Genomic DNA, 144,179 nt, shown 5'->3' on the forward strand with positions numbered 1-144,179 from the left:
AGCACACCTTTGCCTATCAAGAAATATTTGGTTAAAACTCACAAACTATACTGTAAGCGTGCACTCCATGATGTTAATGGAATTGTACACGACTCGAGTATGTTTGGCCAAATTGCCAATTAGCAGGGACGACAACATTCTTAAAAACTCGAGTTTGGCCATCACTGGTAGTAATTATGAAAGGTAGAGATTGTACATCGAGGTAAGCCAATGACTGCCAGTTAGCCCCCCATTTCTAGACATCTCCATTCAGTTGTTATAGACTTGCAAGGCTGACTATGATATCTTGCTGGTTTATTATCTTGCCTATTTGAAGTTCCAATTTTTCTACTTTATATGTAAATTGTTCAGCTGGGTTGATTATGTGTTAATTGAGTGTTAATTGATGCAGACTTGGTCAAACTTGATTTGATGAAACTGTTTATTCATTAATTTTTCTGTCTTTTCTATTTGAATGAAGTTTACTGGATTTTCGAGCTTGGATACTTTGGTTACTAGCCTGCATTATGTAATATGTAATGGTTATGTTTTTTAGGGATTATGTCAATAAGTTATATGCAAATGCTATATAATTTGTTGTATATGTTATGGCTTATTATATAGTTTGTTGTATATGTTATTGTAGATGACCCATGAAATGAAAGGCATGATTCTTTATTCTGTGGAAACCATAATTGCTTCCGTTCTTGCTCTTGTTGAAAAGTATAGGTTTAGGAATAAAAGGCCTAGAATAATTAGGCAACTTTATGTGAATAGAGATAGTTTGAGGGAGGCAAATATTGTGGTGACTCTCATTGTGTAGGACAAATTCGTATGAGGCCTGCTGTATTTTATAACTTATGTAATATTCTAGTCGAAAGAGGACTTTTGTGGGAAAGTGTTTGAATGAGTGTTAAGGAGAAAGTAATTATATTTTTTCACTTATTGGGACATAATGTAAGGTTTTATGTAATTGGGGGAAGATTTTTTCGATTAATATGGACCATACTCTATTATTTTCATATTGTGCTTTAAGCTATTCTTCGATTGTATCGAGAGGTTGTGAAACCACCAACAACTTCAATTTAGCTAGAAATTCAAAACAACCTTAAGTTCTTTCCATGTTTTGAGGATTTCATAGGGGTTATAGATGGAACACATGTGCGTGCCTATGTTCCCATTGAGATACAAGATAGATTTTGTGGTAGAAAGGGAGGAACAACACAAAATGTGCTAGCTGCTGTTGATTTTGATACCAAGTTCACTTATGTTCTAGTTGGCTCGGAGGGTTCTGCACATGATTCAAGACTCCTTAATGATGCGCTAAGTAGCTAAGGAGTTTAAAATTCCAAAAGGTATTTGTCTCTTTTTTGGTAGTTACAAACTGAAGATAAATGGATTATAATTAGCATTTTTATTTTTGTGTGTAGGAAAGTATTATCTAGCAGATACAGGTTTTGGTAGTCGCAAATGTCTTTTGCCTCCATATAGTTTAACCCGTTATCACTTGAAAGAGTATATAAACAATCCTCTAGAAAATGAATGAGAGACTCTTCAATTAGAATGTCTGTAGAGCGGGCGTTCGGAACATAAGGCGAGGTTTCATGTCTTGGATACTAAGCCTTTTTGGTCATTTAAAACCCAAGTTGATGTGATTTTAGCATGTTGTGTGATACACAAATTCCTTAGGGGTGTGGATCCTAATGACCTGATAACTAGAGAGGTAGACTTGGAGATGGATTCAAAAGATACAAGAACATTTGAGTAAATGCGAGAAGAAACAAATAAGTGCGTTAAAAAAAGAAATGCCATAGCATCAGCCATGTGCACTGCATACAAGAAGCCTCGAACAACCTGAAGTCTTTCTATTTCCTTATGTTGTAATGGGTTACACTAATGATTTGAACTAGAAATTGCAAAGATGTTTATATTCTCCTTAATTACATGAACTTTTACTTTGGTGATTGTATCTAAAACGATAAGATTTTCTTGATAATTCATGTGGTTTGCAAATGAGAAACATGTGTATCTACCATTGTAGGTGAAGAATGAAGAAAAAAACGGAATCTTCGTTGGTAAAAAAAATGTCCAAGGAGTTGCTGGTATTTCTTGCAGAAGAAGTAAGAAAGGGACATAGGCCAAATAACACTTTCAAAACAAGCTCTTTTGTTACTGCTGCAAAGATAATTTCATAAAAATTTAGAACGTCCTGCTCGGCTGACCATGTTAAGAATCACATGAGGACAGTGGGAGCTAATTGGGGAATCATATCGAAAGTTCGTGGGAACTCTAGGTTTGGGTGGAATGATACTATGAAGATGGTAACATCATCTCCTAATGCTTACAATAGTTAAATTATATTCAGGTATCATTCTAGCTTAATTTTATGTGTTTTGATCGCTAGTATTCTCCTTATTCTTAAATATTAGTTTGACTAGGATTAAGAATTACAAAAAGCTCAGTTGTAGTATATTGGTAGATTAATTAGCCTCTTAGTAATGAGTCTATAAAATAGGTCGAGTGTAATTTTTGCATCAGGCCCTCTGGAAGGTTATGTGAGTGAGGGGCAGAAGACATAATGTCCTGATAGAAGGGGTTTAGAAGAAGAAGATGTGGTCAAAGGGTAGTAAATAACTTCTGAGTTCTGATTGTTGTTGATTCGTAGTTGTAGGGAATAATTCAAGCATCCCACACGTGAGCCCCACTGTGATCATTCACTTAAGCATGGTGGCGTCCAAAGGGAAGGAAGCTAGAGCAAAAGAGTCGCCAACAAGTTTTAGGAACTTGTAAACCGTTCACAGGGTGAAGGTTACACCCCTTCACGATCCATGAGATCGCTAACTCCATAGTGGTCCTGAACTATGACTAGATATTCGGGGATGAAGGTACAAATCCAACCTAAAAGAGATTGAACCTGCCCTAAAAATAGGCCTCTACTTTATTCTTCTCATATTCATGTGCGCTTTCTGACTAACATACCATCAACATATTAAGCCTAATCCTATTTAATCTATGTTGGTTGATTATTAATGCGCAAACAAATCTATTATTGGCGATCACTTGAATTAAAATCATATTAACCTAAATAAAATTATTAATTATCTTATTAAGTGTGATTTCAAGTACAAATTCCCTTTAATCCTGCAAAAGAGGGCGTGATCAAGCAATAAAAACAATATATCAGGCAACATAATATTATTGACACAACAAATCATTATCATCAAAGTAATCTCAATAAAGCATAATAATATTATTAGCAAGATCCTAGGCATGATACTAATATGATTAATAACAAATCATAGCATGTCAATAAACAATAAAGATCAAAGCTTTATCCCTAACATGATACTAGCATAATAGAAGAAATAGGAAGTAACCTAAACATGATACTAGAAAGCAATAAATAACATCCTAACATGACACTAAGAATTAAAATAATATAAGCATGCTTTCTAAAGATATATAGCAATGAAATTACTTACTTTGTTGCCTCGTATCTCTTTCTATCAAAAGAATACACACATTAGTAACTTCAATGAAAAATATTAAATCAAACAATTAATTTAAATAATTGAAATAGGGATTTGGGACCAAACCCTCAGAAATTATCAACCTTTCACGTCTAAGGCAAAGGCAATTTCGAGCTTGGCTATGTGTTTCTAAGTCTTGTGAATGAGGAATTGTGTTTGAAAAGGCTAGGCTTAGAAAATCAAGAGAGAGAAGAAAAAATAAGCTTTAGCTTTAAGAGAAAAGAGAATTAGATGATTGTTGGTGATTGTAAACGGGGAAATAACGCCCCTATTTATAGAGAAAAACATCCGAAAACGATTAGCAAAGAGTTAGAATTCGAATCGGAATAAAATTCTTTTTGACGCGGCAAGATAAGGACTATCGTGGCGCGATAGGATTATCGCGTCGCGATAAAAACAGTTTTTGCAGATTTTGTTTTTATCATAACTTTTGATCCAAAAGTCCAAATAAAGCATATAATATGTCGTTAGAATGATCTTGAAGTCTAATTTCCAACTCAACTAAAATCAGATTGAAATATTTTGTAGAATAAAAGATATGGCCGAAATAGTGGAAGGGTGTTAATTTTGGATAGAGTTTCATATTTCTTTCATATCTTCTTTGTTATAGCTCGGAATTAATATTATAATATATCATTGGAAAGATAATTTCAAGAGCTATCCAACCATAAAATATTTGGATAAAAATTATGAAGCACAAAAATAATATCTGACTATCTTTGAACGTCTTTCATTTCAAATAGAACTAGGACTTAAAAAAGGAAAGTTTTATTCAATTTCAAACTCTTCAATCTTATCTTTTCAAAAAGGATAATTAAGATCTTTAGAAACTTATATAAGCTTCTAATAAATCCTAATTGGTTTAGGAATAGAATTAATATTAATGGACCCTCCACATGATCATTGGGTCGCACATAAAACTCGTTTAGACCCATGTTAGTATTTTGACCATAACTTCCTCATTATTCATCGGAATTAGGCGTATCATATATCTTTGGAAAGGTCTTTTCAAGACCATCCAACTACACAATTATTGGACCCATGTTATGGACCAAACTAAATTAGACTGGACGTTTTCATAAACAGGGTACGAAAAGAAAGATTTTCGAAAACATAAATGAATTATTTTTATTAAAACATTTTAGAAAACAGAAGAATTCACGAGACCCTTCAACATTTCACCTCGCTCGATATAAATGACGTGAAAAGTACTCATCACTGGGTTTGGTTTTTGGGGAGACACAATTTGGTGTCTATAGTAGTTCTATTATCTGGTTCAAAAAAATGTATTCTTCCCCACTTGTTTGAAACTAATTCATCAGTATCGTTTCCCTTTATAATAACTTGTACAACTGACTAATTGCTACATACATCAGTCATGTTTCAAATTAAGTATGCTCCAAGTATTTCTCTGATATTTTTCTCCTTTGTATACAGGGAAATCCTTCTCATGAGAAATATCTCAACTGAAAAATTGACATGTATGAAGAAATAACAATCGTTGGCTGGTAAAGACATGACTCGTGGAGACTTTTCTAAGAGTTTTGCTGATGCTGAATTTAGCAGTGAGAGTGGACAAGGGCAGCCTACAAGTATGACAGAAAATGGGCCATCAAAATCAGATAGTGCCACTTCTTCAGAGCCAAGACAATATCGTAAGAGGACTCGAGGTGAAGATGATACTTGTGACTTGCAACTAGTGATGTATCTCAAAACAGGCTATGCACAATTGAGTAGCAATTAAAAACTATTCGAAAATGATAGATCTTCATACAATTAAAAGCAATAAAATGTTATAAGTTAATTGTATACTATAAAATCATACAAATTTTTTGAAACAAATCCAACAAATTTAAATAAGAACTATTGTAAAGTAAAAAAAAAAAAAAGTTTAAATTACAACTTTTCTCGACGGTTTCTCATACTTTGGAAGCGTTTCAGAATGTCTTCATCATTTATTTTAAAAATACATCTTTCTCTATTAACTAAACAATCGTTTAAAAATTGATCTCCAATACTGTTTCGGGACCTATTCTTCACAATACTCATCGCCGAGAATTCTCTTTCTACAGTTGTCGTTGCCACAGGATGGAAGAATCAACACTAACTTTATAATCAAATAAACTAGCTTATAATTATCATGTTTCTTTGTCTCAACAAGCTTCATAGAAAGTTCACCAATATCCTTCAAAATTTGAAATCTCTCATCACTTATCATGTCATATATAAGTGTGTCAAGTTTATCTTCAAGATACAATGATTCAACACTTGAAAAGTCATCAGGATAAAAAGTAACAAGTCTAAGTAATTTAGACTTATCAAAAGAAGAGAAGTTATCAACCGAATTCAAGCAAGTCATACAGGAGAGTACCTTCACTAGTGGAAAAAATGTCATTTGTAACGGCCTATTAGTAATAGACAATACTATGCCAGTTACAATAAACCTATTTTTAACGAGCAAAATAATAGTCCGTTATATTAAAACAGTGTAGCAGGTACAAACAGTAGTATTGGTAACGGGCAAAATAATGCCCGTTACAAAAACTACATTATTTGTAACGGGCAGCGTTTTGCCTGATACAAATACTTTTGTTTTTATAACTGGCCCGATACAAATAGATTAGGTGTTAAAAAACCCTAAGTCAACTTCCTTTTCTCTTTTTTTTGCAGTCGTCACTCTCTCTCTCTCTCTCTCTCTTCTCTCACTTTCTTTCTCTTTCCTCTAACTCTCTTTGTCTCTCCTCTAACTTTCTTTCTCGGAGATCTCCGAAACCATGGAGACTTAGATGATCCCAAAGCAAAGTTTCGTCACTGTTGGTGTCTTCCGGCGATCTTGGGTATTGTTTGGATTGAAGCAGATCTGAAGTAAGATACATTTTAAAAAAAAAAAAATCATCGAATAATTTTTTACATTTGAGGATTTGTTGTTAATTAAATTCTTTGTTTAGTCAATTTTGAGTTCTTTTAGAGTGGATTAATTCTAATTCCTATGAATATTTTTGGTATTAATTGGAATTTAGGTTTAAATTTCCACTTTAGGGTCTCAATTAGGTTTGTTAATTTAACAAAATTAAACTGATTTTTCTATAGTAATTTAGAACATGTGCATAGATTCCGAGTTATTGTAAATTTATATTTTATTTGGGTGATTTTTTATTGGTTAACTTGATGATTTTAGCTAGAATTTGTGTAATTTTTGTTAAGTTGAGGATTTATGCTGGAAATTGTGTTGTTTGAGTGTGCTTTACCCTGGACTAGTCACATCATGGGGTGCAGTTTAGGTTGCGAATGTGAATCTAAAGGTTTGCATATTGTGGTTTTGTTATTTTAGGCAATTTGTGATATTTTCTTGCGCTGTAGTAGTCATACTGTAATGGTTTGTGCCAATCTTTGTTCTGTAGATTGTGAATGGATGAAAGTGGCTTATCTTAGTAGTTGATACAATACCTCTTGTTTTGTTACCTTGTGTATGTCATGTTGTACGGACGTGGCTGAGGGTTTTGTTTTGTATTTTATATGGAGTAGTGAGTATTTTTTATGCAATTATCTTGACCTATATATATATATATATATATATATATATATATATATATATATATATATATATATATATATATATATATATATATATATATATATATATATATATATATATATATATATATATATATATATATATATATATATATATATATATATATATATATATATCGAATAATGGCATTTATATGTACAATATGCCATTATTCGATCTATGCTTGTATGATTAGCAAATTATTCGAATACAAACTGATGATGGGATCTGTTTATAACTTTTTATTGTATTATTTTGGCTTTTAAATTTGCTTTCAAGTGTCATGAATTATGATATTTTGGTAAAAATTGAAAAGAAAGTAATAAATCAAAATGAAATTTGGAATTAAGATATCGGTGCAAAGGTTGTGTCGTGTGATTCACATTTCTGCTACCCTATATTCTTCTTACTTATTTTAATGTAATTTGCTAAGTGTGAAATGGAGTAAATGTGGTTATGGTTTGTAAATCAGTGTTACCTAACTCATATATAGTAGGATTTGGAACTCAAAATGGGTATGGAAATGAAATTGCTACCTAATTCAAACCTTTTTCATGTGTGTGTGTTAGATAATGGGTGATGACAGTTTATTGTTCAATGCTTGGAAAATGGTAACTGGTCATGGTATTGATGTAAGCTAGTTAAATGTTTTGGATTTATGTCTGACCATCTACTTGTCTGCTGGCGTAAGGATCACAGGCTTTTCATGTCACTTTTAATTATATTCATAATGATCGAGGCCTCCTATATTATGCTCATATATCAATGTAAGCTTTATAATTCTTTTAAATGATTTTCTTAATCAGTTGCATAATCTCTTTCTCTCTCTATATATAGAATTAACATGTACATGTTATATATATAGTGCTTGGAGGAATTACCACTTAATGCCTAGTTCCATTTGGCATGTAATCCCATTATTATTCTTTTGGTAAATGAATTGACTATATTATTTGTAGCTTCCTAGCATCGTCTCAACTTATTACTTATGGATAAATTGGAGTATAATTTGCATGCTTATGTGTATGTAGATAAATTGGAGAAGATACCTAGTGTTCCATGTCATTGTTCAGCCTACAATAAGTAAGGTTTCGTGTTCTATTCTACACTCCTACTTCCATTTGATGTAATTCTTATCCTTCATACATACATCATATTTGCCTAATGTAATTATTATTCTTTGAAATAGATCACTCTTTATCAGATACGAGGTTTAAGAATCAGTATAATGGATCAATCTTTATGACATACGAGGTTCAAGAATCTGTATAATAAGGGACTTTATGCAACTTGAAAGAGCTCTGGCTTATTTGAAATCAATGGTTCACTACTCAAAGTCTCTTAAGTAAGTTGCATCCTGTACTGGTTTAGTGCCCTGACTATGGTTTTGATTGTGGATATATCAGACCTTAAGTCTTGAATTTGAATTCTGTCTAGTTACTTGTATGTGTTGAGGTTATTTATGTGGTCCCTATAACTTGTTGCCAATGAGTCCTCGTGTATTTATTATTGTTAATTGGTCAGCAATTTTAGATTTGTGGATCCTCAGATACGTAAGACACAAAATTTTATATTTATTACTCCCTCTGTTTTTTTATATGCATCAGTTTGACCGGCACATTTGTCGATACGCTATTTTGACCATTAATATCTTTAATTGTGTATTAGTAAAAATTGTAACAAGATTATATTTTGAAACTAGACATTATGACATATCTAATGATATATTATATAATAACATTTATTTATTTTTTAGAGATGAAAAAATTTAGTCAACCGTAGTATGTGAATAGTACAATTGTCAAAGTGATGCATTTAAAAAAAATGGAGGGAGTATTAGTAAACAATCTTTCTAGATCATCTATTTGTCTGTTGTAGATATCTTAGTATTTCTGTATTTGTAGCTAGTGCCTTTTACGGCTCTTCTGGCTAAATTCATTATTAGCCCAGATGTGAATTTGCAGTATTGCAATATGAATTTACAATCAAATGTATATATAGATTTTTTTTTTAAATTTTTTTGTGTTAAGCTTTTTGCAGCTTAGCTCTGAAGTGTACATTGGAAGGGGGCTGCTGATATGAAGAGCATAAAGTGATAAAGCAAAAAATGTTTTTCTTTACGTAGAATCTAATAACTCATTTTGTAGAGTATATGTTTTGCTTACTACGTATATGTTAATTTTTAGATATATATATTTGTTTTGGGTATGTGTAACATTTAATATTATCATTCATGGTAACTAATATTGGCAGAAAGAGTAGGATTTCATAAATAAATAGGAGTATTTTGTAACTGACACTTTTAGTACAGTTACAAATACCCCTATTTTTTGGCATGTTTTGGACAATATTTATAATGAGCAAAAATTATGCCCGTTACAAATAATCAAGTATTTGTAACGGGCAACATGAATGCCTGTTACAAATAAGTAGTTATTTGTAACGGGCAGTTAAAATGTCCGTTACAAATAACTTCTCCTATCCGTAACGGTCGCAAATGTAACGCACGTTGCCCGATACGGATAGACGGTTTTTGCCCATTACGGATGGGTTTTTTTCTACTAGTGCTCCATACTTATCTCATCAAATCGATTATTGAGTTCTTGAATTTGCAAGTCAATAATGTTGAAGAAAAAAACTTCAACTCTAAAATGATGAAGATTAGTAGTATGTTGTTTGCTACGCTTCTTTTTTCCTCGGGGTTGAAATTCATCTTCCATCTTGGGAACTTCAATATTATTCTTGTCGCAAAAACAAACTACTAAGTTCAAAAGAGATTCTCATCCGTCCTCTCTCATTTATTGTAACCTCTCCTTAGTTTGCTTCACAAGTGATATGATATGGCATTAACAATATCTTGATTTTCTTTTGAAGTGCAATGTTCAACTGATTAGCCAACCCAAATATAGCTTTCACCATAAGCACAATAAAAATAAAGTCAAATGATTCAAGTGCAAACGATCATCTGAGTTTAAGGGATTATCAAAAATCTTATCAAGTACTTCACAAATATCAGGGTACAACAAAATAACATTCACCAACAATTTATAGTGGGAACCCCAACGAGTATCACCAGGTCTCCCCAAACCCAATTCTTGATTCAATCCTTTCCTTGTTTTTAGCTCATCATTATCAAATGCTTTTGCCAATTTTTTTAGCCTTCTTTAAAATTTCTTGCCTCTTACAAGAACCACTAATCACATTCATTATTATTGAAAGAATATCAAAAGAACCAACATGTGGGGAATATTTCAAGCATCCCACACTTGAGCCCCACTGTGATCATACACTTAAGTATGGTGGCGTCCAAAGGGAAGGAAGCTAGAGTAAAAGAGTCGCCAACAAGTTTTAGGAACTTGTAAACCGTTCACAGGGTGAAGGTTACACCCCTTAACGATCCAGGAGATCGTTAACTCCAATACGTCTCTGGACCATGACTGGAAGTTCGGGGATGAAGGTACAAATCCAACCTAAAAGAGATTGAACCTGCCCTAAATAGGCCTTTACTTTATTCTTCTCGTATTCATGTGCGTTTTCTGACTAACATGCAATCAATAGGTTTACCCTAAACCTGTTTATCTATGTTGGTTGAATATTAATGCACAAACAAATCTATTATTGGCGATCACTTGAATTATAATCATATTAGCCTAAACAAGATTATTAATTATCTTATTAAGCGTGATTACAAGTACAAATTCCTTTTAAACCTGAAAGAGAGGGCGTGATCAAGCAATAACAATAGTATATAATATCAAGCAACATAATAACAATCATCATAATAATAATAATAATATTCTCAATCTCAAAGCATAATAATATTAGCAAGATCCTAGGCATGATACTAATAAGATTAATAACAAACCCTAATATGTCACTAACCAATAAAGATCAAAGCTTTATCCCTAGCATGATACTAACATGCTATTAGGAAAGAAATAGGAAGCATCATAATATAATATACATGATATTAGAAATTTTAGTTAACCCTAAACATGATACTAGGAAGCAATAAAACATCCTAACATGATACTAGGAATCAACAAAATACTCTAAGCATTATTTCTATATCAAAAGAGCAATAAAGCAATTAATTACTTACTTCGATGCCTTGTATCTCTTTCTAATAACAAAATACACACGTTAGTAACTTCAAGGAAAAATATTAAAACAGTAAATCTAATCAAAGAATTGTAATAAGGTTTAGGACCAAACCCTCAAAAATTATCAACCTTTCACGTCTAGGGCGAAGGCAACCTCGAACTTGGCTAGGTGTGTCTAGAACTAATGTATGTGGAATTTTGTAAAAGGAAAGTTTAGAAAAAGAATAGAGAGAGAAGGAAAGCTTCTAGCTTTTTTAGAGAGAGAATAGAGAGAGATAATTGTTGTGAATGATGAAAAACGGGGAGATACGACCCCTATTTATAGGAAAAATAGCACGGGATCAAAGAAAATCCTATTCGGAATAAAAGACCTCCTGTCGCCAACGACATGAGCCAGCGCCAGACGACAGGAGCTGCGCCAGGCGACAGACTTGTCGTTTGGCGCTGGGACAACTTTTTTGCGGATTTTGTTTTTATTATATCTTTTGATCCAGAAGTCCAAATAAGTCATATAATATGTCGTTGAAAAGCTCTTGAAGTCTACTTTCCAAACCAATTAGATTCAGATTAAAATATTTTGTAGATAAAAAGATATGACCAAAATAGTGAAAGAGTGTCAGTTTTGGATAGAGTTTTTTATTCCTTTCATATCTTTTTCGTTATAGCTCGGAATTAATATTATAATATATCATTGGAAAGATAATTTCAATATCTATCCAACCATATAAGATTTGGATAAATATTATGAAGCACAAAAATAGTATCTGACTATCTTTGGACATCTTTAAATTCAAATAGAATTAGGACTTAAAAAAGGGAAAGTTTTATTCAATTTCGAATTCTTTGATTTTATCTTTTCTTAAGAACTTTTAGAAACTCATAGAAGCTTCTACTAAATCATAGTTAGTTTAGGTATAGTATTAAACCTTTGGACCCTCCACATGATCATTGGGTCGTAGGTAAAATCCGGTTTGGGCCCAGTTTAGTATTTTGGCCATAACTTCCTCATTATTCATCGGAATTGGTCTTATAATATATCGTTGGAAAGGTCTTTTCAAGCCCCATCCAACTAAACTATTATTGGACCCTTATCATGGACCAAACTAAATTGGACTGGACGTTTTTTATAAATAGGGTACGAAAAGGAATATTTTCAAAAACAGAAAGAGAGATATTTTTATTAAAAACATCCACATCATTAGACTTTTCACACTTTCTCTTTGTTCGTTAATCAATGATGTGAAAGGTATTCATCACCGGGTTTGGTTTTGGAGAGACACATTTGGGTGTCTACACAACCGCAATCAACATTTTTTTAGAAACAGCAACAAGTGTCAATTGTAGTTGATGTACAAAACAATGAATGTAGTATGCCAATTAATTTTCATTCTTTATTAAAGTTTTAAGCCCATTGATGTCACCCTTAATATTGCTAGCCCCATCATAGCCTTGCCTGCGAATTCTAGAGGGACTTAGTGAGTACTTAGCAAGTATAGAATAAATGGCATTCTTAAGAGTCATAGCAGTAATGTCCATAACATGCACAACACCAAGAAATTGTTCTACCACTACTCCCCCTTTAGTAACATAACACAAACAAAATGCCATTTGTTCTTTACAAGACACATCTCTTGATTCATCAGCCAATATACCAAAGTAGTCATCCCCTATTCTTTAATAATAAACTTGATTATTTCTCTTGAACAAGCATTGATGAGATCTTTCTGAATCATTGGGGAATTCATTTGACTATTTCCTGGAGCATTTTTAAAAACAACATTTCCTACCTTTTTTCCTTTTAGCAAACCACTTTAAAAGTTCACGAAATTTCCTTGTTATTAGATTTTTCACTCTCATCATGACCCCGAATTGCTAGACCTTAAAGTAAAAGAAACTTCAAACAATGAAGTGAAGCTGTTAAACAAATTCGATATTCCATCCTGACTTGGGAAGTAAGTGTGTTAAGAGCATTTTGAATGGAAGTTTTTGGATTAATTTTGGCGTCATACTTCTCTAGACATTTATTGTGGAGTGCACTACTAACTTAACCAACATGCTTAATTAGATCACTTGGTCTACTCCAACCCCTGAACCCATTGTTAGTGAAAGCATCATGACCTTGGCTAGCAGCATTAAGCACATCAACCTCATCTTTGCATAAGTAACAAACAAAACAAAAAGCCATTTTTTCAATACTATACTCAAGCCATTTTTTGTGTGTATCAAACCATTCAAAATTAAAGCGAAGCATTTTACCTCCAATAGGTGTTCGAGGAAAATTGTGCTCATATGGTTGGAAAGGCCCTTTAAGGATATACTCTCTCCTAACAACTTCTTGGTCTGATGGATGATAGTCAAGAATCCTTCTCCTTCTTCTCAGATCATGTGGAAGAAAATTAACATTAAATTGAATTACTCTTTCGCGAGTAGGAGGGATTGTATTTTGAGGTGGAGACTCATCCTCCGTATGTACTTGTGGTGCAATCGGAGATGAAGTAGAACCTTTTTGAGTCCTTGTTTTCTTCTGAAAGTACAATTCCAAAGTATTAATCCTCACTTTTTGCTTCACTGATTGATTGTTCTCATTCATTATAGCAACTGTAAATTTTCAATAATAAGTTAAAAAAAATAGACGATGTAATACCAATTTTCACTCTAATAGATTTATCAAGAAATTAAATTGGCATTCAATTAGTGTTTTCATAAAATAACACGTTAATTTCCGTATTCTCCATAATGATACACCATCACTAGTAGAAAATATCAAATTGGCACCGAGTGAAGGCCATTGGTTTTTCAGAACCGTTGGGGAAAAACAATGGGCGGGATTTGCACTAATAAAAATGGCACCGATTCAAACCAAACCGGTGGGAATTCTATAAAAAAAAAAAATCGGTCCATCTTTTATCTCCCCTCTCATATATAAGCCACCTTTTATCTCCCAAACCCTAGCCCCTTCATCTTCGCTCTCCTCTCTCATTCTCAGCTCTCGCCCCCTCCCTCCTCTTCCTCTCTTCTGTTGTCCCCTCTCCGTCCTCTTCCTCTCTTCTCTCGCCCCTTTCTCGTTCTTCGCCTTCTCTTTCATCTTCTCCTTCTCTCCTCTTCTTTCCCCTCTTTCGACCACCGCCGCCACTTAACTTCGCTGCAACAACACCAAATTTGAGGGTTTCAGGTCAAAACCTAGAGTTTTCATGGTCGAATTTGACCTTTATAACCCAAATTCAAGATAATTTCGGGGGTTTTTGGTGGAATTCAAGGTAATTTCTCTTTTTTCTTACTTTTATTTTGTTTTTGTTATTTTTGGTGGAATTCGTGGGTTGTGGTGGTTGTGGTTATGGTGGTTTAAGGTGGGTGGGTTTAGGTGGTGGGAGTGTTAAGGTGGTAGGTGGGTTCGATGGTGGGAGTGTTAAGGTGGATTTGATGATTAAATATCAAGATTAATTCTTTTTTTTTTTTTTACAAATATCAATATTAATTTTGTATTACCAAATTTTTCGATATAGATTTTACAAATATCAAGATTAATTCTGGTTGTGGTGGGTTCAATTCTTTTTTTTTTTTAGGAATTCGAACTGTTTATCTTGCTGCTCTTTTTTTTGTTCTATATTACTAGATTTTTTTTTTGTTCTATAATTTTTTTGGGTTTGGAATGTTAGTTTATTGTGGGTTTTCATTAATTTTGGTGTCCAAATTTGATGCAGGTTTTACACTCCACACAGAAAAAAGGATTCAAGATGATGTTGATTTTGGAATATAGATTTTGGTGTTTTAATTCGATGTTGCAAATTTTATTTTTTTTTTTTGAAATTGTAAAGACATAATTTATTTGATGAATATATATATGTGATTATTGTATCTTGTATTAAGTTTTTAATATTATTTTCTGCTAATTTTTAAGTGAAAAAAGACAAAAAAACAATTTTTTTTTTTGGGCATTTTTGGCATCGGTTAATCGGTGCCAAAAGTAGTGAATTATATTTTTTTGGGCATTTTTGGCACCGGTTAACTGGTGCCAATAACAAATATTCCCACCGGTTTTGAACCGGTGGCTTTTCATACGATTATTGGCATCCTTCAAATACTCAACGGTTCAAAACCAGTGGTATTGAGGGGTTTTGAACCGGTGTCAGTCTCCTTTTTTCTACTAGTGCATATAGCGAAAGCAGATAAATAATTAACAAATGTTCCTACTAATTAACAAATTTTCAAATCCCGAATTATACAACTGAAGCTATAAATTACAAATAAAAATAAAAAACTTTGTAGGAATCGTAATCGTACCTGAATAATACGAAGTATAAAAATAAAATTTGAGTATTTGACTGCTAGTGGCGTCTGGCTCGTATTTTAACTTCTCCGTAATTGTCCAACAAATCAAGAATAATTCAATAAAAATAAATGGTTGTTTTTTATTATTAGGAAAGGAATTTGATAGGTTCTAAAAGTCTACAACCTAGCCTAACCTAGTGTATTTTTATGTCAGAAAAAAAAAGTCCAAAAGTTTTAATTTACTTAATATTTAATTTGTTTCAAACTTCCTTTTACCCCCAATTTCACGTGATAAGTTAAGTTAAGCTTTTTTTTTCCTTTTCTTTTTTTTTAATAAGATAAGTTGATTTTTTTTTTTTTTTTTTTTTTTTTTTTTTTTTTTTTTTTTTTTTACACGAGGGATATGCACTTGCATACCCTCGGTGCATAGTAAATATGCCCCTGTTTGCAACAAATATCTAATCAACTAGGAGAAGTGGTTAGTGCTTTGAAGAAAATCAACTTGATGTGGAGAAACTTTATGAAGAGATAATAAAGATGGATGATTTTGAAGAAGCGGTTCGTGATGCCGCATTTGACCACTTGGTTGAGCGGAGATGCTTGCCAAAGCTTTTTTGACAAATAGCAAACTTCTCTGAAGAGTTTGGATCCTTAACGGATATTTCACCAAATGCCCTGAGTTATTTTTTTATTCACCATATACCCACAACAATTTTCAAATTCACCATATGCCCCTAAATTTAAATGTTACAAAATGCCCAAATGACTAACGGACGTTAACTCCGTTAGTCATTTAGGCTTAATTTGCCACGTGACAACCTATAATTGACTGCCATTTATATATAATTTAAATTTTAAAATAAATATTTACTAAATAATCAAAAAATAAAAATAAAAAAACCCACCCACCACCACATCCCAACCCCAGCCGCCGTGGAAGCCACCTGAACCCTTGCACCGATGCCTGAACCGCCAGAAACCTCATGTCGATGCCGGTGACACCGCGAACCCGACACCCCACTAGTCGGGTCCTCCTTTTCTTCCCTTAAACACCCATTCCCCAATCCCAAAAACACCTTCCTCTTTCCCTCGAAAACCCATCCTCTCCCCACCGCCGGCGTCCACACTTTCATCCCCGCACCGATGAACCCAAACTGCCCCTTTCCCTACCATCCACGTCGGCGGGGGAGGGAGCTGGGCTACTAGGGGTCGTTGATTTCGGCACTAGAGCGGGGAAGGGTCGGGGTTGCGCTAAAGGAGAAAGAAAACTTTTCATTTAGGGGTTTGAGAGAGGGGTGAGGATGTTAGGGAGAGTTTGCCGGCGAGAACGAGCATAGCGTCGGCGACAGGGGACTGGCCGGTTCCGACGACGCTGGCAGGGGGCTAGTCGATGCCGGCGACGCTAGCTGGTGGGGTTAGGAGGTGGTGGATGGTTTTTTTTTAAAAATTTTAAAAAATAATCTTAATTTTTTTAATTAATGAAATAGTTAAAAAAAATAACCAATTAGGTGCTGCCATGTGGCATAATTAGCCCTAATGACTAACGGTGTGACTAACGGAGTTGACCACCGTCAGTCATTAAGGGCATTTGGTGACATTTTTGTAAAACTCGTGGGTATATAGTGAATTCGAAAATTGTTGTGGGTATATGGTGAATAAAAGATAACTTAGGGGCATTTGGTGAAAAATCCGTTCCCTTAATCGTTAAAATTAGAATGAGTATGTTTTTATTGTTTGTCTACAACTACTTACTACAAGTGTCTACTACTATGAGTACACGTAGAAAGTAAAGAATTATGTAATGTTTTGGTATTTGAGTTGTTGCTGCTACTTTTTACTAGTCTACAACATTTTATCTTACTTATAGGATTTAATTATGCTAGTTTTTACCCTTTTATTTCTAAATTGCATTTAATATTTACAAAAACAAATTCAAAGTTAGGTTAGAAAAAGTTCAAGGTTTATTATTATTATTAGTAGTACGATATGAGAAAGAACTAATAAGATCTTCCTTATAATTAAAAAAAATAATAATAAAAAAAAGGATATTGAAATTTTATTGAACCTTATGACGGAAAATGCTTAAGAAGGAAAATCAGTTTACATGTAACCAAACAAGGGAAAATGTGTAGGAAATTACATTTTCTAATGGAAAAGGTATTTATTTATTTATTTATTATTTTTTATTTTATTTTATTTATTTTAATTTTTTTTAACCAACAAGAGTTGGCTCAAGTGGTAAGCAACTTGATGTCGCTTAAGGGAGGTCTCGGGTTCGAGCCTCACCGTATGCAGAAACTCTTGTTGGAAGACTCACCCACCATAAGCCAGGTGTGCTACCCGAGTCGGATTCGGATGTAGTCGGAGCTAAGCTCCGGTGAACCAGATGGGCATCCTAAAAAAATAATTGAAAAGGTTTTTCATGGAAAATCATTTTCCATTGAATACATTTTACACCCAACCAAACAAGGCCTAAGTTTCTAACCCTTTTTACGTTGTACTTGATCCTCTATTTATAGATTTACAAGCTCCTTTCAACTGGAGCCGTATTGGTCAGTCTGTAAGCCAACCTTATTGGGCTGGTGAGCCCTTCTAATTGCTTATCGCACCCCCCTATATCTTAGAAGTGGGTATTGCATTTTCCATCCTTGGATGACTGTTTCAACCAGAGCACTGGCAACTTATCAAATTCATCTTGTAGTGCAAAAACGCAACCTCTTCACTTCTTAATTCTCTTTGCTTCCGCCGTTAAATGTAGAAAACCAAACAAAAAATCAACAATAAAAATTAAAGAAAACACTACAATAAGTTGAAAATTTCAGTGACATATAACAATGAAAAGTTGTAGTGTAGGACTGAAATTGAATAAAGTTTGTAGCAATTTGATCATTCAGAGATGCTCAAAGTTATGTAGAAATCTAGAGACATTACCATATTATGATGCAATTTCACACACAATCATTTCAACCTAAGGTGATTATACCAATTTAACTGCTTTGTCAAGTGTATCAAATTTTTTGGAAAAACTTTTTGGACAATGGGAATTACTAGCAATTAAATAATTGCTACATACTACTGTTTCAAAAAAGAAAAAAAAAATGTAATCTTAATAGCTTGAACGATCAAATAAATATAACATTGCACAAAGTGTGAATTTAAGAACATGCGCTGGGATTGTAAAACAAAATTGACTCTCATGTCTTTATTTGGAATTAAAACCCTTATAAATTACTAAAGATCTTCCTTAATTTTCTTTTCCTTTTACTTATTTAAGTGTGTGTGTAAGAAGGGGGGACTTTCAACAAGAGAGAGGAAGTATGTAGAAAATGATGTAATCTAACTTTTTTTTTTTTAATTTTTTTTGGTGTTCTACTTGGTGCACTAATTTGGATTCAGTTTTAGGTGGTTAGGTTCTAATCCCTTCCCAATTGTTGTTTTCTTTCGTAAATGAAATAAATAATCAGAAGTGCCACAATTTCTTAAAACAAAATATAAGGGTATTTATTTTATGAAGTTCAAGGGATAAATACAAAAAACTAAGGATAGTTAGACAATTTCACAGCGTTTGAAAATAATAGAAATCACCATCTTAAGGAGGATTGAATCCTCAACCTCTTATAAGAAAGATAAGAATTCACCATCTAAGTCAATTATCAATTATCTTATTAATATGTAAAAAAAATTATATAAGTGCAAACCACAATGTTCAATTAAAAAAAACAACTCAATTTTGATTTAACAATGACCATTGCAATTTTGAAAAGGCTTATCAGTTTCACGTCTATAATAGATGCAACTCGGGACTACGCCCGGTCTACTCACTAGTTGGTGTACGTACCAACATTCACAAACTAAAATCAAATTAAAATCTACATAGCCAAAACCCTTCCACTCCCGCTCTTTCCTCTTTCAGGGCCTGTTCATATTTACTTAATTTCAGTTCACTTCAGTTCAGTTCAGTTCAGCTCCAATCAGTTCAGTTCAGTTCAGTTCCAATCAGTTCAGTTCAGCTCTTAATTTCCCTCTCACATAAAATATTCATTTCAGCTCAATTCAGTTCAGTTCCAATCAGTTCAGTTCAGTTCAGTTCAGCTCCAATCAGTTCAGTTCAGTTCAGTTCAGCTCAGCTCAGTTCACTAAATATGAACAGACCCTCAATCATCCAAAAACTCAACCAAAACCCCCATTTCATCTTCATCCTCCCAGTTTCTCTCTCCTCTGTGAAAGTGCAGAATCAAAGATGAGAGAAGAAGAAATAGAGAAGCTAAGAGGAGTAGTGAGAGACTGTGTTAGCAAACACCTCTACTCCTCCGCCATTTTCTTCGCCGATAAAGTCGCCGCCTTTACCTCCGACCCCGCCGATATTTACATGCAAGCTCAAGCTCTCTTCCTCGGCCGCCATTTTCGCCGCGCTTTTCACCTCCTTAATGCCTCTCATGTTGTCCTCCGTGATCTCCGCTTTCGCTACCTCGCTGCCAAATGCCTCGTCAGTACTTTCTTCTCTTTAATTGAGTGTGTTTGATTCTTTAGGGTTTTTGTAATTGGTTGTTATTTCATTGTATTGGTAAGTTTAGTAAGTTACGATCTCGAAGTAGCGGTGTAGAGAGAGTCGCAAAGGGCAAATTGATGTAGACGGGATTTGATACCTGATAGTGATATGTAAGACTTTGACGAATTAAGGTAGTTGACGTCTGCAAATTTGGTGTATTAGGGATTGTTTTGAATATTGTTGAAAGTGGGTGAATTGAGTGAAAGGGTGATGCAGAATTATGATTCGAATAGGGAATTTTAATTATTTGTAAAGACTGGAAAATTTGGGATTAAGGTTTTGTCATTGCTGTCGGTTTTTCGTGTAATCAGAAATGAAATTCATTAGCGCAGTATTGACTGTTTGGTTTGTTGAAATTGAACAAATGGGAGTTCTCAGAAGATTATTTGGTGAAATTGGAGAAACATTCTTGTTGGAGCTAATTGTGCTTGTTCATGGTTGCTTTTGCATACGTAGTTTGGAATTATTGTATTATAAGTATCTCAAATTTAAATTAATCGCCAATGGCCTTCCCTAGTTCCCGGTAGAAAGCTCACTTTTTTGATGACAAAAAGGGATTAAGAAGAGGATATTTTAAGTTTGTATGTTATGGAAATAATGGTACTTTATCAACCAATATGTTTGTTGCTAATGATTGGTGGTTTTAGTTTGGAATATCAGCTAAAGTAGGAGCTTTGTTATATTGAAGAAATGGCTGACCTATAACGCGTAGATAAGCTGATTAATACAATAGGGTCTATAGGCCAAGGGCAGGGATGAAAATTTTACTTCCTCCGTTACTTTTTAGTTGCTACACTTTTCTATTTTGGAAATTTTTAATTAGTTACAACACTTTTCATTTTTGACATTCTTTTCTCTCTATCTCTCTCCTACCCTCATGGGTCCATCTTATTTTTCTCTCTATCTCTCTCCTCTTAAAAAACTGTCTAGGAGACTGTGAAAATAAAAGTGTAGTAACTAAAAAAAAACGGAGGAAGTATAAAGCAATAATTATAGGTTCAGAATTAAAATGACTAAATTAAGTTTGGGGGATATCCAATGGTGTATACTTAATTTGTTTATTAATATTTTGGAAAAGTGAATTTCTTAGTGAGACAATATATAATGTTGGATTATATAAATCTTTCTCGAAAGAAATATGACAGCATGGCATTGTCCCGAATATAATTTGCTTTTCAATGATGAATTGTGAGACCTATTTTAAAAATCGATTTCATGTTGTGCAGAGGACTGGGAGTTAGGTGTGTAGAATGTCTTTATATGTTAAATCCAATGCGGATTATGTGAAATAGTTGAATAGTTCAATGGTTAGTGTCCAATTATGACTCAAGATGCTTTTTAGGGCTATCCGGATTGATGAGCTTGATTTATAACGGTCATAACTGCAGAACTGATGTTCATTGGGGTACATGTATGACCTTCCTTTAGTTTAAGCATTTGACACATGAGTTTGTTAGTTTTCGATTCACAGATGTAAAGAAGATGATAAGGGCTCTGTCTATTTTAGTATTTTGTATAGCACATTTAGTATAAGCTTAGTCCTATCTGTCTGATTAATGCATGTCAGTAGTATTTTAAGAAAAAAAAATCTTTGAATGAAGCATCTGTCTATCTGGATAGGCTGGTGGGACATCTTTTTGTTCCTTTGTGCATGGCAATGTTCTGTATAGCTAACCTTTAACTGCTAAGCAAGGCCAAACTCTATAGAATTGCTTGGTAATTAATACACTTTTGATGCATAATCCAGGAGGAGCTAAAGGAGTGGGATCAATGTTTACAAATGCTAGGAGATGCTAAACTTGACGAACATGGTAATGTAAGCGACACAAAAGACAGAAGTGTTATGTACCTTGACAAGGATGCTCAAGACCATGAAATCAATGTATGTATGTTTTTCCTCTGCAGTGGCTGGAATTTTTTCAGTTTTGCATGTAATTGTTGAATATTTTTTTAGAATTGAAAATTGTAAATTTTAAATATGAACAATGCTAATTATGTAGCAATCTCAAAAATTGAATGTTTATAAATAATGAATTAAATGAAAGCAAGGATACATTGCAACTGTTGAAATTTCATGTTCGCCAACACACACAACTTTGACTACTAAAAAATGATTAAAATTGTTGTTTTGAAACTGTACTTCAAAACTTATCATAATATTTCATATAAAAAATAGCAAATTTTATTATGTTATTTATTTATTATTTATTATTTATTTTATTTTATTAATTTATGTTTTAGGGTTTTGGAGTTTTTCTAAAAGAACATTGAACATTTTTATATATAAGCTTGTATTATTTGAAAAAAAAAAAATCTATCTTTGTCTGAAAATTTATCTGAATAAACCTGTTTGAAAAAAAAAAAGTATTTTGTTGAAATTGTCTAAAATACACTTGTTTTGCCTGACAATCCAAGTGTGTAAAATATGTTGGGCCAAGTGAGGTTAGATTGGATATTAATTTTTCTGTAAATAGAATACTGCATTATATAGAATATTGAGGAATTTACTTTGGGGAAAACATAAAACTAGGAATAGAGGCTCTAGATAGTGCAAGAGTCCAATGATTTCAACTATTAAAGAATGGAGAAAGTGTTATGCCTAATATTCCTTGTTTGGGACATAAGAGTTTATACTATTATAAAAAAACAAGCCTCTCCGAAAAGATTTTTCACTAGACACTCAATCCCAAAAATTTCTATCATTTCTCTCCAAGCACACAGAAATATGTAGCCACAAATTACTAATTTCCATTCACCTTTTGAAACATGTATAGTGAACCTATAGATGATTAAAGAGAGTTCTGGACTTGCCTGCAATATTGAACGGCTAGCAAACTATGATTCACCTTCAGAAACACGTATAATAATTCTACAGATGATCCAAGAGAGTTTTGGACTTTTCTACAATTCTGAACAGCTTCTGCAATAAAGTAGCAGCTAGCAAAATATGCAATTACTAATTTCTACTGATCTTTTTATCGGCAAATTGCAAAATACAAGATGCACAATTGAGCAGAAATTGCCTTGTTTAGTCTCTGAAACTTCAGTTCTAAGCTTGTAACGAGTACTGAGTTTGCCAAGGTAGCTGTTTAAACATAAATGCTCACATGCTTTGGAAACTTGTCCAGACATATATCAGAATATCATATCTTTTGAAATTGTAAAGTATATTAGAAAATCTTCAAAATGGAAGGGAGTTATTGGTGTTGCATCATATATTCATATTAAACTCACTACTATGTCGATGCAACAAGCCTGTAATGACATACATTTATAATAAATAGGAGTAAACTTGCAGTTTGGAAACAAAAAAAAGTCAAACTAGGTGGCATGCCCACATGAATTAAGAGAGCTTCTGACTAGAGATAAAGCAGTTACTGAATATTGAAGTGTTGTTGTGTTGAGGAGTAAAATCTAGTGAGGATATCAACCTTTACAAAGAAGAAAAAAAAGTTCTGTAAAGTCTTTGTGCTGTGGAGCCCTGAGTTTAAAACTGGTTGTAGGATAACACAAGCAACATGAGCACCACCACCTATTGGGCTTGTATTGGGTATCTATGGATCCCCTTTGAGTTTAAAGTTTGCAAAGAGTTTTTCTGACACCATCTAAATTTAAAATTGGCTGTTTGAAAACACTGTTGTTACATAATTTTTGGAAAGCTTCAGTATGCAGAATTAGTACATGAATGCAATTTGCTAGTTAGTTGATTTTGGTTTGTTGGGGGGTAGGGTTTGTTTGGAATGGAATTTTGGAACTTTATGATGTATATCTTTGCACGCTGCTAAAAGTTTTGCGATTTGTTATATTTCTAAACAAGCTCAAAGTCATCTACGGATTAAAATTTGTTATATTTCAAAACAAGCTCAAACTCATCTACGGATTATATAAAAAAAAAAAAAACTTGATTGCTAATTAAAACTCGCCAAAAGATTGAGCTCAACAAGTGTCTGATGAAAAGTAACTAACAGACATCAAAATTCCAAAATGTTTAGGATAGCACACCCTTTTATTACAGAGTGGTAGAGTCCAACTCTCTCCTTTTTTTTTTTTTTAATTTTTATTTTTTATGATGAAGAGAAATAAATTTTAAACGAGCTAATAGTCGTATGAGCCAAAACAAAGAACAAGTTGTCCTTGTAATAGCCAAAAAGAGATTAAATATCACAACTCATAGTTTCACACTCCACTTTTGACTTTTTTCTTGGGCTAATATGCGAAAGCAAATGTTATTATGTAAAATGTTGGGTTTATTTACCTTTTTTTTTTTTTTTAAAAAATTTAATTTCAATATTTACCAATATATATCGAAGGTATTGATGGTCAAAATTGTATAATTTTTGTTGAATATATATATGTTAAATTTAAATAAGTTATTTTTAATGAACTTATATTTGCTAAACTTAACTTGTTTTTGTTAAACTTAACTTATATATACTTCCTCTTTCCCATCATACACTACTTGTTTTAACCTTTTGCATTATTCATATACTTTAACCAATTTTTTTTCTTTATTTATGAATAGAAATTGTCGGTAATAGTTTTGATTTATACATCCTTTGTCCCTATTTAATTAACACGGTTTGGCCAACATAAAGTTTAAGGCATATTACTTGACTTAAGTATTTTATTATGTGAAAGTTGGTAGGCGGAGTAATTTATTTATTGTATTTAGTGGGTTGTGAGGACCATTACTTTTGTTGTTGAGTGGGGAATGTGATTTATTAATTGTTTTCATGGATATACACCAAAAACGTGGGGCTTATAATATATTAGAGAAAGGGAAAAAAAAAATAGAATTGTGTCAACTAAATATGAATGATCTTATAAGGAAAACATATGAGCCAAATAGGAATGGATGAGTATTAAATAAACATGCCCAAAAGTGATGTGTAAGGTATTTGTGATGGAGGTTGTGTGTATATATATTTTTAAACTTATTTTTGCTAAAAGTTATTCAAATAAGCCAAGGGGAAGCTAAAAGGAGAACTGAGTCCAATTAAAATTGACTATAAAGTTTGTTTATGCAGATATCTGCAGCTATATGTTTTCTCCGAGGTAGAGCATATGAGGCTCTGGAAAATCGTGCTCAAGCTCGCCAGTGGTGAGTCTCAGCCTCTTTGTGGTGGTTTTAATTTGTCATCTAATGCTTTGACTTGCACCCTTTGTCTAAAACTCAGTTTTGTTTCTTTCACTATTTGGGAAGATTTGTGTGCGTTTAAAGTAAGGGCTTCTTTGTTTCATCTTATTTTAACTTATTTTATTTTACTCAAAGCATATGTTTATATAATTTAAATAACAACAAAACAACAAACAAAAATCGAAGCCTTAATCCCATATATAAGCTCATTTAAGTTAAGTTAAGTTCAGAAACATGTTTAAACGAGAGAAGTATTTTCAGAAAATTGTTTCAGATAAGTTCAGACAAAATAAGCTCTAATAAGTTTAGACAATAGTATAGTTTAGACAAATTAATATATGTCCAGACAATAATTTCAACAGGCTCAATGTTGAGTTGCTTTATTCTTGTTATGTCAATTTGTTTCTTGTCAACTGTCAATCTTGATGATCATTAAATTAGAAATATTATCTATAATGAATGATTTTCTGCTACATTTTTAGTGTTACCTTTATTGCATAGTTGTAGTATTATAAAGTTATAACCAATGAGACTTAACAATTTCTTTTTGTTGTTTGGATCATAATGTAATAAAGGAAATCAGAAAGGCAGCAAAAGTCGCTGCTCTAACCATTTGTTGCAAATAGCTGCTTGGACGTTAGTACATATAAAGTATTAGTTACAGCCTCATAGGGCACATTATGTACAGTATTTTAGTTTACTGTCCAAACTGTGTATACAATCCTGTCTTTTCAGGTATATAGCTGCAGTCAAAGCCGATCCTTTGTGTTATGAGGTACGCTTTTGAGACTGAAACTTGTCCTGATAAACTTTCCTGGTTCATCTCTTATTAAAGTTCATAATTTTTCCTTTGTGAAAATCTTTGTATTTGAGAAAGACATCATATTACTTGTTCAAAATTGGGCCTTTTAGTGACATATATGCAAAGTGGATGAGTTACTTATTTCCTCTGTTTTTAGCCTATCTATTTTGGCATTTGATTATTAATGGTTGTATTTTAATTTTTATTGTGGACTTGTGGTTGGATATATTGCATGAATTTTATGGACAGAATCACTAAATGTACAGATCTTACAATTTTTTTCCCCTTGTTTATGTACAGGCTTTGGATCGCCTCATTGAAAACCATATGCTTACATGCAGTGAAGGTTGGACAATTTTTGTTGTTTATAGCTTTAGAATCTTTTACTTCCCTCTTTCTTTAAGGAGTCGTAATGGAGAAGGAAGTTAACAAAATATACCTGATAAAAAATATTTTTTCTGTAGCTTTTTAGTTGCATCATTTTCCTCAAACGGGAGTTTCAAATTAGTTGCATCACTTTCCTTTTTAGTTAATTAACTCTATTTATCTCTCTTTTCACATGGGTCACTTTTTTATTCTCTCTATCTCTCATCTCCAAAATTTGTCTAGGAATCCGCAATTTGTAAAGTGATGCAACTAAAAAAATGGAAGTAGTATTATTTTTATTCTTTTTTTGGTGAAATTGGAACTTGCAAGTTCTTGAAGAAAGATAGATTCTTGGATGGTTTCTTATAATTATAGTGTGTTAAACCTCTGACAAAATGAAGGATAGTACCTTAACCTCAAAGGTCTAAAATCTATTATCAACCTAGCTGAACAAAAAAATAGCAAAAAGGTTTCAAGTGTTTGATTTACAACACATGTAGATACAATAAGCTTAATTTTACTCAAATCACAATCTAATTTCCCGTTTTGTCAGCTCTAGGAAGTATTACTTTTTAGAAAGTTAAAATGTCTATGATGTTTTATTGCATAGAAAATTGTCATAATTTGGTAGTTGGATGTTGGAAGTTTACTTCCCATTTAAAGTTCTACTTACCTAGGGGGGACTAGGTAAGCAACTTCATCCATTTGGTAAGAGTTAGAACATCATAGGCAATTTCATTTTCTATGTTGCCACCAACTGAACATATAAAACAAACGCTTAATTGTTTTAACTTGTTGTTCCCTAGAATGCCATACTTACCTAGAAAAGTAAATACTACCTCCATTTCATAATGTTCTTAATATTTACTATTTGCACAAGAATTAAGGCAAGGGGAGGGTGTGTGTGTATGAAAAAGCTTGATAAAGTAAGAGAGTGTAAAAGGTGGGTGGTTATATGAATAAGGTAGGTAAAGTAAGGGATAGTGGGTGGAGAGACGTAAATATTGTGGGGTAAGAGGGATAAGTTAGTAAAAGGGGTAGCTAAAAATGAAATTGATATGTTAAGAACATTATGAAACCGGCAATATTAGAATATATTAAGAACATTATGAAACGGAGGTAGTAATATTTTTGGAAAGTAAGTATACTACAAAAAGAAGGAAATATGTGAAGGATGCCTTGGAGAGCAAGCATGTGCATCACTTCCATCCTCTAATTCACCACTCCTACTTGCAACCCAAGCTGCCCTCCCACGAGGTTTCTTGGTGCTAAGGAAGCTGAAAATTAGCCCTATATTTAAGCTAAGCCCAAATGACTAAACCAAATGACTTGGAAGGCAAAAAGACCCCTTAGACTATTAATATTATAAATCGACATGTAAAACTTCCACTAGAAGGGTGAGGTAAAGTCACAATTAAAGATAATAAGGTGCTCGATTTGTATCATTATCCAATTATGGAAATCATGCAGACATACCCAAGTAAGCAAATATACAACAATGTACCCAACTACAATATATGTGAACATATGTTTATTATTTGACATCGGATGTGGAAATCTTCAACTACAAAATTAGGCCAGGCATTAATATTTTATCAACGAAAGGGAAAGAAAAAAACTGTTATATATCGACTCTACCTTCTAGTATGCGTGGCTTGATTTAACTGCCAGAGATTCTACATAAATGGTATGTCTGTATACTCCGTATTTCTCTAGCTGGGCATATTTTGTTATCAATAATTAAACAGAGAGATACTTCGTGGTGGAATGAAGAGGTGAAAGCAGTAATTAAGCAAAAAAGGGAATGCTATCAAGCCTTAGGAAAATGTAGGAGTGATGAAACCTTTGCAGCGTATAAGGAGGCTAAGAGTAAGGCAAAGGCAGCTGTTCGCCAAGCAAAAGAAAAGGCATATCAGGAGGTTTATGAAAAGCTTGATTCCAAGGAGGGAGAAAGGATCATTTATAAGATGGCAAAGAGAAGACAAGAGGCAAGGAAGGATATTGGCATGGTGAAGTGTGTCAAAGATAAGAACCAAATGGTCCTAGTGCAAGAGGAGGGCATCAAGGACAGGTGGAAGGGGTACTTCGATGAATTATTTAATGGAAGTAATGGAGTTGTGATAGGAGATACCTCTATGAGTGATGAAGAAATCAACATGGAGTATGTGCGAAGGATTAGGAGAGTAGAGGTGGAGATTGCACTGAGGAAGATGAAACCTAAGAAGGCGGTTGGCCCTGATGGGGTACCGATAGAGGTGTGGAGGTGTTTGGGTAAGATTGGTATTGATTGGTTAACAAACCTTTTCAACAAGATATGGACGGCTACAAGGATCCCACAAGATTGGAGGAAGAGCACCTTGGTCCCGGTTTATAAAAACAAAGGAGACGCTCAAGATTGTTCTAACTATCGAGGAATTAAGCTTATGAGCCATACTATGAAGTTGTGGGAAAGGGTGATTGAACAAAGGTTGAGGGCATGCACAAGCATTTCAGATAACCAATTTGGTTTTATGCCTGGGAGATCTACTATGGAGGCAATCCATTTGATAAGACAAATGATGGAGTTTTATAGGGTAAAGAAGAAAGATCTTCATATGGTCTTTATTGATTTAGAGAAGGCATATGACAAGGTGCCAAGAGAGATACTTTGGTGGGCAATGTTGAAGAAAGGTATCCCACGAAGGTATGTAGACCTAGTTAAGGATATGTATCGGGATGTGTCAACAAATGTGAGGACATGCGGAGGGTTGACAAAAGATTTCCCTATTACAATCGGATTGCATCAAGGGTCTGCATTAAGCCCTTTTCTTTTTGCAACGGTTCTAGATGAATTAACTAGACCAATTCAAGATGAGGTTCCATGGTGTATGCTGTTCGCAGATGATATCGTTTTGGTGGATGAGACTAAGGATGGGGTTAATGTCAAGTTGGAGCAATGGAGGCAAAGGTTGGAATCTAGAGGGTTTAAGCTAAGTCGGAGTAAGACTGAATATTTGGTATGTCGTTTTGGCACTCAGAGGGGGACAAGCAATGAAGTGGTGAGTTTGGATGGAAAGGATTTGACCATGAGTGAATGTTTTAAGTACCTAGGGTCGATCATCCAGAAGAATGGTGACATTGATCAAGACGTGACCCACAGGATTAAGTCAGGGTGGCTTAAATGGAGAGCGGCCACGGGAGTGTTATGCGACCGCAGCATTCCCTTAAAGTTGAAGGGAAAATTCTACAGGACTGCCATAAGACCAGTGTTGCTCTATGGTACAGAATGTTGGGCTTCTAAGAAAGAGCATATTAAAAAGATGGAGGTTACGGAAATGCGCATGTTAAGGTGGATGTGTGGAAACACTTTAAGAGATAGAATCAGAAATGAGGTTATTCGCAAGAAAGTAGGTGTGGCGGGCATTGTAGATAAATTAAGGGAAAATCGTCTGCGTTGGTTTGGACATGTAAGACGGAGACCCGAGGGTGCACCGGTGCGAAGAGTGGAAGAGTGGGACCATGGAGGGATTAAACGAGGAAGAGGGAGACCAAAGATGACTTGGTTGGAAGGAGTGAGGAAGGATATGAAGTGCATGGATTTACGTGAGGATGAAGTTTTGGATCGTAAGGGATGGAGGAGAAAGATTTATGTTGATGACTACACGGAATAATCAAATTTGGTTCATGTTAGCCGACCCCACTTTTGGGATTAAGGCTTTGATTGATTGATTGATTGATTGAATAATTAAACTTATCAATGTTTTTCTGTTGAAAATTTTGCAGTAGAAATATTTGAATCCTGTTCTTAAAGATCTTTTTTTGAGATATCCTACCAGCTAAGCTAGTTTCTTTTAGCAAGCTTAGGGCTGATGTACATCATTGATGATCTTTAAAGTAAAATTCAATTAAGAGTAGATTTCGAAATCTTCACCAACTGTTAGCAATTCCCAAATAACATCTTGCCTTGTCATGTAAACCTTTGGATTAGCTTATGTAATATTTTGGTGAAGACATTTTTGCCTTTTTCCAATGTCTTATGTCCTACTGTCTCCTTTTTTCTTTTTTTTTTTTTTTCAGAAGCCTCTCTACTTTCATCACTGCAATTTAGCCATGAAGACGGGTGGCTTTCTTCATTTTATACTTGTCTAATAAAGAAGGTAAGCACCTGTTTTTGGTGTACAGCTAAGTATGAGGACATCTTGTTGATGGAAATATCTGGTTTGGTGCCTCCTTATTTCTTATTTTAAGTATTGATAATCCTTTTCTTTGAAAAATACAATCATATACTACCTCCGTTAACATTTACTTGCAACTTTGGAATATTTTATGTCTCTCAAATAATACCCCAAAGTTGCAAGTAAATGTTAACGGAGGTAGTATATAGATGAATAGATCCATATTGCTTTTCTAATAGCAATTCATGTTGAAAATAGGCAGCAGTTAATGCATGAACAATATTTGTGAAAGAAGAATATAGTTTGATTTTGTCATATTGATCAATATATTACTAAAACTGTATATATATATATATATATATATATATATATATATATATATATATATATATATTTTTTTTTTTTTTCACGTCCTTGATTAGTTTTCATTCGTATGTTTCTGTTTAGCAAGATAAAGAGAATGTTGTAGAAGCCATGTTTGATGATGTTGAGAAGGAAAATGCATGCAGTCCTTCATCAGATTCATCCTTCAATGGAACTTTGAAGAATAACACTGACTTGTTGGCCTGTAAAGCTGAATATTACCATCAATGCGGTGAATATCAGAAATGTTTTGAACTTACTTCATTGTGAGTTTGTAAATGTTTTATATGACGTTCTTCTTTATAGCTAACTCTATTCAGACCAGGCTGAATTTCTCATCTTATATTTTATCCATTCAGATTGCTTGAAAAAGATCCTTTCCATCTGAAGTGTACTTTGGTACATCTAGCTGCTGCCATGGAACTCGGCCAGTCAAATGAGCTGTATATTATGGCTTGCAATTTGGTCAAAGATCATCCTCAAAAGTGAGGCATTTTCTCTAGTCCCTAATGGTTTTTTAGGCTATAATATATCTGCTTTGTTAATAATGCACCTCTGAATGTTTGCTACTTTACATTACATGCTCCTTTATGCTTGTAATGATGTTTTATGTTACTTCATACAACTAATATGAGTACGTGACCCAGTTGATCAATTCAGTAACTATGGATTTGTGAGGATTTCTGTCCTGGAAAAGTGAAATCCTATATTGTATCCATTAATCCATATATACCCTTGAATCTTGATACAATTGTTGGAATAGATTGTTGGCTTTGGGGGGTGGGGTTTCAGACTTCTGTTACTACTTTCGGTTTGCTTTGACCATATTTTAGCCTTTCTTATGCATGTTTTGCATGCAACTTTATTGTTTAAGCCATCTTAATATACCTTTGTTTCATAGCGTTCTTACCATATAATGTTTGTACAAGAATTAAGGCAAGAGAGAGTGTAAAAATGTAAGAAAAATGTGGACAAGGTAAGAGAGAGGTAAAAAGGTGGGTGGGTGTAAGAAAAAGGTGGATAAAGTAAGAGAGTGAGTGGAAAGGTGTAAATATTGTAAGGCTGAAGGGTAAGAAAGTAAAAGGGGTTTGCCAAAAATAGAATAAATTAGATATGCTAAGAACATTTATGAATGGGACAAAAACAAATTATGTTGAGAAAATTATGAAACGGGGGTAGTATTTTATAGATTTTCTGTTCTTGCTCTCTTCTGTGGAAATTCTTTCTAACAGTTTACATAAAGTTTGAAGTTACCTAAACTGCAATGCCAAAAGTTTATGGATGAAGTTGCTTCACTAAATTTACATTGATGCTTGTATTCCTTTTTACTATGTATAAAATATAAAAGTCTTCTCTGAAAATCAATTTCTGTAAGAGCTAACCAATGATTATATGGTGTTGCTGATTATCTTAGCTCTTTCCATGATTTCTTTTCACTGATTTAATATCATCTGCAATGTTGTCTCTTTGCACAAAAAGCACTATTGGTACTGTGCTACAGTTGCTCTCTTGATTAGAAACTGCATATCCTACATCCTGGTTGTCTAATTTATTTCCACGTTGGAAAAATGGTATATCAAACCCTCCCACCTGGTGATTTTTCCAAACGATAGGGTTTCTCACTTTCTCCATCATAATAATAGAATAGTGAGAGGATCCCAACATTTTTTGTCCTCTAAGCTGCTCAAAGCGTCAAAGTTGAAAGGCTCCTCCTACTAAACACAATATTGTGACTTGTGAGGGGATTTCATAATGCATTCCTTCCCTCTAATTTGTTCAAAGCTGAAGTGTTCCTTTTGCATAATAATAGTACTTGTTTCGTGGTCATCATTCTCCAGACTCTTTGATTTTATTCCTTTTTCCTCTAAACATCTCTTCTTATACATTTATTTTGTTTTGGAAATATCCAAAGTTCCAAACTACTTATATACATGTAAAATATTAACAATCAAACAATTACAAATTGGGATTTAAACAATAAAACTTATAAATAAAAAAAAAATAAAACTCCACCCTTGGATCATGTCCCCCTCTCCCTCTGCCCCTGGATCATGTCTTAAATCTTTGGCATCAATATTATTTTTAGTTCTTCTGGGGCTCTGTGCTCCATTCTGTCAGGCAAAGCCCTCTTTTTTTTTTTTTTTTTTTTTTTTTCTCTTTTTTCTTTTCTCTAAATTTTAAATTTTTGTTCCTGTTTTGATCCTTTTCTCTTTTCTCCAGGCCTCTGTCATGGTTTGCTGTAGGATGTTACTATTACTGCATCAGAAAGTATGACCAATCACGCCGGTATTTCAGGTATTACTTTCTTTGGCAACTTTTTTAATATCAAATTATGAATGTGCAACCCATGCAATAGAATAATAACATAAGGAGGCAAAGATCCATAAACAATGTGGATGATATTTGATTACTGGTGAGAGTTGGGATAATTTTTTAATTTGTTGTGCTTGCGACATATTATTCTTGACTTATGCTTTTGTGTCTACTTTGTATTTCTTGGTTGAATGATCGATTCTGTTTCGTTTTGTGCCTTTTGTTTTTCTCTAAGCTATTCCTCAGATGTACAGATATTTTGTCTGGTTTCTGCTAGGTCACCTAAGTTTCCCCTCTCTTTGTTTTAAGACGGTCTGCACTTTCAGATTATGTGCCAAAGGCATTGTCCTCTATGAGCTAGAAGAGATATTTGGTGAAAGTTTATTTACATTTCTTCCATATGAAGATACTTCTTGATGCATTTGTTTCATTGACAGTACTTTGTTGAATCATCAAAGTGAAGAGTAAATTTTTCCTTGCATTTCTCTAATTTCAAAATATGCCAAATTTATTGTTATTGTATTTGTAGATACATATAAAAAAAGATTCATACACTGCACACCAACATTCATAAACGCATTCATAAAATATTATTGAATAAGTAAATAGACTGTAGTATGCTAGTATCTTTGTTTATCCCTGACTTCAAGGTACTTTTTGCTGCAACTATGTAAAAGATGCTGAGTTGTACTACTATAATCAAAACCTCCTCAACATAATATTATTTAGTTGAATATTATTGGAAATTTGACTTTCATTCCAGCAGTTATTGATAAATTTGCGAAACAATTAACTTCTCAGGACATATTTTTTTAGATCTTCTGAGTTCTGAATATTCACATCACGAATTGGATCCATGTCATGTAAATGGAAATAGGGAATGTTTACCTTGCTGTAATCTTGTATTGTATGACGTTAGACTACTGAAATATAATTTCGTACCTTCTATGTTTCAATTTTCTATAGCAAGGCAACAAGTCTAGAAGGAACATTTTTATCTTCTTGGATTGGTCAAGGGAATGCATATGCTGCTTTAGAAGAAGGTGATCAAGCAATGTTGGCTTACCGCACTGCTGCTCGTTTGTTTCCTGGGTAAATTTTACGATCTTATCTAGTCAAGGATTTTTTCCTCCCTCATGTGTTCTTTGTCCTCTGCTAACTGCTATTGTGGCACTTATATTCGTGGAATGTGATGACTACATAATTTTGTTGTACTCACTGTGGAATGAGCTTTTTATTTGACTTCAACTTTTCAATTATTTGTACCCCTGTTGAATTAAATTTGATTTGAATATTGACAATTAGTTTTGTCACCAAAGTATGTTTCTCACTCATTGTGTAGTTGGTCATTTGTATTGCCAACAATGCCAAGTATAACTGTGGTTCTTGTAATTTCTTGCTATTAGTTGTACGGCTATTTATTAGGTGTTAATACTACAGATACTTTAAGGGTCTTGCACTTATTTTTTCAGTTAGATTATGTCAATAGCTGCCCCATTGCCGCTGGCTCTGTAATGTAATTGTTTTTTTGTTTATTTTCCATCTTGTCAATGAATTTTATTTGGAACTATAGTAGTTGCATTTTTATCTTTGCAAGCCTTATATGACTTTGAAGTCTTCTTATCACCATGTATTGTCCCTTTTACAATGAAGTCCTGAATTCCTCTTCTTCCAGGTGTCATTTACCAACCTTGTATATTGGCATGGAATACATGCGAACACACAGCTTCAAACTTGCGGAGCAGGTGAGCCACCATATATTGGCAGTAAAGTAGTTTTTAATTTCATGTGTGCATGAGAGGCTAGTATTCTAGTTCTATATCTTTTACAACAGCCTGGCAATCTTGAAGAGGAAGGTCTAGTGAGTTTAGGAGGATAAGGTTTAGCTACATAAGTTTGGGCTTAAAGTAAAGCAGGTGAGAGTAACAGAGAGATCTAGGAGACTTACTACCAATGATATTAAAATAAGTAACCTTAAACATTATCTGTGTCGGTTAAAACTTCCCCTTGTTTTTCATTTGGCCTTGGCTTTGTGTTTCTAGCTGTTTATAATTTATATGATTCGACAGTCACGATTCTGCTATCAGATTGATTGATGGTAGCAAACCTTTTTATCAAGAGGCTTTGTTTTTATTGTTTGTTAAGATAAAAAGAGAAGGGAATCCATTCGATGCAATATCTACTAACTCTTAAGTCCTGATTCATACCTTGAGTGGTGTTAATTGTTTTTTAGTGTATAGCGTGGCACAAAAGATGCTAGTCAAGTGGAGGGTGCTATATGGACATTCTGCAGAAGCATTATTATAAATATAGATTACATTACAATTACATGGGTAAATATGATAGATGCTAAATAACTGGGTCCTAGAACTGTTGATAAAACTGTTTTTAGCTTATTAAACCAACTAAGAGTTTAAGATAATTTGAAAAAGGATTACACTATTAGATGTTAACTTTTGATTGCTCATCCTAAAGGTTTCAGTTTGCAACCATCTCCTCCAACCCCAAGCCATATTTATAGAAATATCTAGGGTACACTGTTTCCTATTCCTCCTATTAAAGGCACACGACTCATATGTGGAAGACCGAACATTCTCCTAAGTTTCGTATTTACTCCCATATAGTTCTTCCATTCCATTCTAGTTGCAATACTTTTACTTTTTAGGTCAAAATTAAAAATCTTTTACCATATATGATCATCAACATATAATATTATACGTCGTTATTTCTGATGTAGGATCTTACTAGATCTTAGATCCGTCGTAATGTGTTTTTGCAAGATATTAATTTTTATGATTTTTCTTTCTGATTTCTCATTTTGGGTTCGATTTACAAATTAAAATTTTGTTCTTAATCCTCTTACCCTCCCCACCTTTGGCCCTCAATTTCTCTCACATTCTCTAAAAAACACTAAACTATACCTACTACTTTTATTTACCTATAATCAACAAAATTCCACTATTTTTTCTCTCCTAAACATGTGTGTTCAACCCAAATTTGAAGTTTAAAGGGGTGGAAAAAGAGTGATACTTAAACAAAGAAATTAGGTTGTCCTTGGAGAGTAAGCATCACTGCAACAGTATGAAATTGCTAATAATTTTGAAGCCTTAATATGTAATGAGGAATCCTTACGAGAGGTTCTGATCAGCAAATTTCACAATTAGGTATTATATTCAACTCTTCACATACCAGAAAGGAATCCAACACTGATTATGCACCATTAGGTGTGAGCCCATGGATGAATCATATACTAGAATACAAATCCAAATTTATAGCTAACCAGTTTGCATAACAAGATGAGATAAATTATCTATACATGTTTGATATAAATTTTGTAATTAATAATTCTGTGTATATATGACAAAGTTCAATTTGTTCTGTCTATTATTTTTCTACATTAATTACAAAATTCAAAAAAAAACTTTTGTAGGGTGCCAACCTTTTGTTTTATGTCCTTGTGGAAATGTTTGATAAGTAACCGTTTGAAGTCACACAGAAATGGAAGCTTTTAGAACAACTTGTTCTGTAAGGCGTGAATGAATTTACCACTTAATTTAGACAAAATTAAAAGATCAGTCTGCTGACTAAGTGATCTTTGTGAGCTAATTGTTCTACGCCTTATTAGGTTTAAAGAGTTATACAGATCATGGGTGAGAACTTAGTTTCTCCCTGTCTTTGCGTCCTTGGATTGCTCTTGAATATTTAGCTTGAATTTTTAACTTCTCAAGTTATTGTTATTATGCTCTGGACATGAAGGGCTCTGGGAAGATTGTCCTTTGTGTTCAGCCTCTTGCAAGGAAGTTTATTTGATCTTTCCCAAAAGGTCCACTCCTTCCCATTGAATGTGTATAGTCTGTTAGATGTCTTGTTCCTTGTTCATCTCATTGTTTAATAATGCACTCTTATTCTGTCGTTTTATCAACCCCCTTTGATTGATCAAAAATTTTCTCGGTAGTTTTTGTCCTGTACTCTGTTGATTTAAACTGATTAGAGTTTCCTACAGTTCTTTTTGCAGGCCCAAACAATTTGCTCTTCTGATCCTCTGGTGTATAATGAATTGGGTGTTGTTGCATATCACATGAAGGAGTAAGTTATACCCCTCCCCCTCTCTTTCTTTGTTAGTGTGATGTTTTGGTTCTTTCTCTAATGGTTTTTGTTAAATCTAGCAATAAATATAAAAGCTGTCCACTTACGCATTTGTTAATACTTGGACTTGTGTAGTGAATGGTGATTTTGTGTTCTCTGAATCTATTTGATCAATCTTATGTTTTTTTCTGTAGAAGGTGCAGCATAAATGCATAATAATATACTACCTGTCTACCTCCAAAAGTTCTTTACACTTTCCGTAATCCGTTCCTAAAAGTTCTTTACACTTTTTACCTTATTCCAATTTTGGCAACATATTTTCACTCACTCTCTCATACCTCTTTCTAACATTTTCTTACACCACCCACCTTTTTTATACTCTTACCTTTAACACCTTTTTCTTACCTTCACCCACCTTTTTACTCACTCTCCTGCTCTATCCACCATTTTTTTTACACTCACTCACTCACTCACCAGTCACCACATCAACACTCTCTCACCTATTACATTAATTGTGCGCCAAAAGTAACCATAAAGAACTTTTGGGAACAAAGGTAGTACATAGAACTGGTAAGGTTCCTTTACTGCATAGGTGTACAGGAACAATATTTCCCAGTAAAACTCGTTTGTACTTGATCTGCTTGATCAAGCAGTCATATCTATTGCAGTTGGTCTATATAATGTCTTACACTCTAGTTAATCACCCTTTACTTTTGTCTTTTAGCTGCTAGCCTGCTACCAATCATCTTTAGACTGCCATCTAAAAATTATTAGTGTGATTTAGGAATTGTGAAAGCTTTATTATGGTGCAGGTTACATAAGTGAAATAAGCTCTCTTTGAGCATATTTTCCCTCTCTTTGTAATTGTTTTTTTTTTAATCATAAAGTCAGTCTTGATCACGGACTAGAAGCCAACATCAGAACAGTAGTGCAGTTATGCTTGTGATTATGATGTGTATGAAATGCCAATAATTAGGTCAAGAATAGATTGAGGGCCAAGTTAGTGAAAGGTGGACATTTGGAAATATTCAATGGACAATGAATAATGGTTTGGTATGAAGGGATACTGTGGTCTGTCACTTAATTTTTCAAATGCATACTCATCAAGACCTAAATACCAATATTTTTGAAGGTAAAGCATTCACAAAGTGTTACTTGAAAGAGCTAATTCTCTATTGTGTTTTATAAGGGGTGAGATTCATTAACCCGACAATTGAAATGTCTTGTTAGTATTGAATTTTATATATTGCTTATCAATCAATCAAAGCCTTTACCCCATAAGTGGGGTTGGCTACATGAACCAAAAGTGATTATTCCGTATAATCATCCACAAAAATCTTCCTCCTCCATCCTTTACGATCAAATACCTCGTTCTCATGCAAAAACATATGCTTTATATCCTTCTTAGCTCCTTCCAACCAAGTCAATTTCGGTCTTCCTCTACCTCGTTTATATATTTCTAATGTTGTTTATGAAAATAGATCTTGGTATATAAAAGCCAATCATGATTCCTTTAGCACTTTGGTAACCAGAACAAGATTAGGAAATCGAAGTGACATAAGGAAACCCTAGCACTTATAGAATCAGAATATTAGCTGTAGCTGGTAGCAACGAAATACTTAAACTCGCCTGAAGCTCCGAAACCAAAGGTGCCTAGCAGGACCCCCCACCCTCTCTAAACAATTGTCATCGAGGAACCATTCTTTTTAAGTAAACTGTGGTTCAGTTTAAGGCTTCACTAGAACTTGGCTGACAATGACTCTACCAATGTACCACATGTTCACTTGGTACTTTAGTAGGAGACATGATCCTTCAAATAGGGTGCATGAAAGAAGGGATTATCTAACTTTCCAACTTTATTCTACTTTCATAATTCATAAACAATGGTCAATTGCGATACTAGATGACCCTAAGATTTAATAGAATGAGTGGGGTCAAAAGTATTTAAGAAAAGAATAGGAAACTGATGTGGATTCTAACCCCTTGTTTAGTCAAGTTTTAAGAAAACCTTGAAAGAAATCTTTAAGATTGAATATAAACGAACCGATATTTCTCCTCATAAGATCACTCCTGAAACTTATGATTCAAATCCTCAAATTAATTAACCCACTCCTGGACGCTAATTATTTTGAGATTAAACTCTTAACCTACTCCTAAACACTAAGTGTTTAATGTTCTAATCTTCAACCAACTCCTTGAATTGAAAACTAGTAAAAACCGTCTAAGCAAACGCTAAACAATAAACTTTTATTCAACCGAATTTTGTGTATTTGTTCAGTGTCTTACAAAGCCACGAAATTCCCTATTTATAAGCGAAAAACTAACTTATTCTAAGTTTAATAGGACTAGGACAAGCCCTTAGCCTTTAGCTCCAAGCAACCCAAATAGAATAGGAAAACTAATTCTTCTTAGATTAGGAAACTAGTAGTAAGACTAGTTTGACTTAGTCTATAATTCCTAAAACAAATCCTAATCAACTAAGGAACCTTATTAAGCTAAAATAACAGAAATTAAAAGGAATCCTAAGGACATAAATTTTGTGTATTTGTGTTTTCACCTCAATTTGCTTTAGAATTCATGGTTAGATTTATATTTTAGATTTGTTTACTTATTGTAGTTGGTGTATTAGAATGATTAATAGGGAAAGAGTACACTTCCTCAATATGCTTTCAAGTATTGTTTTTCATGATGAGTCTAGTTGGGAAAGACCTCAGTATATATGTTTTCTTAGGGTTGTATCTATCCCCATTTTTTAATTGGAGCTTCTATGCAATTTCAGGTACAAAAAAGCAGTTCGGTGGTTTGAGAAAACATTGTCGAATATCCCAGCATCCATGAACGCAACATGGGAACCCACTATTGTCAATCTTGCGCATGCATATAGGAAATTAAAGTATGTTCGTTCTTAAAGTTCATTATATTTGCGATGCAGGTTACATAGTCCCTGTTTTTTGTTCTGTTTGTGAATATTCTATAGGAACTAGGTCTGATTCCTTATTACTTAGTCTTTACACAAGTCAGTTCATCTTAATTTATGTCCATCTGTCCCGTATGTGCTCTATTTTTCTGGTATCTTCTGGCTGTATCTTCAGAATATATTGTTAGGTTTTCAAACCCCTGTTACTTGCATATTTTAAAGTGTTTTTTGCTGTTAGTCCCCAAAACCTTTACGCTCGTGTAAAAGCATTAAGTGGCAAATGAAGTGGGTACCCCTTGAAACTTCAAAAAATAAGGAGTTACTTATTTAAGTCCTCTCGGCTCCCTTTAACTTCTTGAATGTATTAGTAAATTGACTGCATTTGATTCGTGTTTGATGTTATGCGGTTTCATATTACAAACATACAAGTAGTCTGCCATATTTACCCTGCAACGAGATCCATGCTTCATGGTATTTTTTTGTTATTATTTTTCAGGATATATCCTGAAGCTATCAAATATTATGAGAAAGCGCTAAACTTATCTACCAAGAGTTTAAGTACTTATTCGGGTCTTGCTTACACTTATCATTTGAAGGTATGTATAGGTCAAATCTATATTCTTATGGGTTCCATCTGAATGAGTCAATGTCATGTTGTAGCATCTGTAATTAGACATCCTTTCCATTAACTCTAGTTTGATATCTGAAGTTTGAAGTTTCCCTACTTCCCCCCCCCCCCCACCCTCCTCTCTCTCTCTCTCGTGTAGGCAGATTAGTTGATTGCCTTGCCTGAGTTGCTTCCCCTTCTTCCTACCGGCTACCTCAACCAAGGAATAGAAAGTACAGCCTCAAGATGTCTACTTAAGTTGTTCATCAGTGATAGTTTAGCATGCCTGTGCACTTTGTAGTATAGGAATATGCAGGGATCATTGGCCTTAGGAATGAGCATACTAATGAACATAAAAATTAAATGTTTTTTTTCTAGGCTGTAAATAAGGCCTACTAGAATGATTGTAAGACTGCTTTCCCTTTGCAATGTCTACTTGAGTTATTCATCAGCAATAGTTTAGCTTGCCTGTTCTTCACATGTAGTATAGGATTATGCAAGTCATATTGGCCTTAGGAGTGCGCAAGTGAGCATGCTAATGAACTTGACACTGCGCTTGTTTATTTGGGTATCTAGCTTTCATCAAGAAACCAAAAGATTAAATAATTTTTCTATGCTGTAAATAAGGCTACTAGAGTGATTATAAGACTGCTTCTAGTCATATTTCAGACATTCTATTTGGACACATAGCATCCTAGAAATGACAGTACGAACACTTAGGTAATGTTAACAATCCGTTGTTTCAATGTTTCATGCAGGGAGATTATAGTGCTGCCATTACAAATTATCACAAGGTAAATTTGTTTTTCATGTTTGTCTCGTCTGAATTATTGCCGCAAAATTCTGTATATCAATCTCTTCTGCACGAGGAGAATTTGGATCACGTTGGCTTGTTCAATATCAAATGGCAACATTTCTATGTGAACATCTTGTGTGTCTTTCTTTTGTTGTCCTTCTCCCCCATTGTCTTTTGTTTTGTGAATTCTTTAGCAAATAATTTCACATCTTCTGAACAGGCATTGTGGCTAAAACCGGACGATCAGTTTTGTACAGAGATGTTAACTCTAGCACTAGCAGAGGAGAGCCGTTGTGATCCCGACTCTATTCCAGGATTGATCTCCTAGTACAGAGTGTCCTTTTGGTTGTAAATTGTGTAGTTTTAGAAACAATTCATTCTTATATACACAAAATGTATCAATATTGTGTTTCAAAGCTATGTTAACATCATTCCAAAATCTGAATCACTTATAGCTATTGACAAAATTTGACAGCGGAAATTAGAGTGTCAAAGTGCTGTGATTTTTTATTTTTATTTTTTTCGACAAGTACATGAAAAGAAAACAAGCGACACAAATCGTGCCATTTGTATTTTATTTGAGTTTTTGAAGACTTGCAACTAGAGGCTGAGATGTTCTTCTCGCTCAATTAGAGGTCTCAAAACCAAGCCTAATCCGATTTGTAAAATATCCGATTTAGATTTTGACCCGTGTGGACACAATAATTTAGCATGATTTAATTTCAAATATTAACCTGACCTGATCCAACCTTACTAAAACCTGATCTGGACACCCTGCATTGATACTTTCACACAGGTCGTATTGTACTCTATTCTTGAGGTAGTATCTTATAGGCGTTGAGAAGTTGAGACGTGTATAATGTCAGACTAAGAAGTGAGAACGTAAATCTTGAGTTATAGCACATTAGCACGTGTAATCTAAAGTGGATGTATTGGAAATTTAGAACACTGGGTGTAAATAGGGCCAAAAAGGAAATCAGTACCGAGTGGCGTGAGTTCATAGCAACGTTACGAATAGGTAAATATAGCGGCTATTTTGTAAGTTTCACTGATAAATAATTTCTGGTCTATTGCTTGATTACAAATGCAGTGTATGAGATACTAGTATATTTTTCTTCCTCTGTCTTACTCTATTTAGGGTCTGTTCTCTTACGTTGAAATTTAGTTCACTTCAGTTCAGTTTAGTTCAGCTCCTAATTTCCTTCTCTTATAAAATATTCAGTTCAGCTCAGCTCAGCTCAGTTCAGTTCAGTTCAGTTCAGCTCAGCTGAGTTCAGTCAATGAGAACAGGCCCTTAGGGTCCTGAACCTCCGTTTTTCAGATCATTCACAATCATCAATCATCATCTATAATCATTCATATTCTCTCTATGCTCTAACTTTTCTCAAACAAAATTCCGCATTCACGAGATCTAGACACACCTAGCCAAATTCGAAATTGCCTTCGCCCTGGACGTGAAAGGTTATAATATCCGAGGGTTTGGTCCCAAATCCTTATTTCAATTATTTGATTTATTATTTTCCTTGAAGTTACTAACGCGTGTATTTTGTTATTAGAAAGAGGCACGAGGCATCAAAGTATGTAATCTTATTGCTCTATTCTTGTAGAAAGCATGTTTAAATTTGTTTAATTCCTAGTATCATGTTAGGATGTTTCTGTTGCTTTCTAGTATCATGTTTAGGGTGCCTTTTACTCTTTTCTAATATCTTTTAGTATCATGTTAGGGCTAAAGCTTTGATTTTTATTGTTTAGTGACATGCTAGGGTTTGTTATTAATCTTGTTAGTATCATGCCTAGGATCTTGCTATTAATATTATGCTTTAACATGATTATGATAATTATGATTATTATGATTGTTATTATGATTATGATTATAACTATGATGATTGTTATGATGTTGCTTGATATATATTATTATTTGTTGTTGCTTGATCACGCCTTTTAAGTATGTTTAAAGGGAATTGGTACTTGTAATCATGCTTAATAAGATAATTAATAATCTTGTTTAGGGCTAATATGATTATAATTCAAGTGATCGCCAATAATAGATTTATTTGTGCATTAATATTCAACCAACATAGATAAACAGGTTTAGGGTTAATCTATTGATTGCATGTTAGTCAGAAAGCGCACATGAATACGAGAAGAATGAAGTAGAGGCATATTTAGGGAAGGTTCAATCTCTTTTAGGTTGGATTTGTACCTTCATCTCCGAACCCTATTTGGTTCAAGACCTTTTGGAGTTGACGATCTCATGGATCGTTAAGGGGTGTAATCTTCACCTTGTGAACGGTTTACAAGTTCCTAAAACTTGTTGGCGACTCTTTTGCTCTAGCTTCCTTCCCTTTGGATGCCACCATGCTTAAGTGTATGATCACAGTGGGGCTCAAGTTTGGGGTAATGCTTGAAATATTCCCTACAGTTTTTGGCGACTCCACTGGGGAGGATTTCTATTTTAATTCCTGAAATTTATTTTGGCAATGATTTAGAATGAGCGGATGAGACTCGAAAAGTTCTAAGTATTTCATGTGCGTAATTTTGATTAGCATTATTGTCAAATGCATAAAAAACGGTCCTCATTGGATAGACCATCCGAAATGAGTCAAAAACATAGGATTTTTACACGTAGGAAACTTGAGAAATATCTTTCACAACTAGAATTGAAATAATACTGCAAAATCTGGAAAATTCTAAGAACGTAGATACCTGCTGAGGCATGTAGAAACTAGCGTATAGAAAACAGGGCTTGTCGCCTGTAAAGTGCTTCTGTCGCCTGGCGACAGGGGTACTTTTGCGGCGACAGTCTCTGTAGGCTGGCGCCAAGTTCTTCCAATACCGAGCCAGAACTCTGCCTTCTTGTTTTGAGCATTTCTAGCACTGTTGGCTCGATTCTACTTCCTGATTGAGTTTTTCTCACTTTTTTGAAACCCATATGTGTTCTACATATGGACATAACCCTCTGGGGGTTCACGCTCCATCTACCCCATTGAACGCTCCTGGCAACGACGGGTACATCCGAGTTTGTGAATCCACCAAACCGTGGAAGCAAGTTTTTAACTTGCGGGATCCCATCCACTCGCGCCAACCCTTCCAAAGGTAAGGCTTCCGCGTGGTGCATCCGGACTCATAACCATGGACCCTCTTTGACTAACCCATATCCTGAACTTTAGAGAACTAGAGCCATGGTTAGGTTGCAAACTCATTGCATCATTGATTTGAAACGAATTAAATGATTAGGGGTAAATTTTTGCGGTGATTAGAATAACAAAGTCAAATAACTCCACTTTTAAATCGAAAAAAATAAATTGAATTTAGTGAAATATGATTACCACTTAAGGAAAATATAGGTTGTTAATGGAAAATTTTGATAACCCTAGGTCTAGGCAAATTGCCTCAACTCTCAAGTCAATTCAACACGTCTAAGGGCCTGTTCTAATTGACTGAGCTGAACTAAACTGAATTAAATTTATTAGAGCTGAACTGAACTGAACTGAATTGCATATTTTATAAGAGAAGGAAATTAGGAGCTGAACTGAACTGAACTGAACTTATTAGAGCTGAGCTGAACCGAACCGAACTGAAAATAATCTTATCAGAACAGGCCCTAAATGCTCAAAATAGTTGCTATATTAGTGTAGACACCCATTTGTGTCTCCCCAAAACCAAACCCAGTGATGAATGCCTTGCACGTTGTGTTATTATCGAATTAGGTGAAAGTGGTTCGAAAGTCGAGTGTTGCGGTTTAGTTTTAATTAAAATCCTTCTTTCTATTTTTGAAAACCATTTCTATTTTATGAAAACGTCCAATTCAGTTTATTTTGGTCCATGATAAGGGTCCAATAATGGTGTAGTTGGATGGGGCTCGAAAAGACCTTTCCAACGATATATTATAAGCCCAATTCCGATGAATAATGAGGAAGTTATGGCCAAAATACTAAACTGGGCCCAAACCGGATTTTACCTACGACCCAATGATCATGAGGAGGGTCCAAAGGTTTAATCCTATTCCTAAACTAATTAGGATTGATTAGAATCTTATATAAGTTTCTAAAATATCTTAATTATCCTTTTTTGAAAAGATAAGATTATGGAATTTGATTTGAATATAAACTTTCCTTTTTTAAAACTTTCCTAATTCTATTCGGATTTAAAGATGTTCAAAGATAGTCAGATATTATTTCGTGCCTCATATTTTTTATCCAAATTTTATATGGTTGGATAGATCTTGAAATTATCTTTCCAACGATATATTATAATATTAATTCCGAGCTATAACGAAAAAGATATTAAAGATATACGAAACTCTATCCAAAACTGACACCCTTTCACTATTTCGTCCATATCTTTTTATCTACAAAAGATTTTAATCTGATTCTAATTTCATTAGAAATTAGACTTCAAGAGCTTTCCAACGACATATTATATGACTTATTTGGACTTCTGGATCAAAAGATATGATTAAAACAAAATCCGCAAAAAACTGTCTTGTCGCGAAACGACAGGATTGTCGCCTCGCGACAGACTCTGTCGCCTGGCGACAAGATAAATCTTTGGCGACAAGGTCGGTTTGTTAGCGACAGAGTGGAGTTTTATTCCTTATCAAATTCTATGATTTTTCCGGACTATTTCCTTATAAATAGGGTCCGAACCTCTGTTTTTATTCATCAACTTTCATCATCAATTCTCTTAATCAACTTTCATCAATCTAAGATCAACTACTATCATTTCTCATCTATTCTCCCAATCAATTCTCTCTATTCTCTCTCTTGAGCAATATAGCTTATTTTCTTTCTCTCTCTTTCTAAACTAGCTTTTTACATACAATATTCCACATTCACAAGACTTAGAGTCTCTTAGCCAAGTTCGAAGTTGCCTTCGCCCTAGACGTGCAAGGTTGATAATTTCTGAGGGTTTGGTCCAAAACTAGTCAAAACTTTATTTAATTTGATTTCAATTTAATTATTTAATTATTCTTTATTATTTTCATTGAAGTTTACTAACTTGTGTATTTTGTTATTAGAAAGAGGTACGAGGCTTCAAAATATGTAATCTTATTACTCTCTTTCACAATGTAGAAAGCATGTTTATTATGTTTAATTCCTAGTGTCATGTTAGGATGCTTTTAATGCTTTCTAGTATCCTGTTAGGATGTTATTATTGTTTTCTAGTATCATGTTTAGGATGCCTTTACTCTTTCTAATATCATGTTAGTACCATGTTAGGTTTGAAGCTTTGATCTTTATTGTTTAGTGACATGCTAGGATTTGTTATTGATCTTGTTAGTATCATGCCTAGGATCTTGCTATTATTATTAAGCTTTATTATGCCTTATCATGCTATCATCGTTATTGATTTGTTATGTTGCTTGTTTTATATATTTTATTTTGTTATTTCTTGATCACGCCTTTTATGCAGGTTTAAAGGGAATTTGTACTTGAAATTACGCTTAATAAGATGATAATTAATAATTTGGTTTAGATTAATATGATTTTAAGTCAAGTGATCGCCAATAATAGTCTTATTTGTGCATTAATATTCAACCAACATAGATAAACAGGGTAGGATTAATATAATGTTTGTATGTTATTCGAAAAGCGCGCATGAATACGAGCAGAACAAAGTAGAGGCCTATTTTATAGGGCGGGTCCTTTCTTTTGTAGATTGGATTCGTACCTTCATCCCCGGACCCTGTTTGGTTCAAGACCTTATGGAGTAGTTGATGGTCCTTTTGGATTGTCTTTTGGGTTTACAAGTTCCTAAAACTTGTTGGCGACTCTTTTTGCTCTTTGTCTTTCCCTTTGGAACGCCACCATACTTTAGTGTATGATCACAGTGGGGTTCAAGTTTGGGGTTATCGTAATGCTTGAAATATTCCCTACAGTTTTTGGCGACTCCACTGGGGAGGATTTCTATTTATATTCCTGAAATTTATTAAATTTTGGCAATTATTTAGAATGAGCGGATGAGACTTGAAAAATTCTAAGTATTTCATGTGCGTGATTTGATTAACATTATTGTCATATGCATTAAAAGGTCCTCATGGGAGTACCCCATGAGTCAATCCATAGGAATTTTACACGTAGGAAATTTGGAAAATATCTTTCATGACTAGAATCGAAAAGATGATGCGAAATCTGGAAAATTCGAAGAACACAGAAACTTGCCAAGGCATGTAGGAACTAGCGTCTAGAAAACAGGGTTTGTCGCCCGTAAAAAGTTTCTGTCGCCTGGCGACAGAAGCTTTTTTGCGGCGACAGTCCCTGTAGTCTGGCGCCAAGTTCTTCCAATACCGAGCCAGGGGTCTGCCTTCTTGTTTTGACCATTTCTAGTGTTGTTGGCTCGATTTTGCTTATTGATTGAGTCATTTTCTCACTTTTCTGAACCCATATGTGTTCAACATATGGAAATAACCCTCTGGGGGTTCCTGCTTCACCTGCCCAATGGAATATTCCACTATCATGTGCAAAGTTCAGATTTGGGTACGTGTAATGTTTGTGAATCCACCAAACCATGGAGTCGAGTCCGATTTCATCTCGCACTCGCGGAATCCTGTCCATTCGCTCCAACCCTCCCGGTAGGCTTGTGTGCAATGCATATGGATTCTTAACCATGGACCCTTTTTGACTTAACCCATATCCTTGAACTTTAGAGAACTAGAGCCATGGTTAGGTTGCAAACTCATCTTGTGACTATGTGAACTACTTGAGCCCCTTGCTTGTATATATTATATATGTGTTAACCATTTGTTTGACTTGTGATTAAGACTAAATGAATTGACTAATGACTAAAAGGACTTTGTCTAATTAATTAATTAATTTTGAATTAATTAAAGGCTAATAATTTAATCAATTCGACTTAGTACGACTTTAGGCATGTCCATTTAGAGTAAAATTACTGAAAAACAGTCCAGATTAATGTTCCAGCAATGGCGCAGGAATTTGGACTGTGGCGCTGCAGTCTAGTGTCTGTCGCCTGGCGACAGTTTTGTCGTCTGGCGACAGGCTCTAAACTGTAGCGACAGTCCTGTTGTTTTAGCGACAGTCCAGTTCTTTTGCTTGAGTCATCACGACGAGTCTAATTAACAGCCTACTAGTCGGATTAATCAGTTTGTTAATGGTTCAAACCATGTTTAAGTCTTTAATTGAGTTTAGGCACTTAAAGTCCCATGGTCATACACTAGTAGTCAAAGCATGTCACTCACATACACATAAAGCACACATATAACATGTTTGTCACATTATGACCATGCCTAGAGAGTCTTGAATGCGTGTTTTCCGTCATTTTTTTTAGGGGGGTAAGTCGGATATTAATCCTCCAATTTTTTAAATTCCCTTAAAATATACACCCCATTTTTTTTCACTTGTTCTTTTAAGTCTTTTAAACATAAAGTCAAGTCAATTAGAGTCAAATATTAAAACAAATATGGTTTAAATTACAGCGCGTGGTCAAGAAAGGAAGGGCGTTTAATCAAAGACAACACTTTTGTTCAAGTTTTACTTTTCGATAAACCACTCGGTAGGAAAAGGAAAGCTAAGAAGGCAATGGCTAGTCAAGAAGAACTTAATGAAGTCAAGGGACAGGTAGCCAACTTGGCTGAAATGCTGCAAAACCTATCGCTGCAAATAAGTAATCCTAAAAAACAAAAACAAATGGACCTAATCCAGGAAAGCTTGGGCAAACTGTCCAGCGACTTTAGATTTCAAGAGATTAGCTCCCAAGGGGTCTCGGTGGATAAAGACCTTCTTCCACAAAAGTTCAATCCCAATGACATCCCTAAATTCAAGGCTATGGACAATCCTTATTTTCATTTAAGAGATTTTGAAACTGTAATGAGTATTAATGGAATAGATAGAAAAGCATTTCATTCTGTATTTTCATTATCCTTAGAAGCTGTATGTCAACAGTGGTACTTTTCATTTGATAAAGAAAAGACCTCTAGTTGGGAATCTATTGTGAGCGCTTTCATTGAAAGATATAAATGCAATATACAAATTGAAACCGATCATAGAGAATTAGAAATGCTGAAACAAAAAGAAAACGAGGGTTTTACCTCCTTCTTCAACAAATGGAGGGAAACCACTGCGAAAATGGTTGAAGTGCCAAGTGAAAAGGAATCCGTTAGAATGTTCATTAAAAACCTCCAAGAAAAATATTCTAAGCATCTCAAATATCAAAGCAACTTGAATACTTTCAAAGCGGTATATGACATTGGAATTAACATTGAAGATGACCTTGCTAAACAGAAAATTGCTAATAACAACTCAAGTAGTGGCTGGAAAAATAAGAAGAACGACAATCCTTCTTCATCCAAATCTACCCACTCAAATAATGTTAGCACTTTTCCTCTTAATGAAGTATTGGCAATGAATAATAATCAAGGACAAAAGAAACCATTTAGGAAGAATTATACTCCTATTGGTATGAGTTATGACACCGCATTTGATCGCTTACATGCAAAAGGTCTTATAACTCCTATTGGACCATTCGGGGACCCACCTGTCGAAAGGAGAACGGCTAGCTGGAACCCAAATGAACATTGCAAATATCACCAAGGAAGGGGTCATCCTACAGAGAATTGTTGGAGATTAAAGGAAGCCATTCAAGATTTGATTGATAGTAACAAGCTCCCATTACCTCCTGCAAGTAAGAAGCCAAGTATCAATACTGCACCGTTATCGGATTCTTTGGCTATTTCCGACGAAGAAAACCAAGAGGATCCATCTAGTCTCATAGAACCTATCGAGACCATTGAAGAAGAAATCTTCGAAGATGCTCTCGAATTCTCCGGTCAGGAACCCGCAACTAAGCAAGAAGTATTAACATTGACATTAATACTTTCGGAATTGAAAGAATTAATCTCACAAACCTTCGGGGCTATAAAAGAGAAAAATGAGTTGCTTAAAAATAAACCTCCACTTAAGCAGAAGAAACCATTTTCTCTCCAAGTAATTGACACTCCCAAAAAGAATAATAGGAAATATACTCCAATTGGGATATCATACACAAACATGTTCAAGATGCTCTTCGAGAATGGAAAAGTTCAACCTCTCGAACCAAGACCATTTGAATCACTGAAAAGGACAGACAAATATTATTGTGCATATCATCAATCAGGAGGACATACAATAGAGAAATGCTTCAAGTTTAAAGACTTGGTTCAACGTTTGATTGATGAGAAAAAGTTAGTTCGACTTCCACAAGATGTCATGATTAATGGAGTATGGGACAGTGATGATGAAGATGTTTACCTTAAAGACATTGAAGAAACTCCTCTATCAACAATATACCCAGTAAGCGACATTTGGGACGAGGAGGATTCACCCATAGATGTCCTCACTAGGTCCGGGAGAATACAACCTCCCATTTCAACACAACCCATACCTTCTATTCAGCAAATTCCCGTGCCTATTATAGAAGACAACGATGTTGTCAAACAGCTAAAAAAGATTAAAGTAGAAATGAATGTATGGAAACTTTTAGCCACATCTCGAGAACATAGAGTCGCAGTCATGGATGCACTGGCTAAGGTAGGCATAGATTCGGACACCACTCTTGAGGGACTTGCAAACTTCCTCACGAGCGATCTCCCAAGTCCAATTAATTTGATCACTTTTTCGGATAAAGATCTACCACCGGAAGGTGACAAACACAATAAAGCTCTAAACCTCACAGTCATATGCAAAAGAATGAATGTCCCTATGACTCTTGTGGATAACGGTTCAGCAATTAATGTGTGCCCACTTAGAACCGCAAGAATGTTAGGAATAAGAGATGAGGATTTATCCCCATCAACCCAAGGAATAAGAGCCTATGATAATTCACGTCGTCAAGCATTAGGGACGATCACCATGAATGTAATAGCAGGCGCAATAGAACATGCTACTACATTTCAAGTAGTAGATATCAAGGCATCTTTTAACTTACTATTAGGACGCCCTTGGCTTCATGATTTAAAGGCCGTCCCTTCATCTCTTCATCAACAAGTAAAGGCCATAGTTGGAGGCATTCCAATAACCATTGATGCTTTATCTATGAGGATTAAAACAGTAGAAAATCCACTAATTAATGTGGAGCACGACGAAAACGATGAAGATTTGTGGGGCTTTAGCGAAGAGGTCTCCTTAATAGAGGAAGATGAAAGGACCCCTCTTCATTATGACCTCCACTCAAACATGATAACAAATGCTATCCTAAGAAAACAAGGACACTTTCCTGGAATGACTTTAGGAAAGAAGAAAGGAGTAGCTAAACACATGGGCTTACCTGGCCTCCCTAAATTGGATACTTTCGGACTTGGTTTTGAACCAACCCGCGAAGACCTTAAACGAGCCCAGGAAAAATCAAAAGCACGAAGAAATGCCCGCATACAAAAAAAGGAAATACCCATGGATCAATATCCTCTCACTTTAAACGGGCAATTTATAAGAGAAGGAGAGGATTACCCTTGTCACGAATTTCCTGAACCTTTTGTTGTGAATGGTATAAGACAGCCTGGATTCGAAATCTTTCTGGATTGTTATTTCCTAGACGAGATCCCAGCTCCAACATATAAGGAAAAGGCACCCCCTTGTTTCGACTTTAATGTCATGGGACTCCTCTTTGGAAGGGAAAAGAACGAATCAAAATATGCGGAAGATGATTCTTCGCTTATCCAAGCGGTTCTCCAAAGCGAAAATTTCGATCCCTCCGAACTTATCACTCCAATAGAAGATCAAGAGCGTGGATGGCGCAAGACAGTGAAGATAGTTACTATAAATGGAAAGAAGATTTCAATAACTACAGGGCAAGGACCAATATTCGAAGAGTCGTCTGAGTCAGAGTCTGAGTTGGAGTCTTCCCTCATCGAGTCTTCTAAGTCTTTAGTTATAGCACCCTCACCTTCTTTTTCTACTCCTAGGATAGTTAGCAATCAAGTCCCGACGGACATCTCTTTATTTGATGTAATGACTTCTGAGTTTAATAATATGTCTTCTTCCCCTTATTCCTCTTGTTTTTCTTTATCTAAAGAAGACGAGCATTGCTTAACTAATGATGAAAATGACAAAAAAATAATTAAAGCAATGGAAACACTTGAAAATAAGACACCAATAATTGAGGATACAGAAACGGTTGATATCTCAAAAGATTCAACCATTAAAAGAGAAGTTAAAATCGGACTGACGCTAAACAAAGAAGAAAGAACCGATTTAATTAATCTACTTAAAGAATTTATCGATGTGTTTGCTTGGTCATACGAAGATATGCCAGGCATTAATAGAGAAATAGCTCAACACACTATACCATTAATTCCAGGAATGAAACCTGTAAAACAAAAGTTACGTCGAATGAAACCCGACGTGGCCCTTAAAATAAAAGAAGAAGTACAAAAACAAATAACTGCAGGTTTTATCCGGGTATCCAAATACCCCGAATGGGTCACCAATGTTGTCCCGGTTCCAAAAAAAGATGGTAGAGTTCGAATGTGTGTCGACTATCGAGATTTAAATAAGGCAAGTCCAAAGGACGACTTCCCTTTGCCACACATCGATATTTTGGTAGATAACACAGCAAACCATGCGCTTCTCTCATTTATGGATGGATACGCAGGATACAATCAAATCCTCATGGCCGAAGAAGATATGGAGAAAACAACATTCATAACGCCTTGGGGTACTTATTGCTATACGGTAATGCCATTCGGGTTAAAAAACGCGGGTGCTACTTACCAACGAGCAGCAACTGCCCTACTCCATGATATGATGCATAAAGAAGTGGAGGTCTATGTGGATGACATGATTGTGAAATCAAAAGACCGCCAAGGACACCCAATAGCCTTAAAGAAATTCTTTGAAAGATTAAGAAAATACAACATGAGGTTAAACCCCTCTAAATGTGCTTTTGGAGTTACCTCAGGGAAACTCTTGGGTTATGTCATAAGCTCTAGAGGAATAGAGATAGATCCCACCAAAATTAAAGCAATTATGTCCATGCCACCGCCCAAAACCGAAAAGCAAATTCGAGGAGTTATTGGCCGGTTGCAATACATAAGTAGGTTCATATCCAAGTTAACCACGATATGCGAACCAATATTCAAAAAGCTCAAGAAAAATGCACCAATCATATGGGACGATGAGTGTCAAAAAGCCTTTGAGAAGATCAAAGCCTATCTTGCGAATCCTCCCGTATTAGCCCCAGCACTCCCCGGAATACCCTTAAGACTATACTTAACCATCACAAAGGAAACAATGGGAGCTATGCTCGCACAAGAGGTAGAAAGCAAAGAAAATGCTATTTACTACTTAAGTAAGAAAATGCTCGAGTATGAAACACGCTACACACCATTGGAAAAGCTGTGCCTCGCGTTGGTATGGGCCACAACTAAATTGAGACATTACATGCTCGTGCATACCGTTTACGTAGTCTCACGAATGGATCCCCTAAAATACCTATTCGAAAAATCTACACTTAATGGACGAATCTCAAGATGGATAGTAAATTTGGCCCAATTTGACATAAGGTTTATGCCTCAAAAAGAAATTAAAGGATCAGTGGTCTCGGATTTTCTAGCAGATTTCCCAATAGAAGATTCAACACCCTTAGAAGAGAATGAATTCCCGGACGAAAATTTAATGATGACAGAGGATGATACATGGACTCTATATTTTGATGGAGCCTCAAACCAAAAGGGGTGCGGCGTAGGAGTCTTATTAGTATTACCTAAGGAAGAACATGTCCCTATATCCATCAAATTAGATTTCGACGTCACCAACAACGCAGCTGAATATGAAGCATGCGTGGTAGGCCTCGAAACCGCTTTAGCCCTAGGCGTAAAGAAACTCCGGATATTTGGAGATTCATTCTTAATTATTAATCAAATCTCCAAAAGATGGAAGGTTAGGAGTGAAAGTTTAGCTCCTTACCAAACATATTTGGAAACTCTCACCGATCAATTGGAAAAAGTGGAATACACTTACCTACCTAGAGAGGAAAACCAATTCGCCGACGCCTTGGCGAGGCTATCTAAGGAAATCGAGGGAATGCCTTTAACCATAGAAAAAAGGCATAAGGAGCATACATTCAGGCCATAGAAGACGACGAAGTAATTCAAGAAGAAGAACCAGAGGAAGAACCATGGTTCGTAGATATATTGAATTATGTCACCAAAGGAGAATATCCTCCTCATGCTGACAAAAGAACAAAAAGAGCATTAAGACTCTTAGCTTCCCAGTTTGTACTCATAGGAAATGAACTACACAAAAGGGTACCTAAGGGACGAGCTCCATTATGTGTAGGCAAAAAAGATGCTCAAAGGGCTATGAGAGTAATCCATGAGAGTATATGCGGAACACATGTTAACGGTAAAATGCTAGTCCAAAAGATAATGCGAGAAGGATATTACTGGACTACCATGAATAAAGATTGTCATCAATATGTAAAAAGATGCCCAAAATGTCAAATTTATGCAAATTTGCAACACATCCCACCATCTCTTCTCTACACCTACACTTCACCATGGCCTTTCTCTACATGGGGAATAGACATAATTGGAAAGATTACACCTCCCGGAACAGGAGGCCATGAATACATCTTGGTTGCAATAGATTACTTCACAAAGTGGGTGGAAGCACAATCATATGCTAAACTCACCGCCAAGCATGTAGCACTCTTTATCGAAAGAAACAATTTGTCGATACGGAGTCCCACATGAAATGATAAGTGACAATGGAACTCACTTTCAAGCAGAATGTGAAGAATTTCTACAAAAGTATGGTATTCAACATCACCATTCTTCCCCGTATAGACCTCAAGCAAATGGAGCAGTTGAGGCCGCTAATAAGAATTTGAAAACAATCATTGAGAAAATGACTGAAAATTATAAAGATTGGCCTGACAAACTTCACTTCGCACTGTGGGGTTATCGCACGTCAATCCGAACATCAACAGGAAATACGCCATTCAACTTAGTATATGGAATGGATGCCGTACAACCTGTAGAGCTAAAAATACCTTCTTTACGCATTGCGTTAGAAAGTAAACTCGATGAAGTTGAGTGGACTAGAGCACGATATGAAGAACTAATCCTACTCGATGAAAAGCGACTAGAAGCTCTACATCATACCCAATGTTATCAAACCCGTATGGCTAGACATTTCAACAAAAAGGTCAAGACTAGAAATATCAAGGTTGGGGACTTGGTATTAAAAGCATTAAGGAAAAATGTTTTAGATCCAAGAGGCAAATTCAGGCCTAATTGGTCCGGACCATATATTGTCAAAACAATCCTGTCAGGAGGCGCGGCTAAATTAACTGATATGGATGGCAATGAATTTTCAAACATGACAAACCTTGACCAAATTAAGAAATACTACCCATAAATACTTGAGTGAAACGCTCAAGAGAGCTACGTTTGGCCTGATTCCTTAAGCAAAGGATACGTAGGCAACCCAGACAAGGTGCGGCCGCTTTAATCTTTTCAGATTCTGTATCCCCGAAGTAAAAAATGCACGTCTGCAAAATTTCAAAATTGGCGCTAGACGATAGTCTCTGTCGCCAGGCGACAGAGCTAAATCGTCAGCGACAGTGCGTTAGATAGCAGCGCCAGTCTTCTGCGAGTGTCTAGACCAGTTTCGCATGTTCTGGAAATTTATTCGACTTTCGTACTCGAATTAATTCTCCGAAAAACAAATGTTGTAATTGTTTTCATTGCTCTAATTGAAAGTTAATTAAAATAAAAGCTGAAATTTTCTTGATCAATAAAGAAAGTACATTATTGATAAAATAAAAGCTGAAAAATTAACTAAAACAAATTAACTTTGTTTAATAAATCAAAAGAAAAGCAATGTTCTAATCTTTTTTCTCCTTCTTCATTCTTTTCCAATTTATGTCTTCATTCTCTTCCTCTTGATCCATAACTTTTGCTAGGAGACAACCGTTAGAAGATCTACACTCTATCTTAGTATAGATAGTTTCTCCTTCCGCTAGGACTCCATGTTTCTTCTCTACCCAAACTTCCTTCTTAGTAGAGTCGACTTTTCTTTTTCCTTGATTCTTCTTGGCACTCTTCTTTCTAGGCATAATAGGAGTCTTGAATTCAGTTCTTTCCCCTAGGCGTTCTTTAGCAGGGACCTTCTTGTCACCTAGACGATCCTTCGCATTGGTCTTTTCAATTGTAACTTGAGGTTTTTGGAATCTTCCATCAAGCCATTGCTTCACTTTATTTGACAAGCAAGGTGGTTCCTTATGAGTAATCACCTCCCATAAGGGCCTACCACTCCAGTATCCATCAAAGCGCTCAATCTCTTGTGACACAGGAAATTCATAAGGACGGCGAAGATCTCCCGGAGGGATGGTTTGTGCGAGACCATATTGTCTCATAACTCTACAAGGAAAATAAAAGGTTAGTCTCGACAAGCTCGGGAGACGACAATATGCTTGGTTACTACAACCAATCATCGCCTCAATCCTCCACCAAGGAACAATCCAGTTTATGGTAAAGTCACCGGCAGCTAACACCTTGCTCCACTCACCGCGACCGATTTTCAAAAATCGTTTCTTTCGGCGGACTATGCAATTTGGAACATATGTGTGAATATCATCAGGAGGATTAATAAGCTTCAACCTCTCCATGAGCCATATCTGCAAATATATGTTACAGTGTAAAAATAATATTCTTTAGTTCTTGATAAATTAATAATGACATTATTTTATACCTGTAATAAAATTGGAGAACCTCTTAAAGGAGCTCTTGAATTCTTTCTTAGTGCATCTAACCACAGCATAGTCTCTCCAACAATTAATGGCATTGGATTTCTCCCAGATTCAACTTGTTCTATAACAGATATAATTATCGATTGCCCTTCATTATCTTTACCACTCACTAAGAGCAATTGGTTAAATAAGCAATAAAGGAAAGCCCTTCTTTTATAGACACGGAAATCGGGATTGGGATTATCATAAAAATAATGTGCAAATTCGGTCAGATTAACTATGTTACCATGCACTATGTGTTTCAAAGTCGTCCCCCTCAAATCAAAAAAGTGTTCGAAATCTTTATAGTAATATTCATTGATTCTAGGCATTACCGCAAGGTCTGTGGAATAATAACCTATGATGGCCCCAAATTCTTCCGGTAAAGGACATATTTCATCATGAAAAAATCTAAAACAATGAGTATCAATATTCCAATAGTCTATGGCAGAATAAATAAAATCAATATTTAGACTCATCCCCTTGACTCCAAACATACCCCCCATATGAGAAAGATCTAATGCTTTTTTATCTTTAGCAGTTAAGTGACGACACCATTAACCCATGTACCCACAAAAGGTTCTTTTAGCTAAAGGCATGATTACTAGTTAATTAACTATTTAATAAGCTGGTTAAATTATGCAGTAAACGGATGATTCGGGGGCTATTTATAACTTTTTCTGCACGACAGACTTCAATTCCTGTAGGAAACAGGAAAGCGCGTCTGTCGCCAGGCGACAAAATTGTCGCGTGGCGACAGAGCCTGTCGCGTGGCGACAGGATGGCTTACGCGGCGCCAGTTTATTCCTTAGCAGCGTCACCTATTGCGTGTAGGAAACCGTGTTTTTACGTATTTGATTTCGACTTTGACTTGACTTACTGTTCTATTCCTCTTCTCATACCCTCAATATTATGATTTTTATTATTTTTATTATCATTATTATTATTACTCCTATTATTATTATTATTATTATATTAAAACTTAATTAATTTCAAGCTTGCCTTCATTTTCTTTTTTCTTTTTTTGGGGGAGAGAGTCGGTACCCTCCATTAATATTAAAAATGACGGAAAAATTTTGCGCAAAAATTACACTTTCTCACACACTTACATACACAATGCATTCTTAAAATAATAAAATGCGTATATATACAAGTGTCTGGTACATGAGTCATATAAATACAATAGGCAAAGTCCTACAAAAGTCAAACATAAAACAAACACAGGTACAACTATGGCGCTGGAGGTCGCAAGCCGCGAGGAATGCCAAATGTATCGAAAAATGCCCTGCTCCGCGGAGTATGTCCATCATCGTCCCCTGGACCACTAGACGGCGCAAACTGCAGCTCAGGACCAGGCCATCTAACCCCACCCTGAAACCCGACGGAAAGAGGCTGGGGCTGCAAAGGCTGCTGCGACGACGAGCCAAACTCGTATGTCCCACCACCCATCCCACCTCGAACGGTCGGCCCGGTCGGAATGTCCTCAGGTGATGACGCCGAATCCTCTACAGCGGCGACCTCAGAACGACCACCTCGACCACCAGAAGTAGTCCGGCGACGCCTCGAGTCGGACCTAGTAGTCTCCCTCCTAGGCTCGGGCCTCGATCGAGTGCGTGGAGAAGGAATAGGCTGCCCCTACAAAAGTAAATCAAAGTTAGCAAATACAACGAAAATAAAGCCAAAAGCAGTAAAAGTAAAAGTAATACCTCCTCAGCGTCGTTGCTACGACAGGTAGCACGGTTCCGCAACCTCACAAGCTGGCTGCGAAAGGCGTCAATGCACCTGGCCATAGCCGTCACCACCTCACGAGAGAACTGCCAAAATAGCCAAAGTCAATAACAATTATAAAGCCAACATAAGGATGGTATATATAAAAAAAAAACCTACTTACTCGAGTCTGGTGACGAGGAATAGACCGCTCCACAAACTGCTCTCCCTCTGGAGCTGGCGGAATAAGCTCCTCGATCGGTCCATACGTACCCTGGTAGCGTATAGACATCCTCGGAGGGATGAACTCCCTAGGACCAGCCTGCTAAAAGTAAAAGTTAGAAAGATACTTGGGGGCTACCTAAGAAAGATAAACTAAACGAATAAAAGCATACCGCTGCCTCCTCTGAAAGGACAGGAGCCGGCGCTAGCAACGGTAGCAGGTCCTCCTCATAGCTCTGCTCGAGGAGAACGTGTGACCTCCAGGGAGTACCTCGCGAAGGCCCTCCAGCACGATCCCGCTGCAAGGCATCGTGGAACATATGCCGAGGTGGAGGAGCGGGAACAACGAAAGTATCCGAGGAGTGCTGGATGGCCACCCTCTCCCCTAGGTAGACCACCGCGCCATATGTCCCCAGAAAGTAACGACGCTCAGCTGTATACTGCGCCGCCAGCGCAGGGATAGGAAAAGCAGCCCAAGGTCGATATACCGGGCTAGGCTCCTGAAACATCACTAAGTAAGATACTAACGCTAAAAGGTGATAAAAGAGAAAGTCAGAGTTAAAGAAAAACCCACCGTGAGGATCATCTCTCGAAGGCGTAGCACCTCCGGCGGACCTCTGCGGCCTCCCCAACTAGCAGCAATGGGGAGCACGCGAGGCGAAGGCCTCGCAGGCGCGAGAGAAGGAAAGTACTCGTAGAACCAAATCTATACAAAAATGAAAATTAGTAAAGATTGTGCTTCTAAATTTAAAGTTAAAACCTCAAAAGGAAAGGAGATGTACCTCTACGACCCTCCAGAAACTGGAAAGGGCTATCTCTCCAGACAAGGCCTTGTGACGACAAGAACGCCGCAGGCCCAGTAAAAAATCAGCATAGGCCATGCTGGCCCAGTCATATGTCCCGACCAACTGGAGGTCGCGAACGGCGGACAGGTAGTATAGAAGTACTCTACTACCCCGATCAGGGGAGAATGTCCCTGATAGCAGAATTAGCACAAAGATGCGCACCCGCTGCTCTCGGGTAGTCGCATCATCCTCGAAAGCTGCAGCCAACGTGCCGCGACGGATACATCGGGAACTCAGCTGTCCCGACTGAGCCTTAGCCTGGCCCCGAATAACGATCGGCCCCAATAATTCCAAAACCTCCGGCGAGTAAACAGTAACGCCAGCATCGAAAGGTAGAGGAGTAGACTGGAACTCTAGCCCCGTAATGAGACTAAAGTCAGCTGGAACTCTCACCCCAGGGAAAGTGAAAAGTGTTGGTAGTGTCCCAAAAGAACTCCACCAAAGCTCGGACGACGAGGTTACCCCCATCGTATGAAAACATGGCCCGAGTAGCCTGCAGCAGAGGAGTCAACCCACATGACTCCCAAAGACGACGAAGCCCCTCATCGCGGCAGATGAAGTTGTCGTACAAGGAGATGATGGTGGAATTACCCGAGCCATGGCTACGGGTCCTCCCACTCGCAAGACCTCGTCGGATTCTCTCCGACAGATGATGAACCGGCACGTGAAATAGAGTGCGCTCATCCCAATCCGGCATGAGACCCAGCCCGGAAGTAGAAGGTACGTCCTCGCCCTCACTGGTGGGCTCGTCCTCTCGATGTGTGTCCCTCGACCGAGAACCGGAACCACGTCGTCTAGCCATGCTAAAGTATGTAAAAGTAATTAAGTTTAAGGCTCTACAGTATCTAAAGTTCGCCTAAGCCGCATGATACTATGTTCAAAAAAAAAAAAAAAAAAAAAAAAAAAAAAAAAAAAAAAACAGAGTACGTAGTACTAAAACAGAGCAAAATCTCAAACAAGCATGGAAGTGTTCTTTGAGCAAATAAATAATTTCTTGCAAACATATGATGAATATTGTGACAAATTGTACAAGTAAAAGCAGTCAAAATGCAAAGAACGACCCACATTGTTCTTCACGACCTTAAGAGGTCCTACAATGGTGAATTGTTCATTTCTTCACCAAATTGAGTCAAACAAGTCTCAAAATACTCCCAAAGTAATATACAAGCATAATTAAACAAATTCAAGGCATAAAATTCAACGAGCAAAGCAAATTAAGCAAGAATATTTTTCGAATTTTCGAAAAATTCGCGAACAAGAATACGTAATTCGTCAAAAACCGAGTAGAGTTTGAGCAAAACTTACATAGATCGGGAAAATAGATAAGAAAATCTTCGATTTGCAACAAGTTTGAGCGAATTTGGTTGAGAAATGAGCAAGAACGAGTAATTTGAAGTTTTCGCGAAATTTGTGAAGCAGAGCAGCGAAATGAGAAAGAAGAAGAAGACGGATTTAAAACCCCGATTCTGTCGCCAAACGACAGAATTGTCGCGAGGCGACAGACTCTGTCGCGTGGCGACAGATGCAAAAGCTCGCGACAGGCACTTCTGGTCAGCGCCGGAGCGGCGACAGAGTGCTGGGCTCTTCCTTATGGTTTTGTGGGTCCATTTTAGTAATTTGGGTTCCTTGGTACGCCAGTTAGCCCCTTTGAGCAATTGACATGATTTAGTCAGCTTGATCAAAATGCACTGAGTGATCGACTTGATGAAAGATCGTCTCACTTTAGCTTAAAGCGCCTACATATTGGCTCATAATGAGGCACCGAAATAATGGTTTAAGGCACCGAAATAATGGTTTAAGGCACCGAAATATTGGTTCAAGGCACCGAAATATTGGTTCAGTAGATGCACCAAAGTAATGGTTCACAAAGGCAAAAGCACCAAAGTACCGGCACGAATATAAAAGACAATGATAAATAATGATATTAAGGGTCAATAGGTAAAGTGATTCTTTGGCAATGTCTCAACATAAAGAGGAATTGTTTAGCGGCGAAATACGGTCGTGACGAGGTAGTGTCACAAATGGTGAAGATGGCGAAGCAAGGCCACCTTCGGCGGCCCCTCAAGGTAAAGAAGAGATTGTCTATAGCGGCGACATACTGCTGTGGCGACATATTGCCACACCCAGAAGATGACGACATACAGTTATTTTCGACGATGTTCCCGAAATACTGTGGAGGATTGTCACCAAGAATATTGAAGACGACGACATATGGTTATCTTCAACGATGGCGTTCACAAGGCACAGTGGAGGTTGTCACAAACAACAAATGGAGCAACAACAAAATGGTTACGTTCAGAGACGTGTGCTCGACGGTGCAAGATACGCGTTTCTTAACTCTTTTATCTGTTTAACTAATGATTAGTTTTGCAGGTATCGGCATTATAAGAATGATTTGGAATTGCAGAACATTTTGAATCGTTCTCCGTCCCTATCGCTACTTTGACTCTCGTTTTTCGAAACTTAAGTTTCTTCAAACTCAGTCAAAGTGGGGGCTTCTGTAGACACCCATTTGTGTCTCCCCAAAACCAAACTCAGTGATGAATGCCTTGCACGTTGTGTTATTATCGAATTAGGTGAAAGTGGTTCGAAAGTCGAGTGTTGCGGTTTAGTTTTAATTAAAATCCTTCTTTCTATTTTTGAAAACCATTTCTATTTTATGAAAACGTCCAATTCAGTTTATTTTGGTCCATGATAAGGGTCCAATAATGGTGTAGTTGGATGGGGCTCGAAAAGACCTTTCCAACGATATATTATAAGCCCAATTCCGATGAATAATGAGGAAGTTATGGCCAAAATACTAAACTGGGCCCAAACCGGATTTTACCTACGACCCAATGATCATGAGGAGGGTCCAAAGGTTTAATCCTATTCCTAAACTAATTAGGATTGATTAGAATCTTATATAAGTTTCTAAAATATCTTAATTATCCTTTTTTGAAAAGATAAGATTATGGAATTTGATTTGAATATAAACTTTCCTTTTTTAAAACTTTCTTGATTCTATTCGGATTTAAAGATGTTCAAAGATAGTCAGATATTATTTTCGTGCCTCATATTTTTTATCCAAATTTTATATGGTTGGATAGATATTGAAATTATCTTTCCAACGATATATTATAATATTAATTCCGAGCTATAACGAAAAAGATATTAAAGATATACGAAACTCTATCCAAAACTGACACCCTTTCACTATTTCGTCCATATCTTTTTATCTACAAAAGATTTTAATCTGATTCTAATTTCATTAGAAATTAGACTTCAAGAGCTTTCCAACGACATATTATATGACTTATTTGGACTTCTGGATCAAAAGATATGATTAAAACAAAATTTGCAAAAAACTGTCTTGTCGCGAAACGACAGGATTGTCGCCTCGCGACAGACTCTGTCGCCTGGCGACAAGATAAATCTTTGGCGACAAGGTCGGTTTGTTAGCGACAGAGTGGAGTTTTATTCCTTATCAAATTCTATGATTTTTCCGGACTATTTCCTTATAAATAGGGTCCGAACCTCTGTTTTTATTCATCAACTTTCATCATCAATTCTCTTAATCAACGTTCATCAATCTAAGATCAACTACTATCATTTCTCATCTATTCTCCCAATCAATTCTCTCTATTCTCTCTCTTGAGCAATATAGCTTATTTTCTTTCGCTCTCTTTCTAAACTAGCTTTTTACATACAATATTCCGCATTCACAAGACTTAGAGTCTCTTAGCCAAGTTCGAAGTTGCCTTCGCCCTAGACGTGCAAGGTTGATAATTTCTGAGGGTTTGGTCCAAAACTAGTCAAAACTTTATTTAATTTGATTTCAATTTAATTATTTAATTATTCTTTATTATTTTCATTGAAGTTTACTAACTTGTGTATTTTGTTATTAGAAAGAGGTACGAGGCTTCAAAGTATGTAATCTTATTACTCTCTTTCACAATGTAGAAAGCATGTTTATTATGTTTAATTCCTAGTGTCATGTTAGGATGCTTTTAATGTTTTCTAGTATCCTGTTAGGATGTTATTATTGCTTTCTAGTATCATGTTTAGGATGCCTTTACTCTTTCTAATATCATGTTAGTACCATGTTAGGTTTGAAGCTTTGATCTTTATTGTTTAGTGACATGCTAGGATTTGTTATTGCTTGATCACGCCTTTTATGCAGGTTTAAAGGGAATTTGTACTTGAAATCACGCTTAATAAGATGATAATTAATAATTTGGTTTAGATTAATATGATTTTAAGTCAAGTGATCGCCAATAATAGTCTTATTTGTGCATTAATATTCAACCAACATAGATAAACAGGGTAGGATTAATATAATGTTTGTATGTTATTCGAAAAGCGCGCATGAATACGAGCAGAACAAAGTAGAGGCCTATTTTATAGGGCGGGTCCTTTCTTTTGTAGATTGGATTCGTACCTTCATCCCCGGACCCTGTTTGGTTCAAGACCTTATGGAGTAGTTGATGGTCCTTTTGGATTGTCTTTTGGGTTTACAAGTTCCTAAAACTTGTTGGCGACTCTTTTTGCTCTTTGTCTTTCCCTTTGGAACGCCACCATACTTTAGTGTATGATCACAGTGGGGTTCAAGTTTGGGGTTATCGTAATGCTTGAAATATTTCCTACAATTAGTGTCATAATTTACGAGTAGCTTCGATTTCTTTTAATATACTATTTGCATTTTGTAAGTAAATTGGTAGTCCTTAAAATAAAATAATAAAATAAAATAAATTGGTAGAGAGGTAATATCGTCGCCAACCATGTTGCTAAGTTAGTGCCTTTTGAAGTCGAACAAGTGTGGATCAATCATTGTCCTACAGAAACTTCTCCCTATGTACTCTCGAACCGTTTGTCTCTTAAATAGAATATAATACACTAGCTCAACGTTTTTCAAAAAGGTAATCCAAACTATGCTTGATATATGGAAAATAATTCTAATTACAAACTTTGACAATAATGTAATGAAATTTTGTATTACAAATACCCCCTCTATACACGTTATGGATGCCATTGGATGGGTAAGTCCTTATTTATTTTTAAATGCATGATCTATAGAGTGATTTGACTAATGAGATTTTTTTTAATATTAACATTGTTTATTTTTTTGTGTGTGAAATACTAATCAATACTCCTTCCACCAGACCACCACAAATAATATAGATTGAAAAAAAAAAAAAAGTTCTAAACTTGGTAAATTAAACCATGTGATTCCCTCAAAAAAAAGAAAAAAAAAACGAAAGAAAGAAAAAAACATGTGGTTAATGCGATCAAATAAAATTTAACAATACGGTTAATGACATTTTTTCTACGTAGTATTTTTTTTGTCATCCAATAATTTTTTTTATAACAGTTTAAGTAAACTAAAGCATTCAGGTGGATCAAAGTGAGGGAATCCTTCATTCATCTTTGAAACGATCATATGAACATTAGTCCAGTTTACACCAGCCTTTTGTCATGCATTTCAATGCCTAAGTTACGGGTTTTGCCATTTTACATACACTATGTACAAAATTTACAATTATCAGAAGAGCTGGATTTAGGATAAGTCAGAACCTGTGACAAAAACAACACTACAAGGTTCACCTTCAGCATACGAGCTTTGTATTAAAGATTCGGTACTTTCTACTTCCCCAGATATCATTTTTGTCAGCATAAAGATAAGCTGGATTTAGGACAAATCAGAACCAGAAACAAAAACAACACTCCAAGGTTCACCTTCAGGTTTCAGCATACGAGCTTTGTATCGAAGATTCGGTACTTCCTACTTCCCCAGACATCGTTTTTGTCAACATAATATGATTTGATACAGCAAAGAACCCATGGAGGATTTCTGGGAGCATTCTCTATTACACCACCACTATCAACTTCAGCAACTCCAAGCAATGTATTCCACTTCCGAATCAATGCATCCATTGGCGGGTTACCTTCAAAAAATACTTCCTGCCATTCAATAACAACAAAATAAGCATACTTCAAAGTTCAAACTCTTGACTATCAGTATTTAAGAATGCAAGTATCTAAATGCTGCCATATCTGCCTCTTTTTCAATGAAGGAATGAGTCACATGTCTCTCTCAAACGAGCTACGTAGTGAAATTTGGTAAACCACCAAATAATGAAGTTCCTTGCTTCAGCTTAATGATAAATCACAAGACTGGCTTGTACTTCCTCTATCATAAATGAAGTCACGTATAGAGGTTGTTTGGTTCAGTCAAAGATATCAGGTAGGGTATCAGTTATCAACTCCATGGGTATTACCTTATTTCATGTTACAAATAACCCCTTTATTACTTTTAGTCTGAACTTTAAGGGCAAAAATGATCATTAATAATCTCACAAATTGATGGTGCTTTTTAAAATTGTTTTTATAAAAAAAACCTTGGGTAGCTATGATTGTGGTGGTGTAGGTTATTGTAGGTGTTACAGTGGTGGACATATAGTCCATTTTTCTCTTTCTTTTCTTTTTTCACTGTTACAATTTTGGCAATTTGGTTGTAAATGGTAATGTTAGCACTTTTGTTGGCAGATTGATGGGAAAGTTGTGTTGGATCTGTGAAGTAATTTGCGTGGGTACTGGACTACTGGGTAGACTGAGGCTATGGTAGACGAAGGCAGGCGTGGAAATCAGAGTAACATTTTATTTTAATGGCTGATTTCAGGAGTAAAGGTTCCCTACACCCAGGGGGGTGAGGGGGGCAGGAGGGGGGTTTGGAGGGTGGGTCTCCTAAGTACAGAGCCAAACATCAAAAATTGGTTTGGATGATTTCAAAACCATACCTGATACGAAAATCAATTGAACCAAACACCTCCACAAGGATGTCCAGAATTCAATAGTTTATTATTTAGATTTCACACAATGCCAATATTTAAATTTAAGTGATGAGGGAAAGAATTCATACCCCATCTACAGCATATAAATAGGCATGAATTCTTCCAGTTGGGTCCTCTAAAGTAAGCTGGATCCGGTAGGTTCCATCTGGAGAGCGAAAATCCTGAATAGTACATGGAAGTGCTGCTACAACCCGAACAATACATTTATATTTTCCGGTCACCTAAATGAATGAAGCACAACAAATTATTATACTATCACACATGCAGAATCTTCTAAAGCATTTTAGTATGACAAATTGACAAGATAGTAAAGCCAAGCGCTTTCATGGTTTGAAAATTCAATAAACGAGGGGGTGAAAAGATTAGGGGTAGAGAATGGTTCCTTCAGTGCTAGAAACAGGCAAACAATCTGACAAGTATTTGGCATGCATGCAAAATAGGATGATATCAAGGCCTGCTTTAATTAGCCTCAATCCCTAATCATATACTGGTATAAATATATACTATGTATAACACTTCCTAACTTAAGGCATACAAATTATCAGTTTGAAAGTACAAGTGAGCAAATGAAAGATAATTGCTAGTTATAACGTGGAAGCAAAGACAAGATATGTTATTGTGGCAATATGCCACTTTTTTTTTTTTTTTATTCAATCTGCCAAATTTTAAGATCGAAAGTAAAAAAACTATAACCTTAACCATTGTCATCATCGTCTTAGACTTAGAGATAATTTCCAATCGCTCTACACTAAATTAATTTCTGGATTTTGGACATCACTGCTAATTTTCCAACTGTCAAGAACCCACACACTAATTTTGATGACAGGATACTCTATTTCTCCTCTAGCTCGTCATGCTAACCGTACATTACCATTTCAATTCTCTCTCATATATTAATCACCTGCTAAATTGTTTAAAAATGAGTGTGATAGACTCAAATGGCCAAAGCCCACCAGCACCACCGGTCCAAATGTACACTAGGAGGCACAAACTGCAGCAAGGCAAAAGCAACTAATGAGTGCAGCTAGTTGTAGGGGAATGAGGGCAAGGGTCATTGATGTTCCACTAAGTGAAGTAGCAACAACCACCACCTAAATTCTAATAGCTTGATTCTTTTGTCAGTAGAAGACAAATAGTCTTTATGAGGGAATCACTTTTGTAGTAGGAATTGCAATGTATAAGAAAAAAAAACAGAGGGGGGGGGGGGGTGGTAAGATGTTATGCTTTTGGAGAATTGAGTAATATGTATTGAGATTGGTAACCTCAACTTACCCACGAGAGTGACAACCTAAAGCTATCAATTTATTCTTTCTAATCCTTTTGTTCAATAAGTCAATCATCAAGCTTTCAATCTAATCTCTGTCCAGTTAGTTACAATTGTTGGCACAAATTTCAGTCTTTAAGAATGAGATACTTAGAACAACAAACGTTTTACTTGTAAGCAAAATAGTACATAGTAAAAGATACCACTGACTATGAAGCACAGATATCCCATTTCCTAGTGTTTCCCATACCGGAAATGGGATGGGTACAAATACAGCCAAAATATGTACTCAAATGTCTTGACAAACAATGTGGAAGGCTAGGAGAATTGGGTACGGAGCGAGTGTACAGGGGAGACATCTTGGGCATGGCTAGACAACTTTATTATTACCCCCCTCCACTAATCATGAGGGTCACTTCACCTTTTGCCCTCTCTAAAAAATACTAGCCAGCAAGAAAGTGCATCGGACCTGAAACTCCTCCTCTATCCATAAAAAACTAATCAAATTTGACGTTTGTTATTTAAGAAATTAACATGTCATATATATGATTTGGAACAAAGATTCTAGACTTTTACAGGAATATAAAGGTCAAAGGCATAAGGATTTTGGTTGCCTAAGTGATGTAAAGTCCACCTGCACATTCACAAGTGATGTTATATGTTTGAGAGAGAGGAACACAAACTAAAAGAGGAATCAGAATTTACATTGGACTAATACTTTGTATAGCATTTCACAGCTATAAAATTCTAGTATACTAGCCCCAGAACTCTAGAAGTATATAAGAGAAAGCAAGCCGGAATTAATATTTCACGTAAAAGCACCTCAACCTTATCCAAGAGATCAAAACTGGGAAGGAAAAGAGGGTAAAGAATAGAAAACAGCCATATTCAAATTCAATAAATACGCTTCTTCCCCTCTTAACATGGAAAAGAAAAGAAAAGAAAAGAAATTAGAATCTGCTATTATGCCAGATAAGTTTGCAATAAAAGCGTACATATTATGATCTTAAAACAGGGAAAGAAGAAGTGGGATAGGACAAATAGTACCTGTGGATACGTCATAATGTCCATTAGGGTGACAAGAGGTACATCTTCAACTTTATCATCAACTTCTGATTATCATTCCCACAGAAGATGTAAATAACAGTTATTCATCAAGACCTTTATACATATACTAACACAATAAAGATAAGAGAGAGCAATTTGACACCTGTAATACGACACGGCCAAGGAAAGCTTGTAAATGGCATCCGGTCCAATTTAGAGGATAACCTCTTTTCAAAATCCCTAATGAAACATATGTACAGCCTTTTGTTGTTAATAACAATCACACAGACCATGCAATAATGCAGATTACTAAGAGATACTGCCACAAATCTCGGATACATTATATTTACCAAATCAAAGTGAACCATGCACCAAAAGAAAGAAAGCATGTATATTACCAACCTTTGCCTCTCTAATATAACAAGGTGTTCATTTGGCAAGAAACGGACTTTTGTTGATGAGGTTAGTACACCACACCACAAACCTTCATGTACTTTGAACATTAGGTTGATAAATTTTATCCATCTACCAGCACTAACTGAAGATATATTGAGCTTGACATTTTTTTGATCAACAGAAACTCTCAATATAGTTCCAATAGTCGGAAATTTACACAAGGTTTCCCTGGCCAAAGGCTGAGGTTCCAATTGCAGTGGAAGTGGATTTTCCTTTTCTGTGTGTAGCCTGCACATGTTCCAAGAAGTAGATTTGGTATCTCAATAAACAAAGGATACGCCTAAAACAAACTATGCAGCCTACCCTGCTTATTTAATTTTTAAAACCAATGAAAAAAGAAGGTTAATGCATTCAAAAGAGCTTCTGAAGAAGCAAAAGTATAACGCTTCCAGTTAATCATAGAGGTTCTCATTTAAAGTTGTTGAAATATGAGTGGGTCTTCTACAGATCCATGATTTCATCCCCTGCTAAATTTTAAGGAGCTTGTGAATTGTGCACACTTACTCAGATAGAAGTTGAGGTGGGGGAGCATCACTTCCATCCCAAACAAACAGCATCCACTCCTCTTGATCAACTTGAGACACATGAAGAACCTATCCTCCCCTCCCCAAAAAAAAAACCGCACACAAATAAAACAAAAAGGAATTTATCAGGTATTAATGGTTCTTTTACATTCACAGACATAAAATCAGAATCATACTAAAATTCAATACAGTAAATGAGCAAAGGATATGAATATTTGCTAAACTTGGTTACTGATTACATGTTCACACTTCACAGCACACATGCCAAAATCTTTGATTAAATACAACAACCACTCCTGAGCCTGGGGTCAGTACCCACTTTAAACAAGAATATCACCAACTGTCTGTAATATGTGCAACTCAAACTAACATAAAACCCTAGGAAAAAATGAGCATAACATTGTCTATAAGTAATGAAAATTGTTAATTTTCTTGGTTGTCTTTGCAAGAACAAAATTGGAAAATTGAAAAGTTTTCAAACATTGATATGTAGAATTGTCTAAAGAAACACAATCGTATGTCAGTCTCTAACTGTCAATATCAAACCCTTGACACACTATAACCAATGACACCAAAATATAGTGTTACCTGTAAAGAACAATGGTCACCAGAGACCCATGGTGTTCATTAGTGTTACATGACTCGAATCTCTACTAAATTAGATATATTGATCAGTTTAAAAATTGAAGGGCCAAACCTACTTTATATATATATATATATATATATATAGGGGAAGGCTCTCGTGAGAACCCCTCCTTTATGTGAGAACCATTTCTTATGTGAGAACACTTTGGATGTTCTAAACTTTTACTCATCAGTTCTAAATTTTAAATCTAATGTTCTAAATATTTACTCAAGTATTCCAAATTAAGTCAAATGCTCTAAATTAATACCCACATGTTTTAAACCATAAATTAGTTAAGTTAGATGTTATAAATTTTAAACAGCTTGTTCCAAAATTTTAACTTATACTTCCTCCATTTTTTAATAGTTGCAACATACACTTTATCACGGTATTTAAGGTATGTGGGGTTCACATGATATAATACACTTTAAAGTGGGGTGAGTAGTTGTTAGGAGTGTAATTTAGTGGGCCATGTGCTTTAAATAAGGGAAATAGTATAGCTTTTCCCTAACATAACTTTCCATTTATGGTGTGTTGCAAGCATTGTGACATTTCCATTTTAGGGAAGTGTTGCAAATATTAAAAAACGGAGGAAGTATGTTCTAAATTCTAAAACGTGTTTTCTAAGATTTTAAAGCATATGTTCTAATTTTTACTCGTATGTTCTAAATTTTTACTCAAATTTTTTATATTTTATACCCGGTCAAATTTTTATTTATATGTTCTAAATCTTAAATCAAATGTTCTAAATTTTACTCATACATTCTAAATTTGTAAAGCAGATTTTCTAAATTTTTACTCACATGTTCCAATTCTTAAATCAAATGTTCTAAATTATTACTCACACAGATGTTCTAAATTATTACTCAAATGTTCTAAATTTTTACTCACATGTTCTAAATTTTAGATCAGTTCTCATATAAGTATGTGTTCTCACATATAGACTTATTCTCACCGGATCCCGCCCATATATATATATATATATACACCTTAACAGTTACCTTGCAAACCAGATCATAACATTGTCCATCCTTGATTTGCCTCAACAACACAGATTCTTCTGATACTGCAGCATTCATAAAAAGCTTTAATATTGTGGAAAAACCAGTAGTACTAACTTATGGAAAGGAACCACCAGGTAAAGATTATCACTCAGCTTCCATATTCAGTAGATCAAATGAAAGAAACTGACTGAGGAAAATCATAACCATGACAAAAGTAGTAGGTTCCATAGGTTTGCATGACTAAATGTTAAAAAACAGAAGATGACATGAATCAAAAAAAAAAATTAAATGAATCACCTAAGCACCAAGACTCAAATGAGATGAGATGGCTAGGAGAAGAGCTAACTGAACATGGCATCAGCCTAGAAAACACAGTAAGTGCTTACCATTTACAACATCTTTATATATAGAACAACAATAAAAGTGCAACATTCAACCAAAAAGTGGTCGATCGGTACTAAACAGTAGCTAGATTGCCAGAACGGTACCTGAATCAAGCTGGAAATTGTCTACCCATTTTCTTAATCCATCCACAAACGTTGTGTCTTGGTTTCTTGGCCGAAACATAGATGAGATTTGATAGGGATTATAGTTTTCACCATGTTTACCTTCATAGAGCGCAAATGAAGAGAATTTTTTGTTGAAAAGGGCATAGGTTTCCTTATTATGAGTTTTCATCTGCAGAAATATGCGTAGCATCATTTAGGGCATCAACAACTAAAGAAAACAGTCTTCCTTATTATGAGTTTTCATCTGCAGAAATATGCATAGCATCATTTAGGGCATCAACAACTAAAGAAAACAGCCAAAACACAGTAAAAGAAACTAAAAACGAAAAGACAAAACGAGATATAAGGAAAAACAGGAAAAGAAATTTTGAAAAATACCAAGTTCAACTGGGAAAATCAATTTTTAACTCACTTGGTATTTCTTAATTAATTGGGTTGCTATTGAGGCATAAGCTTCATCTAACAAATAAAGCTAAGACAAGGAAGATAAAGGATGAAGCACTTCATCAACAAGAAGATGTGAATAAAAAACAAATTTTTTAAGATTATACAGTTCCAAAATATATTTAAACAAAATTATGACAATATAAATTGAGCTTCCTGTCACCACCTTGATCAATAAATATAGTGACAAAATATTTCTTACGTCCAGTCAAATTGAAGTAAAACAAGAAGATCTTTCCACCTTTACAAGGTCAAAAAAATGTACATGAAAATGGGAAAGGAAAAAAAAAAAGAAAGAAAGAAAGAAAAGAGAAAGTCAATTACTAAGAACACATTATAAATCTGACCAAATTTTTCATCACAATAAGGGTAGATATAGTCACCAGAAAACGAAATGAGTAAGAAATAGAAGCTCCATGGAGAAAGAGTCTGCAAGTTGAGGTACCAAAACATGGGAAAGTTGGATGATATCTCCCGATGCCTTAACCTGAGGAAGCTTCTCTTGAGTTTCAGCAAAGATATTAACTAAAAGGCCACGGACATTATGTGACTCATCCACAATTCTCAATGAACAAAACCAATCTGTTAAAAAACAAGAGTATATATGCAATCACATTATGGAAAATAATAATTACATGCTAACGCAGAAAGTAGCAAATTCTTATAAACATGCGAGTGGTGATGTAGAAAAATTGAACATATATTTTCATAAAAGCTAGGCTCAGAGTAACCTATACTCGGATTGTATCATCAACCTACTACCAGCTCATAGTTGAGGGCAGCCGTAAGTCCGGCCTTTTACTCCTCATTGCCAACTTTTTCAAGCAAATCATGTTAATCGGCAAAGTTAATTCACACTGAAAACAGCACATATAAATAAATATAAAAAAAATAAAAAAAGAAACTTGAGGGGGTAACAGGGGAGATGATAAATAGTAGTACAAACATTAACCATTATCATCCAGACCTTAGACATAGGAATAGGATATCAAGGGCCCCAGCAAAGCAGCAACAAGTGCAACCATGGATGCTCTTGTTGCTACTGCTAAGAGGTATGCAGCCTTATCCAATACACCATCGATAGCTTAGTAAAAGACTAGTTCTGAAATACTATACAAGAATCTCATAAGGGCATTGATAAGTTGACCCTTATATATTTAATAATGCCAACATTGTTAAATGCTTGTCAGGCATCAAAAGCGTTGTTCGCCTAAAACCTACGTCAAAGGAAAACAGATACCAAGTAACATATAGTTTGCAATCTATGAACTACATGTTCAAAGTTCTTTTGTAGCGTCTTCTTCCAGGACCAAGATATGCATCCTAATTCTAGATTTGATTCTCATAGGAAGACAAATATTGTACTATAACCACAGCTAACAGAAACTTTTACCTTCAAAATCAGCCTAGCATCAACATCACATGATATACAATACAGCCCTAAAGCAGCAACACCACCACCAACATCTAAACCCAATCCTATTGTAAAGTGGGATATGTTACTCAAATCTGGCTACTAGTGTCAAACACGATGTCCAAATGTTGGACCCAGCCATATATGAAACACTTAAATCATTTACATGTTTTTGACTCCAAAATAAAGTGCATTTCCCAAGGCACGAGATTGATCATAATACTACCACTTCACATAAACATCCCCTCCTCCCTCCAAAAAAAAGTCAATTAACCAAGGCAGCATCAACAACAAAAGTGATAAATAATGTGGTCACTAGCAACAACACCAACAGTTCACTGTCAATAACCAATACCAATCCTATTGTACAATGTACATAGTTACTCAAATTAAGCTACCAGTATCAAACACGCTTACACGTCCAAATGTTGGATTTGACCATTATATAAAGCTTTAGCATGTTTAAAGGTCCAAAATGAAGAGCATGTCCAAGTGTACAACATTAGTTGGTAACAATAACTTCACATAAATTCATCCTCCCAAAATAAAATGTCAAACTACCATATCAAAATGCTAGCCAAAAATTCAAAAATTTTAAAAACCCAACATCAAAAAATTGCAGAAAACCTGGCTCAGGAAAACCTATACTCAGACTTAATCATCAATCTACTACCAAACCCTTTTCAGGGGGCAGCCGTAAGTCCGGCCTTTTATTCATCATAGCCAGAATAAATCATTTGGGTAATTTCAAAATGCAATTAAAGCAAAAACCAACCAAAAAAATTTAATCTTTCTACCAAAGAATGCAATGTATATGAAGAAAGGAAGATACCTGTTCCTCTGCTTCGAGTAGGAGTTCCATACTCAGCAATAATGCCGATTAGGTTAACTTTCTGATTCAAAGCAGTCATGGCGTCAGCCAATCTGAGAAATCTGTAGTCATCTCTGTTCCTCATTTTTAGGGTTTAAGTTGTGTGAAATTGTACTTTACTGTAGGGGTTTTAAGGAAGAAACTGTAAGAAGACTGAGAAGTGATTAGGGTTTATTGGAGAGTTTAATAACTTTAATTTTTACTTCCTCTCTTTTTGGCCTCTTGGGGGTAAATTCAAGTTTCTCTCTAAGAAAAATGTGTATATATCTCCACTCACAATCGAACTATTTTTAATAGTAAAGTGACACATAAATCAATGCATAAAGTTGTGTGAGGAGATAAACTGAAATGTTAATCTCTGAGATTAACCTAGATTTCCTCGTCTATTTTAAAGTAATCATTATCACTTTTTCCGCATTATTGTTTCACCTTAAGAAAATAATTAATTAAAAATTAGTCAAATTTATTAAAATCGTGATGATTTGGAAAACTTACAGTAAGAAAGCGGAAACGTCTTTTTTTGTTTTCTTTTTTGGTTTTTGGTTTTTTCATAAAAACAAAAAAGTGAAACAAAAAAATGATGTCAAACAAGCTCTTAGTTTTTAGTTATAATTTTGGTCTGATCCGATTCGAAAACATCAATATTTTTTTGCCTAAAATAGTGGGTTTGGACATAATTTATTGACCCTAACTTGGACCCAACCAGTCCAAAATGGGCTAACTTTTTTTTTTCCATGGCTCAATTCGGCCCATGACTAGTTCTACTCTAATTGTGTCATTTGGTACAAAATTTTACCTACACCTCGGGGTAGGAAACACTGACTGCACCCTCCCCCCCCCCCCCCCCCCCGCCCCCAAACTCCCTCCGAACGTGTCCCGCCCTTCCCTTTTCATTTATGAATTTCCTGTAAATTTTTATAATATGTTCATTTATGCATCAGTAAATGTTCATTTTTGTATTATTACATGTTCATGTTTTAGCAAGGAGTTTTTTGTTCTAAATAATACTTCGTATATTTTCTGAATTGTATTTTTAGAATATTCTATAAATAAAACTGAGAACAAGTTTATTTATAAGGATTACTGCACTCAAATCATTTTTATTATAAGAAGTATTGCATCATCAAATGTTCATTTTTGTTTATTTACGTTTCAATAGATGTTCATTTCTGTATCATTAAATGTTCATTTCAAGAGTTATGTGTAACTGTGTAAGTAATATAATAAGATGTATGCAAGTACATACATCTAAGAATTCTATTTATTTAAATAAAACATTGTTAAAAAATAATTTTCAATATTAAATAAATTTAATTTAATTACAATAATAACACATTTCTATTTTATTTCATATAATTGTTTCATAAACATGAAAGTGAACCTTTAAATCCTAAATGTACATATATGTTTTGTTAAATGAACATTATTTATTATTGTATTTGGTATAATAAAGTGTCTATATAGATCGCACTACAAAAATAAAAGCTTTTTAGCTACTAAGTTTGGCAACAGATTTTTAAAACGTTGCTAAATAGCAACGAATATAATTTTTTTCATTGTCTAATTAAAAGCGACATTTAATGCTTTAGTTTTTTAATAATTAATGGCTACATGTTTTTGATTTGTTACTGTTTAAAACAAATTGTCAAATTAGTTATTACTAGATGGCATCATATTTTTCTCTTGTTGCCATATAGTAACAAACTATGGCAACAAATATTTTATTTGTATTGATTTAGAAACAAACAAAGACACTGAATTTTTGAATTGTTGCCATTAGAAACAAGTCGTCTAAACTATTGTTGCTAGATAATAACGTATTTTTTTAATTGTTGCCATTGGAAACAAGTTGTGTTATATTTTGTTGTTAATTTATATGTAGGCCACTGTTGCTATAATGATTTCAAATAGAGACGGATTTCAATCTCGTCTCTAATTTAAAGACGGATTTTTGATTTCGTCCCTAGAGACAAATTTTTCAATTTCATCTAATATTTCGTTCACTTATTATAATTTATATGCATAGAAGTAGACAAATAGTACTTGGTATAGTTGGTAAGAGATTCACCATGTGACTTTGAGGTCACAATTTCGACTCCTACCAACTGCTATTCTTGAGACTAGGGATTAAAATAGCCTTACATGCAAAGTCGAGCCGAGTTGACCCGAGTGATGTTTCAGATGGGTAAAGGTCGAGATCGGGTTGAATCGAATTACTAATAGGGATTGGGTTTTTGTCTCATAGTGTTGATAGCAACCAATATTTATGATTTGTTGCTATTTTTAGGAACTAACTTTAATAATTTATTGCTAGTATAGGAACTAACATTAATGATTTGTTGCTAATTTTAGCAACCAAAGGTAATATGTTGCCAAAGTTGGCAACGAATGCACCAAAAACAGCAATCATCATGGAAACTATATTAAAATGGATGCAATATTGCAACAAAATTGCTTTGCAACTGGTAACCAAAATCCCATGGCAGCAAGCCTTTTAGCAACAACAAATTTTCGTTTCCAATCCGCTGCTAAATAGAATTGGCAATGAATTTTTGGTGAATAGCAACAAATTTTGGTTGATGCTATATTGACTTAATTTTGTAGTGAGATATATCCTCTTTGTTGCACCTCTAACCATATGATATTGGTGTGTTTTCCATGAAAAATATAACCGATGAGCACAATATATTTGTCGCCTTCAACTTTCTTACTTGATTATCCAGTACAATAAGAGATCACTTTTTTAAAATAAATAAATAATGACAACCATGAACACATTCCAAACAAAAGTACGTGAAATCTAAGGATTCAAAATTGAATATTTACGAATTCGAAAATGAACACACAATAAAGTAATAAAATAATACATTTTCTACGATGAATGAACAATGTGTGATTTATTTTTGAACATTTTCTTATATGTGAATAAACATACATTAATATATGTGTGAATATCCAAATGAACATCTATGTATCAATATTCGAAAAAACATCTATCAATATTAGAGTTAAAATGTATTTATATATTAATTTAACATGAAGTTGAACTGTATTATTGTATCTATATGAAAATTTTCAATATCAGAATGAACATGTACGTATTTAAATCTAAATGAACATATGTTTAAATAAATCCCTTTATACATTCATTAAAATCTAAACTATCATAATAATACTAGGGTAGTCTTCTCTCAAGTCTAGACCCTAAGCTAGTTGATAAGCCTGGACCCTAAGCTAGTTGATCTGATCTAAGGTAAGAATGTGAATGATCATATATTAATTAATACTTCCTCTATTTTTTTAGTTGACACCGTTCTATTATCACGCTTACCAACACATGTTTTTAACGATTAATATCTCTAATTATCAACATTGTAAAATTATAAAAAAAATGGATATTAATAAAATATACATTGAAACGATTCAAACAAGATCTCACATGAATATGTTTTATTGTATATTTAAACAACAAAAGCGAGTCAAAGCGTGTTGTGTGAATAGTGTAAAAGTCAAACGGGTGTCAACTAAAAAAATGGAGGAAGTATCATAATGAACGTCTAGAAAAATGAAAATAAACATTTATCCAAAAGCCATTTTCACTATAAACTAATTCAAATCTCAATAATTCTACAAAAACTCAACTAATTTAGAAAATTAGCACAATTATACTCTATATTCAAATTTTAATGGCAAATAATATATAATTTCATAATTCCTTATGATTTTTACATATGAGCATTGTATAAATATGTGAATATACATGTATCCGAGCAAGGATGAATAATTTATGTTAATATTTGAATCAACATCTATCAATAAACAATTTACATGCACGTAGTGTCAATATCCAAATGAGACTCATGAGCATTTCTAAATATGTGAATGAAATTAATGTGCATTTAAATCTATGTTTAGGGTAAAAATACCCTAGACACGTCGTGGACCAATCAGAGAGGGACACGTGTCAATCTTGGGTAGGTCCAACATAGACTACTCCTCAGCTAACACATGTCAGCCTCAGATTACAAATAGAATGGCGGCCTTCAGGGCTCAATTCCTAAGAATACCGCAAAACGGCGCAGCCCATTAGGTCATCCTGACCTAATGAAGGGCACATTTTCCAACGACCCTATAAATAGAGAGATTTCCCCCATTTTGGAGACACCTTCAATTATTACAACAACTCTACACTCTCTCCCATCAAAGAAAAACACCAGCTCTCGGAATCCGAGAAGATCTCATCTTTACCTTTTCCGCACCCTTTTATCTTCTACGACCAATACTAACTTGATCATTGGAGGCGGAGCTCATACCAAGCGGAGTCTCCGTGTTTTGCAGGTACAGATCACGTCGGACCAGTCTTGGTGACGTAACTTTCTCGAGGGACCAAAAAACACCCAAAACATTTGGTGTCGTATGTGGGAAGAGTACCTCTAAGATGGTTCAAGATTCTGTACCGCCACCTGAACCCGACCGGCCTACGGTCAATGGGGAGATCCATACGGACCATGATACTGATAACGATTGTGAAGTCGAAACTTTATGTGGCCCTTGATGGGTCACTCATCTCTAAGCGCATCCGTCCTAGGGATAGACTAGAACGGAGCAACAACGAAGCTGGTCCCAACAAGTCTACTGGACCACCGCCTAGGGACACCTAGATAGCAAGGGGTTAGGCTCCAGTCACTCGAGACGAACTGATGAAATTCATGAAAAGTTTCAAGGGTGAAATCAAGGACTTGATCAATAAGAGGATGTGTCAGCCATACTGGCGGCAAGTCCGTCCATACTGGCCCTCAGATAATTGGATCAGTCCCGAATGTGCCCCAGATGCCATATAGGAAAAATGTCCCACTGTTCATGCAGCCGGCCTTCTTTGGAGGTCAGGCGGCGCATAATGTCCAGCCCCTAGACTAGTAGCTTCGATTACTCAGACTTGGTGAACAAACCTTTGCGTTCACCAGGGAAAAAACCAAGGCGGCACAACCGACCAAGGTTAAGAATGTCTTAGTTGGTGCCTACGATGGTACCACCAACCCTGAGGATCACCTCATGGCTTACACCAATCTTATGCACATGTAGGGGTTGGATGATGCCATGTGGTGCAGATGCTTCCCGGCAACATTGAAGGGCATAGCCCAATAATGGTTCGACAACCTGCCAGCTGGATGTATTGATAGCTTGAAGAGGCTTGCCTTCTTGTTTGCTTCAAACTTCTTGATGAATATTCCTGCCAAGAAAACAAGCCTCGACTTGAGCACCATACGGCAGGGAGAGAGAGAAGGACTCCGCTCCTACGTCAGGCGGTTCAATCTGGTGAGGATCCAAATTCAAGGGATGTTTGACAAGGTAGCCTGCACAGACTTCTTTAAGGGTCTAAAGGACGGGTCAACCTTTAAGTTTAACCTCGTCAGGAAGAGGATCTTCACCATCCAAGAGGCGTTGATGGAGGCGGAGAGCTTTATTCAAGCCACTGACCTCTGCTCGTCCAGCCATCAATCGGACTCTAAAAAGTCTGACAAACAAAGGAGGGTCGGTCAGCTTAACCAGGTCAGAAGGCTGAAGAGAGCAAAAAGAGAAAAGAAGTCTGGGCGGTTGATGAATCTGATCAGCCAACCCAGAAGAAAAAGAAAGAATTCAAACCGTACGTCCCAAGGTACGAGTTTAATAAAGACTGTTACTCCATCCTCATGGAGATAAAGGACCGGCTGACCATTGAGAAGCCGAATCCGATGAAGAGTTCCGTCTAGTCACGGAACAAAAATAAATATTTTCACTTCCATGAGGAAGTCGGCCATGACACCAACGACTGTTATAGCCTTAAGCGGACGTTGGACCGTCTAGCTGACAAGGGGGTGCTAGAATCTTACATCTTGAAGTCCAAAGAGACTGTCAAGACGAATCCAGAACAAACGTCCAAGACTGTCCAGCCTGCTAGTAGCTCGGACACTAAATAAGAGTCGGTCTACACCATAGCAGGCAGGTTCGCTAGAGGTGGCCCGACCATTCGGAGCACCATAGATCATCTGAAAAAGATGGTTAATTCTGTTGACGAGGGGCAGGCGTCAGCCGACAACACCTTCCCAGAGGTCGTCATTACTAAGCGGGATCGGGGAAAAGTCCGCCGGCCGCATGATGACCCGGTTGTCATTTAATGTAAGGTCGCTAACTAACTGGTTGGTTGGATCCTTATAAACACGGGTAGCTCCTCTGACCTCTTCAGCTACAAGTGTCTGTCCAAGCTGAAGTACAAGCTAGACAGCCTACGCGACGTCTCTCACCCTCTTGTTGGTTTCGAGGGAGGGTTCGTGCACCCAGTCGGACAAATTGACTTACCTATCTGGCTGGGGAAGAAAGGAAAAGGGCGGGATATGGTCGTCCAATTTTTGGTGGTCGAAGATCTGACCGCCTACAACATTATTCTGAGCTGCCCCACTCTGAACGAGTACAAGGCCGTCATCATCCCAGCTCTCGTGTTGCTAAAATATGAAAAGGATGATGGCTCTGTTGGCTCCCTGAACGGGGATCAGAAGACGGCTAGGGAGTGTTATCTCTTGGACGTTAAACCCACGGCTGTAGCAGTCGGGCAGGGGAAGGAGCCAATAGACCTTGACGATGTCAAGGACTCTGATCCAGCCGCAAAGAAAAGAAAACCTGATCAGCTGGTGGAGGTGAATAAAGAGAAGAAATAGCGATCACTGATCGGGGAACGGTCAGATGAACTTCGTCCCCAGCCGGCTGGTGATCACATTGATATTCCTCTGGATGACAGCCATCTAGAGCGAACTGTTAAGGTAGGGGCAGTTGCTTTTGAAAAGTTGGGTGCAGATCAAAGACATTTTTGCCTTTGAAGTGGAAGAAATGCCAGGCGTCAACCCAGATCTCGCTGTCCACAAACTCGCCGTCGATCCTAAAAGGAAGCCCATCCGGCAAAAGAAATGATATCATGGCGAGGAAAGAAGTTAGGTGGCCATGTAACTTCCCTGATTGGGTTGCAAACGTTGTGCTTGTAAAGAAGCCGAATGGTACTTGCCGCATGTGTGTAGACTACACTGACTTGAACAAGGCATGTTCAAAGGATAGTTACCTACTTTCAAAGATCGACATACTGGTCGACTCTACAGTCGGGCATGCTTTGATGAGTTTTATGGATGCCTACTCAGGCTTTCATGAGATACCCTTGTGGAAGAAAGATCAAGAAAAGACGGCCTTTGTCACTAATCAGGGGTTATTTTGCTATACTGTTATTTCGTTTGGCTTGAAGAATGCGCCTGCTACTTTCCAACGAATGATTAATACTGTCTTCATTAATCAGATTGAGAGGAATTCAGAGGCGTACATTGATGACATGATAATCAAATCCAAGCTACAGATAGATCATCTGGCTGATCTCCGAGAAACCTTCACCACACTCAGGCGGCATAAGGTCATGTTAAATCCTAAGAAATGTGTTTTTGGTGTTGAGTCTAGGAAGTTTCTTGGATTCTTAATTGATCAAAGGAGGATAGAGGCTAACCCCGAGAAGATACAGGCGATAATTAACATGAAGTCACCTCGCACTATCAAGGAAGTTCAAAAACTCACCGGTTGCCTAGCGGCATTGGGGAGATTCCTCAGCCGATCAGGTGACAAATACCTTTATTTCTTCCAAGCAATCATGACCAAGACTAGATTTGAATGGGGGGATGAGGCTGAGGCGGCCTTTCAAAAATTAAAAGAACACTTACATTATTTGCCAAGGCTTGTTAGCCCTTTGCCCAAAAAGACGCTTTACATGTACTTAGCCGTCTCAGATCATGCCCTCGGTGTCGTTCTCCTTGCTGAGAGAGACGACATTCAGCTCCCGATCTATTTTATTAGCCATGTACTCAGAAATGCTGAAATGCGGTACCCCATGGTTGAAAAATTTGGACTTGCTCTTTACATGGCTGTCAAAAAGTTGAAACCTTACTTCCTGGCACACCCGGTTGTGGTCTACACAGACCAACCACTCAAATGGCCAATGACAACCTTGGAGTCATTCGGAAGAATGCTTAAATGGGCTATTGAAATGCAAAGTGTTAAAGTCACTTTCGAACCAAGAAAGGCAGTGAAGAATTAGACGTTTTGCGACTTCATTGTCGAAATGACAAGGCCGGCTGCACCGGACAACGCTGATCAGGTTTGGAAAGTGTATGTAGACGAGAGCTCTACTATAAACGGCTGTGGTGCAGGCGTAATATGTCAATCCTCTGAAGGGGACAAGTTTGAGTATGCACTACGGTTCAAGTTCTAAGCCTCAAATAATGAGGCAGAGTATGAAGGCTTGCTAGCCGGCATTCGCATATGTAAGGCGGCAGGGCAACGAAAATTGACACCTGCTCTAACTCACAATTGGTCGTTAACTAATACCATGGTGACTATGAAGCTACCCATCCGGCTATGATCAAGTATCTTCAGGCGGTCAAAGCTGAAGCTGGGACACTTGAAGAATTCCATTTGAGTCAAGTGCCCAGGTCTAAAATTAATCAGGCGGATACACTATTAAAAATGGCATCCTCCACCTCTTGTGATACTTCTCGGTTAGTCTTCTGGGAAGTTATGGAAAAACGAAGTATTGTTGAGGAAGATCCCATTGGAGTACTTGACCGAAGCTCAACCTAGATGGATGGCATCTGGGCATACTTACAGGACGACACGCTACCTGATGAACCACAACAAGCGGTTGTCATGAGAAAGCAAGCTGCAGAATTCGAGTTGAGAAACGGAGAACTCTTCAAAGCAGGTTTCTTAAAGCCTCTGTTGAAGTGTGTTACCCCAGAAAAGGGGCAGGAAGTTTTCGAAGAATTGCATGCGGGATACTGCGCCTCCCACATAAGCGGCAAATCCTTGGATGTCAGGGCTAGGCGACAGGGTTATTTTTGGCCACTCTCGAGTCAGACACCATGGAGATGTTAAAAAAATGTGACAAGTGTCACAGGTTTGGCAAGCTCATCCATCAACCGGCCACTGACCTGACATCAATTCATATCCCAGTCCCGTTTGCTAAATAGGGCATGGACATCTTGGGTCCGTATACGCCTGCACCAGGTGGAAAACGGTACATTCTGGTGGATATGGATTATTTCACCAAGTGCGTGTTGGGTTTCGATAAGTCTAACTTACCGCGGAACAAAACCCGACCCCCAAGACCCACTCACAATTAATATAACTAAATGACATAAATAACAAGAAAGAGAGAAAAGACGATCTTACCCTTGTCGCGTACTTCGCTCACACCCGGAGCTCTTACTTCAAAGCCAAGTCTTGCAAATGCAGAGACCTCCTACGGTATCCACCCGTAACTTGACCCGATCGGTCTTTTACTCGGAGTTTCGCCGAATCAGACCAAAACACTACTTGAGTATTATATGAACTTAAAGGTTTTCTCTCAAGTGGAGATGCCTTTTTGAGTTTCTACTCAAGTGAACAATCCCAAGGTATGCCTTGCTATTTATAAGGAGTGCTTCCTTGTGAATTCCTCTTATATTTCAATGTGGGACTTTTTCTCAAAAAGATCCCACATGGAAAGAATGTTGAATTTAATTCCTAGTTAAATAAACCAAGGAATCACTAAGTAACAAGTGTCACATGGTTAGTTGAGGACCATTTCCTCACTTGCTCCTCAAGGCAACTCACATCCATTATGAGCTAACCATGTGGCACCCAACCTTGAGCCCCAAGATGGGTTCGGTTGGGTTGCCACCCTTCGGTCCGCGTCCATGACCCGTCACCCGGGTCCGCGACCCGCTGCCACATGGCGTTGCCAACGTGGCGTGCTGCCATGTGGCACGCTGCCAACATGGTGCACTTCCACTTGGTGCGCTGGCACGCTGCCACTTGGCGTGCTACCATGTGCACTGCCACGTGCGCTAGCAAATGGCGTACTGCAACTTGCGTTGGCACATGGCGTGCTGCCACGTGCGCTAGCACATGGCGTGTTGCCACGTGCGCTGCCACATGGCGTGCTGCCCGTGGCGCGCCGCTTCTATTTGGCGCGCTTCCTAGCCTTTCGCACGGCTAGGGTTTTACTTGTTACTTGAAGCATTTTCTAGTCTTGCCAATTCCTAAATTTTGGCTCGACTTTTGAGATTCGGTTCTGACGCTCTAAGCTCGAAATCCAACGTCTTTGTTCATAATACTCGAGTGACTCATTAATTCCTTTCGGATTGATTCGTCGTGTCAAATCGTTAGTTGCTTGGGTGTGACCCGAAGGGTTCAGTTAAGATTAAGCGAGATGTAATATTAATTATACATTAATATTATTGATCGGAAGCGGCCTTCAACTAGGCATTCCGATTACTTGACCTCACTGAATAATTAGCTTTCTAAAAATTCCGAACCCTCTATCGGAATAATACACTTGTTCGAAGGACATCATTCCTATCAATCTCCCACTTGTCTTTCCGGACAAGTGCGGTTTTTGCGTATAGCCTATTTCCTATGTCACTTAATGTCTCTTCGTGAACTATAAGGTAAGATTATTCATCATCCTATTACGTCCAGAAGTGTTTCTCGAAATCCGAGTTCGACTATCAATAAATAGATGATTTCTTAAAATCCATCTGAGCACGACCATGCATTTTACAGTCTCGCTCTTCGAGAGGCCTTGTAAACAACAAAGACATGTTCCCTATTGATAATAGGGCGACATTCCCAATCTTGTACTATCAGCTTCTCTTACTAAGAGGACCTAGCCGCTCGAGTGTTGCCGTTATAATCCCCATGTACGACAGACATTTGGCGAACATTAAAGCAGACTAGTACTCAAACAAGAAAACTCACAATACTCAGCCATAATGAGAAGTGTACTTATGATGATTTTTAAATCTCTTAAAGTATTCTCATAGGTCGATCCGGTATGGTTCTAAACCAATACCCGTGCAAATGATTTATGACAATTATGTCCTTGTAGCACAAGAAATGGTGCTATAAATCAAACTACACACTAATCTTAAGTGGTCATTAATCGTCCATTACTTAAATGACCTCGATTAGGGATAATTTTCGATTACAATATTCAATGTTCACTTAATAGGTGTTTCTTTGCCCAAGACTGGTCTTGATACCCTATTTTGAATATTCTCAAAATCGAATGGACTCATAATTTAATTCTAAACCACAATTAAATAGTTTTGTGGAATAATTAGTAATAATTTTATTCTGCTATGAAACTTTACATCGTTTCATCTTATGATAAATGGTTTTCTCAAATGTTTTAAGAATAATACTCTTTACAAAACATTAATAGAAATTATACCCATATTTTAATATGCTTGATTTCTAACATGCAATTGTGAATGTTGTCGTTCACTTATTGTATAGGTTTAGTTATAATTACTATGCAAATCTTAGCATCTTCATTATTGGTCACTTTCACAATAAGATGATAAAATTTGATAGTGTCATGGATTATATGTGATTTAGGATTTATTGTCCAAGTGATGGCTCCCACTCATTTTCATGATCTGAGATCTTCAACTTGACAACCTATAATCATCAACGTTCAATAACGAACTTTCCATTTAACATCTTCCTTATTATTGCCTTTAAGGCAACAATATTCTCAACATATATTTTAGTAAACTTCCTGATTATGCTTTGCTTGGGTTTCACTCCAAACGGCTCACAACGATTTAGGATACCCTAATCACTTGTGATCGTGGAAATTTACCTTAAATTTCCGCACATTATACGTGGATGCACATCCATGTTACCATTCTCAAGCCACGACGCTTCTTAGCTTGTGCTTATAAGTAGATTCCTTGTTAAGGATCTGATCCTTGTTAAGGTTTGTGCTTGCCACATCAATGCTTAAATTATATTTATCTCCATGCCTCAAGAACTCATCCTCTTACTTATTCAAGTACTTTGGATATTCTTGATCATAATCTAACTTAGATTCAAGTTGATTGGTGCTTCGCATGATCTAAGCAAGTAAGTCGTGTGACGATTCCATATCGTAGCATACATGATGGATTTAATGTAGAATGATTCTCAATCTTATTCCATCCATGTGACATTTTAGCTTATCCAGTTTCACTAAGTCTTGCTAAACTGTTTGCTATGTGATACGGTTGAAAATCTCTACTAGAGTCTTTCTCGTTTGACTTAGTATTAACTTAGTTCAAACATTTACTTAGTTTTATACATAAGGGTCGAAAGCCTTTCAAAGTCCTTCATGTTTAACATGTTAAATTTCTTTACTCGTTTTAAACATTTAATTAAGTCTATACTGTAGATCTTAATTCCCAATATGTAAAGTATCGTCTTTAGCTTGGTCTATTATCGAAAATACTTTCAAATCTAAGCGTTTAGCATTTGATAGTTATTTCACAATAGAGTTCATAAACTTCTTGTTGGACCTTTATTACAAGATTGACTCTTGCTCCCACTAAACTTCTTATCCACAAGAATTTCTATTTTCTCCATAAGTTAATCCTTTTATTAACTTTATGAGAAAGCACGTTCCAATTCCTTTATGCAATGCTTCCTTCAATCCCATAATGGATTTCTTGAACTTGCTTTCAAATATAACATTATTTAGATTTTCAAAACCTTTAGACTATTTTCATAGTCACTTCTAAAATCCTATTTTAGAAAGGTGGTTTTGGTATCTATTTTGCCATATTTCATATGTGCAATATTGCTAGAATAATCACGAAAAAACTTGAGCATTCCGATTGGTGAATAGGTTTTTATCAACTCCGTGAATTTAATTATATCCTTTTCAACCAATCTAGCTATGTATGCATATACATTTCCACATTTGTTAGTTTTCTCCTTGAAAACTTATTTGCGATTGACGGGTCTTTCGCCCTTCATGCAAATTAATCAAGTTTCAAACATGATTTTCAAAAATGGAGTCTATTTCAGATTTTATGGCTTCTAACCATTATTCGGAATTTGGATTTGTCGTAGCTAATTTACAAGACACTATTCCCTTACCATCTAATAGTAAATAGTATGTTTGTAAGTCTTAGGTTTATTTCTAACTTAATAGAAATTTATAGGATTCAATCCAAACCTTTGGTGAATTCTATACCTATACGGGGTGATTGCATCAAACACTGAGTTTCAAGGCGCTTTCAAAGCCCTTTGATTATGTTGATCTTACTCCATCATTTCTGATGTTTTGTGAGTAATGAATTCTCTTTTAAGGCACTTGTAAAGTCCTTTTGAGTATTCTTGATCAAGCATTCTCATGAAGCCCTTTTAAGATCTTCCGAGATTCTCAATTCTAGTTTTTTGCTAATCTCGATGGTCATCGAGTTCATTTTCCTCCCACTTGTCGTTTTGGAAATGTGTTACTTTCTAGAAAGACACCACTTAGACTAACAAACATTATGTTCTCAATTAGGTTGTGGAGGTAATGCCCATAGTCTCACTTGTATGCTTACAAAGAGACATGTATATTGTCTTTAGGTAAAATTTCGTCGTGAAACAAACAGTTAGCTCCCACTTGAGCTATCTTAGCCTTTAATGAGCAATTGAGCTCCCATTGAGCCACCTAGCTTCCACTAAGCTAGTGGGATCCCACTGAGCTACTTAGCTCCCACTGAGCCGGTGAGATCCCACTTAGGCTAAGAGTCTTAGACATATACTTGAAAAGAAGTTTAGAAGTTATTTATATCCATAACTGAATATGACGTCCTTTTTTTAACTTCGACATTTTATTTAGTGTAACATTAGTTATTTGTGCAAATATTTAGGAATTTTATAAGAAGGGATGTGATCCATCATCATTCGAGTCATTTTCAAATGATGTCGAGGTCTCCGTGAAGACATAATGTGTTCTTTACGGAGTTATTTATGAAAATTTACATTCATAACTTTGTGATGGTGTCGCTTGGCTCAAGCAAACATCGCTCGATCTAATCTAGTCGTTTTGATATCTTGCCAAGTCGATTCTGTACTTCACTGAACTTTTGAGCTACTTAAGTCAAGTTTGTTCACATTTGATGAATATAGCCATATTCTTTCAGATTCTTTGTGAAACGTTGAAGTAACTGAATCCGATCCTCTTTCGCTTTAGGAGTCAATTATCTATACCAAGAACAATAGTTCTTTGCTTTGTCGGTTTCAACAAATAAGACTTGCTTGTCTTAGAACGATTCTGAATCGATCAACTATCAAGAGCCTATCTAATAGAGCCTTGAGTACGTTCTTGTCGATGTGACATTGCTAAAGATGTTCGGAACACAAATCATGCCCATGACTTGAACTTTGTGAGTTTATCATGTTAGGGAAATGTTTGTTTATAATCAAGCACTCTTGACTCATGGTTTAAACAACCATGTCATTCAAATAAATTAGCAACTATTGCTCTTTACTTCGAATGTGAGTCTTTTTGTGTGTTAACGGATTGTTTGCTGATTATGGAACATAATAATAACCATTATTTATTCCAGACTTATCTTTAAAAGGACTTTGAACAAAGCATGTGAACTTACAACTGATGTAGCTCTTCTCGCTTCATTCTAAGCTTGTAAGTCAATAACTTAGCTTATCTTCAATGGGTTGAGGTCACTTTCAAAGTGGAACCCTCAAGAAGTATCTGATACTTGAGAAGATAACGAGTTGCTTAGTTAACTAAAATAACATGAACTCTTTAGTAGAAATGGAATTTTATTCCTTTTCTTTGTTCCTCGTTTCCTATATTTCTTATCATATTTTATCTCATAATCTTTCAAAATCATTTCTTTAAGAGTTTTGACTTTTATACTTTGTTAGGCATAATTAAGCATCTAGTGCGCCGTAAAAAAAGGTTCCATCTTTTCCTTTAATTCATGCTTGAATTACTACATTAATGAGTCCTACTCATCTATGTATGAAGCGAAAAGATATGTTGGTTGTCAAAATTGACAATTTGAGTTTGCAACTCAATACTTCATGTTTATCAAAACTACCTAGTATTTTGAATACATGATGTCCAACCGTCCTTTCGGTCTTAGTTTATAAAAGTCATTTATGAGAATTGTATTTTAGAATTGCCTCTCCTTTCTTTGAGAACTATTCTCCAAGATTTCCTTTACCAATCATTGAAAACAATATAATTTGATTTAGGATTCTACAAATATAAGTGCAAAGTATAACCATTTATCAATAAAATAACATAATAAGTTTGAAATTTAAAAGCATTCATGCAAATTTCAAGCTTATTTAACGTCTTATTCACGCATTAAATTTGTCCCCATTTGGCGAGAATAAGGCGATTCCAAGATCCAAAGAATCAATGAGTAGCTAAGCATGCTTTGGCTTGTCTTAACACCTAATATTCTAAGGCAAGCAACTCTTTGCTAATGGCTCCAAGCCACTCTTGGTTAGATAAATCGTCACATCTAATGCTCTTTCAACAACTTATCCACTTTGCCACGACATGTTAGGACTCCATCACTCATATCGTTGAGTATAACCAAAACCAACATGTATGTGATGTCTTGCTTTGGAAAACCCATAAACATACCTTACGTTCTTAGGAATAATAGTGATGCCTCGCTTTGACATAGCCCATCACTACTCTCGTTCGGTTGGTAAGTGTTGTTTTGGAATGACATATTTTACTCAATATTATAGGGACCTAGGGTTTCTCTGTTGGTTGATTTAAGTGAACTTAATTAATCATCACAACATTCGAAATCCTAGACATGCATCTAACATATTATTCATATATATAAGCATAAATATATATCGAAAACATAAGTAATTGATGCATTTGGCAACTAGCATGACTCCTTGAGTCTTTAAGTCTTCAAGGGTCTTCTCTTGCAACTTCATGGCTTCGTCTTCCAAGAACCTCCGTCTTCAAGACATAACCAAAAAAAAAAAAAATACAAATACTAGTATCTACTATTAGGACTAATCTAAATATCAAGGTACAAAAATACTCAACGGTTCGCAGACAGTATTTAGATTTTAAAAAAAACATGACGGAACACAGTCCGTATTTTCTATCCTAATCGGGCCCCACTAGTTGGCATTTAATAAAACCTGTGAGAGAATATACATTCCATTCATCCATTCACTATATGTGAATGGCCCATGCATTTTACAACGATAAACAAGTAACAATGCATAAACACACGTAAACTACTAACTAATTAAGGTGTTAATCCAATTAACGCGCCTAATTAAAACTAGTCAAAGTTCTTTAACCGATTATGTGATTAAGCGCAATTAAAAAATTGAAGCTCCCACTAAATTCCGCATCCAACTTAATTAATCCAATTAATTAAGCTGTTAAACCCAAAATTTTGCCAAAATAAAATTTTGAAAGTGTCGCTTAAAACCGAGGCCTGGCCTCCCAAAAATTTAATTAAATTAAATAAACATAAATAAAATAATTAATATTAGCAAAACGCAAAAATAATATATCCCTAAAACCCCAAAGTTCCTAACATCAAGCCTCTCGGCTTGGTGTGTTAGGCACCGGGGTAATAAAACCATTCAAGTGCACTAAACCAAATTAATTCCAAGAACTATTCTTTAATGAAATTTGGTTCAACTTAATGCAACATAAAATGAAAAAAGGACTATTCTCACCATTAATTTAACCAACATAAATTAATTATGAGATTTGACAAAATTAAAAGATAGTTGGAATTATGAACATAAATATTCAAATAAAGATTCCAACTTTAACTTGTGAATCCTTGAAAAATTATATCTTCCAATATGAAGATTAATGAAAATTCTAACACAAGTTTGAAACTTTATGATTCCAATCAACTTAATAATGATAAAATCAAAAAGTTCAATTAACATACATGGAATTTAGTAACACAAAGTTCCAATCATTTAAAGTAATTAAAGATTGAATCTTTATTACTTAAGAGCCTCAAGATACAAACTTTTCACACTTAAAGCAATTTATTTGCAATTATGTGAAAATTTGAGCCAACTATTAAGCACCAATTACTACCAAGTAATTATGCTCAAAAGTGGTCTAAAATTGCAAAAGCATAAAGGAAATAACCAAATGCATAATCACAACTAATATGCCATTAAGATTCAAGGTTTAGAAGATTTAAAATTTTTCGTCAAAACGAAAAATCCCTAGAAACAGGCATTTCTGGGCAGAATTTGGTTTTTTTGCATCCCTAGAAGGATCAGAATGTTTCCAGAATATCAATTCCATCCAAGATTCACAAGTCTTGGGCGAAAATCTGGGTTCTGGAGCTCAAGTTCTTAATAAAACGAGATTAAAAATTAATAAAATCAAGCAACTAATCTAATTAGCAACACAATCAGAAATTAAATCCATTTTAAAACCTTGAAAATTTTAGTTACAAAAATAAATGAGCAAGGCTCAGTTACCACTATTGGGTTTCAGCAAGTCTAACTCATCGCGGAACAAAACCCGACCCCCAAGACTCGGTCACAATTAATATAATTATATGACATAAATAACAAGAAAGAGAGAAAAGACGATCTTACCCTTGTCGCGTACTTCGCTCACACCCGGAGCTCTTACTTCAAAGCCAAGTCTTGCAAGTGCAGAGACCTCCTACGGTATCCACCCGCACTCGACCCGATCGGTCTCTTACTTGGAGTTTAGCGAGTCGGACCAAAACACTACTTGAGTATTATATGAACTTAAAGGTTTTCTCTCAAGTGGAGATGCCTTTTTGAGTTTCTACTCAAGTGAACAATCCCAAGGTATGCCTTGCTATTTATAAGGAGTGCTTCCTTGTGAATTCCTCTTATATTTCAATGTGGGAATTTTTCTCAAAAAGATCCCACATGGAAAGAATGTTGAATTTAATTCCTAGTTAAATAAACCAAGGAATCACTAAGTAACAAGTGTTACATGGTTAGGTGAGGACTACTTCCTCACTTGCTCCCCAAGGTAACTCACATCCATTGTGAACTAACCATGTGGCACCCAAACCTTGAGCCCCAAGATGGGTTCGATTGGGCCGCCACCCTTTGGCCCGCGTCCATGACCCGTCACCCGGGTCTGTGGCCCGCTGCCACATGGTGCTGCCAACGACGCCTGCTGCCAATGTGGCGTGTTGCCACGTGACACACTGCCAACGTGGCGCACTGCCCACGTGGCGTACTGTCCATGTGGTGCACTGTCCACGTGTGCTACCACTTGGCGTGCTGCCGTCATGTGCGCTGTCATGCGCGCTGCCACGTGGCGCGCTTCCCTAGCCTTTCGCGCGGCTAGGGTTTTTACTTGTTACTTAAAGCATTTTTTCGTCTCGCCAATTCCTAAATTTTGGCTCGACTTTTGATATTCGGTTCCGACGCTCTAAGCTCGGAATCCGACGTCTTTGTTCATAATAATGGGTTGAGGCAGAGGTAGTAAAAAATATCAAGACTAAGGATGTCATCTCTTTCACTTGAAAGAACATCATCACTCGGTTCGGGGTACCAATGTGTAGGGAATATTTCAAGTATCCACACTTGAGCCCCACTGTGATCATATACTTAAGCATGGTGGCGTCCAAAGGGAAGGAAGCTAGAGTAAAAGAGTCACCAACAAGTTTTAGGAACTTGTAAACCGTTCACAAGGTGAAGGTTACACCCCTTAACGATCCAGGAGATCGTTAACTCCAATAGGTCTGGAACCATGACTGGAAGTTCGGGGATGAAGGTACAAATCCAACCTAAAAGAGATTGAATTTGCCCTAAAAATAAGCCTCTACTTTATTCTTCTCGTATTCATGTGCGCTTTCTGACTAACATACAATCAATAGGTTAACCTTAAACCTGTTTAATCTATGTTGGTTGAATATTAATGCACAAACAAAACTATTATTGGCGATCACTTGAATTATAATCATATTAGCCTAAACAAGATTATTAATTATCTTATTAAGCGTGATTACAAGTACAAATTCCCTTTAATCCTGCAAGAGAGGTCGTGATCAAGCAATAACAACAATAATATGTCAAGCAACATAATAATCATCATCATAATCAAAGCTTAATAATAATAACAAGATCCTAGGCATGATACTAACAAGATTAATAACAAACCCTAGCATGTCACTAAACATTAAAGATCAATTAACCCTAACATGACACTAACATGATATTATAACGACATAGGAAGCATCATAAACATACATAATATCAAAAATATTAGTTAACCCTAAACATGATACTAGGAAGCAATATAACATCCTAACATGATACTAGAAATTAACAAAATAATCTAAGCATGATTTCTATATCAATAATGCCATTAAAGTACTTACTTCGATGCCTCGTACCTCTTCTAATAACAAAATACACATGTTAGTAACTTCAAGGAAAAATATTAAAACAGTAAATCTAATCAAAGAATTGTAATAAGGTTTGGGACCAAACCCTCAGAAATTATCAACCTTTCACGTCTAGGGTAAAGGCAACCTCGAACTTGGTTAGGTGTGTCTAGAGCTAATGTATGTGGAATTTTGTAAAAGGGAAGGTTTAGAAAAATATTAGAGAGAGAAGGAAAGCTTCTAGCTTTTTTAGAGAGATAATAGAGAGAGATGATTGTTGTGAATGATTAAAACCGGGGAGATACGACCCCTATTTATAGAAAAAATAGCTCGGGATACGATATAAAAGAGTTCGAGTCCCATTCAGAATAAAAGACCTCCTCTCGTCAACGACAGGAGTTAGCGCCAGACGACAGGAGCAGCGCCAGGCGACAAACCTGTCGTTCGGTGCTGGGACAGTTTTTTTACGGATTTTGTTTTTATCATATCTTTTGATCCGGAAGTCCAAATAAGTCATATAATATGTCGTTGGAAATCTATTGAAGTCTAATTTCCAACCCAATTAGACTCAGATTAAAATCTTTTGTAGATTAAAATATATGGCCGGAATAGTGAAAGGGTGTCAGTTTTGGATAGAGTTTCGTATTCCATTCATATCTTTTTCGTTATAGCTCGGAATCAATATTATAATATATCATTGGAAAGATAATTTCAAGATCTATCCAACCATATAAGATTTGGATAAAGATTATGAGGCACAAAAATAATATCTGACTGTCTTTTAACATCTTTAAATTCGAATAGAATTAGGACTTAAAAAAGGAAAGTTTTATTCTATTCCAAATTCTTTGATTTATCTTTTCAAAAAGGATAATTAAGATCTTTTAGAAACTCATAGAAGCTTCTAATTAATCCTAATTATTTTAAAAATAGGATTAAACCTTTGGACCCTCCACATGATCATTGGGTCGTAGGTAAAATCCGGTTTGGGCCCAGTTTAGTATTTTGGCCATAACTTTCTCATTATTCATCGGAATTCGGCTTATAATATATCGTTGGAAAGATATTTTCAAGCCCCATCCAACTACACCATTATTGGACCCTTATCATGGACCAAACTAAATTGGACTGGCTATTTTTCATAAACAGGGTACGAAAAGGAATATTTTCAAAAACAGAAAGAGAGATATTTTTATTAAAAACATCTACATCACTAGACTTTTCACATTTTACCTTGTTCGATAATCAAATGACATGAAAGGTATTCATCACTGGGTTTGGTTTTGGGGAGACACATTTGGGTGTCTACACTATGTCTATGGTTTTTGACAATGGCCCTCAATTTGAGACGCCTTAGCTCAAAAATTGGCTAGGAGATCAATGGATCTCACATTGTTTTGCATCAGTCGGCCGACCCCAAGCAAATGACCAAGTTGAAGCTTTCAACAAACTCATCTCAGACGACATTAAAAATAAAATAGAAAAGGCCGGTGGTTTATGGGCCGAAGAATTAATTCATGTCCTATGGGCCATCCGGACAACTGAAAAAGGGGCAAATGGTGAAACCCCATTTCTCATGGTTTATGGTGCTGAAGCCGTCTTGCCCATCGAACATTATGAGCTGACTCTTCGAGTCATGCTATACGACGAAGAGGCAAATTGGGAGGTCATGCGGCTAGCATTGGACTCACTCCCGGAACGCAGGGGCAATGCCGCCTTGCGCCACGAGATTTACCGTCTGAGAATGACCCGTGCCTACAACAAGAGAGTACACAAACAGCCCCTGAAAGAGGGTGACTTGGTGTTATGGAAAATGGAGGCAACCGATAGGGCCAATGAGCATGGGAAATTTAACCCCTAATTGGGAAGGTCCCTACCGGATTTAAGAAGAAGTAAGGAATGACACCTACCGCCTGGAAACCCCAGACGGTAGGCGGCTGCCTAGAACTTGGAATGTAGATAACTGATGAGTGACATTTATGGCACTCATTTGGTCCCTTTTTGGATGAATTTTATTTCATTTTATCTCTCTTTTCTTTAGTTTTCCTTAATTTTATTCTAGTTTTCTTCATTTCATGCTTTTTGTAGTTAGTTTCTCTATTTTATGCATTTTCTAGTTTACTTGCTATTTTTCCCTTTTATTTGCCTTTTATCCTTTGATTGTAGGTTGTGATTGATTGTCCAAGGATTCCCAAGCTTCCTCTCCATGGTCTTCCATTGATTTTCATGCCTAAAGCTTGTGTAAGAAGTTTCAAGTCAAAGGGGGATCCACGGAGCATGCTTCAAGGCCTTGTTTATGCTCTTTTCATGGCTTATATTCTTCAAGAAATTCAAGAAAGTTCCTGCCTACCTTGTCCTCCATCACCATCATCTAGGATGTGTGCACCATATGAGCTAGGACGAAGAGGAAGAGAAGGAAGCAGCAGCGATGTGCGAGCGCACTCGAGAAGTGTGCGGCCGCACATCTATCGCGTGCGGCCGCACGCCAGGTGCGTGCGGGCGCACCTTTCTGGGTGTGTTCCCGTGCGCGCCACTCTCTCTCCTCCAAGCGCCCGCACCGGCGTGGGTCTATTTTTGGACGTCAATCCCAACTTCCTCTTTGTATTGATAGTTATTTCTTTCCTTTGAGGGAGAGAGAATTAGATATTCATTAGTGAGAATTAGATTAGATTTTAGAGAGAGAAAAACACTAGTTCTTAGCATTTTTAGAGAGAGAAAATGTGGGTTTGATGATTGATGATTGAAGATTGCTACATTTGATTTGATTTCTATCAAGTTTGTAAGGATTCTTTACTCTTTATTGCAATTTAATGTTTGATTTCATTAGTATTGTTGTTTGATTTGGTTAATTGATAGTTTGATTGATTTTGATTGAATTTGTTGGCTTCAATTTGATTTCAATTGATGAATTTGGGAATGATGATTAGTTTAGCTTTGATTTTGATGTTCTTCATGGATTGTGAGTAGTTTATTTGCTAGGGTAGTGGTGAAGCATGTATTGATAATGAATTGAGATTAATTTGGGGAAAATTGATTGAGTTGATAATGTGATTAAATTGGTTGATTGATTTTGTGCATGTGTGTGCTTGATTAGGCTTGATCACCCTTGTTATTCACACTAGATTGCATTGTGAGTTCACATTGATACGGACCATTGATTTGTGGCTTACATTTACTCGATTGAGATATCTTGTGATGTTTTCCTAGCTAGTGTTTGATGTAGTTGACGCTAATTAGACCTCTAGGAGAATAGCTTGATGTACTCTCTTGGTTGCAATTTCGGTTTTCCCTCACATTGCTTGACTTGATTGGTTGAATCCCAAGTTGATTGAACTTCATTGTTGATTCATGTGGATCCATTCCCCTAGTGCCTTTGCATTTGATTAGTATTTTTGCATTGCCTAGCTTAGTTCTAGTTTCTACCATAAACCCCTACTAGACTTCGGAATAGCTTGACTTAGGCATTGTGCATTCGACCTCCATTCCTTTGGGTTCGACCTTGACTTATCACTACACTTTATAGGGGTTAGTTGAGTTACAAATTTTGTTTGATTGGGTGGGGCGGTAGCCCAACGACCTACCGTTCTTCATCCCATCAAAATGGCGCCGTTGCCGGGGAATGGTGCTTTGAGTGCATGTTGTTGTTGAGTCTATTTCACTTTATTTGCAAAATACAAAAAGATTTTACACTTTAGGCTACACTTGTAGCCGTGCTACTAATATTTTCTTTGAGTTTTGTGTGCATAGATCCCAAGCCATGGGAGGAAATTCAAGAGTTACCTTGAAGGAACTAGGAGTGCCCGGTGCATATAGGTATGAGAGCGGCATAGCTTCACCTACAACACCGGAAATTGACTTTGAAATTCGGCCGGCAATGATCACCCTAATTGAGAGGAGACAATATAGTGGGGCTAAGAATGAGAGCCCATTGAACCATCTTAAGGAGTTTGAAAAATATTGTAACACAATCAAGGTCAATGGAGTATCTCAAGAGATTATCCGTCTTAAGTTGTTCCCTTTCTCTCTCATAGGAAGATCTTTGGAATGGCTAGATAAAGAAGTGAAACCCAATTCTTTGAGAACTTGGGATGATGTCACCAAAGATTTCTTGTTCCGTTTCTATCCTCAAAAGAAGACGGCGGAGGCAAGAGCTTTGATTCAAGGGTTCAAGCAAAAACCAAATGAAAGTCTCTATGAAGCATGGGAAAGATTTAAGGATTATCAAAGGGAGTGTCCACACCATGGGATTCCTACCTATTAAATCATACATATCTTCTATGGTGGGTTAAGTTCTCATGGGAGAGCAAGTTTGGATGCCGGAGCCGGAGGCCCAATCATGAACAAAACGGAAGAAGAAGTGGTTGATGCAATTGATGAAGTGGTTCGTCATTACATGAATTGGCAAGAAGTGGAGAGAGAACCAACAAACAAGGGTTACTCAATTGAACAACTTAGTGCCATCAATGATTTGACTACTTTGATTGCGGATTTAGGGAAAGAAGTTATGTCTCTCAAAGAAAAGCTTGAGAAGCCCCCTTCCCAAGCTCCAATTCTTCCCTCCCAAATTAAGGGGAGAGGTACATATTCTAACTCTAACTCTAATCTTTCTTCTTGTTGCATGATTGTGGAATGTTGGCCTTGTGAATTGTGTGGAATGAATAATCATAATGCTTCTATGTGCCCAAATGTTCCTTGTAATGAATGTGATGGAAGTGAAATGGAACATGTGAATTATATCAATAATCATGTTTGTGGACCTAGAATTGATGTTCAAAGGAATGTTGGAAATAGGAATTATCATATGAATCATGATGATTATAACCAAAATGGAGGTTGTAGAAATCATGGATACCAAGGGATTCATGGTAACTATAACCATCATGGTTGTAATGGTCATGGTCATGGCCATAGACATGGAGATCATAATCAAGGTTATGATAACTATGGTCGACAAAGGAGCCAAAATCAAACTAGGGGATATTTTCAAGCAAATTTTCAAAGAGGTTCCCCAATTGATTTAGTTCCTAATGCTAAAAGCTTAAGTGATAATTCCTATGATCAATCATTTTCTTCTAGGGAATTTTTGGAAAGTGTCATTGAGAAACAAGCCAAAACTTTGGAAGTTTATATGGCCTTGAATGAAGAGAAGTTTAATTACATGTTGGCTTATAACAAGGATTTAAGTGAAAAACTTTCTCACTTGACTAGTGTGTTTAAGGAATATGCAAACTCTTCTTCTTTGACTCCACCTAACCTAGACTCTAGGAACCCTATGGATGCTATAGTTACTAGAAGTGGTAGGGTCCTTGAGGGAGGTGTGCCTAAGAAGAGTGTTGCTAGAGAGAGTACTAGTAAGAGTTCCATTGAAGTTGAAGGTGATGAATGTCCTTTGAGTGAAAATGTTGATGAGGAACGAGTAGAGAAGGTGATAGAGAAAGAGAAAGAGGTTTGCAAACCAAGGCTTCCCTATCCCCAAAGATATAATAGATATAAGTTGGATGAGCAATTTGGGAAATTTGTAGAGATGCTTAAGCAACTTCATCTAACTCTTCCTTTCACCGATGTTGTTGAACAAATGCCAAACTATGCTAAGTTCCTTAAGGAGATTTTGAGTGGAAAAAGGACTTGCGATATGATGGAGACAATTAGCCTTACCGAACATTGTAGTGCAATTATCATGAACAAGATGCCTCCTAAGTTGAAGGATCCCGGAAATTTTTCCATCCCTTGTGATATTAACAAGACCCAAATTGATAATGCCTTATGTGATTTAGGAGCTAGTGTTAGCCTTATGCCATATTCGGTTTATCAAAGATTAGGTCTAGGAGAACTTTTACCTTCCAAGATTACTTTGCAATTAGCCGATAGGTCGATCAAGCTTCCTAAGGGAAAGGTAGAAGATGTGCCTTTAAGGGTTGGGAAATTTGTTATTCCGGTTGATTTTGTAGAGTTGGATATGGATGAAGATGCTACAATACCTATCATCTTAGGTAGACCTTTCCTTGCTACATCGGGGGCTATGATAGATGTTAAAAGTGCTAAGATTTCTCTTAAGATTGGAGAGGAGGTAGTTGAATTTGATTTGAGTGAAGGAATGAAATATCCCTCTTTTTCTTTTGAGAATTGCATGAGAGTTGAAGTGCTTGATAATATTGTGAATTCCATGCATGAGCACTTGCTCACATCTAATGATCCTCTTGAGTGTGTTTTGTTGAATAAGGAAAAGATAGGTATCCCAAGCAAGGAAGTGCAATTGTATGAAGATTTGCTTGATGGAGGCAATATAGGGAGTGAAGAAGAAATTTGTATGGGGATATCAAGTCAAGATGCTTTGCAAGTGGCCTCAACCAAAGAAGGTAAAGGTGTTCCCATGGTAGAGCTCAAACCTCTACCATCACACCTTAGGTATGAATTCTTAGGCCCTAATTCTACATATCCCGTTATTGTTAGTGCATCCTTGAGTGAGAGCCAAGCTCAAGCGTTATGTGGTGTTTTGAGAAAGCACCAAGGTGCTTTAGGGTACACAATTGATGATCTTAAAGGCATAAGCCCCGCCTTGTGTACACACCACATAACACTTGAGGAAGGCACCCTACCTTCTATTGAACGACAAAGGAAGCTACATCCCCAAATGGGAGAAGTAGTCAAGAAAGAGATCACCAAGCTTTTGGATGCGGGAATCATATTCCCCATTTCAAGCTCAAGGTGGGTCTCCCCCGTGCATGTCGTTCCTAAAAAGGGGGGTATGACCGTAGTTGAGAATGAGAAAGGTGAACTCATTCCAACTAGAACGGTCACCGGTTGGAGGATGTGTATAGACTATAGACGTCTAAACACATCAACCAAAAAGGATCACTTCCCTCTCCCTTTTATTGACCAAATGCTCGAAAGGTTGACTAGGCACAAATTCTATTGCTTCCTTGACGGATATTCGGGATTCTTTCAAATTCCTATTCATCCCGAGGATCAAGAAAAGACAACCTTCACATGCCCCTATAGTACTTTTTCATATAGAAGAATGCCCTTTGGATTGTGTAATGCTCCGGCGACCTTTCAAAGGTGTATGATGAGCATTTTTGGGGACATGCTTGAAGAAGAAATGGAAGTTTTCATGGATGATTTTTCCGTGGGAGGTGTTTCATTCGAGGAATGCCTCAAAAATCTTGAAAAATGTCTTGAGAGATGCGAAAAGGTCAATTTGGTGCTTAATTGGGAAAAATGCCACTTCATGGTGGAAGAAGGGATTGTGCTAGGCCATAAGATTTCTCATAAAGGCATTGAAGTTGACAAAGCTAAGATTGAGGTGATAGAGAAGTTGCCCCCTCCGGTTAATGTGAAAGGAGTAAGATCGTTTTTGGGTCATGCCGGGTTTTATAGAAGGTTTATCAAAGACTTTTCTCTCATTGCTAAGCCTTTAAATGATCTTCTCCAAAAAGATGTTGATTTTGTCTTTGATGATGCTTTTTTGGAAGCTTTTAATAGATTGAAGAAAGCTTTAACTTCTACTCCTATTTTCCAAGCCCCTAGATGGGATTTGCCATTTGAGCTTATGTGTGATGCAAGTGATACGGCCATAGGAGGTGTGTTGGGTCAAAGAATTGACAAAAAGCTCCATGTCATCTATTATATGTCGAAGACCCTCAATGGTGCTCAAAGAAATTACACAACAACGGAAAAGGAATTCTTGGCTATTGTTCATTCTTTTGAGAAATTCCGTTGTTATTTGTTGGGGTCTAAGACTATAGTCTTCACCAATCATGCGACTTTGAAGTATCTCTTTGGAAAAAAGGAATCCAAACCGAGGTTGATTCGTTGGGTCCTTGAGCTTCAATCTTTTGATCTTGAGATCCGCGATAAAAAAGGTGTGGAAAATGCTGTTGCGGATCATTTGTCTAGACTTGAGAATTTTCAAGTTCGAGATGATGGGTCCCCTATAGAGGACCGGATGTTGGATGATTCATTATATGTTATCAATGTGAAGGAGCTCCCTTGGTTTGCCGACTTGGTGAATTTTCTTGCTTGTGGGGAGTTCCCTCATTCCTTTTCCAACAATCAACGGAGGAAGCTCAAGAGAGAAGCTAGGCACTATGTTTGGGATGAGCCAATCTTGTACAAAAGAGGTGTGGATGGATTGTTGCGCCGGTGTGTGCCAAATGAAGAAATACCAAATGTTTTGAAGATGTGCCACTCGGATCCTAGTGGTGGTCATATGGGTATTTCAAGAACGACCTCTAAGGTGCTTCAATGTGGATTATGGTGGCCTAACCTCTTCAAGAATGCTTGGGAGTATGTCAAAAGTTGCGACCAATGCCAAAGGACCGGGAATATTTCAAGAAGGGATGAGATGCCCCAACAACCAATACTTGAGTTGGAAATATTTGATGTTTGGGGTGTAGATTTTATGGGTCCTTTTCCATCTTCTTATGGGAATCAATATATTCTTGTTTCCGTTGACTATGTGTCAAAGTGGGTGGAAGCTATTGCTTCTCCAACTAATGACCATAAAGTGGTGATGAAATTGTTCAAAAAGATAATATTCCCTAGGTTTGGCATTCCCAAAGCGGTTATAAGTGATAATGGCTCCCATTTTGTGCACTATGCTTTCCGGAAGATGTTGAAGAAGCATGGAGTGAACCAAAGATTTGGTCTTCCTTATCACCCTCAAACCAATGGGCAAGTTGAGGTATCAAATCGTCAAATTAAGTTGATTCTTGAGAAGACGGTTGCAAGGAGTAGGAAAGATTGGGCGAATAAGCTAGATGATGCCTTGTGGGCATATAGGACGGCTTTCAAGATTCCTATTGGTACCACTTCTTATCGCTTGGTTTATGGGAAGTCTTGTCACCTTCCGGTTGAGCTTGAGCATCGCACTCATTGGGCTATTAAGAAAATCAATTTTGATTTGGCTAGTGCGGGTGAGCAACGTTGGTTGGACTTACATGAGTTAGAAGAGCTTCGGTTGGATGCGTATGATTGTGCTAGCTTGTATAAAGAGTAGGCGGTCATGAGTTAGAAGAGCTTCGAGTCATGCTATACGACGAAGAGGCAAATTGGGAGGTCATGCGGCTAGCATTGGACTCACTCCCGGAAAGCAGGGGCAATGCCGCCTTGCGCCACGAGATTTACCGTTTGAGAATGACCCGTGCCTACAACAAGAGAGTACACAAACAGCCCCTGAAAGAGGGTGACTTGGTGTTATGGAAAATGGAGGCAACCGATAGGGCCAATGAGCATGGGAAATTTAACCCCTAATTGGGAAGGTCCCTACCGGATTTAAGAAGAAGTAAGGAATGACACCTACCGCCTGGAAACCCCAGACGGTAGGCGGCTGCCTAGAACTTGGAATGTAGATAACTGATGAGTGACATTTATGGCACTCATTTGGTCCCTTTTTGGATGAATTTTATTTCATTTTATCTCTCTTTTCTTTAGTTTTCCTTAATTTTATTCTAGTTTTCTTCATTTCATGCTTTTTGTAGTTAGTTTCTCTATTTTATGCATTTTCTAGTTTACTTGCTATTTTTCCCTTTTATTTGCCTTTTATCCTTTGATTGTAGGTTGTGATTGATTGTCCAAGGATTCCCAAGCTTCCTCTCCATGGTCTTCCATTGATTTTCATGCCTAAAGCTTGTGTAAGAAGTTTCAAGTCAAAGGGGGATCCACGGAGCATGCTTCAAGGCCTTGTTTATGCTCTTTTCATGGCTTATATTCTTCAAGAAATTCAAGAAAGTTCCTGCCTACCTTGTCCTCCATCACCATCATCTAGGATGTGTGCACCATATGAGCTAGGACGAAGAGGAAGAGAAGGAAGCAGCAGCGATGTGCGAGCGCACTCGAGAAGTGTGCGGCCGCACATCTATCGCGTGCGGCCGCACGCCAGGTGCGTGCGGGCGCACCTTTCTGGGTGTGTTCCCGTGCGCGCCACTCTCTCTCCTCCAAGCGCCCGCACCGGCGTGGGTCTATTTTTGGACGTCAATCCCAACTTCCTCTTTGTATTGATAGTTATTTCTTTCCTTTGAGGGAGAGAGAATTAGATATTCATTAGTGAGAATTAGATTAGATTTTAGAGAGAGAAAAACACTAGTTCTTAGCATTTTTAGAGAGAGAAAATGTGGGTTTGATGATTGATGATTGAAGATTGCTACATTTGATTTGATTTCTATCAAGTTTGTAAGGATTCTTTACTCTTTATTGCAATTTAATGTTTGATTTCATTAGTATTGTTGTTTGATTTGGTTAATTGATAGTTTGATTGATTTTGATTGAATTTGTTGGCTTCAATTTGATTTCAATTGATGAATTTGGGAATGATGATTAGTTTAGCTTTGATTTTGATGTTCTTCATGGATTGTGAGTAGTTTATTTGCTAGGGTAGTGGTGAAGCATGTATTGATAATGAATTGAGATTAATTTGGGGAAAATTGATTGAGTTGATAATGTGATTAAATTGGTTGATTGATTTTGTGCATGTGTGTGCTTGATTAGGCTTGATCACCCTTGTTATTCACACTAGATTGCATTGTGAGTTCACATTGATACGGACCATTGATTTGTGGCTTACATTTACTCGATTGAGATATCTTGTGATGTTTTCCTAGCTAGTGTTTGATGTAGTTGACGCTAATTAGACCTCTAGGAGAATAGCTTGATGTACTCTCTTGGTTGCAATTTCGGTTTTCCCTCACATTGCTTGACTTGATTGGTTGAATCCCAAGTTGATTGAACTTCATTGTTGATTCATGTGGATCCATTCTCCTAGTGCCTTTGCATTTGATTAGTATTTTTGCATTGCCTAGCTTAGTTCTAGTTTCTACCATAAACCCCTACTAGACTTCGGAATAGCTTGACTTAGGCATTGTGCATTCGACCTCCATTCCTTTGGGTTCGACCTTGACTTATCACTACACTTTATAGGGGTTAGTTGAGTTACAAATTTTGTTTGATTGGGTGGGGCGGTAACCCAACGACCTACCGTTCTTCATCCCATCAATAACTTAAAAAAGTACTACTTCTAAGAGTTGTAAATTTTTGTAAATGAAAATCCTATCTATGAAAAGTTGCTTTTTATTTCCAATTCCTTTATTTATTGCTTTATATACATTCGAAATGTTTAAAATGCCGCTTGTATAATGTACAGACAGCGTGCTTTTAAGTACTAGAAATAATAAACTAAGTACAAACACTTAGTAGCTAAATGAACGTCTGGCGAAGACGTGAGGCCAATGACCGGATAATATTTGAATTTATAAATTCACCTGCTCCAATATGAGTAAAGTGTCAGTGACGCCCATCCGGGTGGAATAGTCCCAGAGAGAATCTCCCATTTGGGGGAGACATTGCTCTACAAACATATGCAGACGACCGAAATTGAACGGCCTAATTGGCCAAATCATAGTCGTCTGACCAAAGTAATCTAAAAAAACAACTAAGTCCGCGAATGCTGGATGTCTGAAGACATCAGCCGGTGACCGGCCAAAGTTCTAACTTAGATTATTTTTCGAAATTGTACAAGTCCTCCCAATGGGGCAAATGGACATAGAGTACAATCGGATTGCAGGTACCCCAGACGGTGGCAAGTATTCAATACAACTACTCTAATTGCCTGCGCAAAACAGTTGATCCGCTTGTTGTGTTAGACGGCTGTGTACTTGGTTTGGGGCAATCACTACTGTGATTGATTGACTTAGGAACATCTCATACTCTTTAAAGCATCAAAAGTTCCCAAGTTAATCAATCAATCAAGCTTTGAAACCAACCACACAGCCGCCCAGGGGCAAGTATAGCCAGTTCATCAGTTGCCACATGCTATTAAAGAGTTAGGCAAAAATTCAAGTATATATGTATGCAAAGATTCAAATGGAAAAATTAAAAAATTTAGAAATTAAACAAAACCGACTCAGTTGGCATATTTCATAAACTTAACCCGATCAAATAGTCGGGCGACAATGTTAATCGGATATGCATCCGGGCAAAGACAAAATAAAATTGTTGATTTACCCGACTCCTTAGTCGGTAAAGATACAAAGATACACGGCACACAGGCCGAAAAAAACACTATTGGCATACTGCCGCTGAAAAACTTAAGATTGCTAGGGCGGAGGCGCCTCCTAGGTCTGGCTGGGCAGGAGGTCTTCCACAATTTGCTCAGGTTGAGCCTGACTAGGGTCAATCGGAGCTTTGTTGTTTGGCTCATCCTCCTCGTCCGAGGCTACCTCAATGCCTTGAGCCAAGGCCCATTCCTTGAAGGGAGGCGGAGCCGTCTCCTTCAACTGCTCGGCATCGTCACCTCGGTGGCATACTGGTACCGCAGGTTGAAGAACTCCCAGTTAGCGTCAGGGTGGACCAGATCCCAAGCTATCTTCAGGCGGGCATCGATTTCCCTCTCGTTCTCCGCCACTAGCCGATTCTGCTCCTTAGAGATTTCTTCTTAATGAACGTTCCTCATTTAAACGATGTCAAGCTTGAGCCACCTATTTTCGTTCCTGTAGGGAATATTTCAAGCCATTAACCCCAATCTTTAACCCCACTGTGATCATACACTTAAGCATGGTGGCGTCCAAAGGGAAGGAAGCTAGAGCAAAAGAGTCGCCAACAAGTTTTAGGAACTTGTAAACCGTTCACAAGGTGAAAATTACACCCCTTAACGATCCATGAGACCGTCAACTCCAAAAGGTCTTGAACCAAATAGGGTTCGGGGATGAAGGTACAAATCCAACCTAAAAGAGATTGAACCTGCCCTAAATAGGCCTCTACTTCATTCTTCTCGTATTCATGTGCGCTTTCTGACTAATATGCAATCAATAGGTTAACCCTAAACCTGTTTATCTATGTTAGTTGATTATTAATGCACAAATAAAACTATTATTGGCGATCACTTGAATTATAATCAAATTAGCCTAAACAAGATTATTAATTATCTTATTAAGCGTGATTACAAGTACAAATTCCCTTTAAACCTGCATAAAAGGCGTGATAAGCAATAACAATAATAATCATCAAGCAACATAATAACAATCATCATAATTATAATCATAATCATAATAACAATCATAATAATCATAATTATCATAATCATGTTAAAGCATAATAATAATAGCAAGATCCTAGGCATGATACTAACAAGATTAATAACAAACCCTAGCATGGCACTAAACAATAAAGATCAAAGCTTTAGCTCTAACATGATACTAACATGATATTAGAAAAGAGTAAAAGGCACCCTAAACATGATACTAGAAAGCAATAATAACATCCTAGCATGATACTAGGAATTAAACGAATTTAAACATGCTTTCTACAAGAATAGAGCAACAAAATTACATACTTTGATGCCTCGTACCTCTTTCTAATAACAAAATACACGCGTTAGTAACTTCAAGGAAAATATAAAATCAAACAATTAAATTAAATAAAGATTAAAAGATTAGGGAACAAACCCTCAGAAATTATAACCTTTCACGTCTAGGGCGAAGGCAACTTCGAACTTGACTAGGTGTGTCTAGTGCTAATGTATGAGGAATTTTGTGTTTGAGGGAAAGTTTAGAAAGAGAGAGAGAATCAAGAAATTCTTGATGAGAGTTGATTGTAGATTGAGAATTGATTGCAGATCCCTAAAAACGGAGGTTCATGACCCTATTTATAAGAAAACAGTCCGGAAATAAGTAGAATTTGATAAGGAATAAAACTCCACTCTGTCGCTGCAAAACCGACCTTGTCGCCAGACGACAGGGTCTGTCGCGTGGCGACAGCCTGGATTTCTACGCGCTTTCAACATGGAGTCCACATATGGATCAAAATCGATTTGTAAAATCCGTATGAAAATCGAAATCGTATTTTTCATAAAATAATATTTTATTCCAAATAAAACTTTATCAAAATATAATTATTAATTCTAATTCTATTAGGATTAAAAAGAATCTTCCAGAGAATTCTAGAAGACCATAATTAATTCTAATAACTTTAGGAATAATAATTAACATTGGGCCCTCCCCTAGATCATTGGGCCGCATGTAAAGATCAAATCGGGCCCAGTTTAGTATTTTGGCCATAACTTCCTCATTATTCATCGGAATTGGGCTTATAATATATCGTTGGAAAGCTCTTTGCAAGCCCCATCCAACTACACTATTATTGGACCCTTTTCATGGACCAAACTAAACTGGATTGGCTGTTTTCATAAAATAGAGTTGTTTTTTAATACAGAAAGAAAGAATTTTAATAAAAACCAACCGCAACACTAGACTTTTCACACTTTCACCTCATTCGATTATCATTCGACGCAAAAGGTATTCATCACTGGGTTTGGTTTTGGGGAGACACATTTGGGTTTCTACAGAAGCCCCCACTTTGACTGAGTTTGGAGAAACGCAAGTTTCGAAAACGAAAGTCAAAGTAGCGATAGGGATGGAGAATGATTCAGAACGTTCTGCGATCCTAAATCATTCTTGTAACGTCGATACCTGCAAACTAGCATTAGTTAAAACAGATAAAAGAGTTAAGAAACGCGTATCTTGCACCATCGAGCACACGTCTCTAAAGTAACCGATTTTTGTTGCATTTTGTTTTGACGACCTTCCACAAGCTAGAGAACGTCATCCCGCCGTTGTTGATGTTGTGGTCGTGCTTCGTTGCCGTTGATGTTCACTCGTCTCTGAACAAAAGAGCTTCTTTTTGAGGAATGTTCACTCGTCTCTAAACAATGGAGCTTTTAGAGGGATGTTCACTCGTCTCTAAACAATGGAGCTTTGATAGGATACCCACGCATCTTTGAGCAAAAGAGCTTGAATAGGATGCCCACGCGTATCTGAGCAAAAGAGCTTGAAAAGGAATGTCCACGCGTCTCTGAGCAAAAGAGCTTTGAAAGAAATGTCCACGCGTCTCTAAACAAAAGAGATTTGAATGGATGCCCACGCGTCTCTGAGCAAAAGAGCTTGAAAAGAAATGTCCACGCGTCTCTGAACAAAAGAGCTTGAAAAGAAATGTCCACGCGTCTCTGAACAATAGAGCTTTGAATGGATGCCCATGCGTCTCTGAGCAAAAGAGCTTGAAAAGAAATGTCCACGCGTCTCTGAACAAAAGAGCTTGGAATGAAATGTCCACGCGTCTCTGAGCAAAAGAGCTTGAAAAGAAATGTCCACGCGTCTCTGAACAAAAGAGCTTGAAAAGAAATGTCCACGCGTCTCTAAACAAAAGATCTTTGAAAGAAATGTCCACGCGTCTCTGAACAATAGAGTTTGAATGGATGCGCACGCGTCTCTGAGCAAAAGAGCTTAAAAAGAATTGTCCACGCGTCTCTGAACAAAAGAGCTTGAAAAGAAATGTCCACGCGTCTCTAAACAATAGAGCTTTGAATGGATGCCCACGCGTCTCTGAGCAAAAGAGCTTGAAAAGAAATGTCCACGCGTCTCTGAACAAAAGAGCTTGGAATGAAATGTCCACGCGTCTCTGAGCAAAAGAGCTTAAAAAGAAATGTCCACGCGTCTCTGAACAAAAGAGCTTGAAAAGAAATGTCCACGCGTCTCTGAACAAAAGAGCTTTGAAAGAAATGTCCACGCGTCTCTAAACAATAGAGCTTTGAATGGATGCCCACGCGTCTCTGAACAAAAGAGCTTGAAAAGAAATGTCCACGCGTCTCTGAACAAAAGAGTTTGGAAAGAAATGTCCACACGTCTCTAAACAAAAGAGCTTTGAATGGATGGTTATATCCTGTAAAACTCAAAAGATTGCCAAAAGACTTTGCTGGTGTTTTTCTTAGGGTTGACCTAAGGTGATTGACTGACTTGAGGTTGACTCAATGTGTTTTGACACGTGTGTGACTCTTAAGCGATTTAATGTGTTTTGACACATGTGTTAGACTTAGTTCGAGGTGACATGACTCAACGTACATGACTCGTGTGTGCATTATAATGTGATTGTGCAACTCGAAAAATGCAAAAAAAGCAAAAAATTTCCGTCATTTTTTGTGGAGGGTACCGACTTTCTCCCGAAAAAGAAAGACGCGAAAAAAGAAAGAAGCGGAGTTTTAGAAGGTGCATGTTGAATGAGCTTAATCCGTTAATGTTGTCTCCCACAGTACAAGGATTTGTAACATCTTAGACTATCCGAGTTGACTCGATAATGAAAGTATTTAGGTAACTTAGGCGCGGAGGCTAAGTACTTCATACTTTGTGATGCAATGATGATGATGAGTGATTTTGACATGAAAAGGCATGCTTCAGCGTTGTGTTAAGATTTCATGACAAAGGGTTCCTAAAGGGAAAGACTATTTGGTCATGTATCTGTGTAGTGTGTGAAAGTGACACTAAAGTTAGGCCGCAAGAGCTAAGTTGTGGAAAAATATATTGAAAAGAGTCCAATGGTGGTGACTCCTAAGCTAGGTAGGCTAATAATGTAAGGATCAAGCCCCCCAAGTCTAGCTCTACATGGTTAGGGATGAGCATTGGAAATTCCTTGATATGATCATGGTGTGAATATGTGAATGTGAATATGAATGCATGTTTATTACGGCTGTATCCCAATGGGAGGTTGCCTACGTATCCGTTAGGAATCAGGCCGAACGTAGCTCTAGCCGAACCTCGCACAAGTGTGTATACCTCAAAAAGGTCTTTTAAGGGTTGTAACGTGGTTAGGCTAAAGATTGAAGAAGAAAGGGATAAAGGCTCAAGACCCTAGATAAGCCCCCAAGGTGTGCAACCTTGCTTTTGAATATTTGTATTTGTATGCTTGAGTGTTTTAACTCTTTATATTTTACTCTCTCTTTTTCCTTTTTCAAATTCAAATCTCTTTTTTATAAGCGTGGGCAATCCCGATCATGCGGTCTATCACTCACTTGGCATTCATGTTTCTCAGGCACGGTATCGAGCACTCGATAATAAACGCAATCTGAGACATGTTCATATCAAAGACATTGGAACACTTGCCCTTTTGTACACTTTAATCATTTTTGCTTTTTGAATTTTTGAGTTTTATGTAAAATCACTCAAGCTTTCGTTCTTTAAAAATTGCATAAGTTGCACACCATCCCATCCCAAGGTTAGGTAGATATGGGTTGAAAAATGACAGGTCTATCGTTAGACGAGGCTCAAAGTGGTTTATCAAAAAAGGATTGCATATTTTATAAAGGGTGAAAGGTGATATGATGTGGCTACAAGGGGTGCCTCAAATCATTGGTATACCTTGTGCTTAGTTCGGCTTTTTTTTTATTTATGAATGCAATGCAATGCGATGATCATATGTAAGGAAATAAATGCTCATTTTATTAAAAGGGGAAGAAATAATGATCCCACAAAATAAATCTAAGGAGAATAAAAACGGTGCCTATGCTAGACTTATTGGGGAAGGGAATAAAAAGGAAATAGAAAAAGAGGTCACGAAATCTTGTCGTTGAAGCTTGCCTCTTGTCTTGTGTCTTATCATCACTCGGTCTTCTTGCCGACTGGAGGTATAGGAAGCTTGTTATTGTCGATCAAATATTGGATTGCTTCCTTTAGCTTCTAACAACTCTCGGTAGTATGACCCCTACCTTGATGATATTTGCAATGTGCATTGGGGTTCCAGCTAGTCGTTCTCTTCTCGACAGGTGGGTCCCCAAACGGTCCTATGGGAGTTATAAAACCTTTTGCATGAAGGCGATCGAATGTTGTGTCATAACTTATGCCAATAGGTGTAAAGGTTCTCTTTTGCTCTCATTTGTTTAAGGCAAGGACCTCATCCAAGTTAAGCATGCTAACGTTGTTTGAGTGGGTAGCTTTGGAAGAAGAAGGATTGTCGTTCCTCTTTCCTTTCCAGCCACTGTTATTATTGTTACTAATCCTGGCCTTCTTGTCGCGCAGAGGAACATGAAGGAAACTTGAATCAATGAGGTCTTGAATACGATCTTTGAGAGCGAGACATACTTCGGTGGTGTGACCACGACCTCTATGGTATCGGCAATAAGATTTTGGGTCCCAATTGGGATACCGTTTTTCAGGCGGAGGGTCTTGACTGGGACCAATGGGGCGAATGAGACCTTGATCGTGGAGACAGTCAAAAGCTTCATTGTAAGTCATTCCTATTGGTGTGTATTCTTCAATGGTCCGTTTTGTCCGTGGCTTAGGAGCATTGAGTTCTTCATTAGATCCTTGGTGAGAATTTTGTTCAAAAACTATCATCCGATTTGCTAATCCTTCTACCACATTCAAGAGCATGGCAATGACATCTTGCAGTTCTCGAACGTCTTCTTTTAGACTTGACAAGTCTTCCCTGATATTATCTAAGATAATACTTTCATCTTCCTCAATCACGGCCACTTCATCAAGAGAGGTTATATATGTTGTCTCGATCATGGGCTTACCTACAGGTGTGATAAGGAGTGAAGGATCGAAGGATGTTTGATCTTCTGCGATGGCTAGAATCTCGGAAGTTTTATTGTCACCGATCAGATCTTGAATAGCTTCTTTGAGTTTCCAACACTCCTCAGTGTCGTGACCCTTTCCTTGGTGATATTTGCAGTGCTTATTAGGATCCCACTTGGGTGGCCTAGCTTCTGGAACTGGATCTTTGATAGGCCCTATGGGAATGACTAGTCCTTTGTGGTGTAATTTTTCGAAAGTTGTTTCATAGCTCATACCAAGTGGAGTGAACACTCTTTTCGACCTTTGGATTCGTGGTTTGGAGGTGATCGTAGCATGTACTTCATTAATGGGAGAGGAAGAAGAAGGATGGTCGTTCTTCTCAGAAGGTCATCTTCAATGTCAATGCCTATATTATACACAGCCTTGAAAGTATTCAAGTTGTGTTGGTATTTTAAATGCTTTAAATACTTTTCTTGTAAATTTTTGATGAACATCCTCACGGATTCCCTTTCAGTAGGGACTTCAACCATCTTTGCAGAAGTTTCCCTCCATTTATTAAAGAAAGAAGTAAAGCCTTCATTCTCTTTCTGCTTGAGTATTTCAAGTTCCCTATGATTAGTTTCAACTTGAATATTGCATTTATATCTATCAATGAAAGCGTTTACAATTGACTCCCAACTAGAGGTTTTCTCTTTATCAAGAGAAAAGTACCATTGCTGACAAACGGTTTCTAAAGATAGAGAAAACACATAATGAAATGCTTTCTTATCTATTCCCTTAATATTCATTACAGTTTCAAAAGCTCTTAAATGAAAATAAGGGTTATCCATTGCCTTGAATTTCGGGATGTCGTTGGCATTGAACTTCTGCGGAAGAAGATCCTTGTCCAGCGAGACCCCTTGTGAGCTAATGCCCTGCAATCTATAGTCATCGGACAATTTGCTCAAATTTTCCTGGATGAGCTCCATTTACTGTTGTCTCACAGGGTCATTGATTTGGAGAGTCAGATTCTTCAATATTTCAGCAATGTTAGCCACTTGTCCCTTGAGTTCGTTGACTTCTTCCTGACTTGCCATTATCTTCTTAGCTCTCCTTTTTCGACCGATTGGCTTATCAAAAAGTTAAACTTGAATAAAGGTGTTGTCTTTGATTAATCGTCCTTCTCTCCTTGACCAAGTGCTGTGGAAAGGGAAATTAAGGGATATTCGTTGTTAATTATTTAACTCAACTCTATTCAACATGCAATAGATGGAAGAAGGTAGGAAGAATGAAGGTTGTGATATGGAGAAAGCATGTAGAGAATGGAAAGATGATGTAGATGGAGAGATATGAAAAAATTAGGAATAGAATGTACCCCCAACTCAAATGACGGAAAAAACCGACTCATGCATGAACCTAGGACATGGTTATGGTGACTCTATAAAGTGAGTGCTAACACTAGCGAGTGTACGTGACATGCTTTGACTCTTATGTATGACCATGGGACTAAGTGCCTAGACTCAATTAAGGACTTAACAAATTGATTAAACTATAGCAGACTGGTTAATTAGACTCGTCGTGATGACTCGAGTAAGAATCTGGAATGTCGCTGGAACAACAGAACTGTCGCCACAAATTTAGGCTTGTCGCCAAACGACAAACCTGTCGCCAGGCGACAAGCAGTAAACTGCGGCGCCACAGCCCAAACTCCTGCGCCATTTCTGGAACATTAATCTGGGACTGTTTCCAGTAATTTTACTCTAAGGGGACATGCCTAAAGTCGTACTAAGTCAGATTAATTACTTTATTAGTCTTTAATTAGTCAAATTAATTAATTAATTCATTAATTAGACAAAGTCCTTTTTAGTCATTAATTGGTTTATTTAGACTTAAACATAAGTCAAACAAACGGTTAGCACATATAAAGTATGCACAAGCAAAGAATGCACAAATAGTTCAAATAGTCACAATATGATGCAATGAGTTTGCAACCTAACCATGGCTCTAGTTCTCTAAAGTTCAAGGATATGGGTTAGTCAAAGAGGGTCCATGGTTATGAGTCCGGATGCATCGCGCGGAAGTCTTACCTTTAGAAGGGTTGGCGCGTATGGATGGGACCCCGAAAGTTAAAAAACTTGCTTCCACGGTTTGGTGGATTCACAAACTCGGATGTACCCGTCGTTACCAGGAGCGTTCGATTGGGTAGATGGAGCGTGAACCCCCAGAGGGTTATGTCCGTATGTAGAACACATATGGGTTTCAGAAAAGTGAGAAAAACTCAATCAGGAAGTAGAATCAAGCCAACAGTCCTAGAAATGGTCAAAACAAGAAGGCAGAGTTCTGGCTCGGTATTGGAAGAACTTGGCGCAAGACTACAGGGACTGTCGCCGCAAAAGTGCCCCTGTCTCCAGGCGACAGAAGCACTTTACAGGCGACAAGCCCTGTTTTTTAGGCGCTAGTTCCTACATGCCTCAGCAGGTATCTACGTTCTTAGAATTTTCCAGATTTCGCAGCGTTATTTCAATTCTAGTTGTGAAAGATATTTCTCAAATTTCCTACGTGTAAAAATCCTATGTTTTTTACTCATTTCGGATGGTCTATCCAATGAGGACCTTTTTTTTATGCATATGACAATAATGCTAATCAAAATTACGCACATGAAATACTTAGAACTTTTCGAGTCTCATCCACTCATTCTAAATCATTGCCGAAATAAATTTCAGGAATTAAAATAGAAATCCTCCCCAGCGGAGTCGCCAAAAACTGTAGGGAATATTTCAAGCCATTAACCCCAAGCTTGAACCCCACTGTGATCATACACTTAAGCATGGTGGCGTCCAAAGGGAAGGAAGCTAGAGCAAAAGAGTCGCAACAAGTTTTAGGAACTTGTAAACCGTTCACAAGGTGAAGATTACACCCCTTAACGATCCATGAACCGACAACTCCAAAAGGTCTTGAACCAAATAGGGTTCGGGGATGAAGGTACAAATCCAACCTAAAAGAGATTGAACCTGCCCTAAATAGGCCTCTACTTCATTCTTCTCATATTCATGTGCGCTTTCTGACTAACATGCAATCAATAGGTTAACCCTAAACCTGTTTATCTATGTTGGTTGATTATTAATGCACAAATAAAACTATTATTGGCGATCACTTGAATTATAATCAAATTAGCCTAAACAAGATTATTAATTATCTTATTAAGCGTGATTACAAGTACAAAATTCCCTTTAAACCTGCATAAAAGGCGTGATAAGCAATAACAATAATAATCATCAAGCAACATAATAATAATCATCATAATTATAATCATAATCATAATAACAATGATAATAATCATAATTATCATAATCATGTTAAAGCATAATATTAATAGCAAGATCCTAGGCATGATACTAACAAGATTAATAACAAACCCTAGCATGTCATTAAATAATAAAGATCAAAGCTTTAGCTCTAACATGATACTAACATGATATTAGAAAAGAGTAAAAGGCACCCTAAAACATGATACTAGAAAGCAATAATAACATCCTAACATGATACTAGGAATTAAACGAATTTAAACATGCTTTCTACAAGAATAGAGCAATAAAATTACATACTTTAATGCCTCGTACCTCTTTCTAATAACAAAATACACGCGTTAGTAACTTCAAGGAAAATATAAAATCAAACAATTAAATTAAATAAAGATTAAAAGATTAGGGACCAAACCCTCAGAAATTATAACCTTTCACGTCTAGGGCGAAGGCAACTTCGAACTTGACTAGGTGTGTCTAGTGCTAATGTTTCAGGAATTTTGTGTTTGAGGGAAGGTTTAGAAAGAGAGAGAGAATCAAGAAATTCTTGATGAGAGTTGATTGTAGATTGAGAATTGATTGCAGATTCCTAAAAACGGAGGTTCATGACCCTATTTATAAGAAAACAGTCCGGAAATAAGTAGAATTTGATAAGGAATAAAACTCCACTCTGTCGCTGCAAAACCGACCTTGTTGCCAGACGACAGGGTCTGTCGCGTGGCGACAGCCTGGATTTCTACGCGCTTTCAACATGGAGTCCATATATGGATCAAAATCGATTTGTAAAATCCGTATGAAAATCGAAATCGTATTTTTCATAAAATAATATTTTATTCCAAATAAAACTTTATCAAAATATAATTATTAATTCTAATTCTATTAGGATTAAAAAGAATCTTCTAGAGAATTCTAGAAGACCATAATTAATTCTAATAACTTTAGGAATAATAATTAACATTGGGCCTTCCCCTAGATCATTGGGCCGCATATAAAGATCAAACCGGGCCCAGTTTAGTATTTTCGCCATAACTTCCTCATTATTCATCGGAATTGGGCTTATAATATATCGTTGGAAAGCTCTTTGCAAGCCCCATCCAACTACATTATTATTGGACCCTTGTCGTGGACCAAACTAAACTGGATTGGCTGTTTTCATAAAATATAGTTGTTTTCGAAAACAGAAAGAAAGAATTTTAATAAAAACCAACCGCAACACTAGACTTTTCACACTTTCACCTCATTCGATTATCATTCGACGCAAAAGGTATTCATCACTGGGTTTGGTTTTGGGGAGACACATTTGGGTGTCTACAGTTCCTGAGCTGGGTGTTCTCCTGGTCCGCCCCTTCCAAAGCCTTCAGGTCAGATTGAGCATTTTTAAGCGCCAACTCTAAGTTGGTGGCTTTGGTGTTGGCCTCCTCCACTGCAGTCGTCAAAGTCTTGATCAGCTCCTCCTATTTCAACTCTGCAGCTTTAATCTCAATTTCACTATGGTATTTTGGTATTGAGCAGAGTTGAGAGCATTTGTGGCCCTCTGTTTAGCATCATTTACCTCCTCCTGTTTTCTCCTAAACGGAGTTTTCAGCCCGTCTACCTTCAACATCGCATGTAGAATACAGACGGTAAAAAGGGGGGTTAGAAGATAAGTCTAAAGATTAAAATATACTTGAGTTAAGCTTAGTTACCTCAACCAGCAGAGCTAAGATTTGGTTAAAATTGACCGACTGCACTCTTGGCACCTGGTCTTTTTCAGACCTGGTAATGGTCCTTAGCATCCGCTTGGCGAATTGCTGGACATCAGGCCGGCTGGAGGAGACATCTGCACCATAAGAAGGATGTGGTGAGAAAGCAGCATAGGCAGCACCCATATTATGCCGACTGCTGAACATTTCTCCTGATGAGCTCGCTTGGATTTTGGCTCGTATAAAGTCAAGCGGCCATGGGAGTTCAAAGCAATCTTCCTTACCTTGGTCTCTGGGTTGCTAGGTCCCACCCTCTCCAACCGATGCAGTGTCGTCTGCAGTATTGGGTGGCATGCCACCCTTCGACGCCGTAGAGGCGTCTGGCATTTTGCTTGCCCTCTCGGAGCTTTCGTTTAGAGCCTTCAGCACAACTGGGCTCTTCCCTCCAGCTGTAGGCCTAGGTTGGTCGGGCGTAGCATCACAGATAGAATGGGAGGGATTTTTCCTCCCTACCTTGGCCGGGGACTTCCCCAACTCACCCCCAGGCGAGGACCGTTTGAACATTTTGGAAAAAGAGCGGAGGATAGTCTTGCTCCCACTCTGCAAATGAGACAAAAGTGTTACAACCGACACAACGTAAAAAGGAAAGACAAGCTAGCCAACAAATGGCAGGCGGACTTACCCCATCATCCTTGGCATCCAAGGCTTTTTTTTTTCTTATCTACTTTCTCCTTCCTGAAAAGAGCAACTGTCTTAGCCGGTGTCTTGTTCGGATTCACCATTTTTAAAGCAATCTCTACAAAAGAAAACCGGATGGTTAAACAAACAAAAAAATAAAAAAAACACAAGTATTGAGACGTCTGCAAAACACGGTTGCATACGTTTTGAAAACATGGTGCTCAAGCCGCAGGCGGAAAGAAACGCCTCGTCTTTAAGGAAGTCCGGATGCGGTACCCAGTTCTTTGGCACAATTATTTGGGTCCCATCGTCTAAGGGCTCAGTCGTGGTTTTGAAGAACTCAGGCTCCATTATTTGTTCCCAAGCCTTGGGAGGAATGTGGGGGAGAGCGCACTTCTTTCCGGGCAATGCCGGATCCTTATTGTATCGGCGTAAGACCCCGGTTCATCGCCAAAGTGGGGGGAGGAGATGAGATAAAACTTATCTTTCCAATTGGTCTACTTAGACGGCTTATCCAGAGTCATCATGTACTCCGGATGGGTGGTTAAAGTGTACCACGCCCCCAGCCGCCTGAAGCCCGACTCGTATAATGCATGTGAGCAAAAGCCTCGAAGCTTGGCTCAATGATCTGGAACTCATAGGCGGCAATATAACTCAAGATATTTATCAATGAGTTGGGGGTGAATTGCCAGACGCCTAGCTCATACCCCTTCAAGATCCTTCTAATTCCCCTGTGGAGGGGGAAGTGGAGTCCGGCTTTGATTGCCAACTCATAGCAGCCGAAATAATTGTCGGCATGCTCAACGTTATCCTCCCAAACCACTATTGCCTCTACAGGCGGGACTCTTATCTCCCAATTCGATCCAATGAGATATTTATCTTGAAATCTTGTTTCCAAGATAGCTACATCCCTGGTCGTCATGTGTGTTTCAGTGGGGTTGGTCATAAACGATGACTTAGTCGGCCGCTGAACTTCGTTCATAGCCGGCCTCTTCCTGACCCGATCTAGAGGCTTTGGCTCCTGATCTCTGAGAGGCCTCGTCATCGTCCCATAGATCAGGATCACTATGCATGGAGGCGGAGACGGACCCTTCACCGTCTGACTCCCTCAATATCCCATCACTTGGAGTAGTTGGGGTACCCCCTGGCGAAGAACCTGATTGCTCATCTGATTCCCCATACTCCCCGTCTAGGGTAACTTCATCAGCTGGCACTTCCAAAGTGTGCCTTCCCTTTCTTGGCTTTGTAGCCGTTTGTTTAACTTTTGTCATTGTGTCCTGCACAGACACAGAGACGGTGCGATTCGGGGATGAGCAAAGCAAGTCCAAGCACCCGGAGGCGGCACCACCAGTTCTAGACTCAGCCATACCTGGAGACCGGTTGAATGAGCTAGGCTGTGTCTTGTGTGTCGATAAGGAATCCATTTTATTGAAAAACTATGAACACAAACAGAAAAAAGTTTGAAAAAGTTGAGAAGAGGAGAGACGGTTACCTCAAACGGAGCTTGCAGAAAGTATCAAGAATTGACCGGCTGTATACAGGTGGAAAGTTTCACAGTCTGCTGTAGGCGGTGATCAGAGTATCTCTCTTTAAAAATTCTCTCTTTTCTCTCTCTAGATATTTTAGAAAGTCAAAGATGAGAGAGAAGGGAAGGTAAATCGCTATTTATAGAAGGTTAAAATGGGGGCACTCCCGTAATTCCCTCCAAAGAAAAACGGTAATAACTGTTGGCTAATCCTCAGTTGACACATGTCATTGGAGCCACGTGGCCCCTGTGGGGGCAAATGTTAGGGTACAAATACCCTAAATACGTGGACCAATTAGAGAGAGACACGTGTCAATCTTGGGTGGGTTCAACGTGGACTACTCCTCAACTGACACGTGTCAGCCTCAGATAACAAATAGAATGGCGGCCTTCAGAGCCCTATTCTCAAGAACGCCGCAAAACAGAACAGCCCATTAGGTCACCCTGACCTAATAAAGGGCACATTTTCTAACGACCTATAAATAGGAAGATTTCCCCCATTTTTGGGACACCTTCAATTATTACAACAACCCTACACTCTCTCCCATCAGAGAAAAACACCTGATCTCGGAATCCGAGAAGATATCATCTTTACCTTTTCCGCACCCTTTCATCTTCTACGACTAATACTAACTTGATCGTCGGAGTCGGAGAAATCCAAATGAACATTTATCAAAATTCGAATGGTCATCAATTAATATGTGAATGAACATATATATAGATCATAAAGAGCATTTATCAATATGAGATGGATGATATAAAAAAGAAATTTTCATTATTAGTCATAACAATCATAAGAACTAGAATAAATTGCACACAATTTTTAAAATATTAGGACAACAATTAATAATATAAAATCATGCCTTAACGCAAAATTAGATCGAGAATATCAAACAATAATATAATTCAACTACAATTATAAAAAAAATCACTAACTTCCACAAAAAAGTATAAGACATCACAAATTCTTACTCAAAATATTTAATTTTAGAGAAAAAAATTTGATGAAGATGACAATAATATGAACATATATCAGAAATCTAATGCTCATTTATTAATATGCAAATGGTCATTTACTAATATGCTAATGAACATTTATACAAACGAAAGTGAACATTCACTAGTGGAAAAATTGTCACTTGTAACACCCTATTTGTAACGGTCATGATAAATTTCGTTACAAAAAGAGTAATTGTAACGGGCAAAATATATAACCGTTACGGAAAAAGTCATTTGTAACGGGTAAATAATTGTCCGATACGAATTGTTAATAATCGTAACGGGCAAATAAATGCACGTTACGAATAATTAATATTTGTATCGGACAAATATTAAGTCCGTTACGCGGTTACACAGCGCTAGGGTTTAATACGGAGTACTCCTAAATCTCTTTCGCAGCCGTTTTTTTCCTCAATGCTCTCCTCTCTCTCTCTCCTCCTTCCTGATCTTCTTTCTCTTCTTCCTCTATTCATGTTCATGGCGCACCAGTCGATCCTAGCAACGACGACAGTGACGGGCTGAATCGCTGCTCTAAGTTTTTGTAGCCCGAATCGCCGCTCTCCGGTGTACAATTCAGTTGAAGAAGATGATGCAGCAGAGGATCTGGTGTTTACCTCATCTCAACGAAGTTTTCTTGGAAATTTCCCCCTTTTTTGGATTTTTGATTGGATTTGATATTTTTTTTTATTTTTTGTGTTTTTGCGATTTTAATTTTTTATTTTTTTTTATTGTTTGGAGTTGATTAAGTGAGAAGGGAAGAAGGATTAGGCATCGGAGAGAATCGTCGGTGATTGCTAGTGAGAATAGGAGTTTTCTGGTTGTGGTCGCTTCTGGTGGGTTGAATCTATAGAGGTATCATATTGTTGATACTGTTGTTGTTACTCGGATTCTTAAAGTTACTCTTGTTGTCCCTTTTTAGAATGTGAATTTCATTTGGGGCTATGAAAGGTACCGCTATTTTAGAATCAATTACTCTTTTTTTCGCTTTTTTAAAGAATTGTTTCTTGATTTGGGAGTTTATGTTTGAAATTTAAAATGGGTTTGTGAAAGTCTCAATTTGATTCAAAAATTATCCCAAAATTTGAGTATTTTGGTGTTTACATGTAATTTTGGCATGGATTGCTGTTTTTTTTTAAAAAAAAAAAATTAAAAAACGTATAATATGAGTCCAAATTGTCATTTAATTTCTTAATTTTTATTTGCTTTGGATGTAATATACTTGGATATGTCTTTGTCTTTGCCTTGTTAGTGCCTTATTATCACTTGTTGTATGTAGTGGGATTGCCGGATTGGTTGAGGGATTTCATTATTATTATTTTTATTTTTTCTATCCTGTTTATGCTTGATAGAGTGATTAGAGGATCTAAAAATCCCCTTTAGATGCATGGTGAATTGGAAAGACATGCTTTTGTAAATGTTAGAAGTGGCAGTATATGATAAACTGACATTTGCATTCTACTAATTAATTGTGTTGTGGACTAGTGACTTAGTGAGACATTTTGATTTCTGAATGCTTTATATGAGTAGTGAGTTATATCTTGTAGCTTGATTTGAATTTAGGAGCAGATTGTTATTGATGATCATATCTTTGGTCATCTTAAGGGTTTACATTTGAACTTATAATCATATTTGAGGCTTTATTTTTCTAATAGTATTGATTAAAGATAATCAGCGGTCCTACTATCATTTACCATAGCTTTTGGTATCCTTCTGTAGATGTGATCAAACACAAACATATCATTGACTAAAATGAATTCTTATATTATCTGATTAAATTCTGTAGAATAAGATGTATGCTCATCTGATTAATTTTTTGCATAAAGTTTAGCGCCTATTCGATCATTTACCATTAAATCTAGGACCATTTCTTTTCTTTTCTTTTTTTTTTTTATAGATTACTTTTGTAAATTATTAATAGTTGTAAATTTTTTGGATTTCAGAACAAATAAACTTGGCTTTACCCCTGAATTTCTTAGGCAGGTGAAACTTGTAACTTCTGTTGCATTGCTGCTTGGTGTAGGCCTCTATAATGGTTTTTTGAAGAAAGTTAAACTGAGGAGTATATTTATGGCGACAACTATTGCTGGAACTGCTCTAGGAATGACACAGGTTTGTAGATAACATTCATTTTTCCGTTGGTGCCAATAGTACTCAAACTAAATAGTTTCTGGATTCAATTTTCAGGTTTTCCTTGTAACTGGGCTGAATCGCCAGTTATGTATCAGTGACGAGTGGTTTGCTGTGGGAGATTCCCTGATCCTCACTATTCTTTCTCAGGTACATTCACCTAAAGCTGTTTTTGTTCATGTCTTCCAGTCTTCTGCTGTTTGTCGAAACCTATGACATGGAATTGAGAGTTCAAGTTTGTGTTTAGTTTTAAATAATCATCAGCTTTAATAGAATTCTAGCTTCATATGATAAGGTAAAAGGATGCCTTATCATTTTGTTGTTCAAAGTGTTGTGCCGAGTTAAAATTATTGCCTCTCATATTGAGTTTTTTTTTTCTGACATTATATAGGAGGTCTAGCTTGAAGTAAATTTTCTTATAAGGTCAAGGCCGTTTTGAATCATTTATCCCCCGATTATTGGTTATTGATGACGCTTTTCTCCTTTTTAAGTTTAGATAAGCCTTGTATTGACTATTCTCTCTATTACAGATTTCATTTATGCCTATCCTTGTCTTAGCTGCAAAATTATGTCCAGAAGGTGTTGAAGCTACTTTGTTTGCAACATTACAATCAAAAAAAATAAAATGGTTAAAAGGCAGGCATAGAAATGAAACAGTATCCTAAGAATGAACTAAAGAACAAATAATTGCCCCCCTTTTTTTCACTTCTGCTATTTCTTACTTAATGACTTTTGGCCTTTCAGTCAACCTCTTATACCTGGATGTTCTGAAAAATCATCTATTTCTCTCTCTCTCTTATTTATTTACTTCCATGTTTCTGGTCCAAATGCTAGGTTGTCCCTGCCAGACCCTTTTGTTGGGTATAGGAAATTTGTAACCCCACAATAAAAAAAACTTCCCTTCTTTTTTTCTGTTTATAAGAAGGAAAAACTAAAGCAAAAACAAAAACAAAAATAATGCAAGTACCGTTGAATGCAAAAATAGCCGAAACACCTATTTCTAAGGTTCAGCCCTCTCTTTTTTCTTATGCATATATACCTTTTATTTCTTATGCTATTTTCAAGTATTGTTAAATGCAATAATTTCTACCTATGCTATGCTGGAAATTTAATCGTTTCAAGTGTTTACGTTTGACAAAATAGTGATACGTTGAGTAATTCAACTCTTATATTATTCCTCTTTAATAATATAAGAGTTGAATTACTCAACTGGCCATGAATTGTTGATTGGTTCAATTGATGCATATGTGTTTATTGTAGTTGTGTTAAGTACTTGAGTTGTCTTAGAAGCTCTCTCTATCTCACACTCTCATTCTTTCTTTATATTTAATCTCTATTCTTTCTTAAAGAAATCTGGGTATATTCAAGCAAAACAAGTAACTTTCTTTGTCTCTCAATGGGCAAAGTTCATCCTTTTTTGTGTTATTGATTTGGTGTTATCTGTTTTTGTGATTTTGATTTTTTTTTCATTGATTGGATTAGGTGAGAAGGAAAAAATTAAAGATTGGGGACTTTTCTATGCTGCAGCTGCTACTGTTATTGTTGCTGCTGCTCTACTGTTACTGTTTCTCTAGGAAGCTGTTTAAGCTATAATGTTATTTACAATTTTTTTTTTAATCATTAACCTTGTACAATATTATGAGTTTGTAAGCAGTTTTTAATTGTAACATAATATGGTGTGTATGACATGATTGATAATATATATTTGTGCCATGAAAACAAATATTTAGATTTGGTGGGAAATATTATAGTTGATGTGAGTGGTGAAGGGATAAGATATAGGGGTATTTGTAACTGGTACATATATTGTGCCTGTTACAAATACCCCTAAAATTTTGACTTTTCTAGACATTATTTGTAACGGGTACAATGAATGTTCGTTACTAATATCCACTTATTTGTAACGGGCAGGTGAAATGTCCGTTACAAATAAGTAGTTATTTGTAATGGACATTTCACCTGCCTGTTACGAATAAGTAGTTATTTGTAACGGACATTTCACCTACCCGTTACGAATAAGTAGTTATTTGTAACGGACATTTTACCTGCCCGTTACAAATAACTTTACTCATGGCCGCATAAGTAACGCCCGTTGCCCGTTACGGATGGCCTTTTTTCTACTAGTGATTCTTCAACAATTATTTTCCACATTAAACTAAATTTACATATGTTGAAGCTTAAAGGTTTTGATGATGATGAACGCAAAGAACAAACTTAATCTAATAAGAATTTTCTAAGTGTTGGAATTAGAATAGATTAATAGACTTTGGAAGTGGAAGAGAAACCTGCTTATGAAGACTTGAGAAAATTCAGAGGAAAGTTAAAGAAAGTAGAAGAAGAGTTGAGTTCCACACTGGAACTAACTAAGTTCCCTAATAGGAACATGAATACAGCAAGTTGAGAAGATGAACTTGGTCTGCGTTGAAGACAACAAGTTCCTCAAGAACTTGGCTTGCGAGGTTGCAGTAGAAGTACTAGAGAAGTAAAGACAGTAGGAACTTAGTCCTGGACTGCGTGTGGCCCAAGTATCCTAATCTACAACATTTAACGAAGCAAAGTAGTTTTGTTAAGTTTATATTTTCTAAGATTGTTGTAAATATGTTAGGATAGTTTATGCATGGAATTTATTAGAAACGTGACAAGCTTGGCAAGCTTATATTAGGAAAGTTTAATTTGAAAAGGATAAGTTTTAATTTATGAAAATATTTTCTAAAAGATTTTATTTTATAAAAGGAAAATTTGTTAAAAATAATCCCAAATTTTATGTATTCTCTTTAAATAATCCCAACTTTGGATTATTATTAATAATCCCCAACTTTGGGGTGTATTCGCTCAAAATAGGCCCAAGTAACCGGTAACCTGTTAAAGAGGTAAATGTTGACACGTGTCACCACGTGATTTGCTGAAATGTTAAAAAAATAAAAAATAAAAAACTTGAAAAAAATCAGTCATAATTCAGAAACCCCCCACCATCACGGCATCACCTGTAACCACCGTCACCACCGTCACCACTATCACCTGTAACCACCATCACCTACGCAGCAACTTGCGCACCCACCACTGCATCCCAAAAACACGAGTAGCGACGTGCAATTACCCACAATCCAACAACAATCTCAAACTATCGTTGCAGCACTACCCGTCATCACCACCAAATCGAGGTAGCAACCTGCGAATTGCAGCAAAATCAATTGAACTTAACCCGCGATTCCACGGATTGTGGTTGATGTGTGTTTGTGGGCTGGTGTTGGTCGAGGCAGAGCTGGCTGTCCGGGAGGGAGCGTGGTTGGTGGCGGAGATGGTGGTCGTGGGTGAGATTTCGAGGGTTTTAGGGATTCGTGGTGGAGATGGTGGTTTTGGGGAAAGGGGCGGCGAGAAGGGAAACTATCGGCGTGGGGGAGGGCTTCTGGTCGTCGACGCTTGGGTGGGGAAGACAATTATGGCCGCCGTGGTGGTGGCGGTGGGGAAGGTGGTTCGTGGGTGGAGGCTGGTAGTTTTTATTTTTATTTTTGTAAAAAAAAATTTAAGTTTTTTTTTTTATTTTTGTAAGTTTTTTTTATTTAAAAACAAATTCAGCCAATCGCATGGTGACACGTGTCACCTTAACCTACTATAGCAAGTTAGTAACCGGTTAAGGCCTGTTTTGAGCGAATACACCCTAAAGTTGGGATTATTTAATAATAATCCAAAGTTGGGATTATTTAAAGCAAATACGTGAAAGTTGGGATTATTTTTAACAAATTTTCCATTATAAAATATAGTTCTCTTAAAAAGTTATTATTCTTTTCATAAATCTATCTTTGATAAGTTTTTCTTAAAAGATTTTCTTTATGAAAATGATTTACTTAAAACGTGTTTCTATTAAATCGGTTGATTTAATAAAATCTATCTTTTGGAAAACCCTACTTACTATACGAGTTCCATCTTGTATAAAAAGTAGTAGTCACATTTTATAGAACTTGTGAGTTTATGTATGAAGAATCTGAAGAAAGCTCAATTGTGTAAGTTTGCCAAGTCTAAACTTTGTCGTATTAGTTTCGGACTCCATATGTAGCTTTCCTTTCATATACTAGAAGTCAAGTGTTTGTACTAGTTAGGTTTGGGTGAGTGAATTGTATTTGCATACAATATTGTTGGCTTCTGTTGTGAGGCTGAGAGATTAAGTACTCGGGGAGTATGGAGTGAATCTAAGTCAGAGACTTAGATTGGGTAGAATAGGATTCTACTGTGTAGCAAGTTCAGTCTGAAACTAGTGAGTTTAGGTCTGATTATAATAGGTTGTAACAAGTGTGTTTGCCCAATTATAGTGAAGTGTTTTGGTATTGGAAATCCCTTAGAGGGTCGAGGTTTTACTTCCAGTTGGGCCCTGGAAGGTTTTCTCGTAAAATATTAATTAGTAAACACTAGACCCTAGTGTAGGTAGGACACCCTACACCCCCTCTAAACACGTCGTTTAGAGTACTACCCACACCCCCACTAACTTTCATTTTATCTCTCCTCACTCATTTTTACATTTTCTCTCTCCACACCCATTTCTATGCAAGTTTCTCTCTCATCAAAAGCTTTAATTGCAAAATTAATTTTAAATTATCACAAAAAAATCTTCAAGCACTATGAAATTCAATAAAACAAGGTGTGAAATTTGAAAAAATAAATTATTTTGTTTAAATTTGGAATGAAAAAGAGTTAGGTTTTACTAATTTTTTTGTTGCGATGTATTTCGAAAATGTAATCGAAACATCAACCATGAAAAATGTATATTAATGTAAGTATTATACTATAATCTTAGTAATTTTTATTGAAAAACTAGTAAATTATATTAGTACATTCTACAGTTTTGTTTGCAGAGCGAAGGAAACTGTTTCAGAGAAGAAAAACAAAGATTATAGTTCGTAGTTTTTTTTTTTATTTTTATGAATGTTCATTTTCATTTTGTTAAATGTTCATTTATATATTAGTATAACGTCATTCACATTTTAATAAATGATTAATATACATGTTCATTTATATATTAGTACATAGTCATTTATGTAATAATATTCGTCCTTTTTCATAGTTTAGATTGGAATATTATTTTGATGAATGTTCATATTTATTTTAGTAGATATTCAATCATATACAAGTATATGATCATTCACAATTTCACATATAAATATACGATTATTAGAATTTTGATAAATATTCATATTTTAGTCATTCTCTTCAAATATTCATGTTCATTTCAATTTTGAATTTCAATATATGTTTTTTCTTATATGGATATATGGTAAATCAAACATTAATAGATTCAAGAGTTTAATTATTCAGTGTATATTTCATGTTCATCGATCGTTATCTTTCATGGTCATTTTCAAACTAATAAATGTTCAATTATATATTAATAGATATTCATTTCCATATTCAATTACGTAAATATGTTCATTTATGTATTAATAGTTGTTCATTTATGTATTAATAGTTGTTCATTTTCATATTAATAGATAGTCATTTCTACACTAATATATGTTCAATTCATTTATATATTAATACATATTCATTTATATTGATAGATGTTCATTTCCATATCGATCATGTTAATTGTTATACTCATCCATGTTCATATTCATATGAAAATTGGTTCATTCTAACACTTATTCTTGCTCAATTCTAATAAAAAAATTTATATTTTTTTTGTCTGTTAGTTAAACAAAGAATCGTGGATATAATGAGTTAAACCACACAATAGCAAGAAAAAAAGTAAGACGACAAAAATAAAGAAATCGAGAAGGCATGGAGTCGCCAAGCAATATGAACCAATAACACGTGCTTAAATTCCTTAAATTTGAATGATCGAGAAGTTTATATTTATAAATGCAAAGGAATAGGGAAAAAAACCTTAGCAATAAGATGAATATCTTCATCAAGTGATATGTTGGATCCGATATTGCTTTTACTGTATATTATTAGTTATTACACATCTTAACTATTGAATATGTAAAATGATAATTAACATATATCAAAACCACCCCCTCTTTACATAGTATACGTGTTATATAATTATTAATTTCAAAAGATAAATTAATTTTTATTATATATAAATGTTAATTAACGTATTGATAAATGTTCATTTTCCATTCTTATTCATGATCATTTTATTTTTAACAAGGAAATGCATTAATTTTAAAATGAACATGTACATATACTTAAAAGTTCATTTTTATACTACTAATTAAAGCACCCAATTATATCATGAAGTAGTTATTTTTACAAATTTAATAAGGAATTTCAATAAGAGTGTGTGCTATATTGTAGTTGTCATGGAAATGATTCTTACAATTACAATAAGGAGTGTGTGCTACCTTCAAAATTTTCAATAACCAGCACAAATATTATAAGTTTTATACATTTTTCATCTATAATAATACTCCTTAATTAAATGTTCAATTATAAATAATTGTATGTTCATTTACAACTATTAAATAAATATGTTCATTTTTGAAATATTATATGTTCAATTATAAATAATTGTATGTTTATTTACAAATATTAAATAAATATGTTCATTTTTGAAATATTTATAGGTTCAATATAAATAATTGTATGTTCATTTACAACCATTAAATAAATATGTTCATTTTGAAAATATTATATGTTCAATTATAAATAATTGTATGTTCATTTACAACTATTAAATAAATATGTTTATTTTTAAAATATTATATGTTCAATTATAAAATTATACGAGTATACAGTTTATAACAAAATTTAAAAATTATACACTTCTTATTAAAATCAGAAGCAAGCTTTATCTATCAATGGTGGTTTAAACTTCATTCTTTACCATTTTCTTTCTCCTTCTCAATCATTTGTATTTGTCTCCTTTAACCCAACCTCAACTCCAACCAAAAGAACTCCAACCAAAAGAACCAATCGCCGCTACCACAAAATATCGACCACCGCTGCTGCCACAAAATATTGACCACCACCCCTGCCACAAAAACTTATGTTATCTCGCCTTCATCGCTGCCACCACAACATAACAACAAAATTGCATTTTGCTTGTAAATTGTAATTACTGCGATTAGGATCGAAATCATGAAGCAGAGATTAAAAACTGAAGAAAAAAAATATAAAAAATCAAAGATAAGAACATAATAACTCGCATTGATGAACAATTGAAACTACAATTCCAATTCTAGATGGAAACACAACTTCATAATCATAATCAAAATCGGAAATTAAAGTATTATCTATTAAAGCAACACAATTAAAAGAATCGAAATGAGAAAAAAAAAATTGATTAATAATGACGATAAAATCAGAGAAATTAGGAGAAAAAAATGTTAGGAGAGAGAAAATGGAAAAATTAATTGAAAGAGAAAGAAATTCAGGCTTTAAAATCATATGTAACAGAAAAAGAAGTAAAAAAAAAAAGGAAAAAAAAATTATAAGCAGTTTAAAATGACATAAATTTGATTGTTGAGGAAAAGATGTAGTGAGGTGAAGTGTAGGGAGATATGTTGGGAAGGAGGTGTAGGATAAAAATTTGTAGTAAAGTATTGTGTGTTGTGCAAGTTCCTTTTATATTCTGTTTTTATATTTTACAAAATTAGTCACTAGGAACTCACCTACAATTCACCCCCCTTTTATAGTGATCGTCCCAATTAACAACATCTCAATAATCTGACGAAATAGATCAAACTATCCAGAAAATTAGAACAACACTCCATTTTCAATTATTTATGTCTAATAATTATATAATATAATAACACGCCATAAACTAATTCAACACAAGAGTACATAAAATATTGATATAATTCAACCAATATATTAATTTTTTTTTTCTGTGATTTGACAATCAATTTGGGGAAAAAATTAGAGTATAAAATCAATATTTAACAATTATATCAAATCATTGAAATGAATAAAGGAGAGAGAAATTAGTACCTCATCAAAGATTATTTGCGTCAACAATGAAGCTCTCATAAGAAGTGATATGAATAGATGATGATTAAACTTTTATGATGAAAAATATGAAGGTTTTTAAAGAGAGAAAATTAAGGATGAAGGTTTTTGGAGAGAGAAAATGAATATGATGAAATTTTTTGGAGAGAGAAAATAAAGGATGATGGTTTTTTAAGAGGGAAATCATAGAATGATGCTTTTTAGAAGATAACAATGGTGATATATATAATCTGAATTTTTTTGGGGGAGACTATATTTGGGAAGGAGGTAAATTGGTGGTGGGTGGGGTGGGGTGGGGTGTGGGGTGGGGGTAGGTATATTTACCTACACTAGGGTGTAGGAATTAATAATTTTGTTAGTATGACATAGGGGTGAAACAAACTCGGTTTAAAACCGAACCAAACCGAAAACCGAACCGAATAAGAAATTTGGTTCGATTTCGGTTTTTTTTTAAAAAAAATTCAGTCTGTGGTTCGGTTTCGGTTTGCGAAAATGAAAAACTGAACCACACCGAAATATAGGCCCAATCCAATTAAACCCTAGCCCAACTCTGAATTACCCTAGGTATATAATGAAAAAAAAACCCTAATCACTCTCAGCCCCCCCCCTCTCTCTCTCTCCATCCTTTCTCTCTCCTTTCCTCTTCTCCTCTTGCGGATTTCGTCCATTCTCTCTCCTCTCCTCTCCTCTTCTTCGCTTCACGCCTTCACTCTCCTCTTATCTTTTCCTTTTTCTTGTCTTTCTCCTCGCCACCATTAACGAACACATCAACGAATTCGCTTTCAAATTCGCCCCCTTCACCATTTATGAACACCATCAACTAAATTCGAGGTTTTGATTTAGAACACCATCAACTAAAGGTTTTTCATGTCAAATTCGACCATGAAAACTCTACATCTAGAGTTTTCATGGTCAAATTTGACCTTTAAAACCCAAATTCGATGTTATTTCGATGGAATATGAGGTATGTCCTCCTTTCTTTCTTTTAATTTGGTTTGAGTTTTTTTTTTTTCTACTAATTTATGCTAAGCTTCTAATTTATGTCCAATTTTTTCTGATATTTTGGTGCTTTTTATTCCAATTTTAGTTCAATGATATTAGGGTTTTATCTTAATTTTTTCGAGATTATAGTAGTTCGATCTTTATAGTAAATATGTCTAGGAATGTTTGCGGATCTGGGTTAGGGGTGGTGAGATAAGGTTAAAAGTTGTTTAATTATGTTTGTATGGATTGGTTTGGTTTGGTTTGGTGTGGTTTGATTCGGTTTTTTTTGCAAAATTTGATGTTTATGGTGCTTGATATGAAAATTCGGTTTGGTTCGGGTTTTTTATATGAAACCGAAATAAATATAGTTTGGTTTGGTCGGTTTCTAAAGTAAAGTGGTGCAGTGTGGTTTCTAAAATCCAGAAACCGAATTAGAGTGGTTCGGTTTCGGTTTGGGCAAAAAACGTTTAAAAAAGAGAAGGGAAAAAAAAAAACTTATTTAAAGATACAAAGCATCTACTTAATTAGAAGAAAAGTTTCTTTCAAAAAAAAAAAAAGAAGAAGAAAAATAATACATTAGCAAATTTAATGGCCCAAGGGACAACCAGAGCCCTGAACAGCTCTGTGATCTTGATCTTGACCTTGGCCTATAGTTGCCTCTCCTTTCAAAAGTCCTCCAAACAATTCTGCTGGGTCATAGTAGATTTCCGCATCCTCTACAAGTAGAAATTCATCTACCTACATACACATACATGCCAAGTATCAATAATAAAGATGATAATTACTTAGATCATCATTAGATTAACTTCACTATAATTCCAACAAATTAAATAAAATAAAAAATACGAGTGTTGTTTCTCCACGATACACAATTACACATGTATATTACACAAGAACTGTTTAAAATGATGGTAATGATATCTTACTTTTGCAGGCTAGGCAGTTTAAAGTGACAATGATGATCATAAAAATAAGGGGTAGGTGTAACACATGGCATACTAGCATTAAATAGTTTTGTAATAGTTTTGAAAGTAACAATATCTTGTCTACATTATCTCTAAATTAAAGTATGACATACATCGCATAAGAAAGATAACGAGTGGAGAGTAATACATACTTTGAGAACGCCAAGACCATAAAACTCGACCATCTCCCCTGTAGGAGCATGACCTTTGTAAGGACTTTCAAAATAACCCCAATGCCTAAACTTGAAAGCAATGTTAGGAGGTCCGGAATAAACACACATCACTTCCCAAGCGAATCCACGAGGTAAAGCTGATCGAAACACTTCATGAGAGGACTCGAAGGTCTCTTCTTCAGCTTTGTAGTATTGGAAGTTCTTAGGTAAAGAAGACTTCAGCAAAGCATTATAGCTTCCAATCTTAAGAGCTTCTTCTCCCGATAAACCTTCCCTACCTACATAAATTATCCATATTAGAAGTTTTTCAAAAACTATAAAAATCGCGATTTTTTATTTATTGTAAATATCTCTAAGCCAAAATTCTCTCACAAATAATCATAAAATAGTTAAATTGAGATTAGAGGGAATGGTTAGAGTTAGGCATATCATTAGAGGTGGGCATCGTGCCGTCTCGGGCCACCGCGGACCGTGCCTGGGGATGGCTCGTGCCGGGCCGTGCCACCTTTTGGCACACCCCAGCCCACGTGCTTGGCATGCCGTACCGGGCCGAGCAGCGGGCCGCCCCGGATTTTTCAATTTTTTTTCTTTTTAATTTTTTTAAAATACGATGTGTATTTTTTTTAACAACTTTAAAAATGAGTATATTTTAAATAATTTTATTAATTTATGTTATGTTTTTGTATTATTATATTATTAGTTAGCAAAAAACAACAATGCATATAATTAAAAAATTTACGAGTGCGATAAAACAAAAATTGATGAATAACTTATTTTATTATATGCCGGTACTTAATATAACTGTTGTAATATAGCTGTTTATGGTTGTTAGGCTGTGAAAAGTAGCCGTTGAGTACGAGCCGGGCCGTGCCTCGTGCCGTGCTCACAGGTCGTGCTGGTCTGCAGGCCAAGCACTGTGCCACCCACCGTGCCCGAGCCGTGCTCGTGCCGCTTTATCAAAATTTTGTTCACGGCACGGCCTACTACTAGGCCAGCATGCCGTGCCGTGCCAATACAGTGTCGTGCTCGTACCGCCCACGTGCCGGCACGGCCCATGCCCACCTCTACATATCATATATTCTATATATCTTTTAGGGTCTGTTCACTTCAGCTTAATTTCAGTTCACTTCATCTCTAATTAGTTCAGTTCAGCTCTTAATTTTCTTCTCTCATAGAATATTCATTTCAGCTCTATTCAGTTTAGTTCAGCTTCAATCAGTTCAGTTCAGCTCAATTCAGTAAATGTGAACACACTCTTAGTTTGAACATTTCTAATAAATCTAATTGATTCAATTAATTTGTTTTTGTCGGATATATTGCACGATTTTGTATGGAGGAGGAGTATAATAAGTTTTTATAGAGAGATGATATTATTATTGCTATGATCATCTTTCAATACTTATATATAGCCGAGAAGATAATATACAGAAAATTAAGTAAATAAAGAAAATGTTTCACTTAATTTTTTTCAATTTTTTAAAGGCAAAAGCTAATAAGCGCCCCCGGGGCGTTAGATAAGAGAATTAAAGTGCAAATATTAGAGTAAAATTAACATTAATTACACCGAACGACTTGTGATTTTGTCATGCATTCCTAACTTAATACCATTTCAACCAATATAATTACTCCTTATCTAACGCCCCGGGGCACTCGTTAAAATTAAGTAACAATTGACCTTCTTAAAAGATTCATCTAAAAGTTGATACAAATTAATGCTAACAAAACAATTTAAAATTAAATTCAAATCTACAAGCAATATATAATTAAAGAAATGTATAATCAATAAGTAAACAATAATAGACCATTCGAAAAAATCTCACGCAATAGACTAAATGGCTCATTGAAGTTACTTGTCTAAAGTCAACCATTCTATGATCTCATGTCATACCATAAAGAAACATAATTATCACAACTTAAACCAGTCATTTATTGATTTTAAAAGATCTTATCCATCCCAATGTAACTAAAAATTTTGACCATTAATTCTCATTGTTACATAAGATAAAATAAAGATTTATGTGGTATGTGTGATATATATTTTTGTTACTTGCAGTTTCGTTTCAATTTATATGTTTTTTACTTTGCATAATTTTAACTATTGGTGAAAGGGGAGGTAATTAATCAAAATCTTTAATTTAAAGAAATTAAATTAATTACCATTAACAAAAAGCTTGAACTTATCAGGATTTATGGTGCGGAAATCCTGCAAGCGAGGTTTGTGAGAGAGCTCCATCTCCCACGACTTGATTGCATTTTGAACGGTCTCTTCTAGTGACCCTTTTGGCCATTCCTGTTTCACATTAAATAAAATTTGCAAACTATTATCACATTAATCAAAGTGCACTTATTTACATACTATATAAAATACGGAGTAATATATTAAATATTAAACTACAAATATTTTTTTTATTTATTACTCAATCTTATCTTTGGATTAGAACACATATTTCTTATTTATTACTCAATCTTATCTTTGGATCAGAACACCTAAGAAGTATAAGCCTCGACAACATCATCAATAACAACAACAATATCAAAAAGCCTTGATTCCAAGAAATAAAGTTGGATACATAAACCAAGTCATCAACCAAGATTATCCTCTCTGACCTTTCATCCCAATCCCTTCATTCAATCACGACTTTTTATTATAATTAAGGTAAACTGAATAAGGCCTAAACCTTAGCGAAAACAATAACAACAACATATAGGCCTTAATAGTTCCAAGGATGGAGTCGACTACATCGTCTCCATGAACCAAGTCACAAACCAAGATCCTCTCCACCCCTTCATACAATCACGACTTTTCGCAATTAAAATCAATTCAAAGTGCAAAATTATTAAAACATGATGATATACACAAACGTACCTTTTGCCTGCCTTCTTCAAAGAGTTTGTTGACAGCATCATACGTAGGTGGAGCACCATGCCTCCAAACTATGTCATCGTTGGTTGCATCTTCATGCAAGAAAGTCCTATACTTGTCTACTTTCACCATACCTTCGGATGCCATTTCTTTGGAGTTTGCTTAGCTTTTTTCAGTGGATATTGTGATTTGTGTGCTTGTTTCAAAGATGAGGTTTTTTAGTATATATATAGGAGGCTGAAAATGTTTTTGGGTTGATATATCATTGATTAAGAGTATCAAACAGGATTTTCAAAAAATCAAACAAGATTAAAAAAAAAAAAAAAATCTAACCAATAATATTAATATAATACTATTGTATGGGATGATATCCGGGAATGACCGATATCTTGCGAAAGCGCGTGACCAGATCACGAGAAGACGCCGATATGTTACAGAAAGAGGACATGTCGGCCTGCCGCAATTTAACACGTGGCAACAGAAACTCGACACTTGGCGCGAAAGGTTGTGCATGGGTGAAAGCCACCTGTCAAGGTAGATTACTATAAATAAGTAGATAAGACCTCATTAATAGGGACAATTTTAATGACTCTCTCTCTCTAATCTCTCTCTACTTTCTTTCTCTTACTTGTCTTCTCTTCTCAAATACTTTCTGACTTTATCATCGGAGTGGTTATCCCTGCATCACCCCGGGGTTAGCTAACTTCTTCTCATTGTGTAGGTTCTCAGCTTGCCGATAGGGGTATCAGAATCTCAGTTCCGAGTTCCTGGAGGAGTTGGGATCAGACAGAAACAACTATATACTTCCTCTGTTTCTTAATACTTGCAACATTTCTCTTTTTACACTTGCCAATGCACTATTTTAATTGTTAATATCTTTAATTGCGTACCAATGTGTAAAATTATAAAACTTTAATACTATGAAAGTACAAATCAAGACGAGTAAAACAAGTTCTCACATGATTATATTTTTCCTAATTATAAATAACCAAAACTAGTTAAAGTGAGATATGTGAATAGTGTAAAAGTCAAAATGTTACTAGTAAAAAAAATAGAAGTATATCACTACTCCATCCATTTTCAAAAATTTGTCCCCTTACTTTATGTAAATTTCAGTACATATATATTTTTTTGGTTAGTTACTGTAATAATATATTTAATTATTTAGTTTCGTATAAGTTTTCTACAAAAGTTTATATTTTGAAACTATAAATTAGAACAAATCTAGCAAGACTACACATTGACATATGTACTGTATATATACTTGTGTATTATTTCTTATATATTGAAGATAATTAATTTTTAGTCAAATTTTTGACTCTCTAATTGTATATACTATAACCTTAACTTGATCGACTAGCAAAATTACATCATTGAGATGAAGATTAATCCAACCATAACAATCATTGACAAGTACTATTTGTCTACTACGTATATAGTATTATAAAATGAGCTTTATTATAAGATATATTCAGTTAAGTGACCTTAATTAAACACTAAGTGAGGTACCTAATTCTAATAATGTCAACGGAATAGACATATAAAGCCATATCAATGATTTTATTTAAGGTACAATTCTAATCAATGATTGTATTTTAGCCAATATTCTTTTTATTACACTCTATAATGTTGTCTCTTTTCAAAAAGTAATCACAATTCACAAGTATTCACCTGCTACTTTACTTAATTATTTATTTCCCTTCATAAAATATACTTCCTACACTTTTTAATACTTGCAACACATCCTTTTTCATATTTAAGAAAAAGTGGATTTTATGTGATTTAAAACAATTAAAATGGAGGAGAGAGATATGAATATAATTTAGTGGGCTATGAGATTATAATAAGGATAATAGTACAACTTTTGACATAAAATACTTTCCAATTATAATGTGTTGCAACTATTGTGACACTTCCATTTTAATGAAGTGTTGCAACTATAAAGAAACGGAGGAAGTATGCATAATAAGAGCCTGAGAGAATTTTGTAAAACAAAGAGAGTGGGTATACCTTTTATATACACCCAGGTATAAATAGAGGTAAGTGCATCCACTAATTGTATTTTACTCATTTAATATGTTTTTTTGTTCATTTTAAGATTTTTAAATGAACAATTACATTAAGGTGCATACACTGGGGTGTATACATCTATTTTTATAATTAGTTGGGGGGAATAATCATAACATCATCAATGTTTATGAGCTCTCTCTCAATTGGTCAACACCCACCTAAATCCAATATTAGAGTAGCCGTTGTCATTTTGCCAAGCCAAAAAATAAATAGTACCCATCAAATCACATGTAGTTTTGGATGAGTTTATGTAAAGCTAAATTTAATCACTTTCACATTTGAGGCCAGGTCAAAATCTAATCCATATTTCCCGTAACCTAACATAATCCAGCGGTATATATATACTCCATCCGTTTCATAATATACTTCCTGTTTTTCTATTTTGGAGTTCCAAACTTCTTTTCCCTGTTTCTATTTTTAAATAGTATATAAAGACCATTATACCATCACTTATTTAACTTTATTAATTGTACTTCCTAAATTAATCTTGAATTTTGCACATGCTTTTTACTTTTTTTTCCACTTTCTCTCTCTAACTTTTGTCTGTAATTGTACTTTTTACTTTTAGTACTGTATTTCATCCACTTTCTCCTCCTATTTCTTAAATATAGTGAAAAAATACAAACAAGAACTACATTATGGGACGGATGTGTGTGTTTTTCACAAATACAATGTTTAAAATTTGTGAAAAAGACTCTTATATGTTCAAAGTGGTGAAAAAAGGTCCTTATAAGTAACTTTTGTTGTGAGAAGGGACCTTGACATCAGAATATGACCCCTGACTTCACTTTCCCGGCATTGACCATCATGTGACATGCACGTGATGTTTAAAAAATGTTTTTTTTTCCAACTTTTTTCCCATGATTTTGAGGAAAGAGAAGGAATTTTAGAAAAAAATTGGGAATAAATAGAGAGAGAATGTGAAAACATAGGGACTAGGGAAAAAAAGGAATAAAGGGCTTTTTAAAAACATTATGTGCCACGTACGTGATGGTCAACACCGAAAAAGTAAAGTTAATGGTCATATTTCGACGTCAATGTCCTTCCTCGCAACAAAAGTGACTTATAATGACTTTTTTCACCACTATTAACATATAAGGTCATTTTCAAAAAAAAGTGAATATACAAGTACCTTTCTAACAAATTATAAAATTTTGATGTATATGTTAGTTGCAGTCTGCTTGTTGGTTTATCTACCAAAGCAATGATGGAAGACACAAATGTATTCAACTAGATAAACTTCATTGTGCCCGTCTCGTTTGCTCACATAATTTTGAAACTCTTGTTGCACCTTTCATGGGATCAGAAATTCAGAATTAAGCTAAGCACTTTCTACTTGAATTTGTTCATTAAGGAGAATTTTATTTGTTGATAGAGTTGTATCAGCTATATTTATTTGATCTATTGCGTAGCATCCTCTCTGTTATTCCTACTTAATTATAATCTTCATGTATCATGCATTTTAAATTTGCTTGTTAATATCATCTCAATTGTCCATAAATAGTTTGCAGCACACCAAGTACGAGTTTATTTACGATGTAGTTAGTAATTCAATATCATTGCAACTCCAAGGCTAATGATCCCAAAAAAAAAATAAAAAAAATAAAAAAAATTTATATATATATATATATATATATATATATATATATATATATATATATATATATATATATATATATATATATATATATATATATATATATATATATATATATATATAACTCATACATTGTTTTCGGGAAATGATTTTGGCACACCTCTATATGAGAGCACAGTTTTCTATACTCTTCTCATATAAGGATGTGCCAAATTTAATTAGTGGTGTGCTAAAATCAATTTCTTTTAGGTATTATAACTTGGTAGAAGGGTTGTAGTATAAAAGACCTTGACTTTGAATATTATGTCTTAAATTTTTCCGCAAGCTAGGCATTGGCGTAGTTAGGCTACTAGTCTGGAGAATGGAAAATTTTCTTCCTGTCACATGTTTGCTAGCTTGACTTGGACGACTTCATAATACTTGTGACCAAGAGAACTTAGAGTAGGAATTGTCCATAAATCACTATGAACAAGATCAAAGGGCATAGTAGTATGAGACATGGAATCATACATGTTTAATTGCCTTATTACAATTGATGAAATTACTACTACGCAAAGAACTTAGAATTGCATTTCCCGGAAGACCTAAACGAGAATGCCACACACTAGGAGAGATAACTGCAAAAGCTGACGGAATGGAAGTTGAAATGAGTTAATGATCGATGAAGAAAGGATAGAGATCGTCATTGCTATTACATCTCCCTATTTTTCTCCCTATCTGCAAGTCCTTCACAGAAAACCCAAAAGCAACAAATTCAATAGACACATTATTATCAACAGTGAATTTTGAGATGAGATTTTTGACAATTAAGTTTGGGAACATGTAGGACATTTTTGAGTTGGAGTGTGTTTTGGTTTAAGGAATCGTGACCATAACCGTGAATTGGAATTTTGTTACCATCACCAACAATAATAGAATTATTATGATTTTTGCTCAAATGAAAATATGACGATAAGTTACCTTGAGAGTTCGTCATATGCTTGCTCGATCGATGTTGGTTGGCATATAACCCGAAGTAGAAGAAGGATTGGTCATGAAATTTGCTTGAGGAGGTCGAGGCCCTAGATAACCGAGCTGATGGTTTGCCTGACTCGGCCCGGCTACTACCCAATGTGCTGGACTCGGACCTTGTGTTGGGTACGGGTAGGGGGGTGTAGGTTATGGATCTTGTTGCTAGTAGGCCCACGATGATAGGAACATCTACCATCGCTTGCTGCTGCTTCTGCTGCTGCTGAGATGCGGTGGCTGATGAGTCTATTTTATATATATTTTATTCCCCGTCCCACGGTCATATTTGTGCTTATTTGAACTCTACGGAGCTATTTTTTATTACTAATATACGTTTCCTAGTGTTTTTGTAGAGTTGGTATTATTTTGTAGGAATTCGCATATTTATGACAATTTCCGAGCTTATTGAGCCACTACAAAGATATTGGAGTCGGATCATATTTTATGACCATATATTTAAAGCCCAAGACCGAGTTAAAGAGATTTGGTTCGGTGAATAAGGGCTCGGTTTTAGTGAAGGAGTCCACAATATACAACCAAACAAGTGTCACAGACCAAGAAGGAAAGAAAGAAGAAATGGCCTAAAGCAAGAGAAGGAGCAAGGCCCAGCCGCAACTCCAGCTGACCGGGCCCGATCGGGCGAGGCCTGGCCCGGTCAGGCAAATAGCCTCTGCATCAGCATATTTGGGCTATTGGGCTTATTAGTTATTGGGCTCGCTGACTCCTCTTGATGTCGGTTTCCTTGTTTTGGTGGGAATTTGTTTTAGTGGACTTTCCTTATAAAAGGAGTGATAGTACGTAGGTGGGGATTTGATTAGCTTTAGTTTGGTTTTAGTTAGCTTTTAATTAGTTTAATTTGAGTTTAGTAGTTTTTCTCTTTCTCTCTCTAACTCTTTCTTTTCACTTTCTCTCTCTACTTAATATTTTCTCTCTCTAGACTTTTCTCTCTACCATACTCTTGATCTTGACTACTTTGTAATTTCGCCGTCTTGGTACGATTTCTATTTCAATTAATTTCAGTATTTTCTTCCTTTCAATTCCTTATGGCTTACTTTACTATTATGCATGTTTTAGATTTAATTATGTGTGAGTAGTTTAATTCTAGGGTTTATGGGGATCCATAATTAATATGAAGGGATAATTTGTTATTATTGATATTTGATATTGCATGATAATTTCTTATTGAATTGTTTTAATTCTTTGCAATTAGATTATGAATCGAGCAGATGTAATTTGATTGTGAATGTTTAGCAATATTGAATTGATGAATCGAGCAGATGTTAATTTAATATTAAAGGTTGTTTTCAATAGAAACTTAGATCTAGTAAATTGCGAGAGCCTGTTAGATCTATGTTGATTAATAAATTGCGAGAGCTTGTTAATCATGTTATTTGTGCAATGTTGATTATTGATTGTTATCTTTTATCCCGGAATATTAATTATTGGTGAACCTGTGACCCTAGGCCTTCTTATTATTGTTTTTCTCCCTGAACTTGATCTCCGTAGTTTAATTTCACATTACAAACAACAAATTGGTTACTTTAATAATTTAGATTATATTAATTAATTAGGAGTAGAAAGACCAGTTTTCCTGTGGATTCGACCCTACTTCCCTATCTACTTTAGTTAGAGGATTTAGGTATTACTTTTTATTAGGGGAATACGACTTTACCCTGTCAAACTCGCCCGATCGGGCGCGCGTACGCGTCAGCAAAACTGCTCAACTTCGATAGGCCATAACTTTTGCGTTTCTTATCGGATTTTGGCGTGTGACCTATCATTGGAAAGCTCTTTAATTCTACTTTCCAATGCAATTGAAATAACTGCATTATGATTTATAGATCAAAAGTTATGATCAGAATAGTGCACCTGACTCAAATTTAGACTTTTTCCCACTAACACTTTTTTCATTCTTGCCCAAATTTGTTCCAAAGAGATGCATTTCAATCCTCAAGGCTTTGGTGACATTGATGTGGTGATGATGAGGAGTAATCACCTTGACTACTAGCTTCCCTTTATGACAATGAGGACATTTTCCAATTTAGCTTAGGGGGAGGTTCTCGTGTTCACATGGTATATCTTTCACTCTTTCGTTTTATTTATTTATTTATTTATTTATTTTTTGTTTTCTTTTGGTGTGCTTAGTATAGATTTTATTGATTTCTTAGTTTGTTTTATTCCAATGAATAATGAATCATGCTTCCCTGTGCCCCTTGATTAAAATTTTTCAAAATTGTTTTGATTCTTGGTATTTGATGATGAATATTGTGGATTTGTTGGTCATGATTTGAAGTTTAATTGCTTGGATTCCTAAACATGCGTCAATTTGTCCAACTACTTGTGAATATAGTGCTTGACTAGTTGATTTGGTTAGGAATGTGTGTTTAGTTCCTGGTATGTCAATGAATTTGAGTATTGGTTTGCAACTATGAGTAGTGTTTCATGACTCAATATTATGCACATGTGGAGGACGAAGGCATTTGTTCTTTTAGGTAGCCTTCAGATTTATTTAAATACATTTGTTCCCTTTTGATTAGGGGAATACGACTTTACCCTGTCAGTGGCCGAACTCCGCTGCTGTTGTTGTTGTGGTTGGGTAATTCGGCCAGCAAAACCACCGCTCTTTCCCTTGCCTTTACCGCCCTTTCCTTTGTTAGGTTTTCGGCCACTATTTTGTGCATTATTCCCATGAGGACTACCAGATATTTGGGAATTTTCAGCATGAGGTTGCGAAGCCAGAGTTGAGGATTGAGCCATATGCGCCTCCTCATGAGACTCGGACTGAAGTTCAACATTGTCTTGCTCTTCCAATTCAAGCATTGAACGCAAGGCATCAAAAGAGGGCAAAGGATTTAGATGACAGACAGAAGTTCGAAAGGGTTTGTAATCCTCCGATAAACCTTTCAAAAGCTGTAATGCCATTTGATTATCGGAGACCTTATCTCCGACATTCTTCAAACTATCAGCAAGAGTTTTAAGACGGGTGCAATAGGGCTTCACACCATCAAAATGTTCAAGTTTGGTGTTTATGAATTGACCATCCAGTTGCAATGCCCTAGGAGACTTATTATTGTGGAAACGTATCAATCGCTTTATCATACTGATCAACGATGGAATTAAGTAGGTCATTGGATATTGTCCCATAAATCCATATATACTTGCGCACAATATCGTTAAGTTATTGCCAAAGAGCCATGTCAACAGGTGCTGTTTCAGGGTTTTTTGTGATCTCCTCGGATACTGGTCACGCTCTACTGACAATGAGACTCGGACACCTGCAAAACAACGAATATTCCAGTGATCGGAATATTCGCCTCCGACGATCAAGTTAGTGATCGGAAATCGGAAAAGCTAGAGAGAGAAAGTAGAGAGAAGTTGAAGCTTTTTAATGCTCTGTATTTATGTTATGTCGTAATCCACCCCTCCCATCATAAATGATTGGGGTATTTATAGGGGTGGGAGCATGTGCCCCTCTAGGGTTTGTACCCTAGAATGTCGTGACGTGATTGGCTGCGCAATCAGGGGTCGCCACGTGTCATGGGGGGGGGGCGCCGTTTTACGGCTTTCAAGGGTTTCTCGGGATTTGGGCCTGATGTAATCAGGGCCTTTTTCTCTTTCTGATGTTATATTCTGTATTTAAAGATAGCTGACATGTGTCACCCTGTCAGGTGGACACGTGTCACACT

General features: G+C 36.1%; 4 protein-coding genes, 1 long non-coding RNA gene and 3 other non-coding genes across 12 annotated transcripts; 2 read left to right on the forward strand and 6 right to left on the reverse strand.

Annotated features, from left to right (window-relative positions):
- Positions 1–13,230: 13,230 nt before the first annotated feature.
- LOC145575554 (uncharacterized) lies at positions 13,231–13,776 on the reverse strand. The gene has a single exon (XM_081633409.1). The coding sequence runs from the start codon at positions 13,774–13,776 to the stop codon at positions 13,231–13,233; it is 546 nt and encodes a 181-aa protein (XP_081489535.1).
- Positions 13,777–19,624: 5,848 nt separating this feature from the next.
- On the forward strand, positions 19,625–42,120 carry LOC145576687 (anaphase-promoting complex subunit 6-like). 2 transcript variants are annotated; one of them, XM_081634408.1, is made up of 16 exons: positions 19,625–19,941; positions 21,752–21,886; positions 25,032–25,105; positions 25,877–25,916; positions 26,244–26,289; positions 30,366–30,445; positions 30,911–31,092; positions 31,186–31,311; positions 33,047–33,121; positions 34,106–34,231; positions 34,815–34,884; positions 37,143–37,225; positions 40,005–40,118; positions 40,639–40,738; positions 41,508–41,543; positions 41,766–42,120. In XM_081634408.1, the coding sequence occupies exons 1-16, from the start codon at positions 19,696–19,698 to the stop codon at positions 41,871–41,873; spliced, it is 1,641 nt and encodes a 546-aa protein (XP_081490534.1). In that variant the 5' UTR covers positions 19,625–19,695; the 3' UTR covers positions 41,874–42,120. The 2 variants fall into 2 exon arrangements, with proteins under 2 accessions (XP_081490534.1, XP_081490535.1); XM_081634409.1 differs by lacking the exon at positions 40,639–40,738.
- A 23,303-nt stretch (positions 42,121–65,423) lies between these two features.
- LOC145576688 (protection of telomeres protein 1b-like) lies at positions 65,424–75,151 on the reverse strand. Of its 4 annotated transcripts, XM_081634411.1 has the most exons (10): positions 74,995–75,150; positions 73,194–73,330; positions 72,284–72,473; positions 71,793–71,857; positions 70,147–70,235; positions 69,589–69,870; positions 69,350–69,426; positions 69,187–69,251; positions 66,944–67,096; positions 65,426–65,985 (listed from the first exon to the last, which is right to left on the reverse strand). In XM_081634411.1, the coding sequence occupies exons 1-10, from the start codon at positions 75,116–75,118 to the stop codon at positions 65,770–65,772; spliced, it is 1,398 nt and encodes a 465-aa protein (XP_081490537.1). In that variant the 5' UTR covers positions 75,119–75,150; the 3' UTR covers positions 65,426–65,769. The 4 variants fall into 4 exon arrangements, with proteins under 4 accessions (XP_081490536.1, XP_081490537.1, XP_081490538.1 ...); XM_081634410.1 differs by having other exon boundaries at positions 65,424–65,985; positions 69,350–69,870; positions 74,995–75,151; XM_081634412.1 differs by lacking the exon at positions 73,194–73,330 and having other exon boundaries at positions 69,350–69,870; positions 74,995–75,137.
- Positions 73,465–73,562, reverse strand: LOC145577295 (small nucleolar RNA snoR113). The gene has a single exon (XR_014098744.1). It is a non-coding gene; the product is annotated as a small nucleolar RNA snoR113 (small nucleolar RNA).
- Positions 74,790–74,888, reverse strand: LOC145577294 (small nucleolar RNA snoR113). Its single transcript, XR_014098743.1, has one exon. It is a non-coding gene; the product is annotated as a small nucleolar RNA snoR113 (small nucleolar RNA).
- Positions 75,152–98,407: 23,256 nt separating the features above from the next.
- LOC145577123 (small nucleolar RNA R71) lies at positions 98,408–98,513 on the reverse strand. The gene has a single exon (XR_014098612.1). It is a non-coding gene; the product is annotated as a small nucleolar RNA R71 (small nucleolar RNA).
- A 22,728-nt stretch (positions 98,514–121,241) lies between these two features.
- On the forward strand, positions 121,242–123,022 carry LOC145576689 (uncharacterized). The gene is made up of 3 exons (XR_014098522.1): positions 121,242–121,614; positions 122,739–122,871; positions 122,947–123,022. It is a non-coding gene; the product is annotated as an uncharacterized LOC145576689 (long non-coding RNA).
- Positions 123,023–132,230: 9,208 nt separating this feature from the next.
- On the reverse strand, positions 132,231–136,023 carry LOC145576690 (pathogen-related protein-like). The gene is made up of 4 exons (XM_081634414.1): positions 135,822–136,023; positions 135,113–135,245; positions 132,935–133,233; positions 132,231–132,555 (listed from the first exon to the last, which is right to left on the reverse strand). Exons 1-4 carry the CDS (start codon positions 135,963–135,965, stop codon positions 132,403–132,405), a joined length of 729 nt encoding a protein of 242 aa, XP_081490540.1. The 5' UTR covers positions 135,966–136,023; the 3' UTR covers positions 132,231–132,402.
- Positions 136,024–144,179: the final 8,156 nt, after the last annotated feature.

The sequence above is a fragment of the Chenopodium album genome, chromosome 13, assembly GCF_948465745.1.
Source record: "Chenopodium album chromosome 13, dcCheAlbu1.1, whole genome shotgun sequence".
Classification (NCBI taxonomy): Eukaryota; Viridiplantae; Streptophyta; class Magnoliopsida; order Caryophyllales; family Amaranthaceae; genus Chenopodium; species Chenopodium album.

Excerpts from the sequence above, each read along its gene's own strand:
- LOC145575554 (XM_081633409.1), bottom strand. The coding sequence starts at position 13,776 with ATGAATGAGAACAATCAATCAGTGAAGCAAAAAGTGAGGATTAATACT.
- LOC145576687 (XM_081634408.1), top strand. The coding sequence starts at position 19,696 with ATGAGAGAAGAAGAAATAGAGAAGCTAAGAGGAGTAGTGAGAGACTGT. Across the intron at positions 31,093-31,185 it reads TGTTTTGAACTTACTTCATT|ATTGCTTGAAAAAGATCCTT; the intron begins GTGAGTTTGTAA and ends TTATCCATTCAG. Across the intron at positions 31,312-33,046 it reads GTCAAAGATCATCCTCAAAA|GCCTCTGTCATGGTTTGCTG; the intron begins GTGAGGCATTTT and ends TCTTTTCTCCAG.
- LOC145576688 (XM_081634410.1), bottom strand. The coding sequence starts at position 75,118 with ATGAGGAACAGAGATGACTACAGATTTCTCAGATTGGCTGACGCCATG. Across the intron at positions 72,474-73,193 it reads TCCAACTTTCCCATGTTTTG|ATGAAAACTCATAATAAGGA; the intron begins GTACCTCAACTT and ends ATATTTCTGCAG. Across the intron at positions 70,236-71,792 it reads GTTATGATCTGGTTTGCAAG|GTTCTTCATGTGTCTCAAGT; the intron begins GTAACTGTTAAG and ends AGGGGAGGATAG.
- LOC145576690 (XM_081634414.1), bottom strand. The coding sequence starts at position 135,965 with ATGGCATCCGAAGGTATGGTGAAAGTAGACAAGTATAGGACTTTCTTG. Across the intron at positions 135,246-135,821 it reads TTGAAGAAGGCAGGCAAAAG|GAATGGCCAAAAGGGTCACT; the intron begins GTACGTTTGTGT and ends AATGTGAAACAG. Across the intron at positions 132,556-132,934 it reads ATGGTCTTGGCGTTCTCAAA|GTAGATGAATTTCTACTTGT; the intron begins GTATGTATTACT and ends ATGTGTATGTAG.